The sequence below is a fragment of the Rhipicephalus sanguineus genome, chromosome 4 (assembly GCF_013339695.2).
Source record: "Rhipicephalus sanguineus isolate Rsan-2018 chromosome 4, BIME_Rsan_1.4, whole genome shotgun sequence".
Taxonomy (NCBI): Eukaryota; Metazoa; Arthropoda; class Arachnida; order Ixodida; family Ixodidae; genus Rhipicephalus; species Rhipicephalus sanguineus.
In genome coordinates this window covers 86,771,329-86,915,507 of record NC_051179.1, presented here as the reverse complement: position 1 = coordinate 86,915,507, position 144,179 = coordinate 86,771,329, and the positions used below count along the sequence as shown (strand labels likewise).

Genomic DNA, 144,179 nt, shown 5'->3' with positions numbered 1-144,179 from the left:
GATTTAAGTACGCAACAATTGACGATTACCTCTTTCCGAGAGGGTGTGCTTCTCGACGCGACCAGGCCGGTCGAGCTCTTCTGACTTTTATGAACCGAATGGATTCGGCCACCCGTTTATAGACGTTTTTTTAGTGTTTTTACTTATTTTTGTGCATGTTTTCTTCGTTCTTTTTAATAGTGAAGCTCTTACAAGGCGCCTCACCAGGCCACATAACAAATTTTAGTTAGACGCTGGAAATTGTTGTGTGCCAAATGAAGAGCATTATTTTCCAAATCAGTTCATTACTAGCTGACAAAAACAATAATTTGTAGCGGCGCGAAACCATGATGCGAGGAGGCGAGCTTCACACCCTTGCCACTGGCCCCGTCTAGCCTTCGCAAGCCAAATTCCTTCCCTGCCCTCTTCGGCATCGGAGCCGGAGGATCACATGATGCATATGCATGCCGCATGAACACATCATGCGCATGCCTGGTCACGTGAGCATGACGTCCCCGAGCCAGCCCGAGCACGCCAGCGGCATTGCACGGCTGCTACCTACTTTTTAAACACGAAAGTGCTTAATGCCGGGGTCCACCAAGTACATCCGTTACGGATATGACGTTGATAAAATTGACGTCAACGGGTGAGAAAGAAAAAAAAAACTAGAAAAAGATCTACCGCTGTGAATCGAAACCACGACCTTGCGGCCGATACGCTATGCGCCCAACGCTTAACCGACTACATTACCTTGGTATATGCTGGACACTTCCCGAACGGACCTTATATATTTCACACATTCTCTCTCGCAAGGTCGCAGCCACGGTGGTCAAATGGTTCTGGCGCTCGACTGCTGACCCGAAAGTCGCGGGATCGAATCCCGGCCGCGGCGTCTGTATTTTCGATGGAGACGAATATGTTTGAGGCCTGTGTACTTAGATTTAGGTGCACATTAAAGAACCCCAGGTAGTCGAAATTTCCGGAGGCCTCCACTACGGAGTTTTCTCTACGTGCGCTTTTAGTCAAACACAGTGCGAGTTGTCATCGATTTCTTTGAAGTTACGCTACCGCTAGATCACGTTGTGCTTTTCAATATCGAATGAACACAGCCCTCACGTTAAGTCCACGAAGCCCTTGCTGCGGATTGGTCCCAAAACAGTTTGAATGTGCTGCCGGCATGACTGCCGGAGACGACGAAGGAAGAACCCGCGTCGCTCACTGCTGTGACGTTTGGTAATGTTCAAGCAGAATAAAGAGCAGCGCAATAAGAACGGAACGAGATGCACGCACGTAAACACAACGGTGTGCACGGACTCGGAGACACTTATTCAAAATGGCGGCGTGATGGTTTGTCCCGGGGCGTGGTGCGGAGAGTATGTACGTTTAAACGCCTATCTTTTCTTTCGGTAAACGCACGTTATGAGTGAATTATATAGTGAAAGAAGTTTTAATAGTAATAAAATTAATTATTGTTCTGGCAGTGAAGAGGCGACTTGAAGCTAATTTATTTGAATTGTGAAGACCAGAAACGATGCGTGCATGGCTCCTTTTCCAGAGTTGGCGCGAAAACCTCCAGCATAACGTGAGGGGAAAGGGCGTGACGTTGGAGATGTTTAACGCAAATTTGATGACCGCGGCCACGTGCACCTTGAAAATATTTGGGCGTCCGATGCCAAGGGATAACAAAATGGAATTGATTTCCGCGTCATATTGCTCGCGTCTGGCCGGACGTTCCTCGACGTCGATAACGACGAAGACATGTTCTCACTGTGGGGGGACGCAGCTGCACGTTTCGGTAGAACTGATGCCGCTAAGTGGAGGCGCACGTGTGAAATGTAGCAAAGTGCACATAGGTTTGCTAACGCCCCCGCTTTGGTGCTCCACGTGTTGTTGCCGTAACGTGATACTTATCTTCAGTGTCACTCAGACGTTTCCTGCCTCGGGTAGGAGTTTTTGAAATCTTCATCGATGATTTTGGTGTCTACACTCTTTTAAAGTTCATTTTGTTCACCATGAAAAAGCAAATTAACCTTTACTTCCTTGACCAGGCTGTTTACGCCCGGAGGTGGCCGGTCACTACAGCACAAGTAGCCGTGAGCTTGAACTGATAGCATAGCCCTGTTCACTAGGTGTAGCTCGTCCTCGGGATTACGGCTTGTCAACGGTGCCTCCAACTGGTCTTGTGTTGGTTATTGGATATGCGTCATTTGTGGATTCTTGTTACATTCCCAGACCGCTAGGTAGAGTCTGTTCGACGATTTGGCATATTTGCAGTCTCTTCCACATGTTCCAAGATACATCGTATGTAGCAGAGTGCCGTGAAGATATGTGCCCACTTTAAGTCGACGCAGCATGTCGGGTTCTTCTCTGTTTGGTTTGCAATGCGGTGCTGGGTATTTCCACCTGTTCTTGTAATGTTCTAGACTGTCATGGTAGTTTCTTTGCACCTTTCATCTGGTTCTGGCGGTTCACGGTGTCGTGGTGGGGTCGCCCCGTGTATATGCTCTCGGGCGGCAGCGTCGCCGCTTGGTTTCACACTAAGGATTCGTGTTTAAGGGTCCGGACAACGTGCGTGTCAGGCATGTCCTGATTTTTTATGATGTTGAGTGCGGTCATGCTTATTCTTCCTGCCCTGAAATGAGGACAGACTTCTTGCGAGTCTGCGACAAGGGTGAGCGGCACGACCTCTCCGTAGGTCCTCATTGCCATAACTATGGCGACCTCTTCCACTACTCCAGTCTCTCTGGCCAATGCAGATGCAGCTGTTTCTTCGCACTTTTTGTTGGGAACACAAGCATAATTTCGTCCTCTGTTGTATTTTGCGGCGTCCGTGTATCTTATATCTTGATTGTTCGTCTTGGTTTGCAGCGAAGTCACTCTCGCTTGCCTTCTCGCTTTATTGTATTCTGTATGAATGTTTCAGGATGGGGCACCTACGTGCATCCTTGCTCTCAGAGATGGTGGAGCACCTTGCAGCCTCTTGCATTTTTTCTCGACATAGTAACCGAGTCTTCTGAGAAGCGCTCAATCATTAGTGGTCACGTGCAGTCGTGCTATTTCACAAGTCTTGTGAGCCTCCACCAACTCCTCCCAGCTGTTATGGATTGCCGGTTTCATTATATTTTTGCGATTTGACGTGGTGGGTGGTATTCCCATTGCCAAATTGTATGTCTTTCTTATGAGTATATTCAGTTTGTCTGCTCGCAGGCTCACTAGCAGTCACAGATTCGAGTTTTTTGCTGATGATGGACTGAGACAAGACTCGTCGTACATAAAAACACATTTATCAGACAAAACACAAGGCACTCGAAAATGTACAGATGTACAGAAATACAATCAAACAAACTCAGGCTAGAATAAACTATACAACTCAACTGCTCTACGTATAGCCTGGTAACTCGACTCTTATAACAACTAATACGAAGGGCCGGTCTTACTTGGTATTGCTGATCTAAAGTCCCGTAAGTCGTTTTTCAAGTTCAGTCAATCGTCGTCTTCGTTCGGTCATTCTAGTGTTCAATGATCCCCTCGTCGATCTTCGGGTCCACTTTGTAGTCCGACGAGTCAGCCGTCGCCTCCTGTACAAGCAGGCCGTCCGCTGCCCTGACAGCTAGGCCCGTTAGGCCTAACGTCGTCGTCGGCTCGTTCACCCGGCGTAGCGTTCCACCGTTGACGTGGCACTCCGGGGATTGTCTTTGGCGCACCGGACTATTCTTCGTACGGTGTGCCGTAGCTAATTCTGCTGATGATGAAGACGGTTACGTGCTTTAGAGTGTCCTGCTCCTTGAATCAGCGCCTTCTGTTTGTGATCCTCAGGGTTGCCGTTGGTGATTACTTTACGACCCCGCGTGGCGAAAAAAATTTCACGTTTACACCATGGCTACCCTCTAGCTACCTTAAACTTCTATTATGGCGCATTTAGGAATCATTTTTAAAATATTTGCAGCTAACGTAAACTGTTTTCAAGCTTTTCTGCCGTGCCAGCCGACGTGCGCATGTCCTTCCCCCCGCGAGCAGGCTGGTGCGCATCGATGCATGCCAAAGCAACGCGCGACGCACCTGCTAAGATGGAGTGACGAAGTTCCATAAATGCTTGCGAACCCGTAACAAGCACGTTACTCATGCTTCCTTACATCTATGCTGATCCTGAGCGCCAGTTCCGAATGCTGAAGCTGAGCGCGTGTTCTCGTGTGAACGTGAAAAAACAGAGATCCGCAGCAAAATGAAGCTGCACTGGTCATCCTCAACCAGATGTCACTATTAGAAGTTGGACTGGTATTATGGCAACTCTACTGATGAATTTTGGTCAGCGGGTTCAAAGAAAAGTTGCTTCAACGTTTCATGTTCTTACTGAGTTACTGGCTGGAATGTTCCAATATATTTATCTGCATGAGGTAAGAAATAAACTAAATGCAGGCGCGCTGAGTTTGTTATAATTTATTCAATTATTCGGAACTTACCTCAGTGTTGAAGAACGTGCAAGAGAAAAGAAAATTGAGCTCTTAGTTTTATGTTTTTCTTATTCAAAATGATATTATACATTGTTCAATGATAATAACTGTATTCATGAAACAGCTTATGTTCTATATGGCTACACATATGGCGATAAAATGAAATGGAATGGCTACTTTGGCTACTTTTAGCTTGAGCTATAACTTGCCTTCAAGTCTACTTAACGACAACGCTGGACCCCCTTCACGAGATGGGCAACCAACGTGTCAGTTTTTGAAGTCGATGCAATGTGGCCAGCCCCGCTCCGTTCTTTTGGAAGACCAACCGAAGAATACGGAGCGTATTGACCCATGATATTTGTATTTCACTCACTGTTACATGGAGGTCAGGAATGTCTTGGGGTCGGCGTCCTCTTCATTTTTTCTTCAGAATGAGAAGCTCCGATTTCTCAGCGGCACTCGATAGAGCGCAACGCGCCAAGTATGTTTCAGTTCTGTCTACCGTATCCTGTAATGCTTCTTGCTGTCTTCCAGTCGGTCCCCCGAGATTCCACATGGTGAGGTCGTCTGCATACAGGGCGTGCCGAATTCCCTCCACCTCACCGAGGACATTCGGTAGGGTGCTCGCTGCTAGGTTATAAAGCAGACGGGAAACTACCGAGCCCTGGGGCGTGCCCTTTCGCCGGATTGGTTTTTAGGGGCGTGAGATATCCAATACCCTCTGCTACCGTATGGTCAGACAGGAAGCCTTTGATGAGGTTTAAAATTCTCTCGTCACATTTAAGAGGATAATACGTGGAAGTATATCGATTCGTGCGATACATTACCGAATAGAGATAGCCCAATATTTTTTTACTTGATTGAGGATTATTCGTTCGCCACCTTAGTCATTAATCAGTGGATCGTTATCGATGAAAGCTTTTTCGTCGAATAATCGACATGTTTGGCGGGTGCATTAAAAAATAACGTTGAATTCCTGGGGTTTTACGTGCCAAAATGACGATGCGATTATGAGGCACGCCACAGTGGAGGTCTGTGCAAATTTCGACCATCTGGTGTTCTTTAACATGCGCTTACATCGCACACAGGCCTCTAGCATTTCGCCTCCGTCGAACATGTAACCGCCGCGGAGGGGATCGGACAAGCGCCGTTCGGGGCGGCAGCCGAGCGCCGTAACCACTGTGCCACCGCTGCGGCTGATATTTGAGAAAGGCTGAAACAGTTTATGCTCGTACGCAGTTTTATACAGTTCCACCTTCCAAACAAAGAGTCCGGCCTCTGCTAATCTGTATGGAAGATGAAACATAGATGAAAAACACAATTGCGTGACGGTTTTATAAAGCGCATTTGCTTTGTTAAGCACTAAACATAAATGGTGCTAATATCGATAAACAACACGATTATTATTGTTAGATATGCGTACGCAAATACCCAAGGACACGGAGAAAAGAGGGACAGAGCAGGCTGACATCTGCCACCAAGAGGGGCACAACGCCTGCCTACTCTTTCGGGAGGAAGGAAGAGATCGAGTAAAGGGAGATAGGAGGAGAGAAAGAGGAAAGAAGGAGAAAGAAGAGTAAAAAATGAACAAGTTTGCACTATCCGTGTAAAGTTTAAGACACAGCAACGCTGGTCGATCTTAGGGGCTTAACGTGGTCTTCTTGGCTGATGCTAGGTCTTTTCCTTGGCGTGGACAGAGTCGAACCACAGCCTGTCACAGACCTTGCAAGAATGTCCAAACTCCAGCGCCAGGAACTAACGTGCAAACCTGGCTGTGACACCCCCGGTAGAAGCACGCGCCTTTCATCGCTTGTACTTGCCTCGCTCCACGCCGGACAAACTCGGCGCGGCGGCTACGCGGAATGTCATACGTTGGTGGCGTGGCATACACTCTAAGAAAAAAAAGAGTATGCGTGACTCTTTTCGGAGAGTTCTGACTTGCCACGTATAGGACTCTCTTTAAATAGTCACGGTGACTCTCTTGGTGGGTCAGGGTCGGCGCGCTCTAGGAGAGTCCCCTGACCCTCTAGGAAGAGTGCAAAGACTCTCATCGGGAGGATCACGTTACCACTTACAGGGAGTCAGACGACTCTTGCCGGTAACGCTCCTAGGGGGGTCAAGGGACCCACATCGAAGCATCAAGCGACTCCACAAGTATTTTAAGCTACTCATTTGATCCTTGCTCTACTTTTGCGCGACTGCTGTTGAAATTAGTGGAGTATTCATTTTAAGCAAGTCCAATAATACTTGCCGTTCTGCCCAGCGACTGTAAAAAAAGAATAGTTCAGTTTTAGCATTATTTTAATAAAACTCGTCAAAACAACACATATTTTCCAGCAAAGTTATATAGAAAGCGCGAAAAGATGGTCTGTGATTTCCAATTAAGAAGTTAGGGTATTCCTCATTTACATGCTTCTATGAGTATAGCCAACTAAAATGTGTGACTGTGATGTGCACAGTGTCATATGGTGCTAAATGAACAGGAGAAATCGCCATCATGTTTCCATATTTATTCCTTGTGATTAAGAATAAATAAAAAGTGGTGACGGCTTGAGGCATCAGACTTGTGGCTGGCTAGGTTGTCGCTCCTGTACACCGTGAGCACCATGAAAAACGGTATCTGAAAAGCAGAACGGGATAATATGATGAGAAAATGAAATTGCAGTAAAGGTTTGCAAAACCTACACAATAAGTGGTTCACACAGACATAATAAAGGCTAACAACAAAACAACAAAGCGCATCCTCCGGCAGCCAGGGGCATGCCGTGAGCGGTTATTGACCGCATGTTTTACAAACGTAACCCATCCTTAAATACTCAGATAAACAGATGCGAGTACTAGGGCCCGAACGACACCCAGCGCGTGCGTACGCCGTCTACGTCGAGATCAGACATGTCATATGCTAGAATTAGCGCACATAACTCCCACAATCACGTACACTCACTCGATTCTGTTATAGCGCCCAACGTCATCGCAGTGTATGCAAACCACGGAAACAGCAAACAGAAACGAGGGAAAAGAGGGCACGCCAGCGGCCGCAACAACAACGCGCGCCGTCGAAAGTCTAGAGCTACCGGCGAGGCGTGTCCAACTTGAATGACTACCGCGTACGTTCTGGAAGCCACCGTACTATATCTGCACCTCAAACTACCGTCTTTAAGCCAACAAACACCATTATATGTAGTGCGTGTGAGCGTTCTGTACACAGGCTTTCTTTTTTTTCACATTCCCACGCGCGGAAGCACGCAGCACACTCAAGGTCGATGGAAATGTTGTTATGAAGTAGACTAAAGTGCATCTCAAAACGACATCTTGCGCCTTCAGTAGTGCGGACACAACGTGCGATCAGCAAGAAATGACCCTCGATAATTGTTTGCATCGCTCACTTTATGGGAGCTTGTACAGCAACGCGCATAACGGTGGCAACTCGTTAACTGACAGCTTTAGTTGGGCATCCGCAACAGCCCCGCGGACACAGGCTGCTGTTGGAAATGGCTGGCAGATAACTTCCGCAGAGCTGCTGCAGACGCCCAGCTAAAGCTGTATAATTAGTGCCTACGAAAGCAGTACACTCACCGTTAACTGGCGCCCGTTGTCCGTATCCGCAGCTCCATGAAGATTCCGCCCTCCAAGCGCCACTTCGTGCACGGAGCCGGCGTCAACACCACCGAAGACGCGCATGAACATGAAACTGATGAAACCGATGAAACTTCAAGACACGCAACCCGCGCTATCAACGCAACCACGCAACGCATTCCAATAGACGAGGAGACTGAGACTGACTGAGACGACTGAGAGAGAAGCCAGAAGCGGCGCCAGCGGCGCGCCACCCCGGTGCCAACCCCGTCTCCGTCGGCGAGCAACGCGCCACAACGGCGCCAAAGGGCAAGCGCGCGATATGTATGGCGTATACGGTGGCTCTTTTATGACGGAAGCCAATCGAAACGCGCTTCAGGAGGGTCCAGTGACTCCTTCCCAAATGCGAACTCTTTTTCTCTGCCTGTACCTTCCAAAAGGGGTCAGATGGACACCCGAAGAGAGTCAGGGTTCCATGACCCTCTGTTGACTCTCTTTTTTCTTAGAGTGTAGTGGTTGGCTGCTGCTCGCCGGCTAGGCGAGAAACAGCCAACCCTCCTCGGCGAGGAGGGTTTCTTGTATACAGCGGACGTTTTACCTCGAGCTCCTCACCAGGTTGACGAGCGCAATGCATACACTGGGCGTTCACGATCACGTCTGCCAAAATTTGCAACGCTATGCGCCGCGGCAATACGTCAAATGTCAAGCTGAACGCCGCTTTCCCTTCGTCTCGTCAGGCGCTGAGCCGTGCTCCCAATTAGGGTTGCAGAAGTTGCGCCTTTTCCTTTCCTCAACCTCTCCTCCTCCTTCGTCTCGCGGGCGCGCACCCATAGAAGGCGGGGATGACGTACTACTAGGAATGGCCCTACGTAGACATCTGTGCTCTGACATCGCCCACAGTAGCACGTGACACTGCGATAATTATTTTACGCCACATGTGTAGCTTGTGTAATTTGTTGCTTGAATAGATGAATGAAATTTGAGAGAAATAATAAGACACAAACGGAACGTCTGCCTGTTTTTCTTTTTTTTTCTGTGAATCGCAGCGAGATGCGGGACTATCTCCCTCCGTTTCGCATGCGTTCCTGTTCTCGTGGTTAGCGCTTCGAGCAAACTCCAGGGCTGACTACGCAACTGTGAAATTTTCTACCCCGTTCCAGCACTCATTAGGCTCACTTATCAAATGTCAAGCCGAACGCACAGCCTGTCACAGACCTTGCAACGCCGGGCAAACTCGGCGCGGAGTTTGCCCGGCGTGGCAAGGTCTGGAGTTTGCTCGACGCGCTAACCACGAGAACACGAACGCATGTCCTCCTGCGTCTACGTAAATGTTCATGCGGCACTGGCTCTTGATAGCGCTAGTCTCTTGCCCGTACAAATGTCGCAGCTTTCATGCTCGTCCCGCAGGAACAGGCTGTACGCCACAAAGGAAGCCAATACAACGCCCAAGGCCGCTACATAAAAACAATAGGTAGTGGCCGTGCAATGCCGCTGGCGTGCTGGCTCGGGCACGTCATGCGCACGTGACCATGCATGCGCATGATGTGTTCATGCGGCATGCATATGCGTCATGTGATCCTCCGGCTCCGATGCCGAAGAGGGCAGGAAAGGAATTTGGCTTGCGAAGGCTAGACGGGGCGAGTCAAGGGTGTGAAGCTCGCCTCGTCGCATCATGGTTTCGCGCCGCTACAAATTATTGTTTTTCTCAGCTAGTAATGAGCCGAGTTGGAAAATTCTTGCGGCATAATGCTCTTCATTCGGTACACAACAATTACCAGCGTCTAACTAAAATTTGTTATGTGGCCTGGTGAGGGGCTAAGAGCTTCACTCTTAAAAAGAATGGCGAAAACATGGACAAAAATAAGTAAAAACACGAAAAAAACGTCCATAAACGGGCGGCCAAATCCATTTGGTCCATAAAAGTCAGAAGAGCTCGATGGGTCTGGTCGCGTCGAGAAGCACACCCTCTCGAAAAGAGGTAATCGTCAATGGTCGCGCACTTTAATCCGAGGAATTTATACTCCTTAACCAGCAATGCCCGCGGCGTCACGAATGCGGGACCGTCTAATATAAGATGCTCAAGTGTTTCACAGGAGCCACAAGATGCACGCAACGGACTGTCCATGCGTCCTTGACGGTAAGATCGTTCGCGCATTGACACAGAACCAACTCTTCGGTTATATAAGATGGTTCTGGAATGTCGAGGCAAGCCACGATCACGAACACGGAGAGGGAATAATCCGTTCGCAACACTCTGGTCTGTGTGTTGCTTTAGGAGGTGTCGGCGTATAAGTACACGAGCGTAGTCCGTCATACATGAAGTTTCCGCGCAGTCACACTCACTATGGTTACACGTTGAAGCGAGGCGATCAGCCTCTTCATTTCCAGCGATGCCCACGTGAGAAGGTATCCACTAGACAGCGAGGGACACCTCAAGAGAGAGAATACGAGCGAGCGTCTGTAAGGATGACGACCTTCGGTGTTGGTAATCCTTTTAGCACGTGCTTAAGGGCAAGACCAATCACTGCTAGTTCCGCAGTGACTGATGAGGATGGGCGAGGTATTCTAAACACCCGTCTGACGTCAGTCTAAGGGCAGAAGAACGCTGCAGAAGAGCCTAGGCCGCCGCTGCGTACAGATGCATCCGTAATTACTTTAATGTAGGCTCGAAATTCCTCAAATAATTTCGATGGGGCTAACTTGAATAGCACCGAAACAGGATGGTCGGACTTTTCGCGTATTTCTGAAAGTGAAAGATAACGGGAAAACATGCATTTCTTGTGCTCTTTCGAGAGCAGTGATCTGTCTCAAAAATCGAACTAAATCGTCAGAATTCCTGACCAATTACCTGCAACCGCCGCCGATGGAGCCAAAAGCTTAGAGCCACACAGGTGAAGTCACCCTGAAAAGCCGCCGTGTTCAACTTGGTTATCTTGCAGAGCGGTGGTGCCTATTCAAATATATTTATGCATAACATCCACAATAAAAGCCACGAAAAAGTGAAATTAAGGTTGCATTAGGTTCTTTAACCAAACGACTGCAAGGTTATGAAAATGCCTAGAACGGTGCCGTTTCAATGTCTTTTACGAATTTCTCACCAAGGGCCAGTTTTAACATGTCTGAAGCCGAACAAGACACGAATACAGGGGTTTATGGAGACCTGAAGGGATGAAAAAAATTCGCCGACGATTATAACACTGCTTAATACGATTTCTGAGCGCAGCTGTTTAGGTGTTTTGATTTTGCGATAAGTTGAGGCGCGACTGCCTCGCTAACTAGGAGACCGCAGAAGGCAGCGCTGGGCGCGTTTCACAACAGCCGCCGCAGATCGGCCTCCGTTTATGCAGCGCTTAATTTCTACATATGGTATCGGTGCACGCCCTCGCCGCATGCCTTAGTGATGACGTCATCGGCGACTTCACGACGGCGCGCACTACAGTGGAGCCGTGGGTTGCCGCCGCAGAACGTTTCGTCTCACCACTTTCGTTCACTCCTCGCGCTCTCCTCGCTATCGCCGTCTTTCATCCTCCGCTGCTCTTCGCGTTCGCTCTCTTTCGTCCTCGTTCGATCTGCCGGTCACGACGGCGCCGACGCCGCTGAACGCAGGAACGGGCGCCTAAGAGCTGCGCTGGCTGCGCTCTAAAACTTGTTTATTCAGTCACGCGCTGACACGCTGCAACGCGTACGTGTGTTCAGGCCTTAATAGCTGCGCTTTAAAGCTTGTTTATTATGGGCGAACTTGTAGCCGGAAAACTAGATGCAAAATCTAAGAGTCCGCTAGAGCGTTCCACACAAAATGTGTCCCTTCGACCAACGCACGTCTTCTTCTGCCGAACCTCAGTGGTCCACCCCCTTTTTCGTGCCCGTGCGAGACAGGCATGCGTTGCGCTGTCACCAGAAGCTCGAGCAGGCACGAGGCATCGCAGACGCTAACACAGCGGCTCGCTGCGCTCCGCGTTCGCTCTCTTTCGTCCTCGTTCACTTTATCGGTTACGGCGACGACGACGGCGACGCCGCTCAACGCAGGAACGGGCGCCGAGAGAGGGCGCGCAGCTTCGCGTCTGCGCACCCTCTATTTCCATAGGGTGAGGGCGCGGCGCCACGTCAAAAAGTCACGCGCTGACACGCTGCAACGTGTACGTGTGTTCAAGCCTTAATAGCTGCGCTTTAAAGCTTGTTTATTATGGGCGAACTTGTAGCCGGAAAACTAGATGCAAGATCTAAGAGTCCGTTACAGCGTTCCAAACAAAATGTGTCCCTTCGACCAACGCACGTCTTCTTCTGCCGAACCTCAGTGGTCCACCCCCTTTTTCGTGCCCGTGCGAGACAGGCATGCGTTGCGCTGTCACCAGAAGTTCGAGCAGGCACGAGGCATCGCAGACGCTAACAGGGCGGCTCGCTGCGCTCCGCGTTCGCTCTCTTTCGTCCTCGTTCACCTTATCGGTTACGGTGACGACGACGGCGACGCCGCTCAACGCAGGAACGAGCGCCTAAGCGCGGCGTTCTAAAATAGTCGAACGTGGAGTGTTGCTGGAGTGCAGTGGAAATGTGAATGCCGCTAAGAAATGGCACTTGTTGCGTTTATATATTGAGTTTCACAAGCTGAGTTCAAGCCCAGCAACACCAAGGAAATTTGTTTTGTTTGATAAATCCATTTCTTTGTAGCGATGTTCGTCTTACGCGACTAATAGATGGACGGACGGACGAACTGACATGCCTACGCATTCGAAAGCCCTCTCCAGGAGATGACGTAGGCTAAAGCCGACGTGGAGGATTGTACAAACAAGGGAAATTTATACTCTGAGCAAATTTCTTGCCAAACTCGCATTTAGGTGGTGACGGGATGTAGGACCGTTTCAGGCGTTGACGAACGCAAGATGAAGGTGAATGACGATATGAATGATATATTTACCAAAATATACACGCGCCGCTCGGGCATTCGGGACGTGTATTTTCTTGACACTTTGGCATGTAATACTCACCGGAGATCTTAACTGTGTATTAGATGCGGGAGCTGACGTGCAGTGTTTGGGATGGGATCGATCTGACTGGAACGCACGCGAGCTGCGTCGCCTGTTCCAGCACTTCTCTTTGATAGATGCGTATGCCTGGGCTTGGCGTCGTGGCTCATCGTCTAGTAGGTTGGATCGCTTTTACGTGCCAAGTGCGCTAGCGTTTTACGTGTCATGATCCTATATAATACCACTACGATCATCCCCTGTTTATATCTCCGATCGTCGACCAGTGGCGCTAGAGGCGCGCGTTCCCTTTTCTGCGTCAGTGAGACCATGGCGTCTTGACATCCATGTTCTACATGACACACGTTCGCGCTCCAGTTTTTGTGTGCCTCCCTGTTCGTATCCGGTCCAGATTCGTAAGACGCGCCCAAGGTACAGTGGCGTCTACACTGCTCAGTCAAAGGGCGTGCCCTTAGGCGCCGTATGAGTCTGAGTCTGAGTCTGAGTCTTTATTTCAGACATGCATACCAAAAATACATGGCTGAGGAGGAGTGAAAAAAAGCCGTACAGTCGCGGCTTGACGTTGCTCCCTTCCCCCCGTATACATCGGTACTGCGGTATGCACGAAAACAGAAATAGCACAGGATCATGTTGTAGCATAGAAAACAAGAACTCAAAAGAGAAAAAGACACCTTGCACAACGAAATGGGTAATACTACAAATACATTATATCTCTAGATATATTAAATAAAGTTGCGTACATAAAATATAATTAAGGTGGTGGGTAAATGCACGCATTAACGAAGTAAATTTCGAAGAGAGTTGAAGGAAAGTTCGCGTATCGAGGTGTGAGAAAAGTCAGACTTGTTAAGCAAAGAAGGCAACGTAAAACTTAGGGTTTGAAAGCCGTAGTTAGTACGTGGGTGAGGCACAGACCAGTACTCGTGGTGCCTTGTAAGGTAGTAAAGAATGTTGGTGTGGAGGTTAGAACAGCCACAAAGCTACGCATTACTCTTCGGGACGATCCACAAACCCTTTCGATGAGCACATGGCAGCGAGAGCTCGGGGACGTTTCGAACGGCTTCTTGCAGCATCGTCGTTGTCGGCGGCTGCTTGGCGTTGCAGACGCAATCCATGCGCTCACCCCGAAGATCTGCGCATTGCGAGAAGTTTGCTTCTCAGACAGTCGAGTCCGTTGATATCTCAGGCTGCCAGAGCTCTTCCCGTTGCGTCACCACCTTCGCGTGATCGATGGCTCTTCGTAGCTCATTTTGAAAACATGGCTCGTGCAACTATGTCAACGCATCATGATACCGTCGAGACATTCACAATGCTTGGTATGCTGCCCCAGGTTCCACCAGAGATAGCTGCACAACTTTGTGCAAGTCCGCCAGCTGATGAGGTGAAAGAGGCATTGTCTCCCATGAAGCGTGGTTCGGCTCCAGGGGCGTAGCCAAGGGGGGGGGGGGGGTTGGGGGGGTTCAAACCCCCCCGAAATTTTTCAATTTTGCTTGCGTATATAGGCACGCGCACATACAAACGCACGCACGAACATACATAAGGTATGGTTGAACCCCCCCCCCCGAAAAAAATTTCTGGCTACGCCCCTGTTCGGCTCCTAGACCGGACCCGATGATTGTTGTGTAACGTTTTCGGATGACATTGGTGCCATTTTCACCTGTGTTATTTGCCGGTGCTTTGAGAACTTTGATTTCCTGGGTGGCTTTCACGATGGTCGTATCGTGTTAACACCAAAACTTGACCCATCGTCAGTTCGCCCAGAGGAATGGAGACCAATTACGCTTCTCAACGTCGATTACAAAACTTTAGCGGCAGGTGTCACTCGGCGTATGAAAAGCCTGAAGCCTTCCTTATAGGCCATCATCAGGTGTGCTCGATCCCTGGAAAATAAATTATAGTCTCTCGTTTGTTACGCGCGACGTCATTGCGTACACGCTTTCAAGATAAGCACGTGGGCTCTTGGGTTCACTTGATCAAGAAAAGAGACTCGATCACCTTCAGCACAGCTACATATTGAGCGTGATGGCGGCGTTCAGCTTCTCGCAAAACTTCATTGAGCTTCTCAGAAATGTGTACACAGCACGTTGTTTCTTTATGGTTATGGAAGTGCCCCATTTCCTGTTACCCGCGGAGTTCGCAGAGGGTGTCCTCTATCCCCAGTACTTTTTGCGCTCAGCCTCGAGCCATTGCGGCGCTCAGTACTCAATTATCTATACATTCGAGGCCTTCCGCTACCTGCTAGTGGTACTATGAAGCGACAGCTTTTGCCGATGACATCACATTGTATCGGAAGAACGAGGACAGCCTATCCCATAGCCTACGGCTTTTTGCTGAGTAATGGAATATTTCAGGTGGCGCGTTAAAATTTTCAAAATGTCGATACTTGTTCATTGGTTCCCCAGATACTCGCCTAAGTCTCTTTTTCCGTCATCAAAAAAGCGACTCTATTCGCATTTTGGGGCCTGATTATACCTACTACGGCATACCAACCTCCTTGTGGGTTTCAGTACTCGAAGATGTGAAACGACATGTCGGGGAAGCGCAAGAGCACGATTTACCACTGTTGGAAAGAAGGTATACTTAACAGAGACTACATTTTGCGGCCATGCATCGTACATTTCTCATGTTGTACAGCCAATTGCGAATAACTAGGTCGTTACAATCCCTTCTCGGCTTGTTTTTCTGGTCAGGTGGAACTGAGCTGGTTTGTCCTGCTGGAACTTGGGCAACCACGCAACAGCGGTGGATTAGCTTTCCCATCCGTGCCTGTTCGCTGCCGGCTGCTTGCTCTGCGATTCTTGCTTCGCTTGTTACGCGGTGATCAGTGTCCCGCGCGTGATCTTGCCTGCTACTTCTTAGGCACTAAGATACACTATTTGTTACCGGAAGCACGGCTTAATTCCGCGCCGCAAGTTCTTAACGTGCCTGCATTTTACTCCACGGCAGTAGCACTTTATCGCCACGCACAGCAGCTTTGGCCCGGTGTAGACATACTAGAATATCGTGTTGTATATATAACGGCGGCCTTGCTGCTTAAAGCCGCCACCTCGTGGTGTGTTGAAGCGCTGACGAAATTACTCTTCTCCTACTAAAAGAAAAATTGGACCATCTCCCCGAAGGGAACCCTGATGGGATGCGAAGCAGCAGCGTTGCGCACGGGTGGCGTCACGGGTTGAATGGCGCTAACGCGGGTGCTGCGGTGAGCGCTGGAAGATTCGTTTGAAGCGAAACTCGGTGTAGCGTTTACTGGTGTAAACGGTTGTTTGAAATGCAGACACGGGAGGCGAGCGGGCGTTGGAGCCGGCAGCTGCGGGCGCTCCGGCGGGTGAGGGAGAGAGTGACGTACGCGCGCACCTGCGAGGGAAGCGTGCGAGGGGAGCGTGACGTCAACGCCCAGCTGCGGCGTGGCCTACTTGGCACCGCTCCAACACCTGCGCCGAGGGAAGCGCGTTGCCTCGCGTTTGTGCGGACGGAGGGACAGCGTTACACAGTGTTGGGAAACGGGTGTCTCAGCTTGCGACTACTTCTGCGCAGAGCTGATAGACGGAGCGATCAAGGCGACGGTGAGTTAAGGGAAATTTATATACATATATACAGAGGCTTTACATATTCGGCGCTGGGGCCGACAGCTTATCGGGCTCGCACAGCGGTGCGACGACGACCCGGGATTTCTTCGTTCGCTGTCTCGCTGTCTCCCTCTCTCCGCGCAGCTTGGTTCTTTTATAGCCCTGGCCGACCCCTTGCATCAGCCAGTAGTGCGAAGCCTCCAATCAGGAACCACCGTTGGTCGCTGGCTCGAACCGGATCCGCGGGGAGGAGGGCTTGCCGCACGTTGCGGGAGAGATTTCCTTCGGTTGCGTCAGACGCAGCGCCGGAGTTGCCGGGGATTGCGTAAGGCTCCCGCCTCGTTGCATCAGCGGGTGTTGACGCTGGTTGCGTCAGACGTTTTACCAGCTTGAATGCCTTGTCGAAGCAAGGAAGTTTGGGTTGGGAGCCCTGGCATAACAGCACCCCCGCCGCCAGACAATGCGCCGGAAAGACGAGCTGCTTCCACGTTGCTCGGATGCCGGGCGCGCTCGTTCGCCAGGTCCATCCAGGTTCACCTCCAGGGCCATGGGGACATTTGGCTCCACGCTTCGTTCCGTGAACAGATCCCAGTCGCCAGGCCTGATCCCGGCTCCAGTGGCTTGTCGCCAAGATGTGTCGACTTGCTTTGCTCGTCTCTTCTGACGATCTTTCGTATCAGCACTTGTTGATCGTTCTGCAACTTGTCAAGAACGGTCCGACAACAGACAACACACGACACAAGCAAGTGCCCTCGGTCACCCGACAGAACACCAGACCTAAATAGAATAATACATTCCTAACTACCTTTATGTCGAAATTTTGTTCCCTCTATATCAAGAGGCACATGTGGGACACCAAAACTCTTAAAAGCAGAACTCAAAATATTACACGTCCAACAAACGCAATGAAACAGAATTCAAAATAATGTTGGCCCCTTGAGATCACTCAGGACGGAAGCGCTCAGCTGAGGCCGCAGTGAGGACAAAATTTTGCCCCAATTTGCCAGCGAAAACCCGAAAGGATAGCCGAAGACGGCACTGATTAGAACGCGCGACTCAGTGCGTCTGCGTTCGCGTTTAGCTTTCCTTGCTTGTAACGAACGTTCAAGTTGTGCTGTTGGAGTATCATGCTCCACCTTAATAACCGGCCGCTTTTGGACGACATGTTATTCAACCAGGTTAGAGGACAGTGGTCCGTTTCGACCACAAACTTGGAACCGGAGACGTAAGAGGCCAGCTTTTGAACGGCCCACACGAGGCAGGCACATTCCTTTTCAGAGGTACTATATGCCTCTTCCCTGCAGCTCAGTTTTTGGCTTAAATACAAAACTGGTCTTTCGTGACCTGTGTCATCTTCCTCGCACAATATAGCTCCCATTCCGCGATCACTCGCGTCGCACTGAATGATAAAGCCCTTGGAAAAGTCAGGCGCCATGAGAACGGGTTTTTCGCTTAAGGCTTGTTTAAGCTTGCAAAACGCATTCTCTTTCTCCGGGTCCCATGTCACTTTAACTGGCTCCGACTTTCGAAGTGCGTCAGTTAGAGGGCTGGCAATGGTAGAGTAGTTTTGCACATAATGCTGATAGTATCCCGCTAGTCCTAAGAAAGCCCTTATCTCAGACTTGGTGGTTGGTCGTGGATAGTTCACGACGGCGGCTACCTTGATCTCTGAAGGTCGACGCCGGCCACGCCCCACAACGTGTCCCAGGTAAGACACCTCGCCGCATCCTAGGTGACATTTAGCAGGTTTCGCTGTAAGACCCGCTTCTTTCAACTTGTTCAGCACGACTCGTAAATGTTCGACGTGTTCTTCCCAGGTGTTCGAGAAGATGGCGACATCGTCGAGATATGGCAGTGCAAACTCGGACAGGCCATTAAGAACGCGGTCCATTAGACCCGAAAAGCAATAAGGCGCATTTTTCAGTCCAAAACTCAGCATAAGGGGCGATACGTTCCGAATGGAGAAACGAACGCGGCGTAGCGGCTAGCACGCTCGGTAAGAGGGACCTGCCAATAACCTCGCACGAGGTCTAGCGTGGAAATGTAGTTTGACTTTGACACTGTTTCCACCCTTTCCTCTAGATTTGGTATCGGATAGGTCTGGTCTCGAGTTATGGCGTTAAGGCGCCGATAATCGATGCATGGCCTAGGATCCTTTCCCGGCACTTGAACCAATATTAGAGGAGATGTATAGTCACTCTCACCCGGTACTATGACTCCCAACTCAAGCATTCTATCGATTTCCTCCTTCATGATCTGCTTCTGCACAGGGGAACATCGATATGGCTTACTACGGATTGGTTCCTCACATGTCAGCTCGATGTCGTGCTTAATAACCGTCGTTTTTCCGGGACGGCTGGAAAACACGTCTTTAAACTCAGAAACAATCCTCCTCAAGTCCTCCTTCTGGACTTGACTTAACCTTGGCTCCAGGTTCAACTGTTCCAACATCACCTCTGAACCCCTTTCGCTTACATCGCTAGAAGTCAGAATTTCTGCTCCTTCCTCCTCTGAAGCATTCAAAAGCAGGTTTACGACCGCCTGACGTTGAACGTACGGTTTCATCAAGTTGCTGTGATAAATTTTGTTAGACCGCTTTCCTAATTTCACTTCATAGTTGGTATCGGAAAGCTTCGATATTACCTTAGCGGGCCCCTCCCAATGAACCTCCAGCTTGTTCTTCTTGGAAGGCCGCAGCAACATTACCTGACTTCCCACTTCGAAGGTACGTTTTTTTGCTGATTTGTCGTAGTATTCTTTCGACAATACTTGCGCTGCCTTCATGTGGCTCTCTACAAGATCTTTTGTTTTTCCGAGCCTCTGAAGGAGGTTGAGAACATAAGCAACTACATTAGGGTCCTCATCATATCCCTCCCAGGATTCGCGTAGCATTCGCAAAGGTGTTCTTAAGCTCCGGCCATATACAAGCTCTGCGGGACTAAAGCCAGTGCTCTCATGAGGAGCAGACCTCAAAGCAAACATAGCGGGAGGAATACATGCTTCCCAGTCGCATTTGTGCTCATAACAAAGAGCTCTCAGTATACGTTTCAGAACTGAATGCATACGCTCTACCGGATTAGATTGTGGGTGATGGATTGAACTGTGCACCACCTTGATTCCACATTTATCCAAAAAGGTAGAGGTAAGGCAACTGGTGAAGACGCTGCCATTGTCGCATTGAATTTCAGAAGGAAATCCGACACGCGCGAATATCGAGAGCAGAGCATCCACGACGTGAGGAGAATTGAGCTCCCGAAGAGGTACCGCTTCTGGAAATTTCGTTGCCACACAGAGGGCAGTCAGGATGTATCGACAACCTTGCCTTGACTGCGGCAATGGCCCAACAATGTCGATAACTAGGCGCCGAAAAGGTTCTGTTATAACTGGCACAAGCTTCATGGGCGCCTTCCACTTGTCCGTGGATTTCCCCACCCTCTGACAAGTGTCGCAAGAGCGCACAAAGTCTTCGGTATCTTTCCAGCATTTCGGCCAGTAAAACTCAAGGGAAATCCTAGCCTTGGTCTTCCTCAAGCCGAGATGCCCTGCCCACGCGTTTTCGTGCGCAAGTTCCAATAGCTGGCGACGATACTTTTGCGGTATCAAGAGTTGCTCATACCTGCGACCTTGTACATCTGTGTAGCTACGATACAATAGCCCAGATTTCTCATAAAAAGAAACATTCTTTTTCTTTACTCCCAATTTTACGCTTTCCATTAGCGCTTTTATCGAGATGTCTTCACGCTGCTCTCGAATGAGCGTCGTTCGATCAACCCTCGACAGCTCACACCAACTTTCAGCTACAGGCTTGAGCGTATTGCCCGCCTCGCCCAACGGCGCCACTTCGGTTTCTCCGCCGACGGAGACGACGCTACCCGCTTCAGCTGCAGGCGGCTCGAGTAACCCATCCCGAGAGTTTTCTGTCCGAGGCTCGCTCGACTCGCTGCCAAGGTCACGCAGCTCGGCCACTTTTGCCGGTGGTGGCGTACTACATGGAACGAGATCAAGTTCCTGTGAAAGCTTCCGCGCTTGCGATCGCGTGAGGGCCATGTACGCAACGCTGGGAAAGAACGATTTACCCTGCTCTTTGAGAAGCTGCTCCGAGTTGTTCGAAAAAAGATAAGGAAAACAATCTGGGAGAGCAGCAGATACAGCCGCTTCGGTGTGAAGCTTACCGAAAGAGCCTTCAATGATCACCGTAGCGATCGGTAAGCAAGTGCTCTGCTCCTCGGCGACCTGCCTGATCCATGCGCATTCTCCTGTCAAGTCGTTCGGAGACACTAATGAAGGATGGACAACGTCCATAGTTGCCGCTGAGTCTCGAAGTGCTCGACACGTTTTCCCATTGACGCTAATCTCCTGAATATACGGTTCTAACAACCGCATGTTCTTTTCTGATTCACGGATCGTTGCGAAAGCAACCTTTTGTTTACAATTTACCGCGATGTGCCCTTCTTTTTTGCAATTGTAACAGATTAGCGGCTTCTGTGACTCAAACGCCCGTGTAGTATCAGTGCGCTCTTTGGGAAGCTCACTCGACTTCTGCGCTTCCGTTTGCCCTTCCCTCACAGTCTCCTTCGTAAAAGACGGGTCTTTCCTGAAATTACGGTGCGGAGCAGGTTTTCGGTCATCAGGTTTTTTTGAAAAGCCCTCTTTTCTCTCAGCTTTTTCAACACGCACGGCCCTACTGTGCAAGTTTCTACGAGTGTAGTACTCTTCAGCTAACTCTGCTGCCTTGTTTAGGTGTACTTCTCCAAGCTTATCCTGCAGCCAAAGCTTGACATCATCTTCAATACAGCGGTAGAATTGCTCCAATGCCATGCACTCTACCACTTTATCGCGATCGTCATGGACATCTTCGCCCTTGAGCCATTCAATTAAATCGGCTTTAAGACGAAACGCGAAGTCAACGTGTGATTCATTCCCCCTTTTTGCATACCGGAACCTTTGCCGGAAAGCCTCGGGTGACAATTTATATCTTCTCAATAGGGCCTCCTTAACCTCGTCATAGCTCTCAAACGCCTCCCTCGACAAACACGTTATCACGTCGGATACTTCTCCGGGAAGCAGAGCTAACAGGTTCTGTGCCCAAAGAGACCGCTCGATGCCATTTCTATCGCAGACATGTTCGAACTTTACGAGATACTTCGCCATGTCCTCGCCCACTACGAACGGTGGCAGTTGGTCCCGAATTCTATGTCCACTAGCCTGAACCGTCGCAGAAGCTACGTTAGGCGCTTGCGAACACTGACGGAGTGCCAATTCCATTCTTTTCATCTCGAGGCGCTCTTCGCGTTCCTCACGCTCGCGGCGTTCTTGTCTTTCGGCTTCCTCGCGCTCGCGGCGTTCTTGCCTTTCCGCCTCTTCACGCTCACGAAGTTCTCGTTCTCGTCTTTCGGCCTCCTCGCGGCGTTCTTTGATATCCGCCCAGGCCTCATCGACTTCCTCAGCCGTTACTCCCTCCTTCTGCATGATCTCAAGGATCGCTTGCTTTCGCTTCGCACGGCCCAGAGTAAGGCCGAGTTCTTCACAAATTTCGATGAGTTCCTTCACTTTAAGGTTTTCCATCGTTCACACTAGCCTCTTGCTATTTGCCCTCGTTAGAATCTACTTGCCGTATCCCCTATAAGTCTACTAGAAAGACACGCAAGCAATTCTCAACCTGCCGTGTTTACACCCTCCGCGTTAACTTTGGTTTCAAAGCGCTCCGACTTGGCTCGAAACAATCAAAGCTCACTCCAATGCTTCACACAACCATCTCTAAACTACGATAACCTGTGCTAGAGAAGTCTGGTGAACTGAAGGGAAAACATCAGGCACTCACCGCATCGAGGTAGCTGACGCCGGCCGATCCCGCAGCTGCCATCCACTGTTGGGAAACGGGTGTCTCAGCTTGCGACTACTTCTGCGCAGAGCTGATAGACGGAGCGATCAAGGCGACGGTGAGTTAAGGCAAATTTATATACATATATACAGAGGCTTTACATATTCGGCGCTGGGGCCGACAGCTTATCGGGCTCGCACAGCGGTGCGACGACGACCCGGGATTTCTTCGTTCGCTGTCTCGCTGTCTCCCTCTCTCCGCGCAGCTTGGTTCTTTTATAGCCCTGGCCGACCCCTTGCATCAGCCAGTAGTGCGAAGCCTCCAATCAGGAACCACCGTTGGTCGCTGGCTCGAACCGGATCCGCGGGGAGGAGGGCTTGCCGCACGTTGCGGGAGAGATTTCCTTCGGTTGCGTCAGACGCAGCGCCGGAGTTGCCGGGGATTGCGTAAGGCTCCCGCCTCGTTGCATCAGCGGGTGTTGACGCTGGTTGCGTCAGACGTTTTACCAGCTTGAATGCCTTGTCGAAGCAAGGAAGTTTGGGTTGGGAGCCCTGGCATAACAACAGGCTAGTCAAAGAGCTGCTTCGCATCTAAAATGCCCCGAATGGGACGGTCGTAACAGCGGCGCGTCCTCGGAGCTAATCGTATAGGCCACGCATTGCTTCCCTCTACCGCGTCAGGATCGAGATGTCGGCGTTCAGACGGCGACAACACCCCGCGAACGAAGAGCACTGTGAGAGGAAAGTGTGAGAAATAAAAGGAACGTTCATGTAGGCTCCTTCATGTGTTTGGCGGCAGCGCAATGGGTTGAACGCCCACCAGCCATCGTCGCAGACGAGAGGTCGTGGGTGCGACTCCTGTCAACGGAACTACTTCGAGTTTTTTTGCTTTGCCATCTGATGGCGTTCATTTTGCTGACGTATTTCCGTCACGGAAATACATCATGAAAGTCTTGGTGGACCCCGGCATAAGACACTTCCGCGTTAAAAAAAGTTCTTTCTCTATGCTCGAGTGATATAAGTGGAACGCGCGAAGTCACTCCGGACTGACCAGTGAAAAACGCCGTAGGTTTCGTCCGTTTGTTTTTCCCACTACTAACGGTGACTTCGTTAGGATCCCCAGACCTTTTCCACTGGAACTCTAGTTTGCCTCACCTGCACCGTTAGGAGCAATGATCCGCCCAAGTATTTGGATCATCAATCCATTATACCAGCGTAATCCGCCTTTGTCCGCAAATAAGCGTTACGAAACAAGTACAGGCTACGGCTAGCATTCGTCATATTTCGGCTCTTTTATTGGAGTACGTCGTTTCAGCTTCGGCGTACAGCCGCGTGGTATTACATTACGGTGTCCCACATCCTAAGACTGCTGAGGGGCTCCCAGGCACTTCTGCAAAAAAAAAAGAAAAAACGAAGGAAAAAAGAGAGAAAAACAACATTCAGGAGCATAGCAACTCAGTTACGCGGAATCCCGCAATGTGGCGCAAGGTTATGGAAGGAAAAGCTCGCAACCTCCCGATTGAAGCCCAAAGCCGCAAGGAAGCCCGCACGGATTTCACATATTGCACATAGAGAAACCTTCTTAGTTCATTAAAGCTTAGTTGACGAAAGCTCAGTTGATGACCTTTGTTGAAACCTCTCTTAGTCAACGGAAAGGCAACCGTTGCAACCGCCTTTCCCGGAAAGACGTTGGTCTTGGGTTCGATCCCCGGTTCAGGAAGAATGCGTATAGATTTTCTTGTGGCTTCGTGCTACAATCGGGTGGTTTTCAAAATGCATTCGTACTAAGTGCCGGGAATACATAATGCAGATGCTGAACGGATACTTCGGAGACGTCCATACCAAGGATTATCCACGAAAGAAAGAAAAAAAAAAACAGTACAAGGATCTGTCAAATGATGGAATGACAAACTTTATACAAGCATCAAAATTATTCGGTCTTGTTTAGACACATAATATGTTAATGATTTCGTATGCATATATAATCAAAACGCGTGTGGAATGCAGGCGTAAGTAAGAAAATGAGAATTGAATCCGAAGTTTCTGCAAGGTACTGTTGGTCGTGCGTGAGATTTGAAGCGCCGACATTTCAATTTATGCATTGAGCTTGACTGCTCCAAGCGAAGGACCTTACTAGCGCCCGCAATCCAACTACACAATCCTCCAACACACTGAAATTTATTAGTTACCGCTCTAACGAACTAATTCAAGGCGACTATATTACAGCTGACGAATTTTAGCAAGTGAGATTGCAAGGCGTTTCTAGCATTTCTGAGATGTTCATTCAAGAAGTGCGCGATGAATTGCGCCAATGCACATTACGGCGTTTTGTTAACAAAGTAACTGGGACAACAATGCACTTTTATTCCAAGTTTGGTTGCCGAATGTTTCAAAACCTGTCCCACTCTGATATGTCTCAGAGGTCAATATGCCTTGCGAACTCAACGGCTGCAATTCCTCAATTGCGATACGTGGGGTAAGGTAATCAGTTAAAAAGTTAATTAGTGAGCTTTTGTGAATTAGTCAATTGCTTACTTCAACTTCTCCTGCAGGTAATCGAGCAGCAAATGGAGCTCAAGCACTACAATATTACTAGCTGTAACAGACGACCTTTAAGAAATATGTATTATTTAAAAAAACGGAATACCATTTGTAGGCGTATAATGAAAATTATGAAGCCGGCCTTCAGCACATTTCATCATTTTAGTTTGTTTTTCACTCCACATAGCACCCCTCACAGAAAACACAGTGATTGTTCACCCACTTTTGCATTGATTTGTGAATGTCCGCAGTTGCGTCTCTTTTTCTTTGTCTGGCGAGGATTAGCATCAATAAAAAATGTGGAGATGGAAGGAAGAAATTATTACAGTACCTTTTCGTCCTCGGTGAATGCCTTTAAAAAAAGAGAGAATATAGGGCATTACAGTAATCGCTTATTTATTTATTTATTTATTTATTTATTTATTTATTTATTTATTTATTTATTTATTTATTGTACGAGTCCAGGTGAACAGAAATGGCCGAGCATACTTCCCTTCAACATTTCTCAGCAAAGGTAAGAAGTGCGCTGCACGCAGATACCGTAGCCTCTGTTGATTCAATCAGTGAGGACCTGCGGACTCTTATTTTAGGCAATCGAAGTGCACGCAGAAAACATTCACGGCATTCGCCATGTTCAGTATATACCATTGACGTGAAGCGCCAGTAGACTTGTTCTATACTTCTGCCTCTAATGGCTGCAGTCTAAATACTTGCTATATACAGCGTGCCCAAGATATCTCAAGCCAGAGTTTAAAAATGACGAAGGCAGCAATCGGCGTGTCCAATATGAAACACTTTATTTGGCCGAACTTGTGGCCGGGAAACGGAAACTACTCAAACTACAGCAAGCAATGCACGCTGTACAGTGATGGCGGCGAACAGAGCGTCGGCCGTCGATTAAACAGATCATCGCTGGGACGTGCCGTCTTTTATACATCACGCATCGAACTTTCCAGCCTTATCACTGGTGGTCGCGCAAGCTCTGGAATAATCTCGACTATTCGCGTCCCGCGCGCTATCTTAACAAAGTGATCTACTACAATCGCGAAGCTTCTCAAACAGCAGGGCTCCGATGATGATGATGATGATGATGTTGGTGGTCTCGCCCTTTTTAACGGGTCGCCGTAGTTTAGTATCCAAAACCGGCGTGACCAAAAAAAAAAAAAAGAACACCCACACAAAAAGGGTGCCACTAACAAGCTGCCACTAAACACGTAGCGCTCCGCGCCGCCACCAGTACTCAAGGCGCCTCTTCGTCACCTCCACCACCTCCCGCAGCTCTCCGCCCTCTACACCGAAGCCAAGCGCGATGGGCAGCGCCGCTGTGGCGGCCGGCGGACGAATCTCGCAGCATTCGAGGACGACATGGCCGAGCGTTTCGTCCGATCCCCCACAGAGGGCGCATGTTTTCGCGAGACCCTCTGTGAAACGCGCTCTCCAGAGTCGTGTCCGCAGCACACCCGCCCTCGCCTCTGCCAGCAAAGCACTTCCCCTCGAGTTATCGTATATCCTTTCTGTGCTTATTTCATGTTTCTCGCCGCGATATATCTCGAGGGATGACTTTGTCGCGGCCGAGTCCCGCCATGCGGTCGTTTCTACCTCGCGGACTTTGATCCGCACTCCCTCTCCGGGTTTAGTCTTCCCCTCCTCGTTTGCTCTCTCCAAACACTGCCGGCAACCCAAAACGTCGGCGTAGAGCCGCTGTGCGTCTGGTCCATCTCGTAGACCTACCGGCGAAGGTGGTGTGGACGAGCATCCTGCGGGCCACATTCTGTTCAGGGAGCCTCACCAGCCGGTTCTCGTACCCTGCCTTGGCCACCGCCTCCCTCGCCGTGAAGGAAGACCAGCCCATCTCCCCTTGTATGGCCTCCACTGGTGTGTGCTTGTGCACGCCCAGTGCTAGCCTTCCTATTTCTCTCTGGCGCCTCTCCAAAAACTCCCGAACGCCAGTGGAGAGGCAGAGCACAGCATTCGCGTACGTGAGGCCCGGCACTGCCACCATCTTCCATAGCGCTCGCATGACCTCATACCGGTTGTACGACCACAGCGCTCTCCGGCACAGAATCCCCTTGTATCGGGCCGCTCTCGCCCTCAGCTCCTTCTCATGTGCCGAGAGGTAGTCTGCACCTGCTGTCAGCCGAACACCCAGGTATTTAGTCGCGGCGCTCCTATGGATGTCGTTGTCCTGTAGCCTCCACGTTGTGTCCTGAGGCACCTCAGACCTTCCCCACGTCATCACGACGCACTTTGTAGGGCTGAAACGCAGGCGGAGCCGACTCATTTCCTTCGCACATATGTCCAACAGCCCCTGCAGCTCTTCTGCCGACCCCGCAAGCAGAGCAAAATCGTCGGCATACACCAGCGTTGGAATATGGCTTGTCACCTGTCGGCCGCATTCGCTGTGAACCATGGTGTACCCACAGCCAGACCTCTCTAGGTGCTGTACGACACCGGCCACGTACACCATGAATATCACTGGTGATAGTGGACAGCCCTGGCGGAGTCCTCTAGGCATGGCCAAAGGCTTGGTTCTGTGGCCCTCCCATTCTGCCTCTGCCACTACATCTCTGTAAATGGCCTGAAGCAGTCCGAGGTCCTCTTCCGCCATGCCCAACTCTCCAAGGATCGCCCACAATATCTCACGGTCGACACAGTCGTATGCCTTCGCAATGTCCAGGAAGGCGACATAAAGCGGGTTCCCCGTTTGACTCGCCATCTCGATGCCCTGGGTGAGGATCAACAGGTTGTCCTCTATACGACGACCCTGGCGGAAGCCCATCTGCAACTCGCCCAGCACACCGGTGGCTTCTGCCCATCGCTGTAGTCTTGGTTTCACTACCTGCATGGCCAGCCGATAGAGAACAGGCGTTATGGCGATAGGCCTGTAACTGGATAAGTCCTTGGCATCGCCTGCACCCTTGTACAGGGGCTTGATCCTACTCCGCTTCCAGTCCTCTGGGATTTTGGCGTCCACCAGCGCCTCAGCCACACACTCCCCCACTTTCTCTCTGGCTTTTGGGCCCAGTGCCTTTATGAGGCTCATTGGCAATCCATCACAACCAGGTGCAGTGCCCGCATCTACCCTCTTCATGGCTCTCTTGATTTCTCTATCTGTTGGTGCCATCCTAAGGTCCGCCGACGTCTGCTCTTCTGCGACAGGCCAGGTGTACGGTCCTTCTGCATTGATTGGCACGCCTTCCATATCACATCGCTGCTGAAGACTCTCGATCCACTTCTCCAGCAACGGGAGACATTCTTTCCCTGTTTTGTCCTCCCCATCCGATGCCTGTCGCAGTATCCGCTGGGGCGTCGGCCGGTCTTGCCTCTTGATGTACCGCCAAAAGCGCTGTGGCGCCTGCTTTCCCGCTGACTTCAAATCGGCCATGAATCGTTGATTCACCGCCCGGATGCATGACTGAACCAGTGTTGCTGCCTCCAGTTTCCGGGTCCTGTACACATCCCATGCTCTAAGAATTGCCTCTGTATCGCCGCCCCTGCTGAGGTGTCTGTGGGCACGGCTCGCCTCCTGTCGGTGTCTTATAGCCTCTGCTACCTCTCCATTCCACCATGGTTTCAGGCCTCTTCGACGCCCTGTACCTGGTTTCCATTCTTTTAGGGCTCTTCTCAATTCTTCTACCAATATATCGTAGGACTCCAGTGTGTCCGCATGTTCTTCCACTTCTGCCGCCATTTGTTGCAAGGCCTTCTCGTTGGGACGGGCGGATACTGCTGGGCGTTGGCTTCTGCCCTGTTGGAAACCACCCTTAAAAATCAGCTGTATCCGATTGTGATCACTGGCCAAGTTGCCCTTCCCATCTTCATCAATCACCATTCCTTGGAGGTGCTCGTACAGCGATTCACTCAGCAGGCAGTAGTCAATACACGACTGTTGATCACGCACGGACCAGGTCGTCATTCCACAGCACTTTTCTGTTAGATTTGCTATCACCAACCCAGCGGAACATGCGAGCTCCTGCAAGAGTCTACCGTTGGCATCGGTGCGGCCGTCCAGGTCTTCCAAGTGTGCATTGAAATCGCCCATTATGATTATCTCGGCTTCCCGGCGGACGTCTTCCACATCCCCACGAAGACACTGGCATATTTCAGTGTTCTTCTGCATCTGCGCACCAGTCCACAGGTAAACTACTGCCAATGCGATCCGTCTACCTGCAATGTTCCCAGACAACCACATATGCTCCGAACATTCCGCTTTAATCCTTGTCCACTGTTGTGGGAGCCTCCACATGCAGCCCAGTCCCCCTCCTCGTCGTTCCCCGTTTTGCCGGTTGCATCCCTCCCATGCAAATCCGGTATCGCTTGGTGGAACCTCCTGGTCACGAAGGTGGGTTTCTGCCACTGCCATCAACGCAAAATGCTCTTCATGCATGATCTTTACTAGTTCTCCCCATTTCTGTTCGGTGCGGCCACCTTGCATGTTGAGAAACCCAACCTTTTCCGCTTGGCTGGATGCCTTCTTCCGAGGACCCCTGCGTCTCCGACGTCCTTGAGGTAAGCACCTCGTCTGCTGCCCTTGCGCCTTCCTTTCGCCCGATTGACCACAATCTACCTCCATGCCCGTCCCATTGGCCCCTGGAAAGCCTACATACGCCTGGGTGCCCTGCCATCTCTCCGCCTGCGTTGTCCCTCGACCATTTGTACAAGCGCCTGGCTGAGAGTTTCCATCACCGAGTTGGCTCGGTATCCGCTCCTCCACTTCTCTCTCCATTGGCTCCTTGCTGGGCGAACATCTAAAAAAGCACACAGCCTCCTCCCAAGGCGCTTCCCGATGTCCTTCGCCATGTTCTCTGAATAAATCAGGTTATCTGACACCTCTTCCCGAAAGCTGTTGGACGCTGCAAGCTCCACCCATGGACCTAGTTCCCGGCACATTGACCTCATCCCATCATTCCATCGCTTGCAAGTGTTGAGGATTTCACTTTTTTCACTTTTTTGGTGTTGCAGAAGTCTGTTGCCAGACTTGGAGGTCAGTGTTGCCAAACTGCCGTCAAATCTGGCGGCTAAATTTGCCCCTACAGTTCTAGCTTTCCCGTAAGGTTCCTGTGTAATCCGCTGTGCGTTTCGCAAGCGCCTGTGCGTTGCGTTGACATCGGCTGTATTAATTAGGACCAGTATATTGTGTCGGCAGTCACTACAGCCAATCAGACTAGAATGCTAGTAATATACTGTTCTCAGATATTGTGCCGGCAGCAGTTGCTGAAGTTACGTCCAGCATATTTTACCATCGGCTGTCACTGTTTTGCAGGTGTCCGTGATGTGCCCGTGTCACTGGGGTGCCAGTAACCCACGTGCCGCCTCGCGGTTCTCAGTATTTTACCAGAATCCGTGGTGTGCCCGAATCACTGGAGCGTCAGAAATAGCGTGTATTGTTAAAGGAAGCGCCACGCCTTCTGCGACGCTATTGAATCAGCTTCCCCAGCCACGGAACGCGCGCGCGCGTCTTTCCAGTCCGGCCGTGCCCCAGCGAACGCGTCGCTGTGCGTGGTCGACACGGCACGCACAGCTACGAAGATATTCCATACTTCGGAGACAACGAGTCCGATGTATCGCAACGCCGCCCACGCAGTGTTCGGACTTCTGCGACGCCATTCAGTTTCCCCGGTAAACCCGTCGTTGCGCGTGGATTATTTTCCAACTTTTGAGACACGATCGAGTCTGAACGCCTGAATCCCTACTTCCGAGAGACGATCGAGTCCGATCCGTTAATTGTAGAAAGAAACATACAGGCACTTGCGAAATGGCACCGGATTACACAGCGACCTTACGGGAAAGCTGGAACTGCAGGGGCAAATTCCCCCAAGTCTGCCAACAGACTTCGGCAAAACACCAAACGGAACCCTGCCTCTCAAACACTGCGGCGCGGTCTGCGTCGAGCGTTGCTAACCGTCCATGCGGGTCAAACCCGAACACGTCAGAAATAAAACAAGAAGCGGGCGTGGCAATTTGAATTGCGGACGACGCCACCAAATGAATGTTGTTGACTGTTGCCTGGAGTACGTCACACTATTTTAGATGCGAAGCATCTTATGGCGGAGTTCAAACCGGTGGTGGTGGTGTGCGGCGTGACCCCCCTTACTGCGCATGAGCGAACCCTCTCCACACACCTCCTCTCGCACTTTCCCCGTCTCCCACTTACCCCTCCCCCTTCCCCTCTCCACTTCCCCTCTGAAACGCCGGCTCGACATGCCGAAACGCTGCTTCGCATCGCCTCATGGTCCCCTTTAGCGGAGATGGTGTGATTTTATTGTGTTCTTCTTAGTTAGGCAAGTTTAATTAACTAAGTCAGTCATAACGTAGTTCAGCGCAAAAAACAGGCAACAGACGAGTAAGAGGACAAGGACACAGCGCATTCTTCCGACTAAAGTTTATTGGATTGGAACGCATGTATATATACACACAGGGAAAGCAAGAAAAGATAAAAGAAAAAAGAAAAAACCAGGAAGTAAAAACCGAAAGGTGAAAAGAAGAAAAGTGCCGATAAGTCACACACGTGTGCCAACACCGCCGCCCTTCCCATGACTCGCCAAAAACAAAAGCTCTTTGTCAGAAAGATGCAAGGAAGGCATGCTTACGCATGCGTCCCCAGACCGTTTAATTTCCTTAGCCTCGATGATTTCCCTCACCCTTTGGTCCCGACTGCGTGCAAGGACCGCAGTGTTTTCAAAGAGGGGCCTACACTCACAATCCCGCGCGTGGATGCCGAGGTGCCCCGATACTGTCGTTTGGACGCTGTAGTAGTGCTCACGGAGCCTATCGTTCAGGCAACGTCCCGCCTCGGCATCCACGTGCGGGATTGTGAGTGTAGGCCCCTCTTTGAAAACACTGCGGTCCTTGCACGCAGTCGCGACCAAAGGGTGAGGGAAATCATCGAGGCTGAGGAAATTAAACGGTCTGGGGACGCATGCGTAAGCATGCCTTCCTTGCATCTTTCTGACAAAGAGCTTTTGTTTTTGGCGAGTCATGGGAAGGGCGGCGGTGTTGGCACACGTGTGTGACTTATCGGCACTTTTCTTCTTTTCACCTTTCGGTTTTTACTTCCTGGTTTTTTCTTTTTTCTTTTATCTTTTCTTGCTTTCCCTGCGTGTATATATACATGCGTTCCAATCCAATAAACTTTAGTTGGAAGAATGCGCTGTGTCCTTGTCCTCCTACTCGTCTGTGGCCTGTTTTTTGCGCTGAACTACGTTATGACTGACTCGTTCCAACTCGCCCAACAAGCAACGTTGCTAATTACCTAACTTTTGAAGCAACTAAGCTGGGCGAAAAATTTCGATGAGAAAGTTGTAGATCAGCTTGCAAAACGTCTGATTAGACGGTTTCTATCTTTCTATCAAGTGTTAGCATTTTTCTGCTTACTACAGACGTCCGCGAGGCACAAAAATACCACGTGACATGCCCCCTTGCGCGCCGTATTGCAGTACTCCTTAACGTTACGCGTGAAAACGGATAATCGGTGCATTGAAGGGATAAGTAAGTTCTGGATAGTTTAGCAAATGAATTACTGAGTGAATAATTGTTATACTAAGAAAACAGCACCTGAACGAAACATTAATATGACTCTTTTGTGTATGTATGTGTGTTTGTGACGGCACGCATTATTTGTGTGTATATGTGATCACTGCATATACCATAGTCATCATCCGACGGCTGGAGTAGCAAGCCAGACGATGAACAAGGCTAACATCTCCGCGGCAATCCTTAAAAATTGCTATCTATCTATCTATCTATCTATCTATCTATCTATCTATCTATCTATCTATCTATCTATCTATCTATCTATCTATCTATCTATCTATCTATCTATCTATCTATCTATCTATCTATCTATCTATCTATCTATCTATCTATCTATCTATCTATCTATCTATCTATCTATTATATTGATTAAATGTTACACAATATGCTTTTTCTCGTGCTGACGTACTCAGCATATAAACTAATTATTTGCGATAGTAACTTTACTTTTGTATGAAGTCGAATAATGCCAAGGCGTTGAGGGGTAAGTCCGTTCCACAGAATATAGGCGTATATCACATGGTCTACTGAGGCGATAACAATTTAAATGAGGACGTTGCCATTGGTGGTACCAAAAATACTAAATCCTTGCACAGATCATCTAAACGGTGTCTACACATCTTGTAGTAGAAATTGTTAACACCTGCCATATGGTTGTTTGTAACTATCTAAGAACTTTTGCAGAGTTGATAGCAAAGATATTAAGAAGTGGGCTACTCTCCGTCTCCCTATTTTGTGACGCCATATGCCAGTGGCGTTCTAATGCTCATGGTATTAGGAGTTGACAGCGACTCGTTTATAACCTAAAGGGGCCCTGCAACGATTTTTGAGCATGGTCAGAAAACGATGCCGATCGGTAGTGGAGGCTCCCGAGAACACGCTAGCCAGACATTATAGCGCTGCACGCGGCGTGGAGTTCACAATTAATTCTCAAAGTCAGCTAAAAATCGCTCCCTTTTCTCTCTACAAATGATGCCATATACCCCAATTACTGCGCCATATACCCAAAGTCACCGCCGTTGGCTGACTTGAGCATCGTAAGCTGCATAGTTACCGTAGCCGCCGCGGGATGCCGCCACGTGCCCACGCGCTCGCTCGCGATCACACTGAAAGTAAGCCGTGCGTTCGAAGAAAAAAAAAAGAAAATAAATTGCTCAAGGTCATGACGCGCGCTGATGAAGGGCCGCATATCCTCTTGCCCCGTTGTCATCACCCTCCCTGCTTAGCTTTCTGCGCGCTCGCAGGTAAGAAAGGAGAGAGAAAGCGCTTGAAGCACGCGACCAATCCCTGTAAATCCGCTCATACTAGACTTATTCTAAGATTTTTGCGGCATGTGATTCGTGAAGCCTCATGCGCTAATAGAGAGACTATTCCATTATAACTCAGAAAAGTGTTGCAGGGCCCCTATAATAATAATATCTGGGGTTTAACGTCCCAAAACCAAGATATGATTATGAGAGACGCCGTAGTGGAGGGCTCCGGAAATTTCGACCACCAGGGGTTATTTAACGTGCGCCTAAATCTAAGTACACGGGCCTCAAACATTTTCGCCTCCATCGTAAACGCAGCCGCCGCGGCCGGGATTCAATCCCGCGACCTTCGGGTCAACAGTCGAGCGCCATAACCACTAGACCACCGTGGCGGGGGCAGGGCCCCTTTAACATACGTGTGACTGTTACGAGGCTGAGGTGTACTGAAGGCATGCCGCATTCTAAAAAAAGAAAAGAAAAGGTACACGATACTTACCATTTTCTCCATAATACATGACCCCTGTTCGAATAGAGAAGAAGAGGCGTTACAGAGGGTGCAACGAAAAATGCGAAAAAGGAGAAGCAGGAGATGCGATCGAAGAACACGATGTGAACAACGACAGTAGTGTCGAAGCATCACTGCCACACCAATAAACTAACGTTTCCTTTCAGAAAGATTATTTTCCTAGAGCGCCGCACGGGTATACGTTATGGTTGAGCAATACCTACGAAAAAGGAATCGAAACTCAAATAATGGCTAGCTAAGTGCTTCGAAATTGAAGGATTGTTGGCGGCGCTCGAAACGTATCTTGAAGGTAACCTGCGACGATACCAAAGGCTGAGTGGCCTATCGTGTATGCTGTCTACGCTAATACCCCAGCTGTTGGTTGTGTTATTGCTGTTATTGGTGTTGATGCTGTTGGTCGTGTTATTTCATCGAAGCGAGAAATACCGCTACGCTTTTCCTCATTCCTGCTTGCTCTCTCGATAACGCCAGCATTGTGAAAGTAATTGTTCCTGACAATCGAGTGAGATGTGCTCGGGTTTGCCTGTGCGCGCACGACACCATGCTCTTTAACTTTACCTGATTAGCTTAATTAGTACTACGATGAAACTACAAACATTACATTGTAGAAGTGTGTGATGCGTGGCTGTAGCCATCAGTGTCTTGCCTTTCGGGTGTCACAGTAACTTTTTGTCCTGTGCACTGCGTCACTGAAATATTTTGTACTAAAGCCTCATCATCAATTTTCTTTGCGCAAAACTACAAAAAGTACTGGACAAACGGCAAGAAAAGACACGCAGTACTTTTTCTAGTTTAGCGCAAGAAACTTTGATCATGTTTAACGAACTAGTCCATTGTCAGGTTTTACTAAAGCGTCTATTTTTTGCCCTTGTTACACAACGATGTACCCTTTCTGCTTGACGAAACAATATCGTTTTCAAGTTATCTTTTTATAAACTACATGTAGCCCCACTACCTGACTTCCCGTACATTGAAGTTTTGATGCCGAGTGTGCCACTAGTAGGTCGTTATGTTGAGTTGAGTTGAGTTTTTGAGTTGCAGCTGGACTCCATAATAGTCCTTTGGCTGCCGTTATAATCCCCAATTAGTAGGACGACAAAGATCGTGGTGTTAAAAATTTATCCCCAAAGAGCACTTCGTTATTAGGTAAGCAAGTTCTACGCACTGATTCGTCCATAATCTTAGTTTGGATATATGTGGCCGTAGATGAATAGCGACGTGGAGTGTTCCTCGAGGAATTTAAGCACAGGTTCGTCCACATTTAAGGTAAACTTCTCTTTAGTATACAAGCCAGTAAAATTAGAACGTTTATTATACTTCACGAGGGGAACGTTCGTTATATGCCGTGTGATCACTGTGTCGATAAACAGAATAATAAACTTGCGAATTATGTATTAAACATGCATCAGCTTCTATGATGTCTTGATTACTAATGAGGTGTTCACCATAGATGTGGAGGAACCTGCACTTGTGCGTCAAGACGGTAAAGAGCAAGCGAATATTTTACGTACCATCTCTTCATTCACTTTGCCTTCTTCCTTGCAACCCTTGACAGCCTGTTTTGAGAAAGCAAAATGCAAGAAATGCATCGAATATACAAGATACGAAGAGAACGAGGGAGAAAATTTTGTGCGATTTGCGTTATTCTCAGGCGTACTCGTATAGATTCACGATACAGTGGAATACCTTAGTTCAAAACACCGTTAGTTCAAGTTCCCGCTCACTTCGAGCGCGTTAGAATCATCCGTCGAGAAATTATACATGGCCATACGGAAATAACGTGCGTTCTTTCGCTAGAACTGTGGATAATTAAGAGAAGCTTCAAGCCAACTATGATGCCGGACATGTCAGCGTAGGCGGCAGGCAATTGGCAAAGTGTACTTACGAACGAACTCTCCAGGTTCGGCCCCAGGTCGATTTGAATATAGAAGCTGATGCGGATAGCGGTGCACCATATATTGAAGCCACTTTGTCATGTCAGGAGGCGATCAGTTAGTTCAGTTTGCCTTCGTTGCATAACTCGACCTCGCGGATGATTCGGCTAGTGTTTTGGTCCCGCAAATACCGAATTAACGAGAGTCGACCTCGTGCATATATAAATCCTCGCTTCTCTCTTATAGTTCCCCTCATCCTCATGCTGTCTACATTTCAGCTCACAAAGGATCACTGCAGGTGATCGTAGTTGAAATTTCCAAGTGTGGGTCTTTTAATCAGAAAACGCTCTCTCCCTAAGACCTTGCAATAGCAAACGTAAAGTGATTCCACGCTGGACATATTAAATATTACCGTATTGGTGGAGGCGAACGCCCGATCACTTACGAAACGAAGCATTTGTAAATTCGGCACCCGCGTGCCAGGTTTAAAGCTCGTAACGCAAAAATTTCCACAACCTTTTCGTTCAGTTGAATACCACTGCATGTCGTGGGCTCTGCATATATTAAGCTAAACAAAAATAAAGGGAAGCAGGGCCGTACCCAGGAATTTCTTTCGGGGGTGTTTGTGTGTAGAACGGCTAACTTTGGCAACTGGTGGTCGCTGTGAGGGGCGTGCAATTATTTTAGTGTCACCCGAAAAGTTAAAACGTGAAAAAGATTTCGAGGGTGTCAGAACCACCTCAACACCTCCCCCCCTCCCCTTCGTTACGGCGCTGAAGGGAAGAAAAAAAAAAGACCGAAAAAAGACGCGGACATTACATTCTGTTCTAACTGTCTTACTCAGGAGAGCTACGTCATGGGTGTGTTTTCACGCAGCTTGCGTAAGGTAGGAAACAGTAACTTGTTCAACCAATCATCCTTCAGATTACGATGTAACTGATATTAGAGTCAAGCGCCGCTTGCTGCTTAAACCGGCTAGCGCTGGTCGAGCACTTTAGTTAAATAGACGACGAACTACTACGTACGAGCGTATATTTCAATGAGGACAGCAGGATACTTTTCCAGCGGCTTCAATACCACGATTTCACTATCCTCGAAGCATCTCACATACATTGACTATGTCACTTTTTCTGGAACCACTCCCGTGAGCAGTAGCGGAGCTCGGTTACCTATTCTGGCCCTTATATTCATCCAGTGGTGAAGATTTCTCACTATCGCTCTCTGCTGTGGGCTATCGTATAGGTATTCTCGCCTATATAGTGGTTACATTGGGCGACAAATGCTCTGGAGATCGCGTGCGACAATATAGCATAGTGCGAAAGTCCTGTTGCAGTGCGTGATGTCTCAGGTTCGAGTCCCGGCCGTATCCAGACCGGACGACCTGCTTACCTTTATCACGCGTTCTTTCTTAGCGGCCGCGTCAGTTCCTTCAAGACAGGAGATCAATTTTTCGTTCCTTTTCCTGTCTGCGAAAGAATAAAGAATAAGTAACGACAACGTGATCTTTCGCTGGACGAATATACTCGGAATAATGAAAATACCGAGTTCACCGCCAATCCTACTCATGCAGTAAGATAACTAAGACATTAAAATAAGCACCAAAACAAGATAATAAGAAGTGAACTATGACTACAGCAGTACTGCGACAAATACGCAGTCCGTCTGCGGTGTCAATAATACGATTATGCCCGTCGCGCGGGGCGTGCAGTGTAATTTCGTTTGAATGACATTTACTGAGCTCACTGTCATTTTCCCAGCATGCTGTCAGACGACCAAACCAAGAACCCCTTATGCATTCGTCTATGATGACTCAAAACAGATAGACGTCGTCTTTTTTCTTTTTTTTCATTCGAATGCATTGCTCCCCCCGCCCCCGAAAGCCTTCTGCACCTAGCGTAGTTTTGCACCGCCTCAGGGATCGGAGGCATTGCAAGCTTTTTGCGCCTTGCTAGCCTCCGAGATCGGCCACCTATGACCAAGCGAAGATGTCGTGTGATGACTTCACCATGGGCCGTCATGTTATGCGACGTCACTGTGGAGTTATGATGACATCGTGATGACGTAATATGGCGACGTCATTACATGATGATTTCTTGCATGAATGGTGTCGAAGCCGACGGTCAGTTTTTGTGTATGATGAGACATCAGGTTTTGCCTTAAAAGTAATTTGAGTGTGGTATGATCGTGGTATGACTTTGGGCAGAAGAAACCCTGACAAAGCCCACATTTAACGCGGGGATACCTTTTAATTTGCTGTATTAACAGTAAAACAGCTCCTTAAGAAACCCCACCCAAAACTCACAGGGTCCCTTATTCAATCCCCTAAGACCACTCGATGGCGAAAGCAATATTTATCTTCTTCTTTCGCTTCTCAGTCGATGTACTGATCACCGCCTCCTCTCCTTCCCCTAAACCTTCTCGCACCTAACGTGGTTTTGCACTGCCTGCAAGATTCTCACCTCACCTGGTTTTGCGCTGCCTCCGTGACCCGCCCACCTTCGACCAAGTGACGATGGCATGTGGTGACGCCATTATGTGACGTCACGCCATACTTCATGCACGTATGTTTTATCTCCAACTAAATTAACTCAACATTTTCTATGATTTGTTTTTCTGCGTTCACCAATGCGCTGCTCTAAAATGTACCGTCTAATGGGAAGTCTCTCCTGCAGGCTCCTGGATTTCAGTCCTCTGTTCTTTTTCTTCAGTTTATGCACATTATATGCAATGTAGAAATCGTATTACAATTATATTATATCTTCAATCCTGATATCATTGAAACCTTAGTCTCAGGGAATCCCGGAAATCATTTTCTTAATCGGCACAAAAAGGTATTGACGTTAAGGTCACCAGTGAAGATTGGTATGGACATGTTATTAACTTATTATATCGCTATCGTTGCCGTAGTGTGAGCATACCACCGCATTGCAAACGTTTCGTATTAGCACAGTAACGTCTACGCAATTCAACCTGGTCGGCGGTGGTAAACTTAGGCGCTGCTAGAGAAATTTCACCGGCCCCCATCTTGACGTCACTCTCCGCATAGGACACTATATAAGAAGTTGTAGTATTATCCATGCTACAACTCTAATGCCCGCAGTTCGCGCATCTACGCAATCAGAAACAGTGAGCACCTCGCGAGAGCGCGCCGCCCCTTCTTGGAATTGTCTTTAATGTAGAATGCAGCGCGAAATCGAGAAACGTCGCCCCAAACCCTGTTCCCGCGTACCTTCCCATTATATTCTCATTCTATTTGTGCGTTTCTGCGTGTTACGTGCATTCGTATCAAATTTTCTACCCTGTCCAAGCCTCCACCTGTATGCCTCTTCCCGGAACTTCTTTGCTGTCTTCGTCGAAAGTGCAGAAGCGAAGTGAAAACATTCCGATAAAGGGAAGAAGCAGCAGCAGCAACAACAACAACTAGCGGACGCGTGCACGTTATTCTGAGTAGGCGCAACAGAACGGCAAGACACGTCGTTTACATCAAAGAAGGACTCACATTCCTCGTGGTTGCCACCACAGTTCACGGCAGAGAGGACCACCGTCAAAGTGACGATTGCAAATATGATGACTGCAGCGTTCATTTTAGCGCCCCTGATGTGATTTGTCTAAAAACGTGGAGCACGCGCACCGTCGAAAAGGGTCTCAGAATAAGTGCGTGCTCCCAGAAACGTTCTGGGCGCCTTTATATTGATGGCAGGAAGTAGACAGTGACGACATACTTCCTCCTCAAAATCACTTAGCAATCGTCACCTCTCGTAAACAATCAATTTCGGAGTGAGCAGAAGCTGGGAGGTAAATCGAATGCTTCCTCTCTCTCTCTCTCTTTCACTCGTCGGGCTATCACTAAGGCGAAACGCACTTTTACATGACGTCACCCGATGCCGCGTATTATGTCACCAAACGCGAAAGGTCCGTCGTTGAGGTTACGTGCTCGACACATCACCGTGAAACCTGCGACCTCGACATGAAGACAACATCGCGTGTGCTTCACACGCCTGCGGTTAAGAGAGTACGTAGAGCGATGTCCTTCTCATTTGAATGAGAGGTGCCAGAAAGTGGACAACGGACAGCTGAGGAGACACTGCAAACTGCACAAAGGCACAGAACGCAAGAGGAACGGACACTCCGGAATGCCGAAATTTCTCTCGACCATTCGTGGCATCGCGTGCAACTCAACGCACAGAGATTTCGCCCATTCGTTCCCGTCTCTGTGTGACGATTGTAGAGAGGCAGGTGGCCCACTAGCGTTTTGCGAGAGAAGCTGCATTGCACGCGATCGTGCTGTCACACGCCAAGGGTAGCTGAGGCGACAGACTATTTTCAGCGCGTGAGTGAAATTGGGAAGGTGCGTTTTAAAATGCCCTGGAATAAATTACAGACCCTTACAAGGTTATACTGCTGTCACAATCCTTGGTAAGCCAAAATCGAGGTACGTAATACAGTACAGCTGTATAACGCCGCCAGGTTGTCGTTATCGCAGTCATAATTCTTATACATATTATTACTCCTATTGAAAAAATCTGTTCCCGACCTATTCTCAGAGCTTCTCGACTTATCCCCTGTACCAGATTGAACCTGATCACTTGAGAATAATTACACAAACAATCACATTTATTCATTAACGCGATCGCGTTAAAGAGCTTGTTTCGCAGAAATTCCGGTGTAGGTGTCGGCGGTGTCCACGGCGTCGTCTTTGGTTGCGAGCGACAAATCAGCATTGTCCGTGAGCGAGAATTCGAGGCAGATGCAAACAAAGAAATAATGAAAAATCACAGTTTCGCCGCAAGTTTCGCGAAGCAATGAACGCATAGCAAGAAATGGGAATGCTACACGAAGAACGACAAGCAGCTCGATACTTGCAGCGCGCCGCTGAAGCACAAAGAAGGATGCCCGAAAAGAACGCACAGGTATACACAGGGCAAGCGTAAACTAACACCTGTCATAGTTGTTACGACTTTGTGCTTGAGCAAAGCGCTGCGAGTGTCGACAATGGAGAATCAGAAGCTCTTAGATATTTCTTTTTAATTTCAACTGAGGCGCGTGGAGTGACCCCTTTGCGTCTCCTGCCCCACGGGGGTGTCCGACGCAAGGTGCGCGCGGTTTTCTTATTCTTTTGCATCGTTCTACATCACGAGAAAATGTAGGAGCGTTGCATGATAGAAAACACGCTCAAGGTCCTCCGAGGTATGCGTAGCACCAGCGGGAAATGGTGTATATAAATAGTTCTCCGTTATTTCGCCGGCGCATGCATGGCACGTGGTTGAGTTGTGTAACACAGCGCGCTCGGGAGCGAGTGGTCGCTCGTTGGAATCGCACGTTTCAACTTCGCTGGTTAACCTTCTGTGCGGAGTGCTTGGGTGGGGATTTTATTATTATGTTTTTTTTGAAAACACTCAAGTATAGGGTCAAATGTGAGTGGGGTGCCTCGAAATTTTTTTCTTCTGCTTTATTTTTCTTTGTGCCTTTTATATATATATATATATATATATATATATATATATATATATAGGACATGATGGTGACGACAAAAATCCGCCGAGAGTGTCCATATAATTGCTGTCGCAGTAAAAAATCTTCGGTTTGAGTGGGACCGGGGATTGCAATCCGCGCCTCTCGCTCCGTAGCGCGACGATTTCAGCCACTCGGTCAAGCATACTAAAGGCGAGCTATTTATATACATCATTTAGCGCTGGCGGTACGTATATCTCGAAGGTTCTTTAGCGGTTCGATTATTACCCGCGAGATGGCGCTAAGGGCCCACGGGGCGTGGGAAAAGTACCGCGACCGTCCTGCCCGCCGCCATATTTGGTCCAGCGCGGCCGAAGCTGGGGCGGCGCGGTGTTGATTTCACGCGGAGTAACGCATGTTTTACGGATTGCGTGCGGTTTTGCAGCCCCGGATGAAGCATACCGTTGTTCGCTAACTGATTAGGAAAGAAATAGCGGCAGTTTTTACTTGCCTACACGCGCGCGCACGCGTACTGACCCGATAAAGAAATGCGAACTGCGCGGCATTTACGCGCTCGGCTGTCGGCATTTATTAACTGCGAATCATTCCTTAGCGAACTTCTGCGAGTTTGAACGTAGTATCTATCTATCTATCTATCTATCTATCTATCTATCTATCTATCTATCTATCTATCTATCTATCTATCTATCTATCTATCTATCTATCTATCTATCTATCTATCTATCTATCTATCTATCTATCTATCTATCTATCCGCCCAGCTCTCCTGGCCGTTTCGTTAATGGGATGTATACCAAATTTGGTATGGGATAACATGACTGTATGGTGAATGTAAACTGCAGGTGGTAACATGAAAATAATGACATGTACGCCATGTACGGCATGATTTACATGCCACGCTTATGGTGCGCTTGCGGCCGCTTTGCTAGCTTGATACACACCAAAATTGATATGGCGTGACAAGAGTTTATAACGAACATAAGTTACTCGTCATAACGTGCAAATCATGGCAGGCATGCCATGTGAAACATGATTTACTTGACATGGTCTCGGGGCGCTCGCGGTCGTTTATGGAAATGCATATATATCAAAATTCATATGACGAGATATTTCTGTATGACGAACGTTAATGACAGGTGGCAACATGAAAATCATGACTTGCATGTCATGTACAGCATCACTTACTTGCCACGCTCACGGTGCGCTCGCAGCCGGTTGGGTAGCTTAATATACACCAAAATTGGTATAGCGCGAGGGGACTGTATGACGAACATGAATGACAGGTGGTAACGTGAAAACCATTACATGCATGACATTAGGGTGGCTTGTTGGGCAAATTGGTACATAGTTCTTCGTAAGGAAATGCCAGCAGCACTAAAGAAAACAGAAGAAACTGAGCCAAGAAAAAAAGAGACAGGAACAGGTAGAAACGATGCATGACATGTACCGCATGGTTTACATCACACTGTCGTTGTGCACTTCCGGCCGTTTTGTTAACTGGATGTATACCAAATTTGGTATGGCATGACATCAATGTGTGACGAACATAAATTACAGGTCATGCGTTGTATATACCAGATTCTACATGCATGCATGCATGACAAACATGCGATATATAGTGAACTAGATGTCATGACATGAATGACTTCATTTGCCTCAAAGACGAACAAGGGGATATGTGCAGCTCATTTCTGGCTACTTCGCATTAGACTGATTCCCACCATGCGTGGGATCTGCCGGATTGACACAAAAGGCACAATTATACAATCACGTCACGCGCTTCCAATCTTGGTGCATATCAAGCCAGCGAACCGGCCGCGGGTGCACCATGAGCATGGCATGTAAATCATGCCTTACATTACATGCGTGCCATTTTTTCATGCTATCACCTGGTATTTATGTTCGTCATACAGTCACGTCACGCAATACCGATTTTGGTGCATATCAAGCCAGCGAACCGGCCGCGAGGGCACCATGAGCATGGCATGTAAATGATGCCTTAAATTACATACGTGCCATTATTTTCATGATACATACTGTTATTTATGTTCGTCATACAGTCACGCTACGCAATACCAATCTGTAGCAGTCACGTTTCATGGCGCACTGATATGTGAGGTCAAAGGCGTGAATTTTACGCCAAACATAATTAAAAGCTGCCCGGCAATGTTATTGTGCATGAACCTTCTGCGGCAACCACGCGAAACAAGTTGCACTAGTGCAGCGGAGACGCCAACATTATGCGAAACAACATTTGCGAATTCTCAATGAAACGCTTGCCTCAGAAAGGCGGGTATCAGTCGTGGGAACAAATTTTTCGCGCCGTATTCTGTGCAGCCACACAGCCCGTCGCATGGCAACCTTTTTCCCACTCGGAATAGGAAAGACGGCTTTGCCTGTTTCCCGCCGGTTGCTGCACCCAGGCCTTCTTCGATGCATCAACAAGCTTGCGATGAAGTGTCAAAACGATACGAGATGTTGTAATGTTCCCGCACACTTTTCTGAAGCTATAAAAACAATCTCCCTTCAAAGCGCCGTGTGTCGGCGACCGGGAGACACTGGCGAGGCGATTGATTGATTGATTGAAAACTTTATTGAAATATATACAAAGTGCTCTCGCTTGTTTGCTTCAGCACCATGGTGTAAAAAAAATGGGAAAGGAAAGACTGGCGAGGCGAGCGAGCTGGACCATTTACGTGGTGAAGCCGCCGAAAGGGCGCGGCGGCGAAGAGAAAAAAAAAAAAAAGAACGCGGTACTTTTCCCGTTCCAGTGACTTTAACGGGGCGCGCTTTAAGCTGGACCATTTATGTGGTGAAGCCGCCGAAAGGGCGCGGCGGCGAAGAGAAAGAGAACGCGGTACTTTTCCCGTTCCAGTGACTTTAACGGGGCGCGCTTTAAACGGAATCGTCGTGTGGCCGTGTTTCGTCGCGACACATCCATGGATATTGTAGCCGGAGGGCGTCCGCGCTTTGGCTTTCCTTGCGGTTTAGGTTTCCACGGAGAAGCGAAGCTAGGTTAGCGATTGGGAAGGCGATACGAACACGGTCCCGTTGCGCTATAGCTTTCCACTCTTGAAAGCGAGGCTCAAGCGTCTTGCAAGTTTTTTCCCGGTCTAGTGTTTTGCACCTTATGTCTTGATGAAGAAAACGCTAAACAGCATTTTCACGACCTGGACTTGATCTAACTGTTTGTGTTTGGCTGTCCATGGTTTTCTCGACTACGTGCCCGAGTGGGCGGAAGGGTTTTTCTCGGCGATATCAAAGATCTTTTTGTCTGGTTACATGCGATTTCACTGCCCGATTGAGGAGACCCCGTTTTTTTGCTTCCTTACTAACTTCGATTTTGTTCCAATGCGTTTTCAGTTGCTTCCCTGATTTTAATTGTTCTTTGCTGTCCTAATTTATTGCACATCTTTTTTATTTAAGCATACTTCATTCCGAGATTGTTGACCCGAAGGTCGCGGGTTTGATCCCGGCCGCGACAGTCGCATTTTGATGGAGGCAAAACACTGGTGGCCCGTGTATGGCCCGTGTATGTATGGCCCGTGTATCTAGATTTAGGTGCACGTTAAAGAGCATCAGATGGTCAAAATTTCCGGAGGACTCCACTACGGCGTCTCTCACAATCGTATCGTGGTTTTGGGACGTAAAACTCCAGACATTAGGGAGTTTTCGAACAGGGGCCCTAAACGCTGTGGGGCGCCCCGCCCCCCCCCCCCCCAAAAAAAAAATAGCGCCGAGGCCACTGCGCATGCGCAAGACCCGAACAACGTTTGGGTTTTGCGTTGGGGACGCTACTTTACAAATTTAGCGGGAGCCCCAAAGCCTACCCAAATACTTTGGGTGAAGCAAACATGACGGCACCCTCTGAAGCGACGGATCTTGGCCAAGGCTAGAATGACCTAGAATAGGGGGAGTGTCCGAAGCGCCGCAGACCATATTCGAAAACTCTTAGCTCCCGCTTGACCCAAAGCGGGCGCACGGTTTGGGGCCCCAAACCTTTGTGGCCCCTTTTCGAAAACTCCCTGTTATTAATCCGAGATTGTTGTGCCAGCGGATTTTCGCGACCAATTCTCCGCAGTGTGCATGATGTGCTCTACCCAAAAAAGAAATTGGGTGAGCCCCAGTACTCACCACTGGTCCACTAAAAGTGAATAAGAGCAGACGCGAATGCGGAGCGAGGGCAAAAATGAAATCACCGCACAAGCAGTGGTTAAAAACAGTGAAGACTAGTACTAACCATCGTGACCAATGCATTACTAAACACAATGAACCGCCCATTGCACTCCTCCATGATGGCGATCATGCGAAACAGTGTGCGGCATGAGAAATAAACATCGTGATAAACCCAAGCTAAACGTGTGTGTAACCGCACTAAGAAACACTGCCTTCATTGAACCATAGGAATTAAACTAGCGATAAACACCGGGGCCGCACGTTTCAGCATGTCTGGTTAACCATCTGTACACGGAGTCCTTGGGCGATGATTCTTTTTTTCTATAAAGCTGTTGTCATCATCAGGGTAGTATGACAGTCTAGAGGTTACGATTTGTTGTTGTGACTGTCAACTTAGACCTCAGGATTCCGAAAAGACGGAACTATATGGGTCGAATCCATCTCTTCGCTCATATGGCGCAACCGCTTCTGAAGGTTTTGGTCCACCACGGCACGATGGTCGAGACAGTGGTGAATTTGAACTCAGCCAACGCCCGCTCCGTATACGTGGTTCGTAATAGACATGGGCGACCTATAATGGACGCTGCCGCACTGGCTTTTACGCATCAGAAGTAGACGACGTGGCGTTGGAGGCGCAGCGTAGTCCCGGCAGCTCGGCGAAGAAGTTGAGGAGGAAAAGAACGGCCGCTTGGGAGTAGGCTAAGCTTGAATCGCCCGTAGCTTTCGTGATACGAAGTGCTCCGCTTAACTTGTGATGCGAGTGATGTATTCAAGTTTTAGCCTAATAAAGGGATACTGAGCCACCCCGAAGGCTAGGTGAAAAGACGCATTCTACGAACAGCAAAAACTGCTGTGGACAGCTGAGCAACATTTTGTAGCGGCAGGCAGAGCTTACAAGCGGAGCGCGAAGTTCCCACTATATCTAGAGAACTAACTCTCTCCATACAGAGGTCCCGTGGTCACTCACTTCGGTGAGCCAGCTGCATGTTGCCAAACAGCTGATTGCTGCTATTCGCTGATAGCTGACATAAATAAGGAGCTGCGCTTGGATCAGATGCGCTTCTTGTCACGGGGTGTCGCCACGTGCTGGCGCCGCGCTCTAGAGTGCGCTAAGATTGCACTGCAGTGACACTAGCGCGCACAGGAATCGCAGCGGGAAAGAGCGATCGCGTTTCATGACCTGCGATCAAGGTCGTGACGCGCGCTGACGCGGCTCCTTTCGCCCTTGTCATCCCTCCCTGTCTAGCGTCCATCGCGCTCGTCGGGACGAGAGAAGAAGAAAGTGCGCGTAAAACATCTGTACCTCTTGAGGGACTAGTTGGTGGCGCATTTAGAAAGGAAAGGCGCCAATATACACACCACGAAAGTAAGACAACTGACCCTCGTGGTGTCTGTATTACGCCTTTCCTGACAGAATTTCTGCGTTCCGCTCGTTCCCGACGGATTTTAGAAACTTTTGCGGCAATCGATTCGTGAGGCAATAAACTCCGATGCCGAGGTCATTCGATGATTACTTGGAAACCTGGCTCAGGACCCCTTTAAGAACATTAAATAACTTCCCCTTCCCCGGTACAGGGTAGCCAACCGGATATTCACCCCTTTAAGTCTCCTTGTCTTTCCTCTGCCTTTTTTTCCCTCTCTCTCTCCCTATTCAAAAATCTGTTTGAGGGATCCTTTAAGGGTCATCATCATAATGTCGGAGCCAACGCACGTGGCGAGCCCCTGTCGAGAGGAAGAAGAAACTGAGAGCCTCGAGGTTCGTTCAGCCACGCCTATCGCCACCATGTCCCAGTCGTCGTTAACCGGTAATGAGGCAAGCGCTGCGAGTGCAAGGTCGCCAGGTTCACCCGACCGCCAGCCGCGAAACCAACAGTTGCCACCGCAGCAGCTGCGTCTTCAATCGGATCCGCGACAGCCGCCATCTCTGGTGCACAACTTTGCCGACTGCACCATGGAGATGTCTCCGAGTCGAACTCGACAGAGACCGCTGCGAAACCGAACGACCGAACGCCTTATCGAGAAAAATGTTCGCGTCTGGCAACCCTCTTCGGTGCTCCTCAGGAAGGTATGCGCGTCATTTACGCTGATGTAACTGCTGCTAATGCGATTATCATTCTTAGGATATTCGACGCAGTTGTCGCTATCTATCTATCTATCTATCTATCTATCTATCTATCTATCTATCTATCTATCTATCTATCTATCTATCTATCTATCTATCTATCTATCTATCTATCTATCTATCTATCTATCTATCTATCTATCTATCTATCTATCTATCTATCTATCTATCTATCTATCTATCTATCTATCTATCTATCTATCTATCTATCTATCTATTCTGTTTGACGAGATAGCTAATCAGATGGGCCAAGTTACGTCTGTTTAGCTTGCCTAATAAAAGCGTTACTCATCGCAATAGCCGAGAAATTAATGCAAGTATTCTTTAGTAGAGTCAGATAACTTTTTCCATGTGGAGCACAAAATAACTGCTAAAGTTCTGAACACCCTCTCTTAAACATGCCCTCGGTCATGCCCGCCAAGGTCCTTTCTGGTGCGGGCAGCTGTCCATTGTGTGTTGAAAGTTCATGGATTACTTATTAAGAAGGTAAAAAAAAGTACGAAGAAAGTCCCGTGCAGGCAGGGCCTTTAAAGCGATAAGTCCGCGGGCCGCGTACTTAATGTTCTATAGAGTGATATTATTAGCGCCTTGAATTGGGCTGATTGGTACATGCTGATTTTTGAACGACGAAACAGCGCTAGAACAGGACGAAGACCTGTTCTAGCGCTGTGTTTGTGTCCTCTCGTCTTCGCCCTGTTCTAGCGCAGTTTCTTCGCTCAAAAACCAGTGATATTACTCATTGATGTGTACCTCACTTAGTAGTTTCACATTTGTAAAATGCGCAAGTAGAGTTCAGGCAGAAAGGGTCCGTGAAAAGGACAGCAGGAACGTACGCCGAAAGTAAAAAATTGAGGAGTTAAAGAGAGGCGGCAGCTCCAGTCTTGATCACGGGTCAAGAGAACAGGCAAGAAATGCCTCGCTCTTTATCTCGAATGCGTGAAAATATAAAAGCTGCCTCGAATTTCTCTGCGTTCTTGTTTTTACTTTTCAAATCGCGCAGTAAAAGGCCTATAACCCCGGCTCTTAACCCGCGCCGAGATTGTCGTCTTCTCCCAAATATAGTATCTCGAGCGACGTTCAATTCGCTTAAGTACCAGGGACGACCGCTTTCTCCGGTTTGTCCGGCCCCGTTTCGCAAGCGAACCGCGCTGCCGCCTCTCTCTAGAAAAAAAAGGAGGCCTTCAAGATTCTGCATACATGTCGTACTATATGGAGTGAATTAATGTACCACGAAGATCGCAAAAGTGACCTTTTCTGAAGTGACAGAACGGCCTCCATGGGTGTGTCTGCGTCAGCGTCAGCGCAAGCGTATGAAGAGAGTTGCACAATCGGCCTACACACTAACAAAAAAAAAAGGACTATGTGCTACTCTTTTCGGTGAGTGCTGACTTGCCAAGTCTACGACTCTTGATAAAGAGAGCACGCTAACTCTATTTTTGGTGCCATGACTCTCCGACAGGAGTATAATGATGCCCAAAGGGAGTTCACATTTCTCCTTAAAAAGAGTCACACATGCGGCAAATCAGGTCTCACAAAAAAAAAAAGGGTCAGAGGAATCTTCTTTTCTTTAGAGTGTACGCGAAAGTTTTCGATCAATGAGACAAATCATAAAACGAGAAATGTTCGGAGGAAGGTTCGAATTGAAAGTCTCCGCAACCAAATAACGTGTCGAAGTTTAGCTTGGCGGCGGCCGCATTTTCGATGGAGGCGAAAATGCTCGAGGCCCGTGTACTTCGATTTAGGTGTACGTTAAAGAACCCCAGGTGTTCGAAATTTCCAGAGCCCTCCACTGCAACGTCCCTTTGAACCCTTTACGACACGGCGTCCTCGTTTGGGGACGCGAACTCCGGAGGCGCGTCCGACGCCGCGTGTTTCTTCAAATGGCCTGAAACTCAGTAGGCACATTCCTGCACGCTTCTTGATTGGACAACTAGCGGTCATTTTACTTCATTGTCCTGCGTATTGCTGCAGATGATCGCTTAGCTGGAGACACTACCATGTTAGAAGATCGTTCGACGTGCCGCGTTCCAGGACCAACGTCAAGAGTATTTTTTTCTCTTCGCTCGAAACGAATACAACCAAAAAGAAAGTGGGCATGCTCTTCGGGCCTAATAGTTCATTCTTTTTATGCAAGTATTGAAGGTGACTAATGGCAGAATAATTAGATAATTAGTTACACGCTAAATACCATTAATTACTGAAACTCACACAACACGACACATTCCTTCGTTTTCTTTCTTGGAATCCAATAGTGAGCGTCTTGAAATCATGCCATGCGAATTTGACGCATTTGTAGACAGTGCATCATAATTTGTGTCTGAAGGGATAATCACATTGTGGTTTGGGGGCGCTAAATCCCTACAATTATTAAAATAGAGCTTGCGTGAAGGACGGTGTAGAAGTGAAGAAAAGGCGCGATGGAAATATCACCTTCTGGTGTAAAGCAAACCTATGCGACCAGTTGAGGTTACACCCACGTTGTAGTATAGGCACAACCTTTCCAACATGGACTTCGCTAAATTCTCTGTTTTCCCTTGAATCCATGTAGCTTGCAATACAGTACAATCGCTGATAAGGCACGCGGTGAAAATGCAAATGTGTTACTGTGAGTTAACACCCTCACTCCCCACCCACCTCACAATACCTGTGGGTCATGTACGAATAGACCTGTACACACTGTACCTTGTACTTCTCCTCTGCTGATTTAGGGCTATATATAAATACAAGACGTCCGAAGCTGTTCGCGTATGTGCCAAGAGATCACTGCACACAAAAGCAAGTGAGACCGTCAGATTACGTCAGCCTGGCTGGCTTTGAGCGCGACGGTCGGCCTGTCAGTTCGTGTTGGAGGCACCATCTCTTTCTCTCCCTCTCTCTCCCTCTCTCATTGCCGTTTCCAATTAATGCGTCTCGGCCGAAAGGGCTCTTGATCCCGGCGCGTAGTATCGATCCTCGCTTATCGCCAGGGGGTGCCAGGCGCGGACGGAATTAGACTGACTCCATTAGCGTATGAACGGAAGCGAAAGGACGTCGGATTTACGCTCTATCTTATACGACGTCTGCCCGGTGATGCAACGCCGTCGAAGGAGCAGTTTAGGAGCGTACGCGACACACTTTATAGTTAGCGTTCGTGCAGCGTCTCGGAGTATCGGAGATCGACGGATACTCAATGCTATGGCTGGCGCGAGGTCTGGTAGAGTGAGGGAGGCAGTATAACCGACGACGCTTGCTTGTCTTGGCATGTACCCTTGAAGCGCGAGCAAGACGACGGCACAGAAGAGGACAAGAACAAACGCGTGCACTTGTGCTGTGCGTCGTCCTCTCGTTTTCACCTATACTGGTACATTTCAGTATGGGTCACCAACATGCCCGAACTGCGACTCTGTATGGTTTGGGCGTAGTGTCACCCTATGTGCCGCTCAGTTCTAACCTGTATTCTATACAAGTTTTCCGCACTGAAACAGCCGAAATGGTTTATAGCTAAGGACAGTAAAATTTGCATCAATGTATAATTTTACAGTTTTTCCCATATGGACCTGATCGTTAAACCGGATACACAACCGTTCGGCCCGTGCACTCCGGGAAAATGCCAGTTCAGTGGGAAGTTATTTCGAATAGATGGTTTACTCGTACCTCTGCTACCCGCCTTGGCTTGGGCGATTGTTCAGTTGTAAGGCACTGTTACGGTTATCAAGCCGATCTTAATGACCGGTTAGTTCCTGGAGAAATTATAATAATAATAATAGGTCCTTTATTTTTCATCAAGCATAAGATGAGGGAGGCAGGGAGAAAAAGCTGACGAGCAGCTTGACTAGCTCCGGCCCCCCAAAATGTACACTTCGGCGCGTTTACAGCAGACTGTGCTGAACATATTGAATAACCAGAATGACAATGAGAACGCAAAGTGACAGGTTATTAAACAGTGTACATAAACAGGGCAAAGAAACATCAAGAAAAAAAATTAAGACATGGAAGAGAGAAAACATTTGGAAATAATACAATTCATTTTCATTGAAAATATCATGTAATCACACAACATTTGTTATCACAAAACATTCGTAACTAGAAAACATTTTTGAGAAAATATTTCGTGCCTAGAGAAAACCAGTGTTGAAATTCATCATGGGCAAACGAGACAACGTATGGGTTAGATTTATAAATGACAATGGTGCTTACAGAACATAAAAATTGTTTCAAAACAAGCATTAGAAATATGAGGGGAGAACCACTGCAAAACTATGAATACAATTAAACTTCAACATTTGAAAAAAAAAAGTACGCAGTTTTTTGTAGATGATCTCTCCGGGTGCAATGTTTTGGTTGCTAAACAAGTTTAGTAACTCCGGAAGCTTGTGTTTTAGCATTTGTGTCCCGTAATTTGTTCGACATAACGGTACTTTCCAAGTCTCTGGATGGCGCACTGAATATGGCTGCATCCTCCTTTCTAAACAGGCTAATCGAGCTAGGAAATGGCCGTTATCTTTAATTTCGGATTTGTATGCTATGGACAGGCGGTAAGAATAGAGAGATGGAATACGTAGAGTATGATGCCTATGGAAAAGCGACGCTGAAGGATGATCAAAAGCCACATTATATATATACCGTAACATTTTTTTCTGAAGGGAGTACAGTATTCGTAAATTCGTGAATGTCGTTGATCCCCATACAAGATGACAGTAGATTACATGTGAATAAAATAGCGAGTTATAGATAAGAAGTTTAACGTACGTGGGGAGAGTTCGTCTGTTTAGATACGTTATCCCTACAATGCTAGATAATTTTTGTGCTACATAACTAACATGGTCGTCCCAAGACATTGTTTCCGAAAATAGTACACCTAGTATCTTAAATGTTTTAACTCTGTCTATAAGTGCGCCGTTATACACTAAAACTGCATCGGTGACCACGTCCCTGTTTTTTGGCCGGAAAACTACAGCTTTTGTTTTGGTAGTATTAATCTTTAATGCATTGTAATCGGTCCACTTACCTAGCTGCGTTAATGTATTGTTTGCTCTATCCATTATATCCGACAATACCGTACCGGAGAAAAGTAAAGTCGTGTCATCGGCGTAAATTACAAATTTTGTGGTTTTATCAATATTGACAATATCATTAATGTACAAGTTAAATAGAAATGGACCCAAGATACTTCCTTGTGGAACACCGGACAAAATTGGTTTGATGTCGGAAGAATGGCCGTAGAAGAAGGGCCAATACCTTACCGCGAAATCCATACTTTTCGAGTTTTTTTAATAACAGGCTATGATTAAGATAATCAAAAGCCTTCGTGAAATCTACGTAGATGCCCAGAGCCAAGTGTCGATGTTCAAAAGCATTCAAAATGAACTCCTTCTGTTCTAACAGAGCGAGTTCTGTTGAGCGCTTTTTCCTGAAGCCGAATTGCGCCGTATGTATTATCTCATGTTTATCGCAAAAGCTGATCAGTCTTGACAAACAAACTTTTTCGAGGCCTTTAGAAAATATGGGCAAGAGGGATACTGGCCTGTAGTTAGCTATACTATTTTGTCTCCCTTTTTGTGCAGAACAGTTACTTTGGCTATTTGCATTCGTTTTGGGAAAACCCCTTCTGCTAAGCAAAGATTAAAAACATGTGTTAGGCTAGGTGCTATAAGGTCTATCACGTGTTTGACAGGTTTTATTTTAATACCATCAGCATCGCTACTAGCACTGTTGTTGAGCCCTACAAAAGTAGAGATCACCTCTGTGGTTGTAACAGGGTTAAGAAAAAACGTTTTGTCGCAAGTACGTTCTAAGTAATGCAGGGCATTGTCATTAATTTCTCCGGTATCAATATTGACGAAATAATCATTGAACAAATCTGCTAGTCGTTTTCCACTAAATTCGTCGTCATTCTGTCTTATTTGTGTTAAAATTCCTGAATGCCTCGATCGATTTAATAAAGCGTTTAGATTTTTCCACGTTATGTCTGCTCTTGACTCAGACATAGAAAAAAGGTCACAGAAATAGTTATCCTTAGCCTTTCTAATTGCTTTCGTAGACTATTACGATATGTTTTGTAAGTTCTGAGTAGCTCAACATCGCGAGTTTTAAGAAATTTTTTAAACATTCTGTCCTTAACCTGAATCTTGCTAGTAATTCAGGCGTAATCCATGGCTTACGAATTTTTTTCGATGTTCGTAAAAGCTTGTGCGGAAATGACTGATTGTATAGAGACAAAAAATTATTCACAAATTTACTATACGCGCAGTCAGGATCGCTTTCTTTGAATATTTCGCTCCAATCAAAACTTTCTACTTTCTCTCGGAAAGTCTCCAATGTTCGAGGTGTTATTTCTTGAAAGGCCATTTTTTGTTCGTTAGTTATCTTAAGCGTATTTGTATACACACATAAATATATGCTGTTGTGATCGCTAATGTCTGTACTCATGACTCCCGCCTTTCGTCGACAGGGATGTATATTTGTTATGAATAGATCAAGTAACGAAGAAGAGGTAATGGTGAGTCTTGTAGGCACGGTAATAACATTACTACAGCCAAATGAACAAATTGTTTGTTCTAGCGTTCTTTTGTTAGCGGTGTCAGCTAACATGTTTACATTAAAATCTCCTCCTAGTATGATATCATAGTTATAATCACCTACGTAGGAAAGAAGGGATTCGAGGAAACGCATAAAATTTTGAAAATTGCCGCTTGGGGGTCGATAAACAACAGCCACTAAGGATCGGTTGGAGATCACAGACAGACATTCATAGTCAGTGTTCATGCGACAGAACTCCGGTAACATATCGCAAATAATATGGCCTTTCACCATCATGTATACACCGCCCCCTCTGCTAGCAGTTCTATTTAGCAGAAAGTTTGATACCCAGGGATACTGAAAATATTGCTTTTTTCGGCATACCACGTTTCCGTAAGCATGATTATATCAAATGCGTTTTCTAGCTGGTTGAATAGCACCTCCAACTGCGTTCCCTTGTTTACAGCGGACTGTACATTCAGATGAAACATTTTGATAGAACTAGCCTGCTCGTGTCTACAAAGCTGTCGAAATTCTTCTGGTTCAATAAAGTCACGAGTTGCCATGATCGAAATTCAAATCAAAGTAGTACTAAACAATTGGAATACAAGGCGTCTTATTCTACTCTCTCTAAATCAGCAGCATCACGCACAATGACTGCTCTGTCGCCATCCTTCTTTCTGATAAAAATTTTGCCATTCTTGTGCCACGCATACCTGTAGCCATGGTCCTTGGCCCAGGCTTTTGTCTGTCCTAGCAGAATTCTGTTAGCTTTCGTCAGATTCTCCAGAATGTAGCACTGTTCCTTGGTTTCTTTCAGCACATGTCGCTTGCTCAGAAATTCTTCCCTCACTGACTGCTTTGCGAAGTGAACTATAATTCCGGGTGCTTTGTCACGAACAGCACGTAGTCGGTGTATCGACACGATGTCGCTGTCGGTGAGCTGAGGCAGACCCATTGTTCGAGCTATATCATTGACTTTCTGCAATGCGTTTTCATTTTTTGAAACCGGAATCCGTGGAACTCAAGATTTAGCTTTCTACTGTGCCACTCGAGTTCATTGAGTTCCTGTGTGACATTTTTTGATGCAGAAATTGCCTCGTGGTTTTCCAGTTCTGCACTCTGTTCTTTATATCAGCAATTTCTTTGTCCTGGCGACGGATGTGGTTCAGAATTTCATCATATTGACCAGACATCATTTTTACCGATTCCTCAATGCTTTTCACCGTGTCCTTCAGTCCCAACAATCCATCAAGTTTTTCATTCACACTCAAGAACAAGCTTGCAAAGTCTGCCTCGTTACTGTTAGATTTGGAGCCCTGAACACATGTAGACTTTTTTGATCTGCATGCTGGACATCTCCACGACCTACGCCACGCTTCGCTTTTTGACTTGTATGTGCTTAAAGCAATGGAACACTTTCCAAAGTGATAGCGACAGCTACACCCTTCACACATCAAACCTTCTTCATCTGAGCACAGGCATTTGCAGCATGGACAAGTGTCAGCATCCAGATCGGACATATCTACGTGAAACGTCTACTAGCGTCACCGAAGGTCACAAGGGCCACATGAACTGGTAATACACATGCGGCAATATCAGCAATACACACAGCCTTGGCAGCGGCAGCAGAAAGAGGACGTATTCACCGTTATTATTGCATAAGGAAATGCACACTAACCTGAAAAAATCGATGCAATGAGCTTGAGTACGCGTGTGCGCACAGCCTGCCGCCGCTGCCAAAGTGTGAGAAACGCCCGCCAAAAGCCAGGAAGGAAGCCACGGGAAAACGTCACTGTACGTCACGCCGAAGTAGGCAGATGGCACGCCAGGAACAGTCGGCGATAGCAGCAGGAACTGCTGGTACGGGCGTCACCACTTCGATAAGTCGATGAATAGGCTGAAAAAATCGATGCAATGAGCTTGAGTACGCGTGTGCGCACAGCCTGCCGCCGCTGCCAAAGTGTGAGAAACGCCCGCCAAAAGCCAGGAAGGAAGCCACGGGAAAACGTCACTGTACGTCACGCCGAAGTAGGCAGATGGCACGCCAGGAACAGTCGGCGATAGCAGCAGGAACTGCTGGTACGGGCGTCACCACTTCGATAAGTCGATGAATAGGCTGAAAAAATCGATGCAATGAGCTTGAGTACGCGTGTGCGCACAGCCTGCCGCCGCTGCCAAAGTGGATTGAATTGAATTGATGTGAGTTCTGGAGAACGCGTCGTCATTGGAAAGTGGCCATGCGGCGCTGCCGTAGCCCTTTTGTCCCGTCCCTGGTTCAACGAAAAGCCCTTAAGTTACAAATTTTCGTGAGAGCAAACTTTACTCAGTCCTGGCGCCGGATAAGATACCAGCGTATGGATTCGGTCAGTCGCGAGGAAGATGTCTTAACGAAAGCTCTGTAAATTTAGGTCCCTCGTGATACTTTGAACGGGTAATGCTGCATACGCTTATTCTCAAAGTTTCGCCTATGACCACCATCACACTTACCTGTAGCTGTCGATGCACCGACAGCGAAGATTCGTACCAAGGAATTAAGCTGGGGCAATCGAGAACTACTTTTTTAGCCGAATACACATGAATAAAACAAAAACAAAAACGAGGAAGCTTTTCAAATTGGATAAATCAACAATGATTTTAATTAAACTGTAGAAATAAATCGGGAAATGAAAGTTTAATCGCCGGTGGGACCCGTACTCGCGTCTTGTGCATTGCCACTGTCATGCTGTAATTGGGCTACAGCTCCCGCTCACGTCCTTGTGTGTTTCTGTGTTAGCCAGCGCCCGTGGTGGACATGGCGGCAAATGGAGAGCACCTTCTTAACGACAAGCATCATGCATGACATAAACCACTGCACAGCCAGCCAGAGGTCGGTCTTGCCTAGAACTGTACATTTGAGAAAGAATCGAAATTGCCCTCAAGGCAAAGAACCTTTAAGTACCCTTCAGCCACACTTCTTTACAGTGAAGCTCTATACGACTAGGTTCTGCCGGATCACGTCCCTAGAAAAAGGACGCGTATGACAACAATTTTCGGCACCTCTCGCACCTCGCGCATCGCCCCCTCGCCGCCGCTGATATCTCTTTCACAAGTGTCGCGATACTAGGCGGCGGCACGGACCGGTGTCCGCTCGGAGGAACAGCGGGAATGGAAGGAACGCCAACGCGCACGGAAGCGTGAATGGGCGCGGAAATGACGTGAAACCTCTGCCGCACAACGTGCAGCCGCAGCCGATAGCTTCACTGGCTTCCGTGTTACCATGCGAGCAAGACAAAGCCAGCCAGTATGCACCACAAAAGGGAAGAGTGTAAAGATGTTGCCTGCAGGCACACGAAACTTCCAGTAGCTTCAAGCAACTTCAAACTCGCATGCGGGTACTGTCACCAATCGCCGCACTACTCCCCGCTCTAACGCGGTTCCACGACGTAAGGTTGACGATGGTGCAATATAGTTATAAAATTTACGGACTTTTATTAGTCGGCGTTGAAGACACAACGTATTGAAAGAGTGGACTAATTTTTGTAACCCACAAGTTCACGTCCGCAACTTCGGGAGCACTGCACACTACTGCGACGAGCAGGCGTATGCCCACGATGTGGTAAGAAGCTTACAATCAGCGAGGGGTCGGCCGTAATGGTGTCACCGTGCACTACCGAGTGATTTCTGGCGGCAGCTAAGCAAGATCTACGAGAAGAAAATCCCTCCGCAACAGAATGAGGACAACTGCTCGCTGACGACACAGCGGAAGAAAAGTAACATCAGCCAGCGAATGGGCGCCAGAAATGAGCTTCTAAACTGAAGTATTATAGGACGGCATACATGCTGTTTCACTATTGGCTATAAATTCGCGCACTACCGACGCGCGCTTCACATCACATTCTGCCGAAATCAGAAACTCGCAAGTCGGGTACTTTTCCGGTTTCCCGAGCGTGAACGCCGTCCATTGCTATACTGTGGTGGGAAGGTCACTTCATGGCGCACCCACTGTGAAAAAAAAGCACCACCTTGCGAAAAACACGCGGGAATTTTACCATTATGCCGGGAATCGGAATCATAGGCAACCCTCAGAGGGCTGCAAGTAGTGATCTTCCCAACACGCTCCTCCCAGCATGCTCCTCCATATTTGTATGTTTCTCTGACACACACTGCCCACAGAAGCTTGCGTGCGAAAACACCCTGCTGACGGGCTTCTCTGTCTGCTCGTTTTTTACGTACACGTCCGAGGACAATCGTAGATTTTTCAATTGATGAAGCACGCGGAGATCTCATGCGCACGATTAGTGGGAGATACTTATATAAAAGTGAACAATAAATAGAAGTGAAAGTTTGGCAAGTTGGTAATTATTTTTGGTTGAGTAGGAGTGCGTGAAAAAGAGAAAAGGCACATGCTGAGGCAAAAAATACCTGCTAGAAGTTGGGAGATTTCAACAGTGATGAGAAATGGTTGAACAGGCAATGTCGTTGGAGCCCACGTTTCGATAAGCGGACTTGCCTTCGTCAGGGCAGCTACTACCTTTCTTAACACCGAGTACGTGCACGCCTTGATCATTATCCCCCAACATCAAACGTGGAGAGGAGGGACGGGCTCGTGTATTTTGCTCGGAGGAAGAATATCAGAAATTGAAGCGCGAATGGGAGCGAGCGTGCAGCCACAGTCACTGGCTCTTCATACTATAGTGGAAGGGCTCGAAGTTTTTTCAGCTTTTTGCACACAGAAATACATCGTTGTACGAAGTAGCACGGCCAGAAAGTTGTTTCGGGGGGAGGGGGGGGGGGGGGGGTTGGTTTGTTCAACCACACTTCATCTATGTTCGCGCGTTAGTTTGCATGTGTGTGTGTTTATATATACATGGAAAATCGAAAAATTTGGGGGCGGGGGATATGACCCCCCTGCCCCCCTCGACTCGTTACGCCAGTGGTTCTAAGCGCTTTTTACGTATAGTGCGAATGACTCACAGACCACAGATGTGACAGCGGCTAATACGTACCCTCGTATTCATTCACTTAGGAGTTCCTGAACATCATGTTCATTACGGCGGCGGTGTTCACGGTGACGGGTGCCGTGGTCGCTGTGCGCTCTGCGTTCGGCACGGAGCCCGAGGACGCGTGGGCACTGCCGCTGGAGGAAGACCTCCAGGCGAGCCGCAAGAGGCTCTACTGCTTCTTCAACCACTCGGCGCACCGGCGGCCCGAACCCGTGCGCTTCGGCGTGGACAACATACGCGTCGAGCTGTGCGACGACATCGTCTACTGCTACCTGGGCGTCGACCCGGCCACCGCTAACATCGTCAGCAAGGTTCGTTCATGCACGTGCAAGCGTATGAAGACGAGATCGATGATAGAAGTTGCACGAAATAATTGACGAAAAAAAAGTGATTTCTCTACATCAGGGCACGAGTGCAAGCAGCATATGTGGGAGGAAATAAATAAACTAAAAAAAATAAAAGTAAACGAATGAAATTATAACTGTGAAACGCCGTAGTGAAAAATGTCAGCAATACATTCGGCTACGGAAATTTTGCAAAAAAATGGCTGTTTATGCAGACGCTACGCGATTCTTTTTTTTTCTTTTCGTCCTATACGTTCTTCAAAATGGAGAAAAGGTTTAAATTTCGAAATGATAATGTGCAGCGCTGCTTAGATTTCGATAGTGCAAACAGTTGTTTGTTATAATAGACAAAAATGCTACAGCCTAATGCTTGAAAATATTTAGTTAATAAGCGGAATATGGAAACATTCACACTGGCGCTATGTCATAAGCTGCAGCTGGAAACAAATGTGGCCTCGGTTGATGAAAGAAATGAATTAGTTGCCCATGCGTGGCCAAAGCGACGCTGCAGCACGTGTTGTGCACCGGTAGCGAGCAGCAGGAGTACCCTATACGACAGGGGTAGACATTGCACTCTCGAACGTCATGGCGCGAAGGGAAGGCGGCCCTGTTGAGCCGCGGCGTCGCCCGTCAACTGTGGGCCGTCCGGCATGGCGAGGCAGCCGCCCGTGTCCAATGGCTCGAGGCCGTCTCCTAGGCCGGAGTACTCCACGCCGCCCAATATCGCCAGGCATCTTCAATAAGTTTTCACTCACTCACTCACTCACTCACTCACTCACTCACTCACTCACTCACTCACTCACTCACTCACTCACTCACTCACTCACTCACTCACTCACTCACTCACTCACTCACTCACTCACTCACTCACTCACTCACTCACTCACTCACTCACTCACTCCAGTGAAAGGCCGTACAGAGAGTGAAAACGAATACACCGTGAGCAAGCGATGCAGTGATACTGGCGTGTTAGTTTATCTTAAGTTATGAGCGCAGCGCGACTAATGCAAATATAAAAAGAAACGCACGCCAAACTGCAGCACAAGCCTTGTGATGTGATGCGTTTCTTGTATGTGTCTCAGTCGCGCCAAGCGTTTAAACTAGACTTCGACGTCCGCCTCTATGTGTTGCTGCCGTGGAAGAGAAGGCACGTATGTGCATTTAACTTATAATAAAATAATGCTGTAGGCAGCAAACATTTCTTTCAGCTCTCTCTCTCTCTCTTTTTAATATGCAGGATCCCAAGTTCGACATCCAACAAGAAAGCCTAAGAAAGTTCACCAGGCTACGCGATAAAGGTAATGAAAACAAATTAAAGTTCGACCTTTCGTAATTAGTAGTTGTACTCTACATTTGTGTTTTCTGCGTGATCACTTGTTTCAAAATAGGGTAGGCCCTGTGTGAAAATTGTTCCACAGTCATTTTAATTGGTGGTGGGTACTGGCGGACGGTGGGGGATCAAAAAGTGTTGTGCTGTTCTTGACAATAGCTTTCCATATTGAGGTAGTTTGCTTTATTGCAAACCGAGGAGCAGAAGAGACAGTTGAACTGATATTCTTGTAGCCACGTTTATTGTGAATATTCAGTAGATCATGACATAAACTGCCCTCTTGTAATCAGCCAACTGCTGTACTTTGGTTTTTCCTGTTCACTCCGAGATAGTCAATGTGCACATATGAGTGGTAATGTCTGCTTATATTAGATGAGAAGTATCTTATGAGCAAGCTTGACCCGGTGGCGTCCGCGCTCCACTGCGCATGCGCTTACTCTCTCTCCCACTCTCCTCCTTTACGCAGGCGTTCGGTCGCCTTCTCTCCTCTCCTCCCCCCGCGCTGCAGCCTGTAAACCCACTCTCTTCTCTCCCTTCCCCCTTTCATATAAGCGCATGCAGTCGGTTGCTTCCGTCATTCTCGCTTCGTTCCCGTTCAGATGAGTTGTAACGTCAACGTCGGCGCCAGTTGCAGCAGCACTTCAACCTCTGCCGAGATCGTCGTGGAGCAGCAGCAGCGCAGGGCTCGTTACGTAATGATAACACAAGCATTAAATACAAACCGCACACACTAACGGAAACGCCGAGTGAACGTAAACGGAAACTTGGTGTGCACTCCCAATGCTGCTTCGCATCCCCTCATGGTTCCCTTTAGTTGGAGATGGTGTAATTTTTTTACTGTCACGATATTGCTGGGTCGAGGAAAGTGCGAGGGAGGGGGGGCGTAAAGTAAGAGTGACCTAGTAGAAAATAAGTAATGTCGATGTATAAAATTACGAGAAGCAACAGGACATAAAACAAACTGATTAAAAATCAAGCTCGCGAATTAGCGAATCTCGCCTCTCGAGCTTATGTATTCCAGTTTGAAGTGGTATATTTTTGACGGCAGGTACGCTGTATCCGACGCACGTTCCTCTCTGCTATGCCGGCTGTCAGCTCACTCCAAACAAACAAACAAACAAACAAACAAACAAACAAACAAACAAACAAACAAACAAACAAACAAACAAACAAACAAACAAAAACGTCATTTGACTCCTTTTTGCGCGTGTTGACTTGCCGCGTACATGACTGTTTAAAGAAACACGTGGATTTTCTTAGCAGGTCATTGTAGTCTCGTCGGAGAGTCGCGAGACGCAAAAGAGAGTTAACGCGTCTCCTTAAAGAAAGTCATATACGTGGAAAGTGAGGACGCACCGAAAAGAGTAAGGCATACTCTCTATCTGCCCCGCCACGGTGGTCTAGTGGTTATGGTTCTCGACTGCTGACCCGAAGGTCGCGGGATCGAATCCCGGCCGCGGCGGCTGCATTTTCGATGGAAGCGAAAACGTTTGAGGCCCGTGTACTTAGATTTAGGTGCACGTTAAATAACCCCAGGTGGTCGAAATTTCCGGAGCCCTCCACTACGGCGTCTCTCATAATCATATCGTGGTTTTGGGACGTTAAACCCCAGATTTTATTATCTCTCTCTCTTTCTCTTAGTGGGCTCTGCTGTGTACCACGTTACGGACCAGCGCTTAGGCGATTGCCATCTCAGTCACCATAGTAAACTGTTGCTTGCTTGCTTGCTTGCTTGCTTGCTCGCTGCTTTCTGAACACGTATCCCTGCTGAAACTTTCCGTATTCCATCCCAATAATTTTGTATGTTTCCGTAGGATTCTTACGGAAATATATCGCTAATATATGAAAGGATAAATATGGAATCACTGGAATGAGATACGGATCGCTTCAGTAGGGATTTAATGTTGCGGTGTACTGCTCGAACGGGGCACGTGATGCAAATATCATCGCCGTGGTAACGCTGCACAGACGTCAGCTTGGTTATCTGGGCCGCGGTGGGCGGGCGTCGGTCGGACGGCGAGGCGTTCCGCAAGCTGGCGGGCCAGCGACGCTACCGCGTCGAGTTTTCGGAGAACGCGGCCCGTTGGCTTCTGCAGTACGGCTTCGACGGTCTGGTGCTGCACTGGCCGAATCCCATGGGCGACCAGGACCGCCAGGCGTTGGGAGCCTTCCTGCGTACACTACGTCGACGCCTCTCGGCCGATGGACAGCGGCTCGCCATTGTGGTGCCCGCCGACAAGGCGGAACGCCTCTCGGGATTCGACGTGCAGGACATCATCAACGTACGTCTTATGTGTAGTGCGCGCAGATAGAGGTAAGCGTTTGATTCGTGTTTTCGCTCTTGGAGCCAACAGGTAAATCTTGCAGGCTATGAGCTTGGCTGGCTAATAAAGTGAGCCAGCTGATGAAGTGAAGCAGTTAGCTCGAACGCCCAGGGCGCTTCAACCTAATGATGTGCCCCTTTTATGCACGAGCCAGAGGCTTAAAAAATCGCCCGCCCAATCACTCGATAAGTACAGGCGGTTAACCAGCGAAGCCTGAAACGTGATGCCCCGGTGTTTATCACGAGCTGGGATCTATCGAAGTGTTTTCTGCTGTCGCTTTTGATTTCTCTCTCACCATATTTAACGGATGCGTGCTCCAAGTTTTGCGTGTGGTGGCGTTAACTTAAAGGATATTTAGATAACCTAAAGGATTTTACACGGTTAGCGATTCATGCTGTGGCGGGTATCATCGCTAGCTATATATGCCGACAATTCCTGAAGAGAAACTAGTGCAGGCGCGGAAACCCTTCGAGGTAGGGTATATGCTAGCATTGCTTCTTCATTATAGTTTCTGCGCACCAAGGAGGTTTAAATTTTTTGTTTAACCTCCTTGCTGCGCACTCACGGACTACCACATTTGGATAATTGATTCGCTGAAAAAAAAGGGCTGTAAATAATATTCATTAACAAGAGGGGCTGACGCTAGCCAAGCGAAATGCTTGACATCATAGTGCAGACAACTACGGTGACAGGGGAAATAAATATAATCAAATAAATAAATAAATGAAATGTAAAAATAAGAAAAAATTTAATAAAGCTACTTAATGAATAACTGCGTTGGTGAGCTAGCTATCGAATTTCAAAGATCACTGAAAACAGGACGGATAGAAAAGAAGAGGATGCGAAACGCTGACCGCCAACTGCAATGTTTTATTCGCAGAAGGTGGCTTTTATGCTCTTGTAAGGGGGAGAGGAAGAAAAACATGAGGAAATTAAAATACAAAAGAACGCGTCAAGAACTTTGGGGGCTTGCGTTCGTGTCAGACTTGATGTCTACAGAAGTAAAGACTGAACAAGGGGAAAGAGTGTAGGGCAGCGCTATGACGGTAGTCAGTCCTCATAGGCGTATCTACCGGGGGGAGGGGGGCACAGGGAGCGCCAGCCCCCCCCCCCCCCCCCCCCAGCCTACACTGAGAAATGCTAGATGGGCGGAGCCCTCCCCCCCCCCCCCACTTTCGACAGTGGTCACTGTCGGCTGCACACTGGGCAAATATCAACTGAGGCGAAGTTTTACACACCAATCACTTAATTATATGATGAAATTTGTGCTGCGCTTATGCTGTGGAGATTGTCTTCTGTTTCTCACAAAGGCGCACTGTAAGAGGTTCTCTGCGCTGCAGCCTCCTATGCGACGCTTTCGAGCTCTGCGCTACAGCATTGCAGAGAATGCTAGCGCTGAGTGGGGCTCTATAACGTCAGACCACTCTGTCATGATTTTAGTCTGCCCTGCTTGGCCTGAAATTTACATAATCGACGACGCAAATGCGGGCAGGAGCCAGTAAACTTTTTATGGGCCGATCAAACGCTCTTCCTGTTTCAGGAAATCATTTTCTTTCATTGGAAAGAAGTAGCATCACCGCTTCTCTAGATCCAATTTGCTATAAGCCGATGAGTGTGCAGAAGTTTTGAGTGTTTTAGTTGGGCCGCATTGAAGGAGCTAAAGAAGGTTTCCGCTTTTGTTGCATATAACCTGCTTCGCCTTGCTTGTCATATGGTAGCTTGCAGCGATCGCGGTGGCTTGGAACAAGGGGAGGAATAAGGCAGTTGACTCTAGTACATTGGGAAGCTCAGACTTCGAGCTTGTCCCGCAATTTGATCTACTGGACCAGAGGGAAGTGGTCAAGGTCCACGGATTTCTGGACAAAAGAGACTGAACCTACAGCTGAGCTAGTTGGTCTTGAGTCATCTCCAATTCGCCTGTACAGAGCAAAACACAACGCGGAAGGCAAAGAAACACACACGCGCAGCGCCGTTTATTTCTCTCTGTAAGGACCGAGTGGTAGTTCGTCACGTTTGCGAGTGCGTGGCTCAACGGAACAGGCGACAAGAGAATACGCACGAATAAGTTTCAATAAACATTTATGGGGACAAGGGATTCTAGGGACGATCACGGAGAACAAGCACAGAGATAAACGCACATCGATTAATGTGAAAGTCTTAACCGCGGAATGTCCGTTCAAGGTAGCAAGAAAACGAAGTCTCACGACTCGTAGACGACGTTGCCTTGACGAGGGTCAGTCCACATGCGGCGACGAGTGTCGTTGAGGGCAAGCCCAGGCACGCAGGTGACACGCCCCGTGTGCTTCACAGCAGGAAGACAAGGCCTCCGTAAGGCCTCCCGTTTCATCACGGCCTTGCGCCGTCCCAGGTGGCGACGGTGTTCAGGAACTCGTGACGCCTGCCCGCCGACACAGCAGGAGCCGCGCCCTTTACCAGTAGCCTCAGGCAGGTAGCTCGGCTCCCCAGGTCTCACCGAGAACAGGCAGGAGGAGCTCCCCGGACAGCGCCGTGGTCCGGCGTGTCCTTCGGCTAGCTTCGCTCAGCCCTCTGCGCGTTCCACACGCGCCTCTCTTCTTTTTCGTCTTCTTTTCTTCTTGTGCCGCCGCCACGCGTGCCACCTGCCCCTGGCTCGCCTTCATGTCGCCGTCGTCTTCATTCTCGTACGTCCGCACAAACATATCGAAATTCCACCAAAAGTTCACAGCCATATAAATTCCCTCTACAAATTTCCTCCATTCACTACAATTATCCCCCCCCACTCAAGAAAGTTGTTCGGTACAACAACTTGTTCACATTCATGAAGTCCAGCAACACACAAGGACACAATTTACATAATGTTGCACTTCTTTTGCGATCGTTCTAAGCAAACAAAACACGTACATCTTCGTTCGAAAGGACACTATCGGTGATGGGGTTATATTTCCCTTTCCTCATATCTTTTGAGGAGGTTAACGTGGAACAAGCTCGTTTGCGAACCCAGGTCAACTAGATAATCACAGTCGCTGCGTTTTTCGACGACTGTGAAGGGACCGTTTCATGTGAGGGTAAGTTTATTCCTGTCCGATGGAAGCAGCAGCAGCACTTTATCGCCTGCAGACAGCTGTCGAAGTCTTGTCTGCCTGTCGTAGTATTTCTTCTGGGAAGCTTTTGCCTTCTGATGCTCTTCATGAGTTATTTTGCAGGTGTTCGGCAATCTCTTTTGTATCTCGACGACACATCCGTACATGCTCTTGATCTCAGCATCGAGGTGGTCGCCTGTCCACAATTCCTTAAGGACGGCCATTGGGCCACGTACGAATCGTCCGTACAGGAGGTCAAATGGCGAAAAGCCAAGGCTCGCTTGTGGGACCTCACGATACGCAAACAATAATGGAGTCAAATACCTGTCCCATTGTTTAGGGCACTCCTGACACATTCGCCGAATCATCTGCTTGAGTGTCCCATTGAAGTTTTCAACAAGCCCGTTCACCATGCTGTGATAAGGCATTGTGGGCAGTTGTCGACCTGACAGTAGTCGTCTCAGTTCTTGTATAAGGCCAGACGCGAAAGACTTGCCACGGTCACTCACTATTTCGCGCGGGACACCAACGCGAGCGAACATTTCCAGTAGCGCTTCCGCTACCCGCTCCGTTTCAATACTCGGCAAGGCTACCGCATCTAGGTAGTGCGTGGCAAGGTCTATCATCGTTAGAACGTATCTATTTCCTTTTTCAGAAGTTGGGGTAAAAGGACCGATAAGATCAATCGCAACCCGATGGAATGGAGTTTCGATTATGGGCATATTACCCAGATCAACACGACCCACGAGGTGCTTCGGCACTGTTCGTTCACACATGTCACACGACTTTACAAAGCGTGTGACATCCGCTTGCACTCCAGGCCAATAAAACTCCTCAAGGACACGGTCTGTGGTCCTCTTTTGCCCCTGATGTCCAGCGAGCAATCCCTCGTGTGCCGTCTTCATAACTGTGGCGCGTAGCTTCCTCGGAACCACCAGTTGTTCGAAGTGTCGCTGTTCCGCAGTCTGGTAATGCCGGAAAAGGATACCATGGACCAGCACGAACTTGGCAGTAGCTCGTCTCTTGGTCCAATGTTTGGAAACAGGCCTCCAGTGTCTGATCCGTGCTCTGCAATTGCCGAAGTTCTTCCGGGCTGACGTTTAAGGGGTCAACTTGCGGTGCGGGTAATTTTTGCAGTTTTCTCCTCTTTCCTCTAGCAACCGTCACTTCCTTTGATTTGCTACGCTTTGTCGCTGTCTCTGTCACTTTCTCATTCGGTGAATCTGTTTGCTTCAAATCAGGATCTGCAATCGGGACAGCACCTTCGATGTTGCCAAGGATAACATCGCACAGAGGGTTCTCCATGCAAACAGCACGAGCAACTCCCCTGAAAAACGGTGAATCAATAAACACGTCGGCCTCTGGCAGACTCTTTTCCGACCGGTCTAGTAAGCGTATAATGCGGGTGCTGCCAGTTAGCTTGGTGTCGGGAACCAGTGAGCGTTTTACTACAACCGTGTTGCAGCCGGTATCTCGGAGGACAGTCACCAAGTTGCCTTCCAGACGACCCGTGACCGTCGGCATCTGTTTCTACCCTCCACAACAGGTTGTACAGCTCTGGGCAACATCCAGCATCCCATGACTTTTGCATGCACTTGTGTGGGCAGTCTTTCGTTGTTTTTCCTGCTCATCCTGCAGTTCTGCCTGTCTTAGAACAGAGCATGAAGCTTCACCATGTCTCCCAGAGCCAATAGAGCACGTGTCGGCGCTATGACCAGGCTTATTGCACTTCCAGCATGGTGATGGCTTCGGTGCTCTAGATCTAGTCCAGCAGTCGGAAGCTTTATGTCCCGGCTTTTTGCAAAGAAAGCAGAGAGGCTTTCCTTTGCTCTCTGTCGTCACAACTGCTTTATAATGGCCAGGTGGCTTTCCCTTCTCTTCTCTGGTTTCTTTGCCTTTAGCAAGATTAAGGATGCCTTGAGCTTCCAAGTACTGGTCGGCTGTCGTGGCCAGTGTATCTAGGTTACGACACGCTCTTTCCTTCAGAAAGATCGCCAACTTTTCCTCGCAGCTGCCTAGAAACTGCTCCGACACGATCTTGTCTCGCAGCGCTTCATACGTCTTCGGTGTCTTGGCTAACTCTTGCCAATGGTCAAAGTATCCTAGAAGACGGCCAGCAAACTGCCGTGCGGTCTCAGCATTTTCAGGCTTGGAATCCCGGAACTTCACACGGTACCCTTCTTCCGTGTAGCGGAACCGCTGCAGTAGCGTCTGCTTCAGCTTGGCATAATCGGTAGCGTCTTCCGCGGACATCCGACCTACTGCCGTTAGTGCTTCGCCCGTCAGACAAAGACTCAACGACAAGGCCCACTTGTCTTGTGGCCAACCTTGACTAGTCGCCACTCTCTCAAACCGTTGTATGTAGGCATCTAGTTCATCCCTAGCCTCGTTATAGGGAGGAATCATCTTATGGGGGCTGCGAAAACCCTGACCACCACCTGTCTCATTGCCTACGACTCTCGGACTCGAACGCTCTGCCTCCAAGACACGCCTTCGCTCTTCGTGGAGCGCCCGTTCAGCCTCCATACGCGCTAACTCTCGCGCGTGTTCCTCCTGCGCCGCTACCCTCGCTTCTTCGCGCTCCTTAGCTCGCTGATCCCTTATGTCCTTCTGCTCTGCGCTAACCCATGCCTGCAAGGCCTCTCCAGTGAGTCCCATCTCCTTCCCTAACTCAATGAGCGTTCTCTTTTCGTCCATTGCCGTCCACCACACACTGTTGAAAATAAAGAAGTGGGGCAGGGCACGGTGTGGGGCAGGGGCTCGGGCAAAGGCGAGAGACAAAAAGGAGGGAAGAGAACGAAGGGGGATTCGGAGCTAGCCATTGCACAGTAAAGACTTCTATGACCACGGGTCCTCGTTATTTACATTTTTTGGTGCCGTGAAACCCGGGAGTGGTCATTCCTGTGCGACGATGACTTCGACCGACAGTCTTCGGAAAGTGCGTGGAACTCTCAGGGTCAGCGTCTCTCGGATTATTACGCTCCTGACAGAACTGCTGCAGAATCCCGATGCCGAAGCGCGCCGTGTCATGAAGCACGTCACGTTTTTGAAGAGCAAAGAAGCTGAGCTCCGCCAGTTGGACAGGAAGATCCTCGACGTTATTGAAGATGAGGCACTTGACAAGGAACTCGAGGATTCTGCAGAATACCATGAGAAGGTCCTGTATGCAATCGCTGATGGGCAGTATTTCCTGTCTGAACGCGAACAGTCTGTTCTCCTGCGTGACACGTGCTATCCCCCTTTTGCTTACGCCAGACGTGACAGCGGAAACTACAACCGAGCTGGTTTGTGTAAAATCGCCGACGACTGTGGCAGCATCTCCGAAGGCATGACAAGTTTCGATGACTCAGATTCCAACCATGAAAGCGGATTAGCTGCGAGTCCAGAAACAGGTCAGAGCATTTCGATCGAAGTGGAAGCGAATAACACCGAATCGGTGGTGATGCCGTGCAGAAACATTGAGCAATCGAACCAGGATCCAATAATCGAGGTCTCTTTTGGCGGTGGTGAAGCGGCGACGACGTGCGTGAAAGATGAACTTCTTGAACAATCACTTGACTCTGTTGATCCAGCACAGCTATTAGACCACTGGACAGACGTGTCCGAAGAAGTTGAACATTTGGCAGCATTTTGAAGTGCATTGTAGAACCACGAGAAGAAGATCAATCGATGACTAATGTCGAAGGCAGCCTAGTGGTAAATCAACCAAATAGTGGAAGCAGTGCCGTGAAGGTCAAGGCCGAAGGTGAACAGGATTCTGTCAGCGGCCAACTGAGGAAGCATGCAAATGAAGAACCTTCCAACCGCCTTCCCACCAACAATGATGGCTCCTTCGATCTCCTTGGCGGGGAAGCTAGCAGTCCTACTGCGTTTCCTGCGGCGTCTTCGTCGTTGGATGCACAGCCTGGAGGTCAGGAATGTGTTCCACTCATCTTCGAGCAACTGAATGAGGTTCTGACCAAACAAGGGGATGTTCGTCTAGAAAAGGAAGTGAAAGCGCTGCGTCTGTCTCCGGAAGTGAAGTGCAGTGCCCTGCGGACGTCGCCGAAGCGAACTCGTCATCGCGCGAGCCGAGTGCGCAAGCACTTCAACCGGCTTGTTCCCAGGCAGCAGAAGGAGAGCCAGGCGCAGAAAATCGCCACTGATGTGATGAGCCTATCCGAAGGAAATGCGTTCATGCCGGCATCCGTCTCCGAATTCGGGATGTCGCACAGTTCGTGCCGCAAAAACAAAGATCGCCGCAGGTGTCCAGGCTCTTCGTGGAGGACGCAACGCCATTACGCTGCCGTAAAGCGTGGGCAGGAGAACCTGAATGTGGACACCACCAGCGCCGTGCCGGGATGGAAGCGGCGGAGATGGAAACGCGCACATCATTTCCATGCCACATCAGCGTGCTATCGCTCGGACCAGGCTTCAGCGTAGATTCATGTTGGAGACGCGGGAATGGTGGAAGAGGAGGACATTCCTTCGAGTGACAGCGCTGTATTCCGGGCGAGATGCAATGGACAGAGCTCGCTCGTTTCGTTCGTCTTGAACCGGACCACGTTGTGCATGTCGTCAGAAACGAAACGACCTATGTCAACTTTCGTCCCGTCCCCCTCGGAGGATGTTGAAAATAAAGAAGTGGGGCAGGGCACGGTGTGGGGCAGGGGCTCGGGCAAAGGCGAGAGACAAAAAGGAGGGAAGAGAACGAAGGGGGATTCGGAGCTAGCCCTTGCACAGTAAAGACTTCTATGACCACGGGTCCTCGTTATTTACACACACAAGCAACGTGAGGCTCTAAGGTGTACGGAAGAGCTTGGTCCTGTCTCGCGGACGCCAGAAAATTGTAAGGACCGAGTGGTAGTTCGTCACGTTTGCGAGTGCGTGGCTCAACGGAACAGGCGACAAGAGAATACGCACGAATAAGTTTCAATAAACATTTATGGGGACAAGGGATTCTAGGGACGATCACGGAGAACAAGCACAGAGATAAACGCACATCGATTAATGTGAAAGTCTTAACCGCGGAATGTCCGTTCAAGGTAGCAAGAAAACGAAGTCTCACGACTCGTAGACGACGTTGCCTTGACGAGGGTCAGTCCACATGCGGCGACGAGTGTCGTTGAGGGCAAGCCCAGGCACGCAGGTGACACGCCCCGTGTGCTTCACAGCAGGAAGACAAGGCCTCCGTAAGGCCTCCCGTTTGATCACGGCCTTGCGCCGTCCCAGGTGGCGACGGTGTTCAGGAACTCGTGACGCCTGCCCGCCGACACAGCAGGAGCCGCGCCCTTTACCAGTAGCCTCAGGCAGGTAGCTCGGCTCCCCAGGTCTCACCGAGAACAGGCAGGAGGAGCTCCCCGGACAGCGCCCTGGTCCGGCGTGTCCTTCGGCTAGCTTCGCTCAGCCCTCTGCGCGTTCCACACGCGCCTCTCTTCTTTTTCGTCTTCTTTTCTTCTTGTGCCGCCGCCACGCGTGCCACCTGCCCCTGGCTCGCCTTCATGTCGCCGTCGTCTTCATTCTCGTACGTCCGCACAAACATATCGAAATTCCACCAAAAGTTCACAGCCATATAAATTCCCTCTACAAATTTCCTCCATTCACTACACTGTCCCTCTCTCCCTCTCTCTCAGCGACGCTGAGTTCAAACTTCACAGTGTTGTATACGCGCACAAACAGCTCAACATCATTATAAGCTACTACTGAGAATACTGCCAGGCACGCTCATTTTGTTTATTTTTATTTAACTGATCCGTTGCACGCGTAGCCGCTGCCTTGCGCAAGTCGCGCTCTAATGTCTGGCAGCCTTCCGGATTATTTTGAATTCTTCTGATGGGCTTGACCGCGCAAACGCGAACAGGTAAGTTTATTCTGGAACTACCGCGGCCACCAGCGATGAGACTCGAATGTTCGATGCCGCATGTATGAATACCGACGCATCTTATTGCAGGTCAGATTATCGACGGCCGACGCTCTGTTCGCCGCTATCAGGGTACAGCGTGTATCCCTTGTAGTTTGACTTCTCGTTTACCGGCTACAAGTACGCCCGAATAAAAAGTTTCGTCTTAAACCTGCCAACTGCTGCCTTCGTCAAAGCCACGACCACGTGACAATATTTATTATACTGATATGAGTCCATCTCGGCAGCTGCCATAAGTAGCCGCTGCCAATGTCGGCGGGCAGCCTTCTTGAATTACATTCAGAATCAGACACTGTCCGGCTATTCCAAAAAAAAAAATGTTTAAGGATTGTTCAGCATAGTAATGCGCTGTTTAGTGCGCACACGTCATTTTAACACCGCGAGATTTCACAGATTGCTGGCGATTTGATGGCACACCAAAAATTTTTGACGAATGACGAAGAACCAATGGCCAAAAATATGCCGTACTAAAAATAGTGTATTCTCTTATTTTTATGCAGTCGTGAATGAGATGTCATTACGCTTATGGATCATTTTGGGGTCATTTGTTGCGTCGCGTTACGAGCAGGTGCTGTGTGCATAACTCAGAAAATTTCGAACAGTCATAACTAGCTAACGACCAATGCGGGAGGAAACAATGCGTGGTAGTTTAACGTTAATATGACCCACATTTTTTAAAAATAAAATTTGTGCTTACACAGTTTGCATAGGCGTATTTACTTGAAGGGGCAGGAGGCGGGCTATCTAAGCAAAGTTGTAAATACAAATACGATTAGTATAAAGAATGTACTACGCCCCTAATACCACAAATTCTTAACCTGTGGTTGAGAGTTAACAATAATAGTAATAAAGTAAAAGTAATAATAATACCAATGTGCTAGAAACACTATTTCTACTAGGAGCAAACAAGACAAAATAATAAATACGCAATTATTAGTGAGCAGCTTTAGACCAGTGGTTCTCAGCCATAGCTGTTTTGGGGACCCCTTGTGGGAATGTGGAAGTGATGAGGGATCCCCTGACGTGAGAGAGAAGGTGGGGAGGGTCGTAAACTAACGCCAGATGCAGTTTGAAATAGGTGCCTTCATTCCTCCCTGGAAAAGAATGATCATGCAAAACTTTCACGCCGATTCGATCTGAACAGCTTGTCAATAAGTTGTACGGTCTGTAGCCACATTCAACCTGTTTCTAGCTGTTTACTCTTGAAATATGAAAACCTAGAAAACGTATGCTCGCGTGCATAGGTCATAGAAAACTGCAACAAAAACTTAAAAGCTTTACAGCTGTCTCATGAAGAAGAGGAAACGTAAGTTGGCTCCGCCACGATGCAAAAAAAAAAAAAATAGAAACGGTGTTGCATACCAAAAATCGGAAGGGACCGCTGTAACGGCAGATGCTGTGTCTCCAAAAAACTCGCTTTCTTATGGAGAGGGGGGAAGGGGGGGGGGGGGGCGGATGGGTTTGGCGGACCCCCCAACGATGGCTTCGCGGACCCCCATTTGGGAACCACTGTTCTAGACGTTTACGAAATTACATTGAATGATACAAATCTATACTACGGAGGAGGCCGCCATCAACGCAACTGTATTCATCCATAAATTTGGGTGGGTAATGTATAAGAAGTGTTGACCCAATTCTATGCCTGTATATGAAAAATCACATCAAACTGAACGCAAATGAAGTTCTCTCCACTCTGTCTCTCTCGACATGTATATACACACGGCCGACGGAGAGACGGTCGCTTAGTGAGGCACGCGGATGTTCTGCGCATGTGAATAAAAGTTCAGGTGAGAGTTCGGCGCTCGTGTTTCGTGTGTTCCTTCGTGATTTTGTCTTACTTCGTGGCACCTTTTCGTAATTATGAGTCATTATCAACTAGCCCAATTGACAGTCTTACTAAATAACTGGCTACAGTGTTGCCATGGGCACTCACTCCGGCGAGTGGACCCGCGTCTTTAAACTGTACTATAGTGACGGCGGCAATACTTATAGACGTGCGGCATCCGGAGAATATAGCGACCATCATCATCATTGTTATCATGATGATGATCATCATCATGATCAGCCTATTTAAGTCCACTGCAGGATGAAGGCCTCTCGCAACGATTATCCAGTTTACCCTATCCTGTGCGAGCTGATTCCATTTTATTCCCGCGAATCTTATTCATTCCATCCATTTTACTCGCTGCCTTCCTCGACTGCGTTTCCCATTTTTTGGTAACCATTCTGTTGCTCGAACTGACCACCTGTTTTCTTTCCTCTGCACTGAGTGGCTGGCCCAGGTCCATTTCTTTTTCTTGATGTCAACTAGAAATCTGCTTCAGTGATCTGCCCGTGTCACTTGGGCGCACGTTAACATACGTATCGACAACCGCATTGTGAATACCTAATAACTGGTTTCATTCATTCATTGCAATGGCAATCAGGGCTTATTTTGGTTGAACCCACCCCTTCCTTTTGAGAAATTCTTAGGGGATATTTAACCGGCACCATTCCAGACATTTTCAAAACGTTGCGGCGGTTTGGTTAAAGGATGAAATGGAAACTTAATTTCTTTTCTTGCAGTAGATTTTTACTGTTTAGACTATGAGTAATGCTATTTGAATGGGCAGCAGAACTCTGCAAAATAACCAGATCGAGCACGGAGGCTTTTCAGGATGACCTAAACTAGTCGTGCCCTTCTACAATTGGTTCCATAGACAGTTTCAGAACGGTATCATAGTCCGACGGGGCGACATGCGGTCCTCCCATAGCTGAATGGTCTCATAGTAGGACGGGGCGACAGAACACCTATAGCAGTGGTTCTCAAATGGGGTCCGCGAAACCCCTCCTGAAAGAAAAAAAAATCACAGCATATCCACGTGGTGAATGATGATGAATGGGGCGAAGCTCCGGAGAGAATCATCGGTAAACCGTGAATGTTCTGTGTAACGCCCCATCAATCATCATATGAAGAGTGAGAAACACTGTGAGTATATTACAAACATCAAACTTTTATTTTTCTTAATCAGATGATGCTTGGCTTGCGTTGTCCCTTCATTATCACGGCTTGATGGTCCGTGAAGTGAAGGGACAGCGGTTCTTGTACGGTTGCAACTGGAAATTAGAAAATACCAGGTCTATACACGTCCCTCGGATGGCCGTTGGTTTCATATGATCAAAGGACGTGCACGTGAGAGCATATTTGGCTGCCATATGTTGTATGAACCACTAATTGTTCTTTTAGGTAATATCGACATTCGGGTCACCAACTAACACAAATGGTCTATTCTTGTACTTGCCATAATTACACAATGCCGTGTCAATGAATGTTTCCATATTCCCACTCGGCAAATTGGGTGCAATGTACATGATCATGATGATGCATCCATCAAAATCGATTGCAGCATATTCACCGTTGTGGCTTTGTGTCGTTGGTAGTAGTTTGAGATTTTGTGCCTTTTCTGTTTTTTTTTACGTATACGGCCACACCACCTGCAGGACGCTCTGCATCATGGCGCGTTACTTCTAAAATGTTGTCTTCGGGTGTCGTTGAAAACACGAGACGTAGTAAAGAAGAAAGAACGCCACACAGGCGAACACGCACGAGAGTGTCACTCGTCAACGTCGTCTTCTTCTTCTACTGCATACCAGAACGCGCGCAGTAAAGAAGAAAGAATGCCACACAGGCGAACACGCATGACAGTCTCACTCGTCAACGTCGTCTTCTTGTTCTACTGCATACCAGAACGCGCGCTTCTCACGAACTAGAGGTGGCTACTACAAAAAAACCTACAAACGGAGGATGGACAGACCGACGGCATAAGGAGCTTCGCCCCTAAAAAAGATCCCACCATCTCCCCTTAAAGAGAACCCTGAGTAGTGTGCGAAGCAGCCATTAGTCGACTTAGATTTGTGTAAATGTTTCATTTTCTTCATCACTATTGATGGTCCTTCCATTCGAGGTTCCCCTGATGTTGTTACTCGTCATATATGACTTTAAGCTCAGGGGAACGTTTTCCCTTGAGTATGACGGCCTTGTGGTCCGTAAAGTATAAAGTTAATGGTTCTTGCTGCAAAGGTTGCAGCTTGAAGTTTGAGAATGCGATGTCAACGCGCCCGTTTCGCTTCGGCTTGGCGAGCCCGCCGCTCCGGATCGGCTGGGGCACTGGCTACGTCGACGCGACGCCGGGGAGACAGGCCTTGTTGCAAAAATCATGCAAGGTACCCTTAGATGTACCTTGCATGATTTATGGCGTAGTGGGTACCTTGCATGAATGACGATGATTTATGGCGTAGTGGGTAACTTGCATGAATTACGATGATTTATGGCGAAGTGGGTACCTTGCATGATTTATACTAGAGCACGCGCTGCACTGGAGCGAGCGCTCTATCGCACGTCCATATGTCAGGCAAACATTCCTTTCTGCGCACCATGCGCGTGCTCTCCGCTCGTGCGAAAACTTCGTTCTCTTCTTTCTTCCATATATCTAGTGGCACGCGGGGCACTGGTCACGCCGGGGGGACAGGCCTCGTTCATAAGCTGCTTCGCGTCTAAAAAATTCACCATCTCCCACTAAAGAGAACCATGTGTCGATGCGAAGGAGCGCATGGGTCGACTTAAAGTTACGTTCATCACGGGCACCTTGCCCGATGTTAACGCGTCCTTGCATGTGGAGCACACCATGAATTCACTGTAGTTTCTGTTGCTGTTACTCGTCCCGAACGCTTGTTGGAACACGCCACGCGGGTTCATCGCGCGTCTGCAGAATCTCGTTCCCCGACGCCATGACGTGATTGCTGAGAGAGTGTAAGGGGGAGAGGCCACAGCGTCTTACCTATAGGACCCGTGGGCTTTTTCCGCGGCGGAAGCCGCGTCAAAGCGGCGAGCGACTGCTTCGCGCCTGATATTTTGGCCGCTATTAGCTAAAATTGTGGAAATTTGGGCAATATTTAATACTGCGTCAGTGCAACATAATACTGCAGCGACTCATCACACAGAGAACGCGTTTGTGTGTTGTGAAACGGGAATTTTGTGTATATCCTCTCAGCTGGTTTGTCACCGCATTAGTCCACACTTCCGCGGCTGTTTGAGGAACGCGTCCTGCGCGCACTTCATCGTTAGAGAAGGCGCTTAACTTACGTTCGTGTGGAATGATGAACGTAAACTTGCTGCAGGAGAGAATAAACTGGAGATAACCAGGAGAACGGGGGGTAGCATATATGCACGTAGTAACTAGCTCATGCTAACGTGTTTTCACCCTTCATATCCTATCTTTTATTTCGTGCATTCGATTTATTTTAGAAGGCTGTCTCCCGCCCTCTGCTGTTTCAAGCCATTTCATGCGAGCCGAATGTGTCAGTCGGCGTGGCCGCGGTACCAAAAGTAAAAAAAAATTACTCGCGTAACTCGCGTCTCGTTCACTTGGCATACACGAAAATTGGCACGCAGGGGCACGAATGTATGTATGGCTAACACGACCGATAGGTCACGGCATCACTAACTTGACATGCTTGCCATTTGCGTAACAACTAACAATAATAATATGGTGTGTGGCGCGCAAGCCCGCTTTCTTTAGCCAGAAATAATTCTGACGATGTGTGGTCTGACGATTTGTTTACGTCAGGCGATAAAAAACGTCGTAGTGACCAATACCGATGCCGACATGTAAGACTTACCTTTACATTTTCAAGAACTGACCACATAGGTAAAATGTATGCGAAAAAATTACACGAAAAAAAAAAACACTGTCCCTTATGCATTCGCCTGAGACGATTCGAAAACGAAAGCCGTCTTTTTCGTCAGTCCATGCATTGATCCCCCCCCCTCGCCCCTCTCCGAAAGCTTTCTGCACATAACGTGGTTTCGTACTGCCCACAGGATCGAAGGCATTGCAAGTAGGGGTGTGCGAATATCAAGTTTTTCGAATACGAATCGAATACGAATATCCACCTTCGAATATCGAATCGAATATCGAATATCAAAGGAAACATGCCTCCACAGTAACAATATTTTATTTAACATGTAGCTATTTAAAAAAAAGAAAACATTAACAGCCTCACTGGTAACACAACATACACTGCTATCTCCAGAACACAATGTCCAGGCTAGCACAATGCACATCACAACACAAGCAAATATCACGGCACAATGAAAGTAATGACTACATGTTATCATGAAGAAATATGAGTTGCTCCACATGATCAGGCAGCAGGCGCTCCCTTGTAACAGAGGCAACTCCCCCCCCCCCCCCCCCCCCCCGGCCACTGAAAAGGCACGCTCGCTTGGAACAGAAGTGGCTGGTATAGGGAGTTACATGGGGCAAAGCTTTGCCAGACTGGGGTATCTGAAGGTGCCTGCAGTCCGCCACCAGTCACGTGGGTCACTGTCTTTCTTCAGAAGTGGTCCCGCATAGTGAACGAGTGGTAGTGCGGCACGTTACGGCCGCATAATATTGAAAATGTACGGTTACATGATCGCCAACAGCGCTGCACGTCGGAGATGCACCAGCAATAAATCGTACGTATTGGGGCGCTCGTCGCAGGCAGATATCGTGCCTCTGTGTACTTACGATGTGTATCGCTCCTCTCGGCAACGTTTTTAGCGATACGAACGCAGCAGAAATGTGGAAGACGAGTTATTTTATGCATGATAATCGAATCGCATATTCGAATTTTTCGAATATTCGAAGTTATCGAATATTCAAAAGTTTTCGAATACACGATTTTCGAATCGGATACAAATATTTCGAATGTAACATTCGACGAATATTCGAAACTTTCGAATATTCGCGCACCCCTAATTGCAAGCTTTCTGCACCTCGCCTGCTTTCAATTGTATTTTATTTAACTACTCGTCCACATCTTGTTGTAAAGTCTCTGAACGGGGCGAACGCTAACTGCCGAGAACCGTGAACATATCTGAAGTTGAGAATGAGTTGTAAACTGTTTTTCATTTCGTATGGTGAAGGCTTGAAGCAATGCACGCATCTCGCGCGAACGTTTCATAGTGACGTTCAGCGATCCCTGGAGATAGAAACTACAAGACCGACGCAGGAGGCATGAGTGACCACAGCTGGATCCAAAACATCTAGTCCATATTATATACCCCTCTCTCTCTCTCTCTCTCTCTCTCTCTCTCTCTCTATATATATATATATATATATATATATATATATATATATATATATATATGTATATATATATATATATATATTTCATTTTTTCAGGCTAGGTACAAAGGGACCTCTGCATTTTTGCATTAAAACAATTTTCTGAAGTGATTTAGATATTACACATATATTTGTCAATTTCTTACTTTATTTTCGTTCAGGCAGCTCTTTAACTTGTACAGCAAGAATGGGGGTATTTGCAACTTTGTTTCATGATATCTGGATATTTGTAAAGCATTTTCTATATTACGCCTTTTATGCAAAAGCTTGTGGAATATGATTAGTTTACCTCGCATTGCTTTTCTTTCAAATGTTTGCGCACGGTGAGCCTTGTTGTACGCTACTTCAGAAGCAAAAATCAGCCAACGGCATTGCGGTCGTATGGCCGTCTCTACACTTTTTTTTTTGTTTCCCTTGCGTTTTCCCGGTGTGCTTTGTCCATAATAAAGTGCTAGTGGAGGCTAATGAATTGTCGAATAAAGCGGTGTGCGTATGGCTAGCAAACAACCAGCGACCATAAGTAAAAAGCTCGTAGTGTGAAGCGGTCACTGCGCGTAAGTATTTCAGCTGACTGCGCGTGTAATTTACTTTTTTTATTACTCTTAATTCTTGCATGCGTGACGCTATTGCCAGATTGCTCGTGCGAATAAGTTTTTTTTCGTTCTTTGCTTGTGCGTGTCCGTTTTGCGCGTTTTTACGCACGCACCGACGTTCACAAACTCCGTGACCGGAACTAGGCCACGCTGATGCCGCTTGACACATGATTTTTTGCATTGTGTTGTGGCCCAGCACTCACACAACGCTTAAAGATGAATAAGCTCCATTCCGCACCGCATTATAAAAGTTAAGTAGACTTTAAGTGCCCTGTGTGGAAACTCGGCGCAAAAAACTACAGCGCGCAGCAGACGCCCCTCGCTTTCCGCGCTCTTCCCGAGCGCGGAAAGCGAGGGGCGTCTCAAAAAACGGGTCGACAACGACGTAGACAGGTGCTCTGCGTTTCCGTCGCCGGCACAGTGACGGAGCCCCGCCCCTACAGAATGGACCAATCGGATGTCTTCACTCAGTGCGATGCCTGCGCATGTTTCACAACCACATATTTTTTCTTCCTCTCCAAGCTTCGTCCGGTCGTCGCTCTCTCCGGTTGCAAAGCAACAACCGCATCATAAAACCGCTTGGCATTACGATGAAGATATGTGGTTGTCATGGCAGCCGACGCAATGAACGTACTTCAGTGTGGTGCGTTACAATAATATCAATGTGTTCGTGGTGTACTACTAAACAGTTTATTCTTAGTTTCCGCAAACATTACACAGGCAGGAAGGTATTTTATTCAACGCATAATGCTGATTTCGTTTCTCTGTGTTTAGGCGACCAAAAGACCAGTCAATCAACACTGCACAAAAACCTGCTATGTCGACGTCACCGCCACCGTCGCCTATTTGTACACTTATCCGTCACGCCTGCTGTACGCGACGGAGCATTTGACGGCTGGGTGAATGATGCCTAAGACAACTCGAAGGCGAAAGCCATCTTTTTTTTTTCTTCTTAGTGGACCGCATTGATCCCCTCCGCCCCCCGAAAGCTTTCTGCACCCAACGTCGTTACGCACTGCCTCAGTAATCGGAGGCATTGGAAGCTTTCTGCACGTCACATAATTTTGCAGTGTCTCCGGGATCGCCCCACCTTTGACCAAGCGAAAATGTCACGTCATAACGGCGCAATGTGACGTCATAGTGACGTCTTGACGACGTCATAGGGTGACGTGCGTGTTTCACGTGTTTCATGCGTGTTTACACCGACATCGACGGTCACTTTTCTCGTTTCTTGCGGCATCTAAAGGCTTTCGCCTTAAAAAACTAGAATATGGCGCAGTTCAAGGTACGTGCCTTGATCAGTGTGTTACGCGGACATGAGACCACACGTCCGGCGTTGATGTCCTGTATAATATTTACGTAGAGAGGAGAGAGGCACATTGCTATGCCATATGTTCTCTTATTAGGAGCCGGCTCGCCAGGTTCTTAAAAGCTGGGGCGAAGTCCCGCGCCGTAACCTGCATCCATCTATTCAAAGCGTAGTGGAACGCGAGGAACGCTACGCGCGTCGTGTCTTCCCTCTAGCCTGGCCGTTAATTCTCCCAGGGCGAGCGCGAACCGCGGTCGACAGCCAGGCGAGCGTCGGACAGCTATATTTAGGGCCACTTTGTCGTGCGCGTCGCGAGGGCAGTTTTCAAATTGAAAGAGCATTAGGAGCGTTGCGTCTGCAAGTGTCGACAATGGAGAATCAGACTGCTCTTAGGCATTTCTTGCGCATATACTTCATCAATGTGTATATAATTGTAAATTGTGTATATAGTTCATCAAAATTGTAAATTAATAAAACATTGTTCATATATGCATATATAACAACGTGTGTCACGTCTTCATATGATGGTAGAGGACTTGTACGGAAGATTCACGGTTTTCCCGATGTTCTCCGTAGCCAGCTTCCTCAATCATTATTCACTTCCGTGGATATGGCGTGATTTTTTTATTTATCATGTCAACGAAGCCGTACGTCTTCTGACGTATTTTCTATGGTACTGATAGGCCTTATTACTGAACATCAATGCAGCGAGCCGGAACTTCCGGAGATATATTTCTCGACACCGTTGCGAAGCACATGATTCGTGGTCAATATAATTAATTCATAGCTGTTCTTCAACATCTTTAGTAGGAATATGTGTCCTTAATATGGATAACCAAGAAAGCTACTGAAATTACCTTAATGGGTAACATCACATTGCGATCTGCTGTGAAAATATATTGCTCGGCAATTTATATAGCTAAGGTGATTTAATGCCATGATCTTCTGCAAGGAAATGGATAATAAAAAAGCATAAAAAGAGGAAAAATGGCGAAGCTTGCCCTAGGTAGCGCAAGGCTTGAACCACACAGAAGCTGGACGATGCTGAAGTCCTTTTAACACGAAAGTGTTTTCATGCCGGGGTCCACCAAGTTTTTCATGACGTATTTCCGTCACGGAAATACGTCAGCAGAATAAACGTCATCGAATGGCAAAGAAAAAGAAAACTAAGAAAAGTTTCGTTGACAGGAATCGAACCTATGATCCTCTCGGACCGCGACGATGACTGGCGGGCGTTTATCCCACTGAGCTACCACTAAACAAGCGCTTGACCAAACACATAACGGAGTCTACATGATCGCGCCTTTTATCTTTCACACTTTCCTCTCACAGTGCTCTTGCATGGATGGATAGATGTAGTGTGCCTCGATGTGTGCGCAACAAAACGCGCATCAAGGCATCCTAGATAGATGGATGCTATGAGCGTCCCCTTTAGAACGGGGTGTTGACAAGTGTCCCACCACGCTCGAAAAACAAAACAAAAAGACGCGCCGTTCGTTTAACACACCGCGAGGTGGTGGCTTCAGCCCAAGCCTCGCTCATAGCGTCCATCCATATCAAAAATAGCTCTCCGACGCTCGCCCGGCTATCGCACCGCGTTCCCCGCTCGCCCTGTGAGAATTAACTACCAGGCCACAGGGAAGATACAACGCGCGTAGCGTTTCTCTTCGAGTTTCACGACGCTTTGGAGGAGTGCATATCGAGTATAAGTGTTTATGTGCTTGTGGATGCCATATTTGCGCGGAATTCACCATACGCGGTGTCCACGTATATGTTAAGAACTTCAGCTACCGTAAGGGTTAAATCATGATCATGGTCAACGTGAGTGCGTCCGCTTCAGGCGGTGCTACATCTGCCAAAGAACAATATACATTGTACAAGCTCTAATATACCAATGCACTAAAGCAATCAACTACTTCTGTGACGACACGTTTTACTTTCGTGTTATACTGGTTCCTATGACAGAGGGATCGATCATCTTTTTTATCCTTGATGCTAGGTTGATGCTAGGTTTTGTAGAGCGGAGGTGCCACCAATACCCAAGCCAGGCGTAAATCTTGCTCTTGGTGACCATCCCAGACCTATACACTGGCTTGGCCAGCAACCGGCGCTTTATATGTACGTCGACGGCTGCATCATCAAGCACACTGCGTGGTATCGTAGCTGTAGCGTTTCTTGAACGTCGATCGGCGCATTTATCACTTGCCCACGTATCCCGTACTGTCTGTAGCCGTGAGTGAGGCGACGAATGTTCATGAAGAAGATGCGCGGCGACGCCATCGGCTCCTCGACATCGTTCAGTCGTGGTAGCGAGGCATGCTTGGGGGGGGGGGAGTACACAAAGCCATACGTCGGGCTAAACTGCGGTATCTTTCCTCGCAGTAGCGATTCACGGTAAGTCTCCACAACCGCATGACTTCGTGATCTCTGGCTTCGGGGAAGATACAGATAGCGAAAGCAGGAGCTTGCAAAAGCGAAGAATGCGGCGAGAGACCCTGAGTCCAACGAAGAACGTCCCCGTCTACAGTCGCTCACTCCAGAGGAACGAGAGGAGAGCCGTCCAAAGCAGAAACGGAAAGACAGCATCGCTGGCAATCCGTCCACATATGAATGTTCCGGCCCCACGAATTCTTTTCCCGCCATTGTGGATTCACCTCGATTTTTTTTAATCGGTAAACATTCTAGGCCCACTTGCCGCCCGAACGAAACACCGTCCGTCTCCAAGGTAACGCACTGCCGTCCATGGTAATACACAGGTTCTTACGCTGTGTATTATATGACAATGCCGCTTTACTGTAGAAGGAAAGCAGGACAGTACTAATGCCGCTACAAGCAACCATACTACACAAGATATAGTGTAGCATAAAAGATGGCTAATGTCGGCTACTCTTTGCGAATTGACTAATATTGGCTCGTGTCGGCTACACGGCTTATAATGTCGATTAATGTTGGATAACACAGGCTACAGTGTTGGCATGGGCACTAACTTCGGCGAGGGGGCCCGTGTCCTTGAACTGTACTATAGTGATGACGCAACACTTATGATAGACGTGCGGCATCAGGAGCGTACGGCGGCACATCATCATTATCAGCCTATTTAACTCCACTGCATGACGAAGGCCTCTCGCAACGACCTCGTTTACACTATATTGTGTGAACTGATTCCATTTTATTCCCACGAATGTCCTTATTCAGTCCCTCCATCTTACTCGCTGCCTTCCTCGACTGCGTTTCCCATTCCTTGGTAACCATTATGTTGCTCGACCTGACAACCTGTTTTTTTTCCTACTCATTGAGTGACTGGCCCAGGTCCATTTCTTTTTCTTGATGTTGATTAGAACATTTGCTTCAATGGTACCTGTGTCGCTTGGGCGCATATTGGCATCAATCATTACAATGGCTATCAGTGCTTCTTTTGGCTGACCCGGCTCTTCCTTGGTGAGAAATTTGCAGACATTTAAACTGCACCACTCCAGCCATTCCCATAACCTTGCAGCCGTTTGGTTAAAGGATGAAATGGAAACTCATAACTTCTTTTCTTGAAGTACTTTATAATGTTTAGGTTATAATTTAAGCTATTTGGATAGGCATTAGAACAATGCGATGCACCAGGTCGAGCACAGAGGCTTTGCAAGATCACTAAAGCTAGGCGTGCCCTTGTATGTTTCGCTCTAATGACGGTTATTGTGAGTGAGCTGTAGGACTCAGTACATAGTTTGAGAATTGGGGACCCGAGGCGCTAGTCCCACAAGCAATAGGCTTCCCAAGCAACGCTTAGCGGCGCTGCTGCTCTTGACAGGCAGCGCCATCTCTGGCAGAAAAAGAGAAACTGGGGTGTAAGCAGCGAGCGTTTTCCCTTCTCTCTACCGCGTTTCCGCTCGCTTCTGTGCACGTGCAGATATAGGTAGCAGGCGCTGCGCCGTGCTCCCGACCGGGCTGCAGAAATTAGGCGCCTTTTCCTCTGCAAACCACTACCACCGCCACATTTAGGTAGCACAGTTGCGCGTCCGTCTTCCAAACGCCGCTAGCAACCATGCATTGCGGAGAAGCTCACGCTCGGGCCAATTTTTGCATTTTTCGACGCCGCCGCTGCAGCGAACTGAATTAACACTAGACATCGATAATCAATGTTTATCGCCGGGATTCGACACGCCGGACATATTAACTGCCGACACGATAGGCATGTCGCCTGCACAAACGGAGTGCTACTTCACCGCATAGCTGTGGTTGCTAGCCAGACCTATGCGCAACTCTGCTACCTAAAGGTAACATATACAGTAACTCTACGTGCAGAGCTCTCGCGCGGCGTCTCACAATTTACCGCCTGCAGTGCGGGTCCAAAAAGATCTCACAGCTGGATAGGCACTTCCGAAAAGCGAACTTGACAAAAGGAGAAAGGCTCGTCAATCACGTTAACGGTGAAGAGCAGACGATCGACGACAACGACGCCTGACCCAAAGCGAAATGCATTTTCCAAGTCGCGATTACACCGTGTAGGACTTATACATCTTGGTAAATCTCATTCTGTCATGTTAAAGATGAATAATGGTCCACATGCACTCCGAAATGAAGCCGTACACGCTATGGATGTTCTGCGGTATGGACTACGAATCATATGATTGTTGTTTTGATATGGCATGTTTAACAGTAGCAGCCGTGTACTTTCGTGAACAAACGTTTGCGGCGTGCGAAAAAAAGAAATTACATGGCCATGGCCCTGTTTCCTGAGAAGGTTAGAGTCAAGTCCTCCGTGCCGCTGGAGAATCACCCGCCGATTAAGACGCGAGGCAGCTAGCTGAGCTTTAACCACTGTGAAGCAAGATGAACTGCTCGCCTCGTTTTTGCGGCTCTCGTGTCATGCTTGCTGTCTCTTTTTATGACATCGACTTGACAGGCGTGTACAACCTGCTGCGTGAACGCGGCTACAAAATCGCACAAAGTCAGAAGGCGACAGAAGGTTACTTCAAGGTTGCAATTGCAAAGCATGTATTAAGTGCCAGTTCTTTTAGCGGCTTAAATATATATCACACTAATAAAGTGACAAAAACAACGCAAACCTGCAGGACGATGTCAAAGCATGCTGAAAATGCACGTACGTCCGTTCCGGCGTGATAAAGCAGCCTTCCCGACGCGTGGATTGCAGGCGCCGAACTTCTGACAATGTGCCAATTCAGTTGAATTCAACGAACCGCGCAACGCTAACGGTATAGCGCGAGTGTTGTGAACGTTCAACAACGACGGGTAGGTCCCACGAACACGGGAAATCAAAACACAAAGCTGTTTCACCTACGACCGTAACTGGACTTTCACAATGCGAGAAGACAGCGTGTAATCATTACTGTAGTCGCTAGGGTGCCTTGATGCGCGTTTTGTTGCGCGTTTTGTGCACACATCGAGGCACACTAGTAGTCGCTGCGTGCATACGCCGCGTTACTTACCGATTCAGGTAGTCGAAACGAACGAAAGCGATGAACTCAGACAACCAAAATAGAAGGCGAGATAGCGCTGTCAGCTATCCACGCTGGCCGCCTTTATTTCTCGTGCAACACGACCGGGAAACAATACAGTTTTTTCACACGTAAATCGCGTGCCTTGGTGTTGTCTGCACTGTTGTCGTAGCCCACGACACAGGAATACTTCCGATCTCACGTCCACTTCCGTGGGGTCGCTTCTGCCATCGCGGAAATGCGCAGCTTCGCACAGCAAGCCTCTCGGTTCAACGTGCCGAGCTGACGGCCCCCCAGTTAGCCGCACCGACAGAAGAGAAGAGGTTCTTGATGGAAAAAAGGAAAATAGAAAGGTGGGGTAGTGACACAGTAACTGTCTCTCAGTCGAGGACACCACAACCGCGTCACTTTAGGGGAAGGGGGGTAAAAGGGAAGGAGGAGAAGATGGTGGGAGGAAAGGGAAGGTCACAACAGGCAGAGGGCTGGGGGCAGAGGAAGCGGGGAGATCCGTCGTCGTCGTTGCTGGTCAGGCGCTAAGCACGGCCTAGAGGCGGTCTGCGAGTTGCGCGGCATCAATGTACTCGAGCACCGCGCGTAGGGCACCGCGAACACGGTCCATGGCTCCGGCCGGGTGCAGCACATCGTTCATGGTCGCGCAGGGTAACCCTTGCCTCCTGAAGGCGCGCGCGAGGTGCTCCCGTTGCGGAGCCAGAGCGGTACAGGAGATGAGGAGATGCTGGAGTGTTTCTTCCTCACCGCAGTCGCCGCATAGGGGTGATGGAGCACCGCGAAGGCGGTGCCGGCGCTCGGCGGGCCAGACAGAGCCGGTCCGCAGTGCGAGCAGAAGGGAGCGCTCCTTTCGGTTTAGCATTCCCTCCGGTAGATAACGCGGGGGGCAGCCGGAGGCTACGCGCGCATCAGGTTGGTTGCGAGCGAGCTCTCGCCGGATGTTCTGGCGTGCTGAATCTGCGGAGTCCGCGTGCGTTGTCAGCGGAACCGCGGGGTCGTGTGCAGTCCTCGCCAGGTCGTCAGCAGCTTCGTTCCCCGCGATTCCAACGTGTGACGGTATCCATTGAAGAGCCACGTCGCAACCGTGTTCTCGCAGTGCGTGCAGTTGAAGGGCCACACGCTGTGCGAGTGGGGGGGGGGGGGGAGCGCTCCTCTTTGGCGAGCTGGCGGAGTGCCGACTGCGAGTCCGTGTAGATCGCGGCGCGATCGATGTGCGCCGATTCACGGATGAGGTCAGCAGCGAGGTGAATTCCTACCAGCTCCGCCGTGGTGGAGGAGGCAAGGTAGGCCAGCCGGCATTGGCGCTTCAATGCCAGCTGCGGTGCCGTGCAGGCAGCGGCCGCAGAATGGTCCTGGAGCACGGAGCCGTCAGTGAAAAACTGCACTCTTCCTTCCAGGCCATGTTCCATTCTTGCAGCGGCTTCTTGTGCGATGGCACAGGCGGGTGTGTTCCGCTTGGAGCGGACCCCTGGGAGCTCGAACCCGATGGAGAGAGGCACTCGCCGATGAGGGGGAGGCCACGGGGGAATCTTTGGAGCGCTGTCCGCGACGATGGCGTCGAATGTGCTGAGTAGCAAGCCAACACGGGAGTCGGGCAGTGCGCGCAACTGAGATATGATGGCGGTTCCATCCGGTGCACGGTTGAGGCGTTCCAGGTGGTAGAGCGCGCGCATTTCGCCTGTGAGTGACGCCGGCCAGGCGCGGGTCTCCGCGAGTGTGTCCGCAATGCGCGAATTGCGCGGAAGTCCGTGGCACATTCGGAGCACTCGGCGGTGGTCGGCGTCGATCGCATGCCACTGGATGGGGCGCAGGGGGCACAGGGGCAGCGCGTAGTGCACCTTGGCCATCGCGAAGGAGGCGGGGCATCCGTCGCCTCGCGCGAGTAACGCGTGCGCACGTGCGCTACCGCTACCGTGAAAGGGGCTGAGTCGGCCGCGCATGCACTACAGAGCTTTCCGACAGAGCCGCAGCGCGGCCAGCACGGCGCTGTCGTCGCGCCGCAAACTTGAGCTTTCCGGCATCCCAAAGAATTACGTCGTTAGCACCATCTTGAATAATATGCTAGTTCGGCTGCCATTTAAAAGGCGAAATTGGCGCTAGAGTCGATGGAGGTTCAAAATTCAAGCAGCCAATGGCAGCCTGCCGCCGTGCCAACAAAGCCGTGCGCCCTGCGGAGTCCGCCCGCGCGCCGAGACGCTAGTTTTGAATTCCTCGAAAGTTCGGTTGTAGCATGAAGCGAGTGTTGAGCGCGGGCACCAGGCTGGCCGTGCAGGCAGGCTATGCTTGGGGGACACCTGCAAGTCCCCCTTCGAGGGTGGCGGGTCATTGTTCGCTCTTGAGACTTATCGGAGTGGCCGTTATGGTCAGCCATGTTCCGCCGCCGCCATATCGGATCCCGTCCTAGTCGCCGACCTTGATATGAAGTTTCATGATGTTCCGTTACATGAAGCGAGCGTTCGCCGGCGTGTGCAGTTTTCGCGGTGTTTGCGTGTTGTGCGCTCTTGCCGCCGTGACGTTAACGGTACGCACCATTCATAGATCCATAGGCCACGATAGTACATAGAACACAGCAGTAGGGTGATTCCGCGAGAGATTGAACATACATATCCGGTCGATATTCTTGTTTTGTTTGGGTTTTTTATATGTTATGTGAGCACATTCAAAGTGCACGGAACCGAAAATTTTATTTACAAAAAACGCTCCCAGCGCGCCGAAAAAAATTACACCATCTCCCGCTAAAGGGGACCATGAGGCGATGCGAAGCCGGAGCACTTGCACGATCGCGTTCCGTTGGCGTTCGTTGGGCATGCTACCGACCTCGCGTCGTGGAACGCGAAGATGAACACTACGCGCGTCGTGTCTTCCCTCTAGCCTGGCCGTTAATTCTCACAGGGTGAGCGGGGAACACGGTTTATAGGCGCGCGAGAGGGGGGGCAGCGTAGGAGAGGAGAGAGATGGGGAGTGGACGCGCATGCGCTGGCTCTCATCGCGGCGTTGCGCAGGAGAGTTTTTCGGCATGTCGAACCCGCATTTCAGAGGAGTCAACCAAAGGAAGCGCTGGACAACGCGCACAGCGCTCTACCCGCCTGAAGGAGAGGAGACTAGAGGAGGAGAGTAGCGCGTACGCCGCGAGTGCAGAAGCGACAACGCAGGAGAAGCGCAAGCAGCTGCTGAGAGAAGTGTAGAGAGTAACGCGCAGCTGTTGAGAGAGGAAAGGAGGAGAGTTTTGCATGCGTAGTGTGAGTGCGGACGCCCACGCTGCGGGACATACACTCGAGCAAGAGATGCTTCGCATCTAAAAAATATTTGAAGGTGGCGGCGCGGGCGTCCGCTTTTGCTCACCGTAATATTTCCAGATTTTACGGCCGAATTTAGCCCAACTATAAAAATTGTATCGAAAATTTTTTCTGCGGATTTTAACACGCATTACTGTGAAAAATATCAGCGCCTTCTTTATGGTGATCTCAAGAGGAGAAAAAAATGTGAAAAAATGGAAAACTCGGCCCAAATAAAAATAGATAGCTAAATTTGATGCGCCTTGGCGCGTTTTCTGTTCCACACAGAAACTTCAAAACATAGTCAAATATAGAAAAAGGTCTTTGAAACATTTCTGCGAAAGATCGCTCTCCTAGAGGTAGCTTAAAAGAGGAAAAGGATCGTTAAAGAAGCAAGTTTTTCAAAAAAAAAAACTCATTTTCAAAAAATAAAGTACGAAATCTTCGGTCTCAATTTTGAGGAAAATGTTTTATCGAAGAGCGCTTATGTCAGTAAAAACCCGGTTTAAATATCGCATGTCCTCATTTTCTTTGTTCACGAGATATAACGAGCCAAAATGGCCATTGCTGCGCGTGCTCACTTCAGTGCCCTTCATTGTTATGAGCTTGCACTGTGCGTAAATCTACAGTTGTAAACATTTTGCTGCAGCAAAACTTTGCTCTGGCGGCTTGTATTCAGGAAAAATGTATTCTCAGGTTTTATTTGCGTCTAGCGTGCGCGAGGGTGGGCTGCTTCCACTCTCTCTCACAGACAGGCACATTGCTATGCCATTTTTTTTTTTAGATCTAAGTCACCAGTTAAAGGCAGCCGTACGTGCTCCGATATATTTTCTCGTCTTGATAAGCGTAATAGGGAGCAACAATGCACCGAACCGTAACTTTCGGAGATATAGTTCCCGACACCGTTGCTAAGCGTAAGATTAGTGTAAATTCAACATAATGTTACGTACTCCGGAGTAGCTTAAAGGGGTTTTAATCAGTACTAAGGCATGAAGGCCGTGGCAATCGTAGGAGCTACGTCATCGTTCCCTTTCTCTTCTCGCACTTCCTTTAATTGTTTGGCACTGGCGGTGATACTCCGGAGGAATAATCACATCACAGCTGGTATTCAACTCGGTAGTACGGATATCAGCCCTACAATGGATAACGAAAACAGTTACCGAAATTAACTAAACTATGACGCGACGTTGCGATTTGCAGCGATAATATTTTGCTCAGCAACTAATCGAGCTACATGTCACTTCATTGCATTGTTTTCTCCAAGGAAATTGAAAATGCAGAAAGAAAGAAGAGCGAGAGAAAGTAAACATGACTGGCATATTGAAAATAACGGCAAGTGTATGAAACGACCACTTTCAAGATGTAATCTATCAAAAAGTTTTTTTTTGTATAGATTATACAAAATAAGAACAGTTAAACACAAGATGCAGCGTCAGAAAATGAACGTGTATTGAACTTTTTGTCATACTGCGAACAGTCGCTTTAATACCCTAGTGTACTAGAGGGAGCGGCGCTGCGAGCGATTCAGTTTTGCAGGATATAATCAGAATAGCTGATCGTGATAGACCAGAAAACAAAGCCTTAAACATTATAAGATCTCTACATTTCAAGGCATCATACTTGCTGATTAAATATCAGCGAGTTCATACATCGGTTATTATCGACTTGCCCTTGAAGTCGGCGGCTTCGCCTCGGTGCCTTGCAGTTCGGGAAGCAGTACGCTTTATAGGCAGATAACCGTGAATTGTGGTCGTTAACCTTGAGTCTATAATTAAGTGCAACGTTTATGACATTATGAAACGCACATAAGCCGCAGAAAATTCTAGAATGTTAAAAATTTACGACCTTTTGCAAAGTTATTGTTCTTAAAAAAAAACAACCGTGCTCCCTTAGGTAACCATTCTAATAAATGCTAAAACGGTCTACGAAGCATTCTATACATATTTTACAAATTTGTCAGATACTAGGCAACGCAGAGCACGTCCCTACAAAGAGACTGAATGAACTATGAATAGGGCATAGGACGCAGGTCCATGTAACGGCAATCGGATGTGAAAGTACCAATTACTCGCGTTATTTATTCATTCCGAGCTCCCCGTACGAGAGACCTACATGTTTTATCTCTTATGATCTCGCTTTGAAATTTTCAATTTTCTTAGTTGCTTTATGAAACAACGTGCACTGAACTGCGGTGTGCGCGTACTTAGAGGGATATTCCTCTGGGCGCAAGTGTTTATAGAACAGCGATTTGTTAATATGCTTCAGTGTTCCAATTTGGAAAACATGTTCGGTGTCATGAACCTATGTGATCATTGAACACGCGGACTTATCTGAGATATTAGGTTTTTGAAACTGGACCCTGTAGTATTACAGGCAATCATAAATTCAGGGCACGTAGGTAATACAAAAGTTTTTAATGATTTTTTTTTTGTTTCAGGCAATAATTGGCTGGTTTATGGTCTTTTCCGTTAATGATCCTGACCTCAGTGCACTTGGTTTGTTTTGATCGTGTCCTGTATTATTGCCTGCCGCAATCGCGAATGTTCGGGAGAGCAGGCACTGTGAAATTTTGATAGGCACTACATGCAATGTCTATGACATTGAAATAATATAACTGACTGAAACCATTATTCGCGTCCACCCGCCTCAGTAGTCTAGTGGTTATGGTGCTTGACTGATGAACCGACACTCGCAAGATCGAATTCCATGCCGCGGCGGCCGCGTTTCGATGGAGGCAGAATGCCAGAGACCGGTGTCTTTAGATTTAGGATCACGTAAAGAAACCCACGTGGCCGAAATTTTCTGGAGCCCTCCACCAAGGCGTCCCTCATAATCATATCGTGGTTTCGGGACGTAATATTCCAATAATTATTATTATATGTCAACCTATTCAAGTACACTGGAGGACGAAGACGTCTCTCAACTGATCTCCAGATCACTCTATCCTTGTGCGAGCTGATTTCATTGTATACCCGCGAACCTCCTTGCAACTCCAGTGCAACTCTCTGCTCTCCTCGACTGCGTTTCCCATACGTTGGTAACCATTCTGTTGCTCTAAATGACCACCTGTTGTCTGTGCTGCGCATTATATGTCTGGATCAGGTCCATTCTTTCTCTTGCTGTCAATTAGAATGTCCGCTTGAACGGTCTGCCCGTATCACAGTGGGCGCACAGTAACAAACGGTTCGACCACCGCATTGTGAATATCCGATAAGTGTTTTTCATTCATTCATTCATTCATTCATTCATTCATTCATTCATTCATTCATTCATTCATTCATTCATTCACTTCAATGGTTATCAGTGCTTCTTTTGGTTGAACCTGCCCCTTTTTGGTGAGGGATTTGCAGACATTGAAATGGCATCATTGCAGGCATTTTCATAAACTTGCAGTCGTTTGGTTAAAGGATGAAATGGAAACTTAGCTTGTTTCCTTGCAGTGCTTTTTTACTCTTTAGGCTATGAGTAATGCTCTTTGAATAGGCAGTAGAAGCCTGACATATAGTTAGATCGTGCACGGAGGCTTTTCAGGATGACTCACACTAGGTAATCTGCACGTTTGTGCCGCTCACTCTAAGTGCAAGGTTTGAACGTTTTGGGGAATTCATCAGAGTCTGGCATCACTCCAAAGGTTATGTTCTCCGTAGGGACGATGAATTTTAGTATTTATAGAGGGTTGCATTGTTTACTCAGGCACGGGACCGCTTCCGGTTTCCTGCGCTGGCGTAGGCTAGCAGGATTGGCGGGGAACAAAAGCCTTGGCGAGTAGCCCGTAGAGTTTCAACACTTTTCTCCCTGTGTCTAGCAAAATATTTGAATTAGATAATCTTCTAAGCTACACACAACACTAAAAGAGTTAGTGTTTAACTATAAGCGCCTTCCTTTTATGTGAAACTGGAAAAAGAGTATTCCCTTACTCTGACTAATCTTAAAAAAAAGACGCTTTACGCTTCGGTGTTGCAGATTAATAAATGAAGTGACCGGAAGTTTCTTGGGGTACACCACGTGCTCCTGCTATCGCAATCTTGAAACCGTCTATATGATTGATATTTACATTAGCACAGAAAATTACCTACGATTCAAAAGAAAACCAGCTTGCACGACTCTCTCACAAAAGTGATTGACAAGCGTGCCGCGGCTTTGCGGGCGGAGTTGTATTTATTATTAGGTTGTAAGTGACTGTACAACGACTTTGTTTCACAGACCAATGACTATCCTGATGAATGACTACGCCGGAGCTGTACTTATTATTAGTTTGTAAGCAGTGTTGTAGGCGTTACTGAAAAAAGTAACTAAATACGTTACTCGTTACACTATAAAAAAAGGAACGCGTTACCGCCCTACGTTACCTACAAAAAAATGTAACGCGTTACCGTTACCGTTACCGAAAAAAAGTAACGGACGTTACCTCTGCCGTTACTCCGCAATCATAAATTTTAATCGATGTGTCTTTGCTGCAGGAACCAACGATAACAATAATTTAAATCTGAAATTTATGTTTCACATAAAACTTCTAACCCAAACAACGATTATACCCAAAATGCTGATTTAACGAGTATTACTTGCACAAATGTACCGGACGTTAGCAATGGTACAGTGGCTTAAAGTTGCCTTTAGAGTTACGTGTGATGGCTTCTGACTCTGACACATGGTGAAAACATTTTTCTCAATGTGGCATTATACAGAATACGAGATTCAATCATCAACGCTATTCGCAAAGAAAGCAGCAATGAAACCTCAAGAAAGTTACAATAGTTCTGATGGTGTGCTTCTGCTAGCAAAATAGATGCGCGAATTTTGTAGTAGTAAAGAAATGCTTAAATGGGCTAGTGACGTAAAAAAATAGCTGTGCATAAACATTTTTTGTTCACTTTAACCTGTATAATTACCGCAAAAATTGTGAGCGTTTATGTGAGGGTGTTCAAGATCAGCCTCACTCGCTCAGGAGTTCAATAACCAGAAACTTCGCTGCAGTTGCAGATAGAAAAAGCAAAATTTATTTTTTAAACAAAGTTGATAAGCCTTATCAACTTTGTAGCTACTATACAATGTCGCATATTTAAACATTTTTCAAAAACAGTTTCCTTAGCTCTACAAGTTTCAAACAACGTTACTTTACTCTTTGTTGCGCATACATTTCGTACACAAAATATCTTCTTTGTAACGATAATATTTGTGTTTTACAACGTCGTGAACTTTCGAGAACGACAAGTAATGAAATTGGTCCCTCCGGATTGAATATGTTTGATATTTTTTCCCTCGTAAATTATGCAGTTAATAAGGAAATTAAGTTCCTTTTCGGGCTGCTGGCATAGGACATGCATAAAATATAAAATACGCAATCAAATCTAAAATATTTATTCTGGGATCCGTGTAGACCTCTCGTGGAATCACCCGTTTGCAATAACCACGATTAGTACACTAACTGCGGCAATGTCTGCCGTGTAGCTACCTGTAACCGTGGTTAGCCGTAACCGTAGTTTCCTTAACCGCGGTTAAGGCTGTTCGTGTGACAGCGGTATTAATACAAGAAAAAATGCTACGTTTCGCCTCCCGCTCGCATTCTTTTTCAGGGTTTTCTTCCAGCCGGGGGTAACGCCTATTCTCCACAATAAGGCAGACTCTTGATCGGCAGCGCACCTGTAGACCGGCTGACGTTACCGGCTGTGGCCCACGACGCGGGAGTTGTCGAATTCGATGCGGTGGTCGTTTACCATGCTATGCTCAGCGAGTTTACTCCTTTGTCACGCGAACTTGCGGACATCGTTTTTATGTTGTCGCAGCCTCTCGGGGGAGTTCTTTGTTTCCCCCACGTAAAAAATTTCACGATCAGCACGTGGTATGCAGCCAGCCCTTGCGCTTTCTCTTCGGACGGCCTGTCTTTTGGGCACGAAAAGGCGCAGGTGCCAGCAATCCATCTGCTACATCCACTTCCACGAGAAGCATGTCCGTACAGTTTCTCATGGCGAATTATGCGGCTTTCATGAAGCTTTGTGTGGCGATGGCCCAAACCTCCACACAAGGAGTCGGCGCGTCTTAAGAAATTGGTCCCCACAATTTCCACACAAAAAAAAAAGCGATTCCGCTCGCGCTTTCGTGGTCAGTGCCTGGCAGGCCGACAGCAGTCCGACGCTGTGACAAAAGAAATTGTCAGGGCGAGCTCTGAGAAAACGGCACCCCCAGGATGAAAAAGTAACGAGTAACGTGACACTACACGTTACCGAAAAATGTTAACGTAAGTACGTTACCCGTTACAGTTTCCAAATTGTAACGAGTACGTTACTAAGTTACCGAAAAAAGTAACGCGTTACCGGTAACGCCGTTACTTGTAACGCGTTACCGCCAACACTGTTTGTAAGTGACTGTACAACGACTCTGTTTCACAGACGAATGACTACCCTGTACCAAACGTTTCTTCACTAATATGGTTTGGACCGATAGAACGAGGGAACATGAGCAGGAAATAATTTCAGGGAGAGTTTGATGTTAAGTCTGAGTGCGCTACGTAACGCATGCGCAGTGTGGTGGAAGAGACGGAGAGCGATTGACTTAGATGGCTGCGTCATTACTTGGAACCGTAGAAAACAGTCGACACTAGAGTGTCGATCTCATTCGCCCACCGCGCACTCGCCGAAGCATCACAGTCGCGGCTCTTGCTCAGTGTTCTATAGTATGATTTCAGAAGTTTCGCGTCGCTACTGTCACTGTCTGTAAATCAAGTAGTAGAAAGCGCTTAATCGATTAAGCCTATGAAAGGAAAAGAGGAAATCGAAGACGAATAAATCGTTTTGCGACAATTCGCAACAATCAATAGATTAAACTTTGATCGGTATTACCACCCCTAAACGAGATGCAGCGCTTGGTCCTGTCTTCTTTTTTTCCCCTCTGAAATTGTTTACGCGACGTTTGATTCCCGGCACTATTTATAAATACTAAAGGAAAAGACGTCAAATAAAGAATCACCGGTTGCCAAAAGCGACACGTGAACGCTGTGAGTCAAATCTCGCTACACTTCACCTTATTAGACTTGCGGCGCCATGAAAAAGCGAAATCAGTTTCGACCGCGCTCAATGCACTAACGCCGTAGAATGCGGCGCAGTTGAATGTACGTGCCTCGATCAGTGTGTTACGTGGGCATGAGAGCAGGCGACCGGTCCGTTGTTGATCACCGGCTAACGCTTACACAGAGGAGAGAGGCACATTGCTATGCCAATGCTTACGTTCTTATTTATCAGGTGCACTGACGTTTTTTTTTTTTTTGCAATCCTGTCAAGCTTTATATGGAACATCAGTGCACCGAGCCGTAATTGTAGGATATGTGCTCGTATTTATGATTCGTGTAAAGTCGACATAAAACATCACAGCTGCTTTTCAACTCGGTATTACGGATGCCTGTCCTACAGCGGATAATAATAAAAAAAAAGATGGTTGATCCCTCTGTCATAGGAATCGGTATAACGCGAAAGTCAAACGTGTCGCCGCAGAAGTAGTTGATTGTTAATAGTGCATTGATTTATGGACAACTTGTACAATGTCCATTGTTGTTCGGCAGCTATAGCACCGCTTCATGCGGACGCACCCACGTTGACGCCTAGTGACACATCTGCGTACAGAGGACTAACGCCCATCATCATGATTTAACCCTAGCGGTAGCTGAAGTTGTCAAGATATACCCGCACAGCGCATATGGTGAATCCCGCGCAAAGATGTCATCAACAAGCACATATAAGTACTAAACACTGATACTGGATGTGCACTCCTTCAGATCGTCGTGAAACGCGAAGAGAAACGCAACGCGCGTCACGTCTTCCCTCTAGCCTGGCCGTTAACTCTCACATGGCGAGCGGGGAACGCAGTGCGACGGATATGTATCGATGCTATGAGCGACGTTTGTGTCAAAGCGTTGACGAAATTACACTTCTCGTATTGGAAACGCGCCGAATGGGGCAACGGTGCGTTGCCGGAGCTAATTGCGGAGGCAACGAAGTTTTTCTCTTCTTCTTTCGAACCTGGTGGCACACATGTCACCACCCCGTTATAATGGGGACGCTCATAGCATCCATCCATCCTTCCAAGAGCAGCATACTGACAGGAAAGTGTGAAAGATAAAAGACGTGTCGATGTAGGCTCTGTGATGTGTTTGGTGGTAGCTCAGTGGGCTAAACGCCCGCCAGCCATCGCCGCGGACCTACAGGTCGTGGGTTCGACTCCTGTGAACACAACTTTTTCTTATGGCTTTTTTCTTTGCCATCTGATGGCGTTCATTTTGCTGACGTGTTTCCGTGACGGAAATACGTCATGAAAGTCTTGGTGGACCCCGGCATAAAACACTTTCATGTTAAAAAAAAGTTACTGCAATTATCTGAATTGTAACACCAGATTGTGATTTTCAGGGAAAATATCTTGCTCAGTAATTGATCCAAGTAATGTCACATAATTCCGTGATCTTTTGCAAGAAAATAGCTGGCATGTTCAAGCTGTCACGGAACTGATAAAATGACCACTTTAAGATGTAATGTTTCAAAAAGCTTTTTTCCAGATTATATCACATAAGCAGAGTTGAACACAAGATCAGTGCAAGCAAGTGAACATTCATGAAACGCCTTTCACTCTGCGGTCTGCAATCAATCGTTTGAATACCCACGAATAACTGAGCGGTGGTGGCTCTTCGAGCAACTCAATTTTGCGAACTTATAGATCGTGCTGGACGAGAAACCAAAGCTAAGACATGCCAAATGTGTACCTTCAACCCATAATAGTGCAGAATAAAGATATCGAGCTCTCACATATGTTATCACCGACTTGCCTTTGAAGTTGGCTGCTTTTCCTCTGTACTGTAGAGATAAGAAAGAAGCATACTTTACAGGCAGAAAAAAATAGTGTTAAGGCGGACGTATATATTTAGTAGTAATAAAACGAGCATAAGGTGCAGACGAATTCCCGATATTAAAAATGTAAGGCTATATTCGAATTACTCCTTGTGCTTAAAAAAACAACCGAGGTTCCTTAGGTGGTCATTTCAATAAAAGCAAAAACTGTCTACGAAGCATCTTGAAACATGTTGTACAAATTTGTGAGAGATAATGCAAGGCAGAACACGTTCATGCAGAGAGGTGGCATGAACTATGGATAGTACCTGGAACGCTGCATCAGCAGCGGCAATCGGCTGCAAAAGTACCAATTACGTGTGCTATTTAATAATTCCTAGATCCACGTACGAGACACCTACATGTTTTATCTCTAATGATATCGCTTTCAATTTTTAATTTCGTTGGATGCTTCGCGAAACGATGGGCACTGAACTGCGGTGTGCGCGTACTTAGAGGAACGTATTTATGTGTACAAGCGTTTGAAGCCCAGCGATTTGTTAATTGGAAAAGAAATCCTTATGTTCCATGTCTTACACCTACGGGATCATTGAACATACGGGCTTATCTAAAATATTAGCTTTGTGAAACCGGATCCTGTAGGATGATAGGTAATCAGGAATGCAGGGCAGGTGGAACGAATGAAAACTTTTATTGTATTTTTTGTGTTCAAGGAATTCATTAGCTGGTTTATTATCTCTTCGAATAAGGCACCTAACTTCAGTACACTTTTCAGTCAGTGTTTATCGTGTGCCGTATTATTACCTACACCATTTGCAAATGTTAGGGAGTGCAGATGCTGTCGAACTTCGATAGGCACTCCTTTTGCTTGTGCACTCCAATGTCCCTGATATTGAAACGAATCGATCGATTGGAACTATCGTTCGAGCTCCCTAACCTATATAATAGAAACCGCTGAGAAACGCAGAAAACATAACAGGCGCAAACGTGCGGATATTTATCTTCACGACGAGCTTGACGACGTACTAGATCGCAAAATATGAGACGTGTTGCGAAAGTCTCGACTTAACACTTTTCCAATTTATTAAGAAAAAGATTATGATTCGTAAGCACAACCTGCTTCAGGCGGGAAAGTATCGTTTGCATGAAGTGCGGACTTGCATCTAATCTGAGCCGCTATTTCGTAGTGATGCGTTATGCTTTATATTCAATGCTAGTGTTATGACCCACTGTTCACGGCTCGCTGATGCCGTGGATAGCATGGGCGTATCGTCGCTCTGATCACTCGCACAGCACGAAAAGGTATTTGCAACAAAAAAGCAGCCATCACTGCGAGATACTAGCCTTGAAAGAGTTCCCCGTGGCCCACGTTATTGTAACGCTCGAGTTTCAGATTGAAAGCTTCACTACGCCATGCTTTACAAGGTCATTCATCGCGTCGCAATGGTCTTGTGCCACCGGAGCGCAAGTGTGCCAGGCGTGACGCCACGCCACGTTATCCGCTGCGGAAAGACGTCGCAGCTGTGCTTGCTCGAAGCCTCGCCACTGCGATACCACGTGTCCAGGCGAAGGTTTAAAAAGCTTCTAAACCAACCAGAGGTCAGAATTTAGTTGTGGCGTTGCTGTTGTGCAACGAGTCTATACCGAACGCTAATGGGGTTTCATGCGATTGACAATTAAAACGCGGCCTACTGCCCATTTCGCTTTATTCTTCGCTCTTCGTCTATGCGCCTCTTCATCTCTGCGAGGGCTCCTCTTTGACGTGCGATGAGAAGGAGCAGGGAGTGCGCGCACCTGCTAGCAAACAAACATATTCGCCGACTCGACAGCATTTGTTGCAGCAAAACCTCAAGAAAAGGTACAGTTGCCAGCTGAAACACGAGTAAAGAGAGGCCTGATTTGCACGCTATATAGAGAAGGTAAGATCGAAGCTACTGCAGCCCCCGCCGTCGTTTGGCAACACAAACGACAGCAAGAAGTCGAATTTAATCAGACACTGTGCGCAGAGTCTTTGTAAAACTAAGCCAAACGTACCTTTCGATCTTTATAGCTAGGTTTACAAGCCTAAGCCAATTTTTTTTTTGTCACGCGACTTTTGTAGCTGGTGGACGTGATGTTCGTGGAGACCCACCGCACCATGGAGCCGGCATCGTTTCCCGTGACGAGCTTCTACAGCCCGCTTCGCGTCAAGACGCAGGCCAAGAGCCGTGGACAGACGGGTCTGTCGCACGTGCTGGGAGACATGTCGCTCGAGCTCACCCAGATGGACAAGGTCGTCTTCGGCGTCACGCTCGCCGGCGCATCCTTCACGCTCAAGAACGTCGCCGCTAACAAGGTACGCCGCGGGTCGCTTCTAAGGAAGGTGGCTAACTGACTGGACGATTGTGGCGTGTTCCTGCGCAGCGTAAGGTAATGTGTGTGACAAACTGCAATGTCAACGTGGTTTCGGAATGCCGAAATCTCTGTGCGCAGAACCGGAAGTAGTCAGTGTTATTCCGAGGTGCCTCAGGCTTCACCCCCCCTTTTTCTATTTACTAACACGTCTCGTATACGAAGCGTTTTTAATCAAACATCAATCAGTCAGTCAATCAATCAATCAATCAATCAATCAATCAATCAATCAATCAATCAATCAATCAATCAATCAATCAATCAATCAATCAATCAATCAATCAATCAATGGGTTGTTTTATTCCTTCAGCTTGGACTAAGAAAATGTTGGCGACGTTCGTTCGTTCGTTCGTTCGTTCGTTCGTTCATTCATTCATTCATTCGCTCATTCAGGCAGGTATGGAATAAAGTAATCATAAGTATAGATTCACAAGACGCTCGCAGTTCAGATTGATGTGCTGGTCGCTACTTCGTCCCGTCCTTGCGCAGTGCTTAGATGATTCTTTCACTGAAAACCGCTTTTATACTTTCCAAGCAAGACAGACTTTCGTGCCAAGACAGAGGCTTCGGCTAACAAAAACCTGTTGAAAAAGAAATGTTGCTGGAACGAGCATTGGAACAAGAACTGTAACGAAAGTTAAGTGTCAAACAATGGGCGGTCCCTTATAAAATTAAATGAGATGCGGCCCTAATCCGGGACTTAGACCGGCCACGGTGGTCTAGTGGTCATGGTGTGCTCGACTGTTGACCCGAAGGTCGCGCGATGGAATCCCGGCCGCTGCAGCCGCGTTTTCGTCGGAGACGATAATTTTTTAGGCCCATGCACTTAGATTCAGGCGCACGTTAAAGAACCACAGGTGGTCGAAATTTCCGGAGCCCTCCACTGCGGCGTCTCTCACAATCATATCGTGGTTCTGGAATGCTAAACCCCAACAATTATTATTAATCCTTGACTTAGGTGTCTGGTAGTTGGCGCTCGTAAGTCGGCGATCGTGTTCTCTGGTGCATTCTTTGGGTTAACTTTCTGTTGTGTTCTATTGCCGAAGCGTATCTCGGAAGCCACGTAGAAAGGAGTGCGTGGTTGAGATCTGCACCGCCAGAGGTCGAAACGATCACAGCTGCTCACAAGAAAACCGTCTGTTCTTTCAATGAAATCATTGAATCAATTTTTAATAATTATCCTGACAGTTATCTTGCTCTTATTTTAAGTGAACGTGTGCTCCGATATCATATTTATCCAGCATAACTCTTAACCTAAACAGACTCATCGATTTCAGTACCAGTTTATATATTTTAAAACACGTTTTCGGAATTCGGAAAACCGGAAGTAAGTGCTGCACTGGAAGTGATTGAAAGAGCAACAACAGGATCCCTCGTTGCTGGTGTCGCTAAAACAAAATAAGTGCGGCGACCCACATCTCCAGCGGGGAGACAAAACTGGAGAAAAGAGGCGAGCGAGTGAAAATAAAGAACGCAGCGATAAACGCGTCCACCTGGTAATATGTTTCAAATTAAAAATCGATGCTACCTTCCACTAAACTTTAATCTCAGTGTTTCACGTGCCCGTGCGTTATCTTCGGCCGGCCATCAAAACCAGCGGCGGTTTATGCCCTCAAGCTATTCGTCGACACTTTCAAAACGACTCACTGTCACGCGAGCTGTTATTCAACGACCAGTCTGTCGCAGAGCACGCGAGGCAAGGGCTGTACAAGCACAGATCTCGTCACGTCCCGATAATGACGTCGAACACTTCTCGCGAGAGACAGTGTGCCGCTTTACCTCTTAAAGCCTAGTTTTGTTCTTGCGATTCTTTTAAAATCATTAAAATGGCACTTAGATATGCTTGCATGTGAGTTTCCCTTTCCCGCCCTTTGCAGTACTCACTATACATGGCTATGCTATACCTGGATTTTTGCGTGCGTGATGCCATACACGGCTATACTATGCTTTACCCTTATCTCCGCCTCCTTTCTTTCATCCTCACCCTCACATCGCTCCTCCTCACTCTCGCTTTCCTTTCCCGTCTCCTGGCTATACTTTGCTATACATAGCTATGCTATACATGGCTACGCTATACATATGCTTTTGCCTGCGTGACGCCAAGCGACGCCGTGAGATGGCAGGAGATTACAGGAGACGACAGGCCGGGCCTCTAACGTGCACCACGGTTAAAAAGAACACGTACGCGCAATGTAACGCGCTGCTGTTTATACGAACGCATGGGTTCTTCCGTTGGCTATGTCATATCACAATGCCGGATTACTGTAGAAGGAATGCAGGACTGAGCGGTCGCCCCTACAAGTAACCATACCACACGAGATATAGTGTAACATAAATGATGGCTAATGTTGGCTACTCTTTGCTAAACCATGACTAGTATTGGCTTTTGTCGGCTAAATCAGTTATAATGTCCGTTAGTGTTGGATAATGCAGGCTACTGTGTTGCATATACACTCACTGCGGTGAGGGGGCCCGCCTCTTTAAAACTGTGCTACGGTGACAGAGGAGCAGTTATACACGCGCGGCATCCGAACCGCATGGCGACGCGTCATCATCATCAGATTATTTAAAGGGACAGTAAAGAAACGATCTTTCTGATATTAGTAAATGTCTCTTTCAAATTTCCGAAATCACCACGCTTGCAACGAGAAGACGCTTGGTAAGCGAGAAAACGCGCGAAATGAAAATGCGCGTGGCGAAGCCACCTTCAAATTCCCGCACCAAACGTCGTGACGACATGAGCTTTGACGGCGTCTGCTAGGTCCTGCGTGGTTCCCAATTAGTAAAAATGAAGTAGGTTGTCCTGTAAAAGTGACGTAGTCTTAGCGTAACAAGTTTTAAAAAATTTGTTGCGCCGATTTCGCCAAAATACAAAAGAAAGGAAACACACAGTTTAAAATCCGTGATGTGATGCGCGAAAATTTTGGTGCGAGACTTAATAATGAAGCTTTGACCTCGGTTTTCTCCTCTGTTAATAAACCTATGTTGGTGAAATTAACGACGCATTCGAGTTCCCAGAATACAATTTAACAATATAAACCAATTCATTGTTTCACTTTAATAGTGTCCCCTTAAGTCTACTGCAGAACGAATGCATCTCCCACTGATCTCCAATTCATCCTATCTTGTGCGAGCTGATTCCATTTAGCCCCCACCAGAACCACGTTACTTCGTCAATCCCTGCAACTCTGTGCCATTCTCGACTGCGTTTCCCGTCACTCAGTGACCACTCTATTGCTCTCACTGTCCATCTGATGTCTGTCCTACGCATTGCGTGGCCGGCCCCGGCCCATTTCTATTTCTTGATGTCGATTAGAATATCCGCTTGAGTTGTCTGCCTGTGTCACTTGGGCAGACGTAACGTACAGTTCGACCACCGCATTGTGAATGCCTTGTAGCGGTTTTTAGGGGCGTAGCTCCTCTTAGTCTAACCTTGTCACGTCTTCGTTGTCCGGCGTATCTCCCGGCAGTAAACGGCAGTATCTGTCCGGTGGTGGTGGGGGTGTGCGGCGTGACCGCCTTTACTGCGCATGCGCATACCCTCTCCACACACCTCCTCTCCACTCCCCCTCACCATTCCCCATGTCCTCTACCCCTCTCCCTTTCCCTCTCCCCTTCCCCTCTCCCATAACCAGCCTTAGAAACGGAGGGGGCGCGCGCAAATGAAGACTCCCTAAAGACAATGCGCTGCGGGAGTACGTGACATGTATCGCCCTCTCCTCTCCTGGTGGTGGTGTGCGGCGTGACCACCCTTACTGCGCATGCGCATACCCTCTCCACACACCTCCTCTCCACTCACCCTCCCCCTTCCCCTCTACACTTTCCCTTTCCCCTCTCCACTTTCCCTTCCCATACCCCTCCCCCTTTCCACTCTTCCTCTGAAACGCGGGCTAGACATGCCGAAATTCTCTCCTGCGCAACGCCGCGATGAGCTCGAGCGCGTGCCCTCCCCTTCTCTCTCCTCTCCTACGCTGCCCCCCTCTCGCCTGCCTGTCGACCGCGTTCCCCGCTCGCCCTGTGAGAATTAACGGCCAGGCTAGATGGAAGATACGACGCGCGTAGCGTCCCTCTTCGCGTTCCACGACGCGAGGTCTGTAGTATGCCCAACGAATGCCAACGGAACGCGATCGTGCAAGTGCTCCGGCTTCGCATCGCCTCATGGTCCCCTTTAGCGGGAGATGGTGTAATTTTTCTGCTGCCACGTTATACCTACAAACTTAAACTCATCTACCCAAGAAAAATAGAGGAGGCGCTGACCCACCTTATTTTCTGTCTCCCCCTCACGCGTTTGCCATCTCTTGGAATCATGGAGGAAGGATTACTAAAGAGAGCATGGAGGAAGGCAAAACTAAGGAGAGGCCCTATCGTATCCCAATGCATTGCGAAAAGTGTGGCGGAAGTGACGTCACATTTATGGGGCAAACAAACCGGTACGGGGCAAACAAAACAGCAGACGCCCCGCGGCGTGCTCTCCGCGGTGGTTCGCTTCTGCTCGGATCTGTAGTCCCGGCGTAAACATAGCGCATATTGTGCGGTTCGCACCCAGTAAAATGTTGCAAGCAGACGTTTACCTGGCTGTTCGTGCGTGGCAGGCCCGAGCGCTGCGTGCTGAAATTCTTCGTGGAGCGTTTTTGTGCAACAGTACAGAAAGTACCGGTACGTGCCGTAATCAAAAACATTCAGCCCCTGCCTCATCGTATTTGAATTCACCTAGCAGTGACTGACGCGTTCTGCTGGGCGTTAGGCATTTCTTTTCCCTTCTTGCAGCCCGATTTCCAGATCTATGGCCCGATTAGCGGTTCTTTGCTCGTGTATATGGAGTGAGCGCAGTAGCTATTTGGCGCAACGCCAACTTATAGTTGACGTAACTTCACGTCGAAAAGAAGACACCGCTGTATTGTATACGCGATTGTGCACGTAAAGTTTGTAATTCCAGTGCGCACACAACACAAGCACGCAGCGAGCGCACACCGCACAATACATACATCACGTAGTCCGATAACAACAACAAAAGTTAATTGCCCTTTCGTTGAACGACACAGCCTCTAAAACGTACGATGCCTTCAGCGCATGTAATGTACGGCGCGTCAGACGCCAAAAACAAAAGTTCACATGAGTTCTGAGTTGACAGAATTAGTAACAAGCAACAGAGCGCACATCCGAGAGCTTCGCATGCAAATACCATATCTTAGTGATCAGCAATGAAGCGAACGTATACGTACACATGAAAAGTGACACCCGGTACTGTCCGCAGTGCATGCGATTTGCTCCGGGTATACGCAACAGCTGGGCGTTGCGTGGCTTTCCTAAAGAACAGGCAGAAAGAGCAGCATGCGTGAATCGACTACACGGCTTGCACGGCGAAAAACAAACAAACAAACAAACAAACAAACAAACAAAAAGGCTGCAAAGTTTTGCGATGCGCGCATGCGCTTGGAAACGTCGCGACGGAAATCGCAAAATGTTTCGCTGCTCCTTCGCTAGGAGGCGATGCGGGTGTTTGCGATGCGGAGGCTTTACGAATGTGACGTCAGGGCCTCTCCTTAGTTTTTCCTTCCTCCATGAAGGAGAGGTGCAGTCAATTACCCTTAATGACCACCGGTTATCCGGCCGACGTGCTACGTGCCCGGCCCATATCCATTTCTTCTTCTTAATTTCAATTATGACATCCTTAACCCCCGTTTGTTCCCTGACCCACTCTGCTCTCTTCCTGTCTCTTAAGGTTACACCTATCATTTTCCTTTCCATCGCTCGCTGCGTCGTCCTCAATTTAAGTTGAACCCTCTTTGTAAGTCTCCAGGTTTCTGCTCCGGTTGGTACGTATTCATGGCTAAAAACAGCGCGAGGTAGGCGAGGACAAGATGCACACAAGACTAGCGCTTTTGCTTTCCCATTAAACACAGGTTCGTTTCGTTGGTTTTCGGTCGGCGACTTTAACTTCCTGGTGAACTTCAGCAAAGATTCCGACATCGATGCATAGCCAAGCGCAATATGTTAGGTAGCGACGACGAATTTTAATTCCTAATGTGCGTAGCACTTGCACTAGCAAAGGAAAAGTATTTACGATTAGAAAAGAAACCTCCTAGCACGACTCTTGTGCCCAGATGAATGGCAAGCGCGCCGCAGCTCGATGGGCGAGCTGCGGCGCGCTTATTGTGTTGTAACCGACTATCGTAGAATGCATAGTGGTCTAAATCGTCAAACCTTTTTTTTTTCTTCTAAACAGAATGTCTGTACAGATGTTCAGGCACAGCTGGCTTAGCAACGATCCCATATATTCTCCCAGTATAGTACATGGTGATTCTTTTAGAACTGGTCTATTTCGATGGGCTGTTTGTTAGGAAATTATCCGCTTTAAAACGGTTTGCGGCAAAACATTCACAAAGGAATAATATTTCATGGCTCGTCCCGTTTTTGATGTGCAACGCCGAAAAAAGAAGAATAAATAAGAAATAACACGACCAATGGGTTATTTGTTATTTATTCAAAAATCTCGCACGATTTCTGAATAACTCAACTTTTGTTAGAAGCAAAGCATGACATGGGCTATCGCTTTCTATAAATCTGATGGCAGGGACAAATCTTGAAACGCGAGTCACCGGTCAACTACAGTAGGTTATCGATGCCATAGCTGAAAGGAGTAAGGATGGAAGACTGCAGCTGGGGCTTTTTTAAGGCGAAAGCCTTAGATGCCTCATCGAACGCGGAAACTGACCGGCGTCCCGCGGCATCGGTGCCAACACGAGTGATACAAAAACTCTTCATAACGTGCTTAACGCCACCATATGACGTTCATCATGACGTCACAGATCACTTAAATTGGTGACGTCATCATGACGTCACATGACCTCTTCACACGAGAGCGTCGGTTGGTCAAAGGTGGGCCGATCACGGAGGCAGTGCAAAACCAGGTGAACTGCAGAAAGCTTGCAACGCCTCCGATCCTTGAGGCAGTGCAAAATTACGTTAGGTGCGGAAAGATTTCGGTGGGTGGCGGGGCAGGATGAATACATCGACTTAGAAGAAAAAGAAGATGGCTGTCGCCTTCGAGTCGTCTTAGGTGAATGCATAAGGAACCCTGTGAGCTTTTGTTTTATCTTGATCTCAAGTTTCATGATAATGACAGCTCTACTGCGTCGATCTCGATTCGACACTATTGGCAGTTTTGTCGTACAGCCCGAGTTTCAGCCGCGGATTAGGTTAGGTTAGGTTAGGCGTAACGTGTAGCAAGTATACGTATGCCAGTATCTCACGATCTGGTTTCTGTAAACTGCATCGCTCTGTATTTTTCTGCAGCAGCGAGGACGCCCGCCGTTGTAACTCAGCAGCTAAGCTGGAGGTGGAGGGTTCAAATCTCGGCCACGGCGCCTGCGTTTTGATAGGTGCGAAATACAAAAGAAAAAAGACAAAAAGCAGAAAAAACAAATCTGTACTTTGATTTAGGAGCGCGATACAGAACCACTGGTGCTAAAAATTAATCTGAAGTCTTCCGCCCTGATGCGGGACCTCATCGTAGACCCGAGAATTTACTAAAATTTCAGCCGTAAGGAAAGTGCAATTATGCGACGATAATGCGAGCTGGGAAGCCAATTCTGAAACCCGCTCCCAACACGGTTCCCAAACACAAATTTTATTTCCTGCTTGGAGTACCTTTAAGTTGGAGCCACCATTCTAAATCTGGCTGTTAACCCGAGGCACTAAAATATGGCTGCTTTCATAATTACTGGTTTTACTTACGACGGCAAAATGAGTAAAAAAAATTAAAAGCAATTAAGTAAAACAGTTCAGGAATTTTACTATAACCTGAAGCTCTGCACTGCGGTGTCTTAAAATATTTCTGCGTTGGTTCAGGTCACTGTAACCAGTTAATGAATAACTTCTTTCGACGGTCCTAGAAGCCTTGAGGCTTGATCTAGACGTGTAGATGATTGTTAAATCGGCACGAGACGTAGACATTTGAGCATACTGCGCTGATCAGACAGCGGTCGTCAGGCAGGTGGGTGAGCACGGGACCACTAAGCAATAGCAGCCACGCGTCATGCCACGTGCAGTTGGACAAAATAAAGAAATACGACGCACAGACGCTGAACACGATAGGGTAAAACCTACGCCCAATCATCATCCGGGCCTTGATTTCGCAACAGAAGCTCGTTTCGCAGCAGGCTATAGTTTTTCGTGCCTGCCTTTGGCTTTTCCACCAAAGTCCGTACGCAGAATAATCAGGGACAAGGATTTGTGAACATGCTGGATGTACTGCTTATTATTTAGGCCTCAGATTCCTCATAAAACGCGAAAATTGACCGTCGGCATCAACACGAACGATGCATAAAGATCATCCTTACGCGATGACGTCACCATTACATCATAGATCGCAAAAATTTGGGACGTCATCATGAGATCAGTATGACGTAATATAACATGCCGTTCATGTGACGTCACATAACGTGACGTCACGTGATGGTGGTCAGAGGTGGGCCGATCACGGAGGCTTTGCAAGCCATGTTAGGTGCAGAAAGGCTTCGAAGGTTGGGGAGAACCAATGCACCACCAAGTGAGAACAAAACTTATGGCTGATCTCTCCATCATAGGAATCGGTGTATAACACGAAAGTGAAACGCGTCGTCACAGAAGTAGTTGATTGTTTATAGTGCATTGGTATATGAGAGCTTGTACAATGTCTACTGTTTTTTGGCAGATATAGCACCACTTGATGTGGACACACCCAGGTTGACGCCCGTTGGGACATCTCCATAACGACAACTAACGCCCATGATCATGATTTAACCATTGCGGTAGATGAAGTTGTCAAGATATACCTCGACCAAAGGATAAAAACCAGCGGAAAACACAGGACACAGCGAAAAGGAGTCGACGGGACAAGCTGGCTGTAAGTGCCAGCTTGCGCCGTCGAGTTCTTTTCGCTGTGTCCTGTGTTTTCCGCTGGTTATTATCTTTGTGACTACAGTAAAACCTCGGTGATACGAATCTCGCGGGGCTACCAAAAAATATTCGTATCATCCGAAATACGTATCACCCGAAAACAGAAAATTAGTATGCGACACAAGAAAGTTGGCATACGTTTTGATTCAGTGTTTCTCAGGGCCGCAGCGACGTCATGAACAGCTCTGAATGTTTGCCAGTAACGTTTTTAGACGTCAGCGATCATACTTGTACCCGTCAATACACGGCGCATGCGCGCGTGTGTAATTAATGAACCAGATGTGTTGTGCCCCGTGACCGCTAGTAGCCCCTTCCTATTATTACTACGCTTTTCTGCATGACGCCACAGTACTGCGGCGAAAGTGACTTACGAAGCGCTTTGCACACGATAGATAGAGGCGAAGTTCCTTCTCAAAGACCGTTCGCCTCGTCTCTTGGGGTATTTGTCCGCCTTTAATAGGACTTTATGATAGTCCCGCAGCCCAAGTTTCAGTCTTGTTTCATAGAACGTCTGATTGCGGGGACATGGCTTGCATCGAGGTGGCAGGAAGCTGTTAACACAGTACAAAGACGCTGCTGCCTCGAGCACAGGAGCACGCGTCAACGCGTCGGAAAAAAAAAAAAAGCGCGACGTCAACGTCATCTGTAATCTAAACGCGAAGGCGCCTAAAAGCCTCTAAGATTCGCGCGCACTATCTCGGAGGCAACGACGCACCGTTGAAGGTCGCGCAGCGCGCATGCCCGCGCCCGCGCGACTGCCGCGTCTTCCGCGACAGCGCGGGCAGCACCTGTTCGTACCTGTACGCTAGCGTACGTTCGTATCAAACGTCGCGGGGTGCAAATCGGTTCGCAACAACCGTACTCCAATGCACTGCACGCTATTGAGCCTTGACCGGGACCACATAAAAATTCGTATCACCCCGAAATTCGTACGAGCCGTGATCGTATCACCGAGGTTTTACTGTATGTACCAACTATCCCAGTCCAACGTCTTGATATACCTGGACACCACGTATGGTAAATCCTGCACAAAGATGACATCAACAATCACATAGTAAACACTGATAACTCGATACGCACTCCTTCAAAGCGCCGTGAAACGAGAAGACAAACGCGACGAGCGTCGTGTCTTCTCTCCAGCCTGGCCTTTAATTCTCACAGGGCGAGCGGGGAACGCGGTGCGACAGCCAGGCAAGCATCGGAGAGCTATTTCTCGATATGGATGGATGCTGTGAGCGAGGCTTCCTCGCATTCCTCGCTTGGGCTAAAGCCGCCGCCTCGCGGTATGATAAAGCGTTCACGAAATGACGCTTTTATTCAAAACGCGCCTATTGGGACGGTCGTAGCCATAGAGTTTCCTATAAATACACTAGAGGGAACTCTAGCGCTGGTGTCTATGGGAGCTGCAACGCATGGCGCTTCGGCCAGCATGGGAATGATGGGTAGTACATGGATCTGTCTAAACTTCGCTCTTTCGGCTCCGTTTGGCTCCGCGTCACCTCCATCCGCTTTGTGGCAAAACGAAGCTCAGCAAAAATGAGCAGTTCCACACTTCACTACTTTAACCTTTTTAGGCTCGCAAATTCAAATCTGGTCACGAAGTTCACAGCGATTCATTCTTTTATCCGAAATAAAACCAAAACACAGCAATAAACAAAGCCACAAGTGCGTTTGAAGCCCGCAAGCACGAAGACTAGGCAAATCCGTGTACTAACCATCATTCCCATTGTGGCTGAACGATCGCAGCGCCAGAGTTCCCTCTAGTTAATTTTAGGAAACTCTATGGTCGTAGCAACGGCGCGTTGCCGGAGGTAATTGCAGATTCAAAGAAGTTTTTTTTTCGAGCCTGGTGGCACACATGTCACCGCCCCGTTATAAATGGGACGCTCATAGCATCCATCCACCCATCCATCCAAGAGCACTGTGAGAGGATTGTGTGAAAGATAAAAGGCGCGTTCATGTGGCCACCGTAATGCGTTGGGCGGTAGCTCAGTGTGCTAAACGCCCGCCAGCCATCGTTGCGGGCCGAAAGGTCGTGGGTTCGACTCCTGTGAACGGAACTTTTTCTTATAGTTTTTTTTTCTTTGCCATCAGATGGCGTTAATTGTGCTGACGTATTTCCGGGACGGAAATATGTCATGAAAGTCTTGGTGGACCTTGGCATAAAACACTTTCGTGTTAAAATATGGCTTTCGCCTTCGAGTCGTCTTTGAGCGAACGCATATGGGATCTTGAGAGTTTTATTACCTTTGAGACCTAGTTTCGAAACGTAGCCAGCGCCGGCGTACAGCACGGATTGAAAATCGCGAGCTCCAGCCATTTTTATATAGGGAAACATAAACGACAGCGGCAGAACATAGCTTGACATTTCATCTATATTCATCTTTCGCAGCGTTCGTCGGATATGTTGTGCGTGCTGGTCTTCTCAGTTGTGTAAATGCCGACTGATATTTACTGAAGTTGCGTATTGCAAGGAAGAGGAAGATGCGCCTACCAAAATAGGTAGGCGTTGCGCAAAAGGACGCTTGAAACGAAGTCTTATTTTTGTTCTACTCTCGGGACACTGGCATTCTCGTGAGCTTGTCTTGCGTCCCGGTTATCCGTCTCCCAAGTGAAGTCAAGTTCATCCCGGTGACGTCCAACATCGCTTACTACACTTTTGCGTATGATTATGCGAGTGCTTGCGCTTTCACGGCTATGGAGCAAAATAAAGAAAATAGAAACCCTCACGGCACACTCCCTGAAGCGGGAACTGCAGTCATCTTGGAGGACCGTCTTACGTATCTCTGCTTCTGCGATCAACTCGCCCGTAGCACAACGGTGCAACTTTCGAGCTTGCACCGCGATGAGGCTCCCATAGTGAAGCTCTGCCGACACACTTCAGAACGGAAGGTGGCAAATGCCTGTATTATTGTTAATGAGCCAGACGCATAGCTGCGTGTTTCTGTGGCCCGTTGAAGACGACGGCAGAGATCCGCGCCATGATAACGTGACGTGTGTCGCATGCATGTCTTGTTGGTGAAGCTCACACTCGCAGTTCACAGGCCACGCTATACAAATGCAGCTCGTGTCGATCGTGAACGGCATGTGTTGCGAGAAGTGCACGGGGCAAAAGTTCTTTTGCTTACTTTCCGGTAGCCCTGAGCAACGAGAACTTCCCTAGACCCGTTACTAACGGAAAGTGTGGATAGGGCCAGCAGCCGCATAAGGCCTTCGCGAAACGATGACGTCACTTCCGCCACACACACTCCAACGCAGGAGTGGGGAGATTAGCAGCCCCCCCCCCCCTACCTTGCCGTCCTACATAATTTAAGCCAACGAATTGATATGCTGCATTCTCCTTGAGACTCTTCAAGAAAGCGGCAGAGGCAAAGGTGGATAGCACACCGGACGGGAGTCGTAAGTCGAGCAAATATTTATTGAGTAATATACATATATTAAACCTTCAGCGTAAGGTGCGAAATACAGATGGGGTGAGCGCAGATATAAAAAAAAACTATTAAGGCTCGAAGGGGCCTGTATACTGCACCCCAGCTATTTTGTGGTCTCCTTGGTGCGAGGAAAAAAAGTTAAGTATTGGAAAAGAAATGGCATGCTTCTAACGAAAAAAGAAAAATAATTTGATGAGATATCAAGAAATAGCTGCATTAAGTACGACCTTATGTACATCACAAAGAAAGCACTGTAAATTGACGATAATTCGGTCGTATTCTTAGCACGCGACATCGAGCGCAAAGTTTTCACAAAAACAAACAAAAACAAGAAAAAGGCCTCAAGGAAGTGCTTCAAACATAATCTCCTAGCTATATTCTGCAACGTCATCCTCGTGCAGTGCAGCTAAGCTACATGTCGCCTACATTATTGCCGTACATGACCTAAGCATTATTTAAAATTACGTCACTTAAACACCATTTCACACTAGCCAAATTGGCCATCATAGGCCGACATTAGCCGGTAGTTAGCCATAATTGAGCTAATATTAACCGACATAGCAACCGTTAGTCAACGCATAGCAGATGCTACATAACCTTGATTTAGGCAATACTAGCCGACATTGGCCTGTGATAACTAGCGCTGATTCTGTGCACGTGAATGCGGCAGACCAGTACGCAATTAAATACGGTTCATTCAAGAATAAGCCAGTAAATACGGTAGGCCTGCACACCCTCAATCGTTCACGTCTCTGGACCTTCACCAGCATCGGTCAATTTATTGTTAACGTGTCACATCACAGATGTGCATGCAGACAGACGGAGCCACGTGCCTAAGAATGGTTAGACATAAAAATTTATGCCCTCCACCGGCCTCCTGCGATCGCCCTACATGCAGGCGCGCCGACCAAATACAACTTGGAGGGACGGCGCAGTAGCGAACGACGGGTGAGCCCATTTCTCTCTTGCAGTGCACAGCCTGTTTTCGTTACTGATTGGTTGGCACGAGGCACTGCAAGAGCGAGAGCGAGAGGGAAGGGGAGAGAGAAAGAGAGAGAGATTATTGAAATCTGAACAATGAGATGTTCACCTGATGGTGTCTGTCTCCAGAGTCCTTGGCTGCGCGTCTCCACGCGTCTCACGCTTGCGCGCCAATATCTCCGAGCGCGTTAGACACGCATAACACAATGAACGTACACACGCCGCTATCCCTGCGTAATACACTGGTAAACGTCGACAAGGCAGTACGGATTAGTTCAGCGTAATCAAGGAGACCTACGACGACTAATTCGACAGGAACTATTATCCGGACGCTAATATGTGGAACACACTGCTTTATATACAACACACTGAAACCAACCATAACACTGTCCTGCATATTTTAGAGCTGGTCTAGGGCGCACGCTATTGTACTTTTTTTTCGTAATATGTTCCTCTTACTAGCTAGAACTTATGTGGAAAGTTTCCCTTGGTCAGGTTTTTCCCTCTATACACAGGCTGGCGACCCGTCGGCGGGTCCGGGCAAACCCGGCCTGTTCACCCGGCAGCCGGGCACGCTGAGCCACTACGAGCTGGAACAGATGATGGCGCACGACCTGAGCTGGTCGCGCCAGTTCGACCGGGTCGCCCAGTGCTCGTACGTCGTCAACGGCGACCAGTGGGTGGGCTACGAGGACGACGTGTCGCTGCAGAGCAAGGCCCACCTGCTCCTCTTCACCGGGGGCATCGCCGTGTGGGATATCTGCATGGATGACTTCCGGGGCACCTTCGGCCGACCGCTGCTGGCTCGAGCACGGGACATCTTGCTCAGGAACCACACCTTCGGGCACAGCCTGCGCACCAAGGGCCGGTCAGGGTGACCCGAGGTCTGCGCTGACACCCCGCCGCCGCCAGCCACGTGCGATACGAGCCGAAAGTGTTCCGCTCGGAAGAGACGGGTACTGTGTGTCCCCGTGTATTGCGGACTTCGTTGGTGGCTCGTACGGTGCCTGTGGCTTGGTGCTGTGCGATGCGCTGATTGCACGTTTCGTATTTTAAAGATACGCGTGCGCAGTGAGGTAATCTAGCTGCGCGGGACAGTATGCCTGCCGACAAGTGTTGTATAGTAAGTGTATAGAAACGTAAACGTATTTCGTTTTCGTATATTTCTGCAGCGCTGTCTTCTTCTGTGTGTGCGTGTGTTTGTGTGCGTAGGTGCCCGTGAAAGTCGTGCATGCGTACGAAACCAGCGGCGGATATGACAGGGTTGTGTAGCCACGACAATGGCGACTTTATAGCGTTAAGCGCGAGAACTTGTTCATGAGAGGGATTAAAGGCACGCGATTAGCTAGCCCTCGTTGAAATGCAGCCAAAAATTGCTTTTGACGCGTTAAGCACGAGCGAAACCGGGAATCAACTCCGGCATTTTTCGGTGGAAAAACTCTTAAGCATAGTTTGCTGCCCTGAAGCTGAAATGGAGCAAGAACAGGCTATTGTTATCCTGGTTGAAGAGGTCGAGTAGGTATTAGTAGTGCCCGAAAGATTCGTATAACAACTTAACAAGACCATAAGTAACTCTGTTAAAGCATAAGAACGATGCATGCGAGCTGTGGTCCTTGCGGCTCTCTTTTCCGTCGGCCCCATATGTCTCATGGAAAAATAAGTTTGATTGATTGATTGATTGATTGATTGATTGATTGATTGATTGATTGATTGATTGATTGATTGATTGATTGATTGCGGAAAGGAGACACACTGGATGCTACATGTGGCGCTTGTTCTGTGTCGACCGCCTGATTCTGTGTTTCCTTTCTCTTAGCTGCCTCCTGAAGAGCTACTCAACTCGATCACAGTGCTATCTTTTATTGATAACGCTACGCGCTATCAATATTTTTGCCAACTCGTAATGGACATTCACCGCGTCCAATTTATAAAACATTCGGTCGCTTCTACGTCGCTATACGTGTCCGCGTAAGTAATTAGGACAAGGGTACGTGCGTGTGCACTTATTGGAGTCGAGCCAGGCCAAAACGGCGCAGGGTGTAATTAAGCCCCGTACACAAAAGTTCAAAGCCCTCCATCACCAATGGCTGCGTGCTGCATGAGTGATGTCGCGGTGCGCAGCGAACGAATTTTTTACGCGAAAGATGCTTGGACAACGTGAAGCACGAGGGCGTATCTTGTCTGCACGGGATAAGATGAAAGAAACAGCTAGACGCGTTGGTGATAGTGGCTGTTTGAAGTAAGAATGACAGAGACATAATTGCTGAACACGTTGATCGCTTAATTTCGAGTATAGCAGCGTCGCATTTTCTGGAAACAGCCTCAGACATAATCTATTGATTAAGTCGAGTTCTTGGCATTACGCCTGGAGGAAAAGAACGACAACAACGGGTGAACAGAGTGAAGCAAGAGGGAGGACATGCACGCTCACATTCTTTCCTCCTCCTTACCTGCAGGTGCTACGTGTGACTGAGTAATTGGTTGAGTGAATGTGGGATTGGGAGAGCGAGTGAGTGAGGGATTGAGTGTGTGAGTGGTTGGGTCTGTGTGGGTAGGTGGGTAAGTCATTGTGTGAGTGGATAGGTGAGTTAGGAAGAGATTTGGTGAGTGAGTGTGTAAGGGAGTGGCTATATCGAGGAAACGAGACGAAAAATGTCCCGTTTCCTGACTATACGTAGCACCTTAAGCGGGACCTGATTAAGAGTGTGGTCGAGTGAGTATGGGAGTTTAGAGGTGGTTGAGTAGTCGGGTATGCGAGTGAGTAGGTGAGTGAGTGAGTGAATAGTTTAATGAATTAGTGAGTGAGTGTGTGAGAGAGTGGCTTATTGACTGAGCGAGAAGGTGAGAGCGGTTAGGTGTTTGTGAGTTAGGGGTTGCGCATGTGAGTGAGCAGGTGAGTGAGTCATTGGATAAGGGAATAGGCATTTGAGGGAGTGACTGATTGGGTGAACGATTGGGTGAGTATGTGAATGAGTTAGGAAGCGATTGAGTGAGTGTGTGTGTGTGAGTGAGTTAGAATGTGATTGGATGGGTGAGTGAGTGTGTGATGATATACGATTATGTGAATGAAGGATTGGGCGGGTGAGCGGCTACGTGAGTGTGCGAGTGTCACGGAAAGGGTTATTTCCAGCGCAATCTCCGCATTGGGGGCGCTGGTTGAAAACCCCATGGAACAACAGCGACATTATGGTTTGGCGTTGTAATTTCGCAACACATAACGTAGCTGAAACGAAGTATGTATCATTTTGATTTCCTATAAGGTTTTATTATTTGTCAGCTGTATGTTATCGCCTGAATAGCGTTGACCAGACGGACGGCGCGTTGAATGAAATCAAGCAAAAGAAACGTCTAGTTGGAGGCGCCCCAGATGTATATATGATTAGAACAGCCCACGCTAGATTTTCTGTACTGCTTGTAACTCATCGAAATACCAAATGAAATTGCCGTTCACCGTCTACACGAAATTGGATTCGCAAGTGGAACACTCATTTCCCCTTTAAAAAGCCCACATGGCGCTCGATATGATTGGACCCAGCTGAAAAGAGCGGAACGACTGCAGAACTCCCACGTTTAGCTTGCCGTGCTGGACGTTGAATAGGCGCAGAAAACCTGTATTGAAAAAGCGCCGGTGCCCCATTCCCCACTGAATGCACAGAAATAGAGATTTAAAAAAGTATGGGCAACACGCTATATTTCATATTAAATCAACTTGTTCTTTTGAACCTCCCACGCCAAGACGTTAATTAGGTCGGATGCTTAGGTTGAAAAAGCAAAAAAAAAAAATCCTTTAATGGAAAGGTAAGACTCCCTTTTGGCTGAGTTTTTAAAAGCTCAACGGCCTGTGCAAAAAAGAAGGTAGCCGTGTACACTCCTGCGCCTTCGCGTTCAGAATGGCCAATTTCCAGCACTGAATTATTGGACTGCGTCGGCTCCGCAATAATACTTTGGAATAAAGCTGGGTAATTGGGTTTTCGTTGCCTCGTTTCACAAGCGGTGATTCGTACCCTGATTCGCACCCGCTTGGGAGACGCGCTGGGAGTTATTGCCCAGTGGCGTAGGCAGAAATTTTTTGGGGGTGGGGCATGCCGTTGATCTGACGTGGGGTCCGGGCAGGTAAGTGTGGTCGAGTGTAATTTCGTGCGCAGTAACACATGGCAGAAAGAAATTCCGCGGAGGGGCGCGGGCCCGCTGTGCCCCCCCCCCCCCCCCCACCCCGCCCCGGCTACGCCACTGTTATTGTCGGCCTAGTCGTTTCACAGCCAAATCGGGGACCTATTAGCGTTAATCCAATAGACGCAAGAAATGGAATGGGCAAAAAAGTTGGCGTTCGCGAGTTGCCCTTTCTTGCGTCGCTGGTCTTACGTTGGTAGTCCATCTCGCCAGCTGCTATAAGTAGCCGCTGCCAATGTGATCGGCGGGTCGCCTTCTTGAATTACATTCAGAATGAGACACCCTCCAGCTATTCAAAAAAATGTTTAGGGAATGTTCAGCATAGTAATGCGCAGTTTAGTGTGCACACGTCATTTTAACACCGCGAGATTACACAGATCGCTGACGTCGCGTAACAAGGATGCGATTTTATGGCACACCGAACATTTTTGACGATTGGCGAAGAACCAATGGCCAAAAATATGCCTTATTGAAAATAGTGTATTCTCTTATTTTTATGTAGTCGTGAGTGAGAGGTTATTACGCTATGGATCATTCTGGGGTCATGTGTTGCATCGCGTTACGAGCAGGTGCTGTGTGCATAACTCAGAAAATTTGAATAGTCATAAATAGCCAACGACCAATAAGTTGTACGGTCTGTAGCCACATTCAACCCGTTTCTAGCTGTTTACTCTTGAAATATGAAAACCCAGAAAAAGTATGCTCACGTGCATATGTCATAGAAAACCGCAACAAAAGCTTAAAAGCTTTACAGCCATCTCATGAAGAAGAGGAAACGTAAGTTGGCTCCGCCGCGATGCAAAAAAAAGAAAAAAAAGAAACGGTGCTGCATACCAAAAATCTGAAGGGACCGCTGTAAGGCGGATGCTGTCTCTAAAAAACTCGCTCCAAACCCCCCCCCCCCCAACAATGGCTTCGCGGACCCCCATTTGGGAACTACTGTTGTAGACGTTTACGAAATTACATTGAATGACACAAATCTGTACTACTGAGGAGGCCGCCATCAACACAACTGTATTACTGCATAAAGTTGGATGGGTAATGTATAAAAAGTGTTGACCAATTTCTATCTATGTATATGAAAAATCACATCAAATTGAACGCGAATGATTGTTCTCTGCACTCTCTCTCTCGACATATATGTACAGTGCCGTCCATTTTTAGGGTGAACACGACTCAGCGTGGCCGCGCTCTGCGGAGCGCCAGTGCACGCAGCGCGGCCGCGCATCAAAGCGCAGTGGCGCAGGCGCACAAGAACCCACAGGAGCGACTACATCGCACCGTCTGCTGCAGTGCTGGCCGGTGCTGTCACGCCCGCGATTGCTTCGCTGTAGTACAGCAAGAGCAGCACGTTCTCGTGCGCCTGCGCCGTTTCGTTTCGATGCGCGGCCGCGCTATATGCTCTGGCGCTCCGCAGAACGAGGCCACGCTGAGCCGTGTTCACCCTAAGAGTGGACGGCACTGTACACGGCCGACGGAGTAAGGGACGCTTAGTGAGGCACGCCGCGTATGTTCTACGCATGTGAATAAAAGTTCAGTTGAGAGTTCGGCGCTTGTGTTTCGTGTGTTCCTTCGTGATTTTATCGCACTTCGTGGCGCCGTTTCTTTATTTTCGATCATTACAAACTCGCCCAATTCACAGTCTTACTAAATAACGGGCAACAGTGTTGCCATGGGCATTCACTTCGGCGAGGGGGCCCGCGTCTTTGAACTGTGCTATAGTGATGTCGCAACACTTATAGACGTGCGGCATCCAGAGAGTATGACGACCATCATCATCATCATCATCATCATCATCATCATCATCATCATCATCAGCCTAATTAACTCCACTGCAGGACGAAGGCCGCTCGCAACGATCTCCAGTTGGCCCTATCGTGTGCGAGCTGATTCCATTTTATTCCCGCGAATCTCCTTATTCAGTCCCTCCATCTTACTCGCTGCCTTCCTCGACTGCGTTTCCCATTTCTTGGTAAACTTCTGCTGCTCGAACTGACCACATGTTTTCTTTCCTATGCATTGAGTGGCTGGCCCAGGTCCATTTCTTTTTCTTGATGTCAATTAGAAATCTGCTTCAGTGGTCTGCCCGTGTAACTCGGGCGCACGTTAACATACGTATCGACAACCGCATTGTGAATACCTAATAACGGGGTTTCATTCATTCATTGGCATGGCAATCAGGGCTTGTTTTATTTCAACCAGCCCTTCTTTTTGAGGGATTCTTAGCATATATTTAAACGGCACCATTGCAGACATTTCCAAAACCTTGCGGTGGTTTGGTTAAAGGATGGAATGGAAACTTAATTTCTTTTCTTGCACTACACTTGTACTGTTTAGACTATGAGTAATGCTATATGAATGGGCAGCAAAACTCTGCAATATAACCAGATCGAGCACGGAGGCTTTTCCTTTCATTATTAGCCTATGGATACGTTCTGCACGATCCTATAATCAATGATGTCTTTTCATTGTGGGAACTGGAACGACATGTGGTCGTCCAAGCGTGGAATCACAGAATATTGTAACAGTTGTTCTCAAATGGGGGTCCGCGAAACACCTCCTGAAAAAAAAAAAAAAAAGACGTGTGCTTTGGAGGCACACTCCTCCGTGATAGCGACCCCTTTTTATTTTTAACACGCGAGTGTTTTATGCCGGGGTCTATCAACATTTTCGCGACGTAGTTTTGTCGTGGAATTAAATCAGCTAAGTGTCCACGATCAGATGGCAAAGAAGAAAAAATCCCCCGCACCTCCCCGAAGGGGATCGTGAGGAAATGCGAATGCATTTGGGTGCACCCGATGAGTGTGCGATTAATTAATGAAGAGAGACGAGAGTGTGCACGTAGAGGCGTAATGCTCGAGTTGCATTGTGTTACACTTCGTCCTAGTGGTGTCGTTGCCGCGAAAGATTCGACTTCACCGACTTCCATCGCTATCAAGACACCAAAGCGCGCGCTCCCTACATGATATATATATAGGTCCGAGCGCGAGGAGGAGGAGCGTCCGAGCTCTCTCTCCGCCGAGCGAGCTCCGCGATGCGAGCGCCCTCTCGGGTACACTCCTCCTCTCCCTTACCCTCCGCCGCTCACCACCTGCTCCGGTTGCTATGCACGGCGCAGCTGTTGCTAGGGGCGAGGAGGAGCGCGCGCGGAGAGATCTGTGCGCACGCCGGCCAGGGACGCACGACAACCCCCGACTAAGAAATGCATTCGCATTTAAAACAATAGACCTTATTAGGGAGCCTACATGAACGACAGGCGGTCATGTAGGCTCCCTAGACCTTATGCAAAATTGCTGCCATCTGTCGGAGGCTTGACGACGCTACCGATTCGGCGCCATGTTGGAGGCTATTGTCCGAATCTTATTGCTGTCGCTGCTATAACTTCTTGCTTGTACCTGCTTTGATAGTGTGCAGTCTGGGCATAAGAACTTCAGACGAGCGTGTAAGGGCCTGTACACGCTACGGGCATTTCCTAGCTATTACGTTGTCAATTATTACGCGTAAAGAACTGCTTCACAACGAGAAGAAGGTACAAGTTTGTTGCCGAGTCACATGTAAGCCTGTCGTCGTTGAGAATGAAGCTTAGCGCTAGGTTATACACTTTGTCTGCTTTCATTGTAGCGAATAAGGCGTTGTTAGCTATCTGAATGTCATGCGTGTTGTGTATGATGGTTGGGAGATGGCTTTAGTGCGTGGCACGGCAAGGCACAGCGGTGACGGTAAGAAAGTGTTGTTGAGCCATTTCAAAGCGTATTTCATAAGGGACAACCTACGTCGACCAGGTGTATTGTGCATTTATTTTAAATAAAACGTTGCCCTCTTTATTTTTGAAGCAAAAAATATTTCTCTGCTGTAGCCGCCGACATACGCACGATTAAAATGCAAAAAACATTTCCACTTCTCATGCACGTGAAAAGTGAACATGAAAAGTAAAAGTCTTAGTTGCTTTAAGAAGTAGGTACCCGTTGGCTGGTATTTTATTGAACATCCTTCCGACATGTGCTCATAAGTAACACGACAGGCCGAGAATATTCACGTTCACATCGTCGCTTTCGGGGCCTACTGGCGCCTTACAATTTCAACCCGTTTCCGAGAGGCAGTTTTGCTTCGCCGACTGAACGCTTGCGAAACCACCTCAGCTCGTAACCAACGCTAGCGCACCCACGGTCGAGTGTAACACATTTTCTCGAACAGCACCCTTTTTTCTGTTTCATACGAAAAGTGACACACATGTTAACATTTCATAGCACACAGGGGTGGAATACAGGATTTTCCCGAAGGTTGATCAGCTTCTGGGAGGGCCTGATACGTGCTCTTCTTTGGGTATAAATTAAAAAAAATAGAGTAAGGGAGGGCGGTCAGGCCTTCGGGGCCGCCCTCTCAATTCGGCAGTGGTAGCACATGAAATCCTTGGAAAATACCCACAGTGAAGCAATCGCGCGCGAAGCATCCCACCAAACGCTACATTGTTAAATGGCACAATGGAAACAAACGACAAACAACACGCTCTAGCACAGTCGGTCCGTTCGATGAGAATCGATGACGTGCTCGGCCTACCTCTCTATCATGTAATTGTTATCGCAATGTAATAAACAAAGTAATGGTGTCAACAGAAGAGCAGGCATGCAGCTGCGATGCAGCTTTGAAGCTCGTACACGAAACCGCGGTTTGTCTGTGCCTGCAAGCACACAGCGCGAAAACTCTCTGGTTCCTGCATCACATGAAAGAGTGTTCTCTCAGTGCTAGTGCTGTGACATAACGGCGAACATGAACACGGCGTTAGTCGTAAGCAGTAGCCTGAGCAGGGGAACGATTTGCCGCTTCTCGTCAGCCGCGAGGAAATCTAATAAACATGGAGGTTAGTTGCCTGTAACCTTTTTTTCAGCACCCCAATTTCCTCAATCTTAGCAACACGGCGCACGAAAATATGTCGTAATTGCCGTTGCTGTCAGCCACCACACGCCGATACGGACGCTACGTGTGTGCACATGAAGAGCGCGCTTAGCCTTTAATATGGCGGAAATGCGCACGGCGGCCGCTAGATGGCAGCAAATTTTGCATAAGGTCTATAAGAAAAAGAGTTCCGTAAACGGGAGTGCAACCCACGACCACTCGTTCCGCGACGAACGCTCTAACCACTGAGCCCCGGTCACGCATGCAGAAGGTTTCACGAAGGCGCTCTTTATTATCTCTCACGCTTTCCTCTCACAGTGATCTTGGTTTGCGGGGTGGTGTCGCCGTCTGGGAGTGGTAGCGTGAAGTAATGCACTGCCTCCGCGATTAGCTCCGGCAACGCCCCATTGCACCTTTGCAACGGCCGTCCCATTTGGCGCGTTTCCAAAAGAAGTGACACCATAGCCTGGCTGTAACACTGTGTTCCCCGCTCGAACCGTGATGAGAGGGAAGACACGACGTGCATCACGTTTCCCGTCACGTCTCTAGCCCGGCCTTGGTGTGATCTTTCTGGTAACTCTTTAACATTCCACGGGATGGCGACCTTATCCCAAGCTCAGTAAAAATGCCTGCCTTTCATTGCTTCTCTCTCTCCCTCTCGAGCACACTGCAGCTCAAAAAAAAAAAAAAAAGAAAACAACGAACGGAACACGAACGACGACGATTAGCGCTTACGTCAGCGCTCGTCGCCGTCTTCTGTGTCCCGGCCGTTGTGTGTGTGTGTGTTTGCGCTGCAGTGTGCAAGAATTATGTACCAACAAGCCAAACTCGCCACTTTACTCAGTAAAGAATCTCAGCATGCAATAACCGAGGCTCTTCTCGCTGTCACAGCACTTTATCTGATTATGCTATTCTCGCGCGAAAGGAACGGCCTGACCAACACTAGCAACGGCACGTTGCCGGAGTCAATCTCAGGGGCCACAAGTAATGCATCATAACACTAACGAGCTCCGACTGCTAGCGTGTTGGTGGTCTCAGCGTAGCAGAGGTCTTTGCTGCAATATTGTAGAAAAGTCTATGGTCGGTGAAATGTGGCGTCCACGGTGATTCGATTTGGTGACGACGCACTTACGCGATTCGCCTTTCGCGTCAGCGTGTGACGCCTCCTTGCTAGAGTAGGGCCGCTTCCAAACGGACTAAGGATGTTTCTCCGCCGCGTACAGTTTCGTGTGCACTGGCACCGATTACTATAGGGAGCGCACACCTTGCCGTTTCTCTACTCAAATGACGACGCTTTGAAGGGTGCATGTCGACTTAGTGTTTATTATGTGCATGTTGAACCCATATTTGCGCGGGATTCACCATATGCTGTGTCCAGGTGTATGTTAACGACTACAGCTACCACAAAGGTTTAATCATGTTCATGGATGTTAGTCGTCGGGATGGAGATGTGGCACTACGTGTCTACGTGCGTGCGTCCACATCAAGCGGTGCTATAGCTGCCAAGCAGCAATAGACATTCAGTAAGCTCTTGTATATCAATGTATAATAAAGATACAACTACTTTTGCGAGGACACGTTAAACTTTCGTGTTGTGCCGATTCCCATGACGGAGGGATCAACCACGTTTTCTTGTTATGCTTTGCTGCATGACACGTTTGCATTGCGGCAAAAAAGGATTGCCTATGTTTGCGCTTATGAGGCTGTAAAGCGTTTGTTGCAGTTTTTCAGCTTTTGTTGCAGCATACTTTTTCTAGGCTTGCATATCTGAAATGCAAATAGAGCTAGAAACAGGTTGAATGTGGCTGCACACCACACAACTTTTTGACAGGCTGTTGAGCTCGAACTGACGTGGTACTTTAGTTTTACCATTCTTTGCCAGGGATAAATAAGAGAGAGAGAGAGAGAGATGTTCTGCACTGGAAAAACAGAGATTTTTGCCAGCGTCTGTATCCCTACACAGGGAGAAATAAAAGGCACCTATTTCACGCGGCATGTTGTGTTAAGTTATGACCCTCCCCCCCCCCCTCCCGCCCCCCATTTTCTCTCACTGAAAGGGGTCACCCATCCCTTCCACCGGTCCACAGAAGGTCCCTGAAACATCCATGGTTGAGAAACACTGATCCATAACCACTTTAGAGAACGAAAACTGTGCTTTTCACTCTAGCATGAAATTAAGGGTAGAGGCGACGTACTGAACTGCAATAGCGCAAAGAGAGATGGCGCTACAAGTACTATCATCATCATTAGACAGAGCACACTGTTGCTGCTGGCTAGAGTGACCTAGAATAGGGGGAGTGTCCAAAGCGCCGGCTCCCGCGTTACCCGCGTGGGCCTTTTGCCGTGAACTCCCGCGCAGCGCCGCTGCTGCGCCGGACCCGTGGGCTTTCCGCGCTCGGGAAGCGCGCGGAATGCGAGGGGCGTCTGCTACGCGCTGTAGTTTTTTGCGCCGCGTTTCCACACAGGGCACTTGAAGCCTACTTAACTTTTATATTACGGTGCGGAATGGAGCTTATCCATCTTCAAGCATTGTGTTAGCGCTGGGGCAACAACAGGATGCAAAAACCATGTGCCAAGCGGCATCAGCGTGTCCTAGTTCAGGTCACAGAGTTCGAGAACGTTGGTGCGTGTGTAAAAACGCGCAAAACGGACACACACGCACAAGCAAGAAACGAAAAAAAAAATTGGCCGTGTATCTGCGTGCTTCGCTGCAAATGTCGTCTAAAGACAATAGAAGAGGCGCTGCGTGAGATATGGATGCCATCTGGCAATACGTCGGGAAACATGAGTGCTGTGTTGCGGGCTGGTAGTCCCGGCGTAGCGGCAGGCGAAGACCGGCGGTGACCAACGCGACCGGTGGGGACGCCGGCCAGCCCAAACAGGCTGTTTGGCGCGATGCGCCGAAGGAGAAGAAACGTCCGCACTCAACGAGTACTCTCCACAAACTCTCTTACTTACACGTCGCCTGGGTAAAACAGGAATGCCAGAGCGGCGCCCTCTGTCATTCGTACAATGCAATACTGAACCGAAACCGAAACACAACATGAGCTTGTGCAGAGGGCACGGAGGAAAACAAGTTTCAGCGCAGTCGCATTTTCAGCGCACCTTAAGAAACTAGGGTTGTAACATTGTAGGGCGAGTAGGGCCAGAAGGACCGTCACGACGAAAGCCTGCCTCCTCAGTCGTATTTGCCTGGAACGTTGGTGTGGCTTCGCGTTCCCTCCTCCGCTCCTGGCCTTTCCACAAAGCTACTGCCTAAGTACGAAGGCCCCTACCGCGTCCTACGTCAAGCATCCCCAATTAACTATATGATTGAGCCTGTTCAATCATCTACGGACCGCCGTCGTCGCGGCCGCGAGACTGTTCACGTCGATCGACTGAAGCCGCATTATGACCCACCAGTTGTACCTGTTCCTTAGGTCGCCAGGATGGCTCCTTTTCCGCGGGGGAGTGATTTGTAACATGGTAGGGCGCAGACAAGAACGCCTGCGAAAGAAGAAGACGAAGACGGTTGTTGTTGGCGCTCGCGCTTGCTCGGCTTGGACCGCTGATCGCTTCAGCGTTACTGTCTCAACGTTAAACGCATACCATCAAGGTCTTTAAAATTGCGTATCTATGTATTTTCTATTAAACGAACCCACCACCTAATACTTACCTAATGATGTTACGCCTCAGATATGCGCAATATTTATTTTTTGATCGACAACGTTCACTAGTATGAACAGCCATACCAGTTCAAGATGGGTGGGCGGTAAGCAAGTGGTTCAACTTTGGCCGGGTGGCTGAATCGAGGGACGTGCCGACAAACAGAAAGACTGACAGACAGAAAGAAAGACCAAAATTTAGGCGTTTAGGTTCCCCAAGAAAGACTATCGTCTTTAAAACATTATTCACACGAGTCGGGCAATAGCATCACGCATGCTCGAATTAAGAGTAACAAAAAAAAAGTAAATTGCACGCGCAGTCAGGTGAAATACTTGCGCGCAGTGACCGCTTCACACTACGAGCGTTTTACTCATGGTCGCCACTGGTTTGCTAGCCATATGCACACCGCTTTATTCGACAATTCATTAGCCTCCACTAGCTATTTATTATGGACGGAGCACACTGGGAAGACGCAAGTGAAAAAAAAAAGAAGAGTAGAGACGGCCATACGAGCGCAATGGTGTTGGCTTATTTTTGCTTCTGAGGTAGCGTACAAGGCTCACCGTGCGCAAATATTTGAAAGAAAAGCAATGCCAGGTAAACTAACCATATTCCAAAGCTTTTGCATAAAAGGCGTAATATAGAAAATGCTTTACAAATATCCAGATATCATAGAAGCTAGTGTAATATCTCAATCACTTCAGAAAATTGCTCAAATGCAGAGATCCCTAATGTACCTTGCCTGAAAAAATGCAACATATATATATATATATATATATATATATATATATATATATATATATATATTATCGCATGTTGCATTGGATCGCTGAACGTCAGTATGGAACGTTCGCGCGAGATGCGTGCATTGCTTCAAGCCTTCACCATACGAAATGAAAACAGTTTCAAACAACTCATTCTCAACTTCAGATGTTTTCACGGTTCTCGGAGGTTAGCGTTCGCCCGGTTCAGAGACTTTACAAAAAGATGTAGACGAGTAGAATAACAGAGAGCTGAGCTAGTTGGTAAGTATTCAGTTGTTAGTCGGCGTTTGTGGTGTCCTGACTTCTTTTTTGTGTCCGTGTTTGCACGCCCTGTCTTTTTAGGATGTGGACGAGTAGTTACATAAAATACAATTGTTTCCGCGGCAGTTGAGTGCGCGCCAACAGGACACCCGACCGCAATTTCCCGCTTTTTCCTGATGACCTCAGTATAGCGTCCACCACAGTTTCGTGCTGCTACTCCGGAGTACTTCAATAACGAGTCTGCTCATCTCTTGAATAAATATAAAGAGATGACCAGACGGGTAAAGCAGGCCTCTTTTGTCCCGCGCGCAGACGCGTGCAATCAGATGCTCTGAACTGAGAATCACGTTTGTTTTCGGGCGATCGCCCGTAACATATAAAGTGAGGCATACACGATGTTGCACTGTACCGTTTCGTTTTCTTTGGTTTGTCTTTTCTTTAAGGCTAAAGCCTTAGATGCCTCATCAAACACGAAAATTGACCGTCGGCGTCCCGCGTAGCCAATACAAGTGATGCACAAAATCATCACACGATGACGTCGACAGAACTTGTGACGTCACTATGACGTCATTTAACGTGACGTCATATAATGACGCCATCACATGACATTGTCGCTTTGCATTGCCTCCGTGAGCGGGGGCCGATCACGGAGGCAATGTAAAAGCAGGTGAGGTGCAGAAAGCTTGCAATGCCTTCGATCCTGTCGGCAGTCCGAAACCACGTTATGTGCAGAAAGCTTTCGGAGAGGGGCGAGGGAGGATCAATGCATCGACTGACGAAAAAGATGGCTTTCGTTTTCGAGTCATCTCAGGCGAATGCAAAAGGGACCATGTTTTTTTTTTCATGTATTTTTTTTTTCGCATACATTTTACCTATGCGGCAAGTTCTTCAAAATGTATGGGTAAGTCTAACATGTTGACAATGATATTGGTGACCACCACGTTTTTTATATCCTGACGGAAAGGAATCATGAGACCACCTTTCTGCGAACACGTTTACCAGAGGACCTAGCGGCCTTCAAGAGCTATCGCAACAAACTTACAAAATGTTTACGGTCCGCGAGAACACACTATCAATCTACGTATCTTGACGTTCCTGGGAATCGTTCCGACGTTTTATGGGCTAGATTAAACACGCTCCTTCATCGTGGTCACACTACCGCCCCTGTTTCCGAGCTGAAAGTAAACGGCAAAGATGTAGATGGGTCAGAATTGGCTGACGCATTTAATAATTTTTTCACTCATATGACTACAACCGGAAGTGCGGATGATGCTTGCGAGTACGTTAAAAATCGAAATATTCAGTCACTGTACTTATCTCCTATCACCGCCCACGAAGTCTCGTCAACAATAAAAGGCATAAAAAATAGTACCAGTTGTGATGTTGATGGAGTTCAAATACGCCCTGTTAAGGAAGTTTCTGATGTTATCGCTCCTATTTTAGCACACATTTTTAATGTCTGTTTAACGAAGTCCGTTTTTCCTGTCAATATGCAAGTGGCAAAAGTGACTGTACTTTATAAAAAAGGCGATCGAAATGATTTAGGTAAGTATAGACCGGTTTCGATTTTACCTGTGTTCTCAAAGGGCTTTGAAAAACTTCTACATACTCGAATTTCAAGTTTTATTGAAAAGCACAATTTACTTACGCCTGCTCAGTATGGATTTAGAAAAAATAAATCCGCTGAACTAGCGCTTCTGGAGCAAAAAGAGTACATACTTACAAAATTCGAAGAAAAGGCACTCGTTCTTGGCGTTTTTGTCGATTTTTCCAAAGCCTTTGATTTAGTTAATCATAAAATACTGCTAAATAAATTACATTGCTATGGTATTCGAGGCCAGGCCCTATCGCTTATGGACTCTTACCTATCAAGCAGACGACAAGTTGTATGCATAAACAACTCTTTCTCCAGTGTGCAACCTGTGCTATGTGGAGTGCCGCAAGGCAGTATATTGGGACCACTATTATTTAACATATATCTTAACGATATCATAAATATTTCCAACGAGGCTAAATATATCATATATGCCGATGATACCAGTATATTCTTTTCAGGGCATGACATTAACGAGCTTATAAAAACTTGTAACAAAACAATGAAAACGCTAGAAAGATGGTCAGAAGCAAATGCTATGCGTATTAACGAAAACAAAACAAAAGCTGTTATATTTCGAGCGAAGAACAAAATAATTCCATCTCACCAAGATATAATACTGAGTACTCGCAAAATTGAGATTGTTGACAATTTTAAATGTCTTGGCACAATTTTTTCCGAGAACATGACCTGGGATTATCATGTGGGATATGTCTTGCAAAAATTAGCTCAGGTAACAGGTGTAATAGGTCGAATTCGGTATTTGCTTCCAAAAAAAATTAAGCTTTTGCTATATCATTCACTTTTAACTCTCGTTTAAACTATTGTCAATTGGTGTGGGGTACAACGACGGCTACTAATGTTGATAAAATATACATGCTTCAGAAAAAATGTATTAGGCATATATTCAATGCTCATTTTGTGGCATCCACTAGACCCTTATTTTGTAGCTCAGGAATAATTAAGGTGCACCAGCTATATAATTATGCATTAAGCCGAAAATTCAGATCAGAAACTATTAGGCACACAAAAAATCTACGCAGTCTAGCCAACCTGCGTGCAAGGAATCTAAACTACCCCACCCGTCATGGAGAGAAGTGGGAGGTTGATAAAACACGGTTAAACTCCGGCAAACAGCGTTTATCTTACACTCTTCCAGCTCTTCTGAATTATTGTGACCTAAAAGGTTTTGACTTATTCAACTGCTCATACCACGACATCCATGAATTATTTGCAATATAATACTTGATCTTTAAATCAATAGTACATTCAGTTACATATTTTTTCTCTCAGTCCCAAATCAAAAGTCTTAGATATATATTTGCGTTTTTCACTTGCATGTAGATACTTCTAGGGTTGTAATCTATATAATGTATAATGTTGTAATCTATATAATGTCTTTTTATGCAGTGTATATGTCTTATATTTTGTTTCTGGATGACAATCGCATTATCATGTTTATCTTTTCTACACAGTGTAATAATTTCGTTTTTCAATCTGTGGTTCGTATATGTATTAAAATCACAACTACAATGTGTACGCCCTGTTGTGGGGCACTGCCCGTGAGGTGCCATATCGCCATGTTTACCACGGTGCTGCTACCGCTCCGACTTTTTTACTTTATATTTATTTTCTGCTTTCTTTTTGTATGGGGCTGTGAACTAGTCAAGCTGTTTAACACAGCTTTTTTTCACAGTCCTTTCTTTCTGTACGACAGAATGGAAAATAAACTTTGACTTTGACTTTGACACATCGTCAGAATTATTTCTGGCTACAGAAAGCGGGTTTGCGCGCCACACATCATATTATTATTGTTAGTCGTTACACAAATGGCAAGCACGTCAAGTTAGTGATGCCATGACCTATCGGTCGTGTTGGGCATACGTACATTCGTGCCCCTCCGTGCCAATTTTCGTGTATACCAAGTGAACGAGACGCGAGTTACGCGAGTAATTTTTTTTACTTTTGGTACCGCGGCCACGCCGACTGACACATTCGGCTTCGCATGAAATGGCTTGAAACAGCAGAGCGCTGGAGGTAGCCTTGTAAAACAAATCGAATGCACGAAATAAAAGATAGGATATGAAGGGTGCAAACGCGTTAGCATGCATGAGCTAGTTACTACGTGCATATGTGCTACGTTCTCTTGGTTATCTCCAGTTTATTTTCTCCTGCAGCAAGTTTACGTTCGTCATTCCACACGAAAGTAAATTAAGAGCCTTTTCTCACGATGAAGTGCGCGCAGGATGTGTTCCTCAAACAGCCGCGGAAGTGCGGAGCAATGCGGTGACAAACCAGCTGAATGGATATATACAAAATCCCCGTTTCAATGCTTTCCGCATTGGGATGGCCGACACCGCAGCCCGTGACCACTGTGGAAACGCAGAAACAATTAGACATATTTTTTGCGACTGCCCACTGTACAGTGCACAGCGACTATCTCTTTGCAACGCGCTGAACAAGTTGGACGACCGACCTTTGTCGGAGGAAAGAATTCTATGCCACCGACAAGACGCAACGTCACAGAAGAAGGCCATGCAAGCGCTACTGCGCTTCTTGCGATCGACCGGCCTTTTTGAACGATTGCAAGAACTTCGTCCCTGTGTGTGTTGTTTTTTATCTTGTGTGCGCACGTGCGTTTTTTTCCTCCTCTTTTACCCCCCTCTCTCTCTAGACCATCTTTCTTGCCCCTATTTCCCCTCCCCAGTGCTGGGGTAGCAAACCAGATGCTAATATCTGGTTAACCTCCCGGCCTTCCTTTTTTCATCCTCTCTCTCTCTCTCCCCGTTTCACAACACACAAACCAACAAACGCGTTCTCTGTGTGATGAGTCGCTGCAGTATTATGTCGCAGTGACGCAGTATTCATTATTGCCCAAATTTCCGCAATTTCAGCTAATAGCGGCCAAAATATCACGCGCGTAGCAGACGCTCGCCGCTTTGGCGCGGCTTCCGCCGCGGAGAAAGCCCACGGGTCCGGCACGGCAGCGCCGCGGCGCGGAAGTTCACCGCAAAAGGCCCTCGCTCCTCCCATGTATTCGCGCGGCGCTTTGGACACTCCCCCTATTCTAGGTCACTCTAGCGCTACTACCCTTCTCGCTCCGTGTGGTATTTTGCTGATTGAAACGCACTTCCACAGTAATCACGGCTCGTGTGTGTAGTTATCGCCAGGTGACCAAACTGGCCTCGGCTGGCAAAAACACCAATCAAGTAAAGTTCCCATCGTTTATTGTGAGCACCCTAGCTGGTACGAGCAATGTATGCAGTCAGGTCCAAGGAAAACAAGTCACTCATACACAGTGCTGGGCAGTATCGAAGATACATGTATCTTAGATACTATCTTAGATACTCTTTGGGTATCTTGTATCTGTATCGCGATACGTCTCACAAAACAAGTATCTGTATCTGTATTTCCGATACATTCGATAATGTATCGTGTATCTTAAGATACAAGATACTTCTATCGCAACACAACCGTGCGAAACAATAATCGCTGGCCAAACTCCGCTCCTCAAGCTGGGACTGGCGCCACTAAACCATCTGAACAAAAACGAAAGGCAGTTATGAAATTTTATCTTTGCGCCAGTGCCCTCCAATGAGGGCAGAAGATGACGTCAGCGCGTCCCTATTGGTGGAGCAGAGTCACGTGGCAGCGCTCCCGCAGTCTCGACAGAAACAAGCGCGCGGACGTCTACGCCCAGCCTACGTACCTTTTGTTTTCTTAATTTCTTTTCTTTTTAGTTGCGCCAATACCGTGACACTGGCTCTTAACCACTGTCCTGCGCCCCGTACTCCATTGCGTGCGGCGTCTATAGCGAAAATTCTGATGTTGCTATATAGTGTCGTTATTGAGGATCTTCTTGCGTCTTGCTTTGTAACTAAATCTGATGCGTGAAAGAATGGGGTTGCTTTGCGTCTCGTGGCTTTTACATATCAGCGATTTTAAGGATCTCGTGGATGTACATTTGGCTTACATGCAATGAATTAACCTATATGCAAATAAGATTCTAAAAACTTTAGCACTACTAGTACTGATGCTAGATATAATAGAGCAAGCGTTTACATAAAAGAAGACATCTTGGCCTACCGTATTTTTTCTTCCTGCTATCTTTATTTAAAGAATTTATGAAATCACAATTTGAATGTTAGCACAAGTGCTTTCTTAGCAGTCCTTTTGCATCCCATACATTATCTAGGTGTCTGTACTGTTTTTTTTTACGGTCTGGTCACTCCAGTGTCTTCTGTGACGGGCTAGCAAAATAAGATCTCTGCTTTATTCTTTTGACTGTCTACTACTGTTTACACATTTGCACGTTGCTAAGGCAATTTTGAAAACAGATATATAATTATGTGGGCGCGCCTTGAGTATACAGCACAAAGCATTCTGCATACCGCTTAGTAAAACAGCGAAATTGAGTTTGCGTTATAAAAAAGCAAATTATTAGGAGCCATCTTAAAGAAGTTAGGAAGAGGGTTCGACAAACGTTGTTATACCAAATGCTCTGTTTTTCTGATGAGCGTCCTAACGAGCCGTTTCAGGCAATTTTCCATAGGCACTAAATTTTCTACTGTCTCACCTTAACAGGTGAGTTGACGATACCTCATACTTAATTATCATAGCTATTAAGGGCGCCGTCTGTATCGTGTTTCTGTACTCATTCAATGTGAACGTTTGATACGGAACCGCCTCTCTATTTTACTTATATTTGTTTTCCTGTTTTATGCCTCCCTAGATTTGTTTACTATTAATAATGGCCACGTAATCAGAACTACAAGTGGCAATAGCGCGAATAGCGGCGGTATCCCGCGACGCTTTGTGCAACTATACAATACGTCTAAAACCTTTCTGGGTTGCACATATTCTCTCGCTGCAGAAAAATTGTTAAAAGATTGCACTTTAGTGAGTATATCAGCAAAGAATGTTTTACACCAGCAGATAAGTAAAATTATGAAAATTCATTGTAGTTTTACGTCCTCTACGTATACACCAGGGGTCTCAAACTCACCTCATAACCAGCGGGCCGCAGTCACTAAATGCAGTCCCGCAAGAGCCAGGGCAGTAAAGTGAATAAGGTTGAAGGGGGTTGGGAGAAGAGGCTTGAACAAGATGACAGCTAACGCTGCCATTTGAAAGGAAGCATTTCCGATACCTCTTATATAAGTCATTTCTGAAGGGAACTTGCGAATTTGGAGTAGGGATTCGAGAAACATCGATACCGTTCGACTCAATGACTGAAATCTGGACGGGGATCCTGAAATATCGAGTTTTTGGTAATAATAATATCTGAGGTCTAACATTCCAAAACCACGGTAGGATTACGAGGGACGCTGTAGTGGAGTGCTCCGGAAATTTCGACCATCTGGTGTTCTTTAACGTGCACTGACATCGCACAGTACACAAGCCCAGTCTAGCATTTTGCCTTCATCGAAATGCGACTGCCGCGGCCGGGATCGAAGCGGGTTCTTGTTCCACGGTTGAGTTTCAACACGTGGTGACCCTATGTGCGTACATATTTACAAAACAAGAACAAATGGGACGAAGACGGTCATATGTGTGGGCCGGGCCGCGTGCTTGAGACTAGAGCTGTGCACGGGCCGTATTTCCGAGCCCGAGCCCGGCCCGGGCCCGCTGACTTTGTCGAAGGCCCGCCCGAGCCCGACGGCAAAGGGCTGCGAGCCCGCCCGGCCCGGCCCGACGTACGAAAACACAATCCCGGGCCCGGCCCGGCCCGGCTTTTTGAAGGTTCGCTGCGGAAAGAAAACATCGTTTTCCGGTAATTTGGCATTTGATTGAGCATATCGAATATGATCAAACGACACACGACGAACAGTATCTAATAGAGACTGTTCGCGGCACTTTTGCTATACAAGTAGACGGCCTCATGCCAGCAACAATGGAGTTCGCTCGCCAAAGCCGTCACGTGTATGGGGTATGCCCATGCAAGCGTCAGCTTGCACGAAGGCGATCTACGTCGGGTCGCTCGTCGCTGTCGCGTGCATTTTCACACATATGGGATTTGGCCTTAAATCTAACGTGGAACAGTCGCGTGGCGCCGTCACTAGCTCAGGTGGTGCTACTTCTCTGTTTGTCGGAGTGCAACAGAGGCAGTGCTTTACCTGCTCCCCTTTTGTTTAAAGTGGCGAATGGAAAGGAAAAGCGGTAAAGGGCGGTCGCGGAAAAGGCGCTGTATGCGTGCTGGAAAACAATTCCCGCTCATTCTCTATATTTCGGGCTTGAGTCGGGCTTTGCGCCGGGCCCGAGCCCGGCCCGATAAAGCTCCAAGTAGCCCGAGCCCGGCCCGGGCCAGAGGTGAAAGTACGTCGGCCCGCCCGAGCCCGGCCCGCGGGCCGGGTCGGGCTCGGGCTTTCGGGCTACCCAGAGCCCGTGCACACCTCTACTTGAGACCCCTGGTACACACCATGCGTCAAAAAAAAGAAGTCGCTACCAGCGTTGTTCCTGCTGTACACCTGTCCAGTGATTCGGTATTACGCAAACGGTCTTCTACGGACAAGGTAAAAGTCCACACCGGTATTTGCACCGTCGTGAGAATGCTTCTTATTGAAGTTCTTGTAATTAAATGGCAACCCGTTAGCTAATCGGCAAGCTGAGCAGCGACTCCCATCAGTTGCAAAAACTAGAAGCAAGAAACGCTGTCAGCGAAGTGTATAAAGAGCTGTCCTGTTAAGAAGCTCAAACAAACCCCAATAAGGTGTTTTGGAAGGAAACTAATTTACCTTGAGCAAGGGCAAAATTTTGAGATACTAACAGGCATTTCATTCATTTTCTTTTTATTTTTAATTTTTTTTAAATCCCCCCCCCCACCCACCCCCGAACTATTGAGGAACGGATCGTGATACCTTTTCATCATCTGGACTCACCTGGATAAATTCAGAATCGCATTCTATTTCCTAAAACATTTTCATTTTAGAGCTGTTTGTTTGTTTGCCTTCCTTCGTTTCAGATTTTCAATTGTGCCTTGTACGTGTATTTCTTATGTTGTACCTTGTCCCTCCTGCTTGGGCCACATTGCCTACAGTATGATGTAAATAAATAAATGAAACAAAATTAGTCACAGTTGAGAAATTTTCAAGCAGACATTTTAGTGCATAGGCGTTAGCTGCTACATTAAATGGGTTTACAAAAACAAATTTGCGAATGTATCGAAGTATCTTAAGATACATTTTCCAAGTATCGTATCGGATACAATTATTGCAGCAGTATCTTGTATCTGTATCTCAAATACTTCTTGCCTGAGCATCTTGTATCGTATCGCGATACAATTTCAATGTATCTTTGCCCAGCCCTGCTCATACATATAGAAAGCTTTGAACCCGTGTATAATGACACTGAAAGCTGAGAAATATGTGCATAAAACTACACGGAGATCGCTGAACGAACGTTGCTCGCATTGTGTTGCGGCGTCCGAGTTTAACAGCGTAGCTTTAGGACAAGGGTCTGATCCTGCCGTTGCGGTCTCCTGCTAGCTATGCGGGCGCTTGCCAGGTCGCGTTGATCTTCAGGTGAGTCCACGGTGTGGAATCGGAACGAAAGGTACGCAACGCACACAGATATTTGGTGCAATATGAGCAATGCAGCTTTACTAAATTTGTTACGTAAATAATCGCGGATGCGTACAGTACTGCATCTTTGTCACTCTGCTGTCACATTGAATGCGTTACAAAGAAAAAAATATCGCGCTGTGTCGTCAAGATAGGCATGAATTTTCGGCCGTGAGCCCATGCCATAAAAAGTAAGTAGGTAACTAGTAAGTAGAAAATATTTAAGGCTTGTTCTGTTCCTCATTATAGTTCAGTTATACAGTTTCTGCAGGTAGAATTTCCTGGTGTAAGTATAGTAGTAGGACTGGTGAGACAATCCGTGTTACGAAGGCAACATAACTGACAAAAGATATTCTGCAAATTATGCAGCGAAGATGAATGCTAAATAATTGTTGGAAGTTTTACGTCCCAAAACCACAATATGATCACGAAGGACGCTGTAGGGGAGAGCGCCGGTAACTTCGACCACCTGTGGTTCTTTAACGTGCACCTGTATCGAAGTACACGGGCCTTAAGCATTTTAACCTCCACCTAAAGGCGGTTGCCACGGCGGGGATTCGATTCCGCGACCTTCTTTCTACATTGTGTCATAGGAACAATGCGTCCAATGGTCTACCATTTGAGCTACGGACCGCCGTAGCTCGGTGGCAGAGCATCCGACGCGTAATTCCAAGGTTGTGGGTTCCGATCCTACCGACAGAAAGGGCGACTTTTTGTCGGCTTTAATGCCTTTCAATTTAAGTGAGAATCATTACACAACAGATAACAAACCACAAACAATGTTCCTTATGCTTTCCTTGGCTTAATTGTCTCTCTAGGTATCATTACTTGCGTGTAACACGGAAAACGAGCCCCTCGGACAAAATTACTCGCCGTCTGCTTCGCATGAAACCGATTCCCACAAGGCGTGGGATCTGTGGATTTTTTTTTTTTTGTTGGGATACGCGTGGCATTTACATCACCACAGAAAAAGTACATATGGCTTGAAAGGAAGTTAGGTTGTACGACTCTCTTACAGAGGTGATTGACAAGCGCGCCGAGGTTTTGCGGTCGGTGCTTGTAATTATTCTTAGGTTTTAACCGAGAATTTTTTTAACCTCCTCTATTGTTACCGACTGTAGTACGATTTCAGAAGTTTCGAGTCTCTCTTGTCACTGATTGCAAATCGATTAATCGAAAACGTTTTCTAGATTAAGTAATTTAAAGGAAAGGCGGACATCAGTGACGAATAATCGCTTTGCAGGTCGCTTTTTATCGATTAATAGATCAATGATTCTTCGATATTACCACTCCTCCTCAGGATTCAAGCGCACTTGGTCCAGCTATTTTTTTTTTTTTTTACTGCGACAAGAGAACGCTGTGAATGAAATCTTGCTACACTTGATCTGATTAGATTTACGGCTCTCTGAAAAAGCGGAACCAGCTTTCACCGCGTTCACTCCATTAAAAGTCACCCGGTCCCTCATGCATTTGTCTAACGCATCATTAACACAGCCATCAAATGCTCCGTCGCGTCACCGTCACCGCTTTTCGTCAGGGGAGAGGATTTCCTAGCCGTTTTAGCCTCGAAAACGGGTTGACAACGACGTAGAGCGGTGCTCTGCGCTTCCGTCGCCGGCACAGTGACGGAGCCCCGCCCCCACAGAATGGACAAATCAGATGTCCTCAATGAGTGCCATGCCTGAGCATGTTTCACAACCCTATATTTTTTCTTCCTCGCCGAACTTCGCCCGGTCGTCGCTCTCCCCGCTTGGAAAGCAACAACAGCATCATAAAACCGTTTGGCATCACGAAAGCAGATATGTGGTTGTCATGGCAGCCGACGTGATGAATGCACTTCAGTGTGGTGCGTTACAATCACGGTGTAAGAATATTCAGGTGTTGACACTGCGCGCGCCTAAGCGGCCAGATAATGTTCGGTCGTGGGTCCGTTGAGCGGTGCGCCATCTAATGGCTCGAGGCGGAGAGCGTCCGCGAGTAGCCGAACCACGGTGGTGCTGTGTCATCGCCGCCGCGCTCGCCGTGCCCTCTCCTGTTACTCTCTCGATTTCGCCCCTCGACGCCGCTTGGCGGATGCACATTATCCAGCAAAAGGCAAAGAAAAAATGCACGTTATCAGCAGCATGCGCGTTGCTATGGAGACGACTGCCCCGCTTTTCGTAGCGCCCTCTAAGACGGCGCCGATGAAACTGCAAGTTATCTGATATGAACCCGAACATTATCTGGACGCGCGTGGATTGCGGTTTCCCATGCGTTGGGGGAAGAGTGTCATCACCTGAGTATATTCTTACACCGTGGTTACAATAATAGTAGTACACCTGTTCGTGGTGTACTACTAAACAGTTTATTCTTAGTTTCCGCAAACATTACACAGGCAGGAAGGTATTTAAATTATTTAACGCATAATGCTGTTTTCGTTTCTCTGCGTTTAGGCGACCGAAAGACCAGTCAATCAACACCGCACAAAAACCTGCTATGTCGACGTTACCGCCACCGTCGCCTATTTGTACACTTATCCGTCACGCCTGCTGTACGCGACGGTGCATTTGACGGCTGTGTGAATGATGCGTAATAGAACTCGAAGGCGAAAGCCGTCTTTTTTTTTCTTCTTAGCGGACCGCATTGATCCTCTTCGCCCCCCGAAAGCTTTCTGCACACAACGTCGTTACGCACTGCCTCAGAGGTCGGATGCATAGGAAGCTTTCTGCACGTCACAATTTTGCTGTGTCTCCGGGGTCGCCCCACCTTTGACCAAGCGAAAATGTCGTGTGATAACGGCGCAATGTGACGTCATAGTGACGTCATCACAAGATGATTTTTCACATCATGCGTCTTTACGCCGACATCGACGGACACTTTTCTCGTTTCTTGCGGCATCTAAGGCTTTCGCCTTAATAAACTAGAATATGGCGCAGATCAAGGAACGTGCCTTGATCGGTGTGTTACGCGGACATGAGACCAAACGTCCTGCCCATTGTTGATGTCCGTATAATATTTACGTAGAGAGGAGAGAGGCACATTGCTATGCAATATATTCTCGTTTTTATATATCAGGTCAACGAAGCGTACGTCCTCTGACATATTTCTTACGGTACTGATAAATGTTATTACGGAACATCAATGCAGCGAGCCGGAACTTCCGGAGCTATATTTATCGACACCATTGCTAACCACAGGATTCGTGGTCAATATAATTAATTCACAGCTGGTTTTCAGAATCGGTAGTAGGGATATGTGCCCTAAAATGGATAACCAAAAAAGCTACTGAAATTACCTTAATGGGCAACAACACATTGCGATGTTCTGTGAAAATATTTCGCTCGGCAATTTATCTAGCTAATGTTCTTCTGCAAGGAAATTGATAATAAAAAAGCATGAAATGAAAAGAAAAAATGGCGAAGCTTGCCCTAGGTCGCGCAACGCTTGAACCACAGAGAAGCTGGACGATGCTGAAGTCTTTTTTTTTTATCCTTCATGGTTGGTCGATGCTAAGTTGTGTAGAGCGGAGGTTCCACCAAGTACTCCAACCAGGCGTAAATCTTGCACTTGGTGACCATCCCAGACTTATACACTGGCTCGGCCAGCAGCCGGCGCTTCAGGCGCACGTCGACCGCTGCATCATCAAGCACACTGCGTGGTAACGTAGCTGTAGCGTTTCTTGAACGTCGATCGGCACATTTATCACTTGCCCACGTATCCCGTACTGTCCGTAGCCGTGAGTGAGGTGACGAATGTTCATGAAGGAGATGCGCGGCGACACCATCGGCTCTTTGACATCGTTCAGTCGTGGTAGCGAGGCATGCTATGCTTGAGGTGGGGGGGGGGGGGCGTACACAAAGCCGTTCGTCGTGTTAAACTGCGATATCGTTCCTCGCAATAGCGATCCACGGTAAGTCCGGCACAACCGCATGACTTTCGTGATCCGTGGATTCGGGGAAGATACAGATAGCGAAACCAGGAGCTTGCAAAAGCGAAGAATGCGGCGAAAGACCCTGAGTCCGAGGAAGAACGTCAGCGTCTACAGTCGCCTACTACACAGGAACGAGAGGAGAGCCGTCCAAAGAAGAAACGGGAAGACAGCATCGCTGGCAATCCGTCCACATATGAATGTTCCGGCCCCACGAATTCTTTTCCCGCCATTCTCAATTCATCTTTGTTTTTCTTTTTAGATCTGTAAACATTCTAGGCCCACTTGCCTCCCAAACGAAACACCTTGCGTCTGCAAGGTAACGCACTACAGTCCATGGTGATACATGGGTTCTTACGCTGTGTATTATATGGCAATGCCGCATTAATGTAGAAGGAAAGCAGGGCAGCATGATTGGCGCTACAAGCAAACATACTACACAAGATATAGTGTAGCATAAAAGATGGCCAATGTTGGCTACCCTTTGCTAAATGACTAATATTGGCTTGTGTCGGCTACATGGCTTAAAATGTCGATTAATGTTGGATAACATAGGCTACAGTGCTCGCATGGGCACTAACTTTGGCAAGGGGGCCCGCGTTCTTGAACCGTACTATAGTGATGACACAATACTTATGATAGACGTGTGGCATCAGGAGCGTACGGTGGCACATCATGATCATCATCAACATTATCAGCATATTTAAGTCCACTGCAGGACGAAGGCCTCTCGCAACGATCTCCAGTTTACCCTGTCTTGTGTGAGCTGATTCCATTTTATTCCCGCGAATCTCCTTATTCAGTCCCTCCATCGTACTCGCTGCATTCCTCGAGTGCGTTTCCCATTTCTTGGTAACCATTATGTTGCTCGAAATGACCACCTGTTTTCTTTCCTACTCATTGAGTGACTGGCCCAGGTCCATTTTTTTTTCTTGATGTCTAATTAGAACATTTTCTTCAATGGTACCTGTGTCACTTGGGCGCATGTTAGCATCATTCATTGCAATGGCTGTCAGTGCTTCATTTGGCTGACCCGGCTCTTTCTTGTTGAGAAATTTGCAGACATTTAAACTGCACGACTCCAGCCATTTCCGCAACCTTGCAGCCGCTTGGTTAAAGGATGAAATGGAAACTTAATTTCTTTTCCCGAAGTACTTTTTATTGTTTAGATTATAATTTAAGCTATTTCGATAGGCATTAGAACACTGCAATATACCAGGTCGAGCACTGAGGCTTTTCGAGATCACTAAAACTAGGCGTGCCTTTGCATTCTTGGCTCCATTGACGGTAGCAATGCTAGTGGTGCAGAGCTCAGTAGAGAGCTTGAGAATTGGGGACCCAAGACGCTGGTCCCTCATACAATACCCGGAAGGACTGCAGCTCTTCCCATAGAATTACGTCATTGGCACCATCTGGAATAATTTACTAGTTCGGCGGCAGCTTTAAAGGGGCAGTAATGGCTCATTCACACTGGGGAATCCGCCGGCCATACTGGCCGCGTGTATCCGAAACATATCCCCTAGGATGGCTGGGGCCCATACTGCGCTGCTATTGGCTAGAGATGGTCACGTGACCTATGCGCGCTTCCGGAATTTTTGTTTTTGTTTGTTTTCAAGCAACATGGCGGCGCCCATGTTCGCGTTTGTTTTGTGCTGCCGCGCTGAAGCCGTGCCCACCGTAGAGATGACGCCGAAATGTTTGGGCTTTTGGGACGGCGGCGCCTATGTCCGCTGTCGGCCGGCGTGGAAGACGCGGCACTTACGCCTTCGGATGTTAGCTGTTTTAAGGTAAGTAGTTGTCTCACCTGTGGTATTTACACTGCGGTCTTCTGTTCCGCGCGTAAGCTACATGTGAATTTGTTTCAAAGTTGCAGTTCCTTTGTGACGGGATGCTGCTTCTTGCTATACCGCGCGTTCACCCAAGAGTCCTTTGTCATCTTTTTCTTATGACGCGATGCACCGCCTTCCAGCACTGCTTATGAAACGCATAGTAGCGGTCGGAGCCTTGGCGTTCGCTAGATACAAGTATACGCATTTAGGAAGGACACTGAAATGCGCATAATGCCCCCCCCCCCCTTTTTTAACACAGACTAGTGGGATGCTGTTAACATTTAGCAGTAAAAAATACGCGGTGAAGATAAATCGTCTTTCGAAAATGGTAACTTAGCCTGTCCGATTATCTCTTCGCCAATCCGTAAAATTTCAAAGCCTTTGATCACTATCACATTAAGAGTAGGGAGCGCAGTTCTCCTTCTCATAGATTCCCTATTGAAAATCGTTGGTTGGTGGATGCTGGAATTCTTGGTGGACAAGGTGGAAACAATAGTGGATGTGGTGGAAACTGTGGTGGTCATAATGGCTGATGATGGCGAGAGTGGAAAAAATGGTGGCAGATGGTGGTGGTGGTGGCGAGCTTCTTTTGGTGTTAAGTGGAAAATGCTGGCTGATGGTGGCGAGAGTGTGAAAATGGTGGCAGATGGTGGTGGTGGTGGCGAGCTTCTTTTGGTGTTAAGTGGAAAATGCTGGCTGATGGTGGCGAGAGTGGAAAAATGGTGGCAGATGGTGGTGGTGGTGGCGAGCTTTTTTTTGGTGTTAAGTGGAAAATGCTGGCTGATGGTGGCGAGCAAACGTGTTTCGGTGGATGGCTTGGTGAACAAGCTGGATGACGGTGGCATGATGGAAGTGCATGTGACATTATGTGAAATCACTGTCACTTCTAATGTTTTGCT

General features: G+C 47.8%; 1 protein-coding gene across 1 annotated transcript; it reads left to right on the top strand.

Moving 5' to 3' along the window:
• The first annotated feature begins 59,374 nt into the window (after positions 1-59,374).
• Positions 59,375-115,567, top strand: LOC119391380 (endochitinase). Its single transcript, XM_037659062.2, has 5 exons — positions 59,375-59,658; positions 60,929-60,989; positions 62,990-63,303; positions 101,017-101,250; positions 115,174-115,567. Exons 1-5 carry the CDS (start codon positions 59,386-59,388, stop codon positions 115,534-115,536), a joined length of 1,245 nt encoding a protein of 414 aa, XP_037514990.2. The 5' UTR covers positions 59,375-59,385; the 3' UTR covers positions 115,537-115,567.
• The last annotated feature ends 28,612 nt before the right edge of the window (positions 115,568-144,179 follow it).

What these genes read in the sequence shown, in the direction of transcription:
- LOC119391380 (XM_037659062.2), top strand. Translation starts at nt 59,386, where the DNA reads ATGTTCATTACGGCGGCGGTGTTCACGGTGACGGGTGCCGTGGTCGCT. An exon ending in CCGCTAACATCGTCAGCAAG is followed by an intron (nt 59,659 to 60,928) that starts GTTCGTTCATGC and finishes TTTAATATGCAG; the next exon opens with GATCCCAAGTTCGACATCCA. An exon ending in AGAACGTCGCCGCTAACAAG is followed by an intron (nt 101,251 to 115,173) that starts GTACGCCGCGGG and finishes CTCTATACACAG; the next exon opens with GCTGGCGACCCGTCGGCGGG.